At 42.3% G+C, this 143,634-nt stretch overlaps 1 protein-coding gene across 2 annotated transcripts; it reads left to right on the top strand.

Moving 5' to 3' along the window:
• Positions 1–34,614: 34,614 nt before the first annotated feature.
• On the top strand, positions 34,615–117,882 carry LOC144685739 (C-terminal-binding protein 1-like). 2 transcript variants are annotated; one of them, XM_078550567.1, is made up of 11 exons: positions 34,615–34,747; positions 34,905–34,985; positions 39,657–39,847; positions 88,283–88,437; positions 96,878–97,022; positions 98,922–99,128; positions 99,916–100,130; positions 101,422–101,552; positions 106,916–107,043; positions 108,144–108,261; positions 117,358–117,882. In XM_078550567.1, the coding sequence occupies exons 3-11, from the start codon at positions 39,784–39,786 to the stop codon at positions 117,539–117,541; spliced, it is 1,347 nt and encodes a 448-aa protein (XP_078406693.1). In that variant the 5' UTR covers positions 34,615–34,747; positions 34,905–34,985; positions 39,657–39,783; the 3' UTR covers positions 117,542–117,882. The 2 variants fall into 2 exon arrangements, with proteins under 2 accessions (XP_078406693.1, XP_078406694.1); XM_078550568.1 differs by lacking the exons at positions 34,615–34,747; positions 34,905–34,985; positions 39,657–39,847 and adding an exon at positions 57,318–57,419.
• Positions 117,883–143,634: the final 25,752 nt, after the last annotated feature.

Raw genomic sequence — 143,634 nt, 5'->3', positions numbered from 1 at the left:
ATCGGTTTTAGTTGTGCTGCCCCACTTGGTAGAACAGCTTGTTGATACCTCTACTCACAAGATTGCCTATTTGAGCAAGGCTAGTAATGCAAGAAATGCACCCTAACCACCTTCATGGGAGAATAGGGGAATACAGTAAAATAATAACATTTAAAAAGAAGCATAATCATCTCCAAGCTCAAATATGTTATTATAGACACAAGTTTAATGGAATTGGAGGCAGATAGGGAATTGGTTAGGATACAGAGGACAGTGAGCAAGGATATTGGGGATGTACTCCACTTGGCATGAGGAGGTTTTGTGGTGTCCTCATGGATCCGAACTGGGGACATAGCTTTTCACTATAATGATAAACGGCTTGAATGAAGATACGAAGAGCCGTAAATGTAAGTTTCCTGATGACACCCAGTTAGGTGGTGCTGTAAATAGTAGAGATGGAAGCAGAAAGTTGTGCAAAGGTGTTGATGCATTAAGTGTGTGGGTAAAATTATAGCAAATGGAGTTCAATGTGGGAAAGTATGAAGTCATCCACCATGGATCTAAGAAATATCGATCAGAGCATTTTCTAAATTGTGAGAAGCAAGAACTGTGGATGAACAGATAGATTTAGGGGTCCAATTATAGAAATTGCAAAAAGCTAGTGGACAGGTAAAAAATTAATTTAATAGGCTAATGAAATGTTTGCATTTCTCAGTCTGGAACACAAAGGCATGGAAGTTTTGTTAAAGCTGTGCAGAGCTCTGGTTTTATCCCATCAGGAATACCTAGCTCAGTTCTGGTTACTGTCCCTCAGGGAGGATATATTGGCTTGGGAGGGATTGTGGAACAGATTCACCAGAATGATACTGGGGCTCAAAAAGTTAAATTATAAGTAACGGTTGCATAGACAAGGGGTGATCTAATTGAGATGTTCGAGTTAATTAAAGGATTTGATAGGGTAGCTCGAGAGAAACTATCTCTGCCAGAAAGCTGTTAAGACTAGGTCAATCGAAAAGGTCAAGACTGGAATCAAAAGATTTTTGTTGCACAAAGGAATTAAGGATTTTTGAACCAAAACAGATAATTGGAATTTAGATACAGATCAGTCATAATCTAATTGAATGGTGGAACAGACAGGGCTGAATTCTCTACTCCTCTTTCTTAGTTTCAAAGTTTGCCATTGACATTCCCTCTAGGGTGCATAGGAGCGGGGTCACACAGCAATCAGGAATGGGCCACACAGGGAACAAACAGGCCTTGCACAGGCAGTATTCCCTTCAAGATATGTGCAAGTGCAGCCATGTATCAATCTGAAAGGGACCACAAAGTGTAACAAGCTGACTGCACACAGCAGTTAGTGGGAACCTTGCCAACTATAGTGTAATTTTAAATAGGATTATTTTGTTGCAGGGTCCCTGATAAAGGGAGCTGACAAGTGTCTGCAAAGTGGAAAACATCTCTACATGCGGAGGTGGTCATCAGTGACTAAAACCCTCAATTATTTTGGTTTCCTGGACCTTGCTTGATTGCGTCTGAGGATCAGAGGACAATTTGCTAAGAGCTTTTCCCCCCTAAATTGATGCATGTTTCTTTGCCTCTGCCAGGAGATGGCAGCATGGGGAAGGGATGGTGGGGATAGCGGGGTCATAGAAATAATCCCATCTGGAATGAGGCAAACCTCATGGACCTGCTGCTCCTTTTCTTTCCTGTTTAATATGTGTGTACCTTTGTGTGTTGTAGGTATGAGGTATTCCACTCAGTTCCCCCAATTTAACCATCTTCTGCCTGGACTCCAGCATTTAAGATTCTCTAATCTTTGTTGACAGTTCATCCCTTTACATTTGAGATCAGTCTCTCATTTGTTCCTGTACCTTCTCCAATATATAGGCATGTTTCTTATGACATGGTAAATAGCTCCAGCAAATTTCCTGTACATTTATTAAACCCAGTAATCAATTTTAAAAAAATGATTGCATTGCCATATTGTCTAGACATTGACAGTGATGAGTCTACTCCTGGGTCCATCCCTAAAAGGCTGAGAAATTATTCAGGTGGCATTCTAGGTTTCCCTGTGTTAATTCGGTTTCATCTAATTTTATAATTATAACATATTTTGACAACCTACATTATTTTACATTTATATTGGTTTCAAACTTCATTTTTATCCTTTATCTGCACAATTGCATAACAGATTTATTTCCTTATGGCATCCTGTCTCTACTGCTCTATCTATGTTAATGTTAATAGGAGTTTTTAACCACCCTAATTTTGGTTTCATTTGCAAGTTATTAATGTTTATTAGAAAGAGGAGTCCAAGTAACAATCCCTGCAGTTTCTATAACTACATTACTCACCCAGTCTAGTATTAAACTCAAGTATTATGTTTTTGATCTTTCAACCAACTTCCTATTCTCTTGCAAGTTTTACCCTAAGTTCCTCTGACTTTTAGTTCATTTGAAGTCTTTCAGAGAGGCGTATAAAATGAGTGGGTGTAAGTTAGAGGTGACGATGAGGAAGAAAACTTGAGCAGTGATCATCAACCACTCCCTCAAAGTTTCAATGCAGTGTGAGGAAGCCACACCCATGACAAATTGAGTCTTGTACTGCATTGCAAGACTAGGACCACAATGAAAGAGTCAAATAAATCTTTGGCGTGACTTCCTTTCCATTATTATGTTCAGTTTTGGTCATCTGCATCTCAGGAAGAATATTGTGGCTGGGCAACAAGGATGATATTTAGCCTGAAAACATTGCACTGTAAAGATAAATTTAATACCTGGGATATGCACACCTTGGAGAAACAGAGACCTAGAGGGGATATGATGTACATAATTAAGGCTATTGAAGGCATGGATATAAAAGAAAGAAAGACTTGCATCTGCATAGCACTGTTCACAAAAGAAAGATGACATCAAGGCATCATTTGATCAAGTGTGGCATCAAAGACCCCTATTAAAATTGAAGTTAATGGGAATCATGGAAGAATCTCCACTGGTAGGAGTCATACCTAGCATAAAGGAAGATGGTTGTTGGAGGCCAATCATCTCAACCCTAGGACATTGCTGCAGGAGTTCCTCAAGGTAGTGTCCTTGGTCCAATTGTCTTCAGCTGCTTCATCAATGACCTTTCCTCCATCATAAAGTCAGAAGTAGTATTCATATGAACAGACGAAATAGGTGCAGGAGTAGGCCATTTGGGCCTTAAGCCCACTCTTTAATAAGGTAATGGCTGATCTCATTGTAACCTCAACTCCACATTCCCACCTAGCTGATAACCTTTCACCCCCTTGCTTATCAAGAACCTATCTACTTTTGCCTTAAAAATATTCAAAGACTCTGCTTCCACTACCTTTTGAGGAAATGAGTTCCAAAGACTCATGACCCTCTGAAAGAACAAAATTCTCCTCATGTCTGTCTAAAATGGGCAACCCCTTATTTTTAAACAGTGACCCCTAGTTCTAGATTCTCCCACAAGAGAAAAAATCCTCTTCACATCCACCTTGTCAAGTCCCCGCAGGATCTTATAGGTTTCAATCAAGTCACCTCTTACTCTTCAAAACTCCAGTGGACCCAAGCATAGCCTGTCCAACCTTTCCTCATAAGACAACCTGCATATTCCAGGTATTAGTGTAGTAAACTTTCTCTGAACTGCTTTCAATATATTTACATCCTTCCTTAAATAAGGAGACCAATACTGTACACAATAGTTTAGATGTGGCCTCACCAATGCCCTGTGTAACTGAAGCATTACCTCTCTACTTTTGTATACAATTCCCCTCACATTAGACAATAACATTCTATTAGCTTTCCTCATTACTTGCTGTACTGCATACTAACTTTTGCGATTCATGCACTAGGACACCTACATCCCTCAGCATCTCGCGATTCTACATTCGTGCCACACAAGTGCCAGACAATGACCATCTCCAACAAGAGAGAATCTAATCAACTCCCTTTGACATTCAACAGCTTTAGCATTACTTCATCCTCCACCATCAATATTCTGAGGGTTACCATTGACTAGGAACTACTGGGCTAGCCACATACATACTGTGGCTACAAGGCTGGTCAGCGCCTGGGTATTCTGCAGTAAGTGATTCACCTCCTGACTCTCCAAAGTCTGTCCACCATCTTAAAGCACAAGTCAGGAGTGTGATTGAATACTCTCCATTTGCCTGATAAGTTCGGCTTCACCAATGCTAGAAGCTTGACATCATCCAGGACAAAACAGCCCATCTGTCACCTTAATCATTTAATCCCTCCACCATCGGCACACCGTGGTGGCTGCATGCACCACTACATGATGCAGTTCAGCAACTTGCCAAGGCAACTTTGACAACACCTTCAAAGCCTGTGTACCACACAATGACCATCCCCAACAAGAGAGAATGTAATCATCACCCCTGGACATTCAATGGCATTACCATTGCTGAAAACAGGCCATCAACATTCTTGGAGTCACCATTAACCAGAAACTTAACTGGACCAGCCATATAAATACTGTGGCTACAACAGGTCAGAGGCTGGGAATTCTGCAATGAGTAACTCACCTCCTGACTCCCCAAAGCCTCTCCACCATCTAAAAGGCACAAGTCAAGAGTCTAATGGAATAATCCCCACTTGCCTGGATGAGTGCAACTCCAATAACACTCAAGAAGCTCGACACCATCCAGGACAAAGCAGCCAAGGAGACAGCCAAAGGTCTGTAAATCTTCACTATGGGCATGTGAAGCAGTGGTGTTCTGTTGACATGGCTGAGTATCTAAGACAGAGTGCGTGGAAGGCAAAGTTCAAGTGCACGTGGTGATCCAGGGGAGAGGAACATGGGAAGGAGAGGTCAAAATCCTAGAGGTGGACCCTCATGGAAAGCGTCTGAGAGAAAGTCAGATGCTCCCAGAGAAGCGTCTGGGAAAAGATTCCAAAGGGAGAGTGGAGATTGGAAACCCTCGTGTGAAAGACGGAGTTCAGTGAGATTGGTTGGCTCACAGTGTGACAAGCATCTGGGGGGAGCTGATGAGAGATTCATAGCATCTGTTTGGGATTGCATCTGTCACTTTGTTTCAGAGTGTGGTGTGCCTGATCACAGGTTGCCTATTGGTTTACATGGACCATGTACTTACTGTGAACATTAGAGTATAAGATAGCTTTTGTAACTTGTGTTATCCTTATGAATCTGTATATATCTGTAAAAGGTATTGTTGTGGATGAAGGAGTATTGTAAAATAGTTCATCTTTTCTTGCTTAATAAATATTTTATTCTTTTGTTAAAAGTTCATCAGCTAACTCCTGTGATTCTGTTCAGTAGCTGCCCTTCACATTTCCAAACAAAAAAAATAAAAGTTAGGCTCTATCAAGCCAGGTTCCACCCTGGGATCTGACTTGTCCAGTAGTAACATCAGCTGGGATCGTAACAAAGTGGGACTCGTCCAGGAATATTGTAATAAGGTGGGATCTCTTGTGGAATTGGAAATCTTTAACTTTGTGAATCCTTAAAAAACGAGTACATGGAGGTACTGAGGTACTAGACATAGGAATTGGAGTTTCTGTTGTCACGACCCACTGGGGATAGTGCGCTGTAATATCAAGCCCCACTATTCTCCAAGCCGTGACAAATGTGAAAAGGTTGATCAAACCACCAGATAGCCCCAATTCTACCTAACTGTTTAATTTAGGTTAACAGAATATGAGCACCAGGTTTGTAAACTTAAAAAGTAAATAACTGTTTATTGAACAAACTGCTGTTAACCAGTGGCAAAAGAAAGAAATACGAACTGTTCATTTCTAACTCTATAACCTAAACTCTACCCCTTTTTAAATCCATATACACACATACAAGACACATAAGACACACAAAAACGTGGATTTTAAGAGTGGGATAAAACAGTTCAATAGCACCAATTCCGGAGTACAGGATTCGATAGGTTGATTTTGATCAAAGTCTTCCAAATTCCTTTCAGTTCTTGTTGATGACACGAGGTGGTCTTCCAGCACTTTCAGTATTTAGTTCACTGATTGAGCACTTGCCTTTCAATGTCTGTAACAGTGATTTTTCCCCTTTGCCTCTTGACAGGAGTTTTCAGAGAGAGAGCAGGTTATAGAGATATGAGGAGAAAAAAAAACAGCTAGCTATTATTGTGGAATTACCGGAATCTTCCACACACAGGAGAAAGAGGTTTTAGGTCTTGTTCCTTTCAGGCTAGGAGCTATTCCACTGCACTGCTTCTCACACAACACCTGGTCACCTGGTCAGGAGCCAATTAAAACGTTGTTGCCAGGCAGCTTCCTTGGTGCAGGATTCCTTTCCAGCACCATCCTGTCTTTCATGGCACACTCTATTCCAGGACTACAACATTGTATATATCTTTCATCCTGCTCCAGTGGACATGTATTTCAAGCTGCAGCACCGTAATTCCAAACCACACTCCAACAGAAATAAAAAGATATGTTCCTTACACTGTGAGGTATATGATACAGGTTGGAATTCGAAATGGCTTTGGCTGTTGCTAAGACATTTCTGGTAGTGGAAGGTGTAACTGTGGAGTATTTGAAATCTTTGACTCAGGCTCAGCTGAGAGAGATAGCAGGTGAAGTGCAGGTAGGAATAAAAGCAAAGTTTTGTAAGGCTGATATAGATATAGCACTTACTCGGCATTTAAAATTATAGGAAGAGATGCCTGAAACTAGTGTGTCAGCTAAAGGTAGGAAGACTTCAGTTGCAGATGAAGCAGCTTGATATAGAAAGAGATAGGGAAAGGCAGAAACTTGAATTGGAAGAAAAAGAAAAAGAAATGAAAGAACTTGAAAAAGGACAGATTAAAGGAAATAGAAATAAAAAAGCACGCCTGGGAAAAAGAGGAGCAGGAGAAAGAAAAGAAGAGATTGCAAGAGATAGGAATGTGAAAGCTTGAACTTCGACTTCAAAGAGAGAAATTAGCAAGTGAGGAGAGAAGCAAAGAGAATGCGAACTTCAGAGAGAGAAAGAAGCCAGGCAGTATGAATTGTCTAAAGTGAAGCTTAGAATAGAGGAGAGATAGTGATTCAGACGGTGAATTTGATTCCTTTGAGGAATTTGATTTAACTAAAAATCCTTGGTTAGTGCCTAAATTTACAGAGAATGGAGTTGAAAGGTATTTCACCTCGTTTGAAAAGATAGCTATGAAGCTGAATTGGCCAAGAGATGCTAGAGCCATAATGTAACAGAGTGTATTGTCAGTTTCAGCAATGAATGTGTATGCTAGCTTGTCAGAAGAGCAACTTGCAGACTATGACGTAATAAAAAAAGTGATACTAAATGCTTATGAGCTTGTCCCTGAAGCTTATTGGTTAAAGTTTAGGACCATAGAAAGAAACCTAATCAGACATTTGTAGAATTTGCAAGAGAAAAAGAAATGCTATGGGATCAATGGCTTCGATCACTGAAATTAGAGAAAACTTATGAGAATGTTAGGAAATCATGATTATGGACAAATTCCAGAATAGTATTCCAATAACAATTAAGACTTACTTAGGTGAATGTCAAGTATCAAAGATCCGAGAAGCAGCAGTTTTAGCTGATACATATGATATCTCATATAGTCAGTTACATGGGAGGAAATGGTCATATGAGAGTCAACAGGAAAATTGGAGGACTAGAAGATCTAATAATGGGAAAGATAATAGTTCTAAAGAATAACCAGATGGACACAAAAATAATAGAGGAAGTAGGCTAGAACCCAAAAGCGATGTAAAGAAAACAGTATGCTTCCACTGTAATAAACATGGACATATTAAATCTAATTGCTAGAGATTAAATGGGAGACCTATTGCAGTAGTAGAGACGCCTAAGGGATCCACAGGAAAGGTTGCACCAGAAAAGGAAATGGTTGTTAAAACTGTAGCAATGGTACAGGTGAAACGTATTCCCTCAGAACCTACAGGAAAGGGGGGATATGTTTCAGGATAGGCCAGACAATTCTTCTTAGATTACTGGTGAAGGAAGTCAGGCTATGAGAGGTCCTGGGTATTTTGTTTTGAAGGAAGAAGTGTTCCTTTACTCTTCTAACAAAATAAGTAAACATTAACATTTTGAGTGATACCAGGGCAGATCAATCTTTGGTGGTGGCTGATGATACAATTTGTGTTCCATTGCTCAGAATGCATTTGAGGATATGCTAAAAGAACATTACACACATCACATAAAATGAATTATTGTTCTGTCAGATGGAGATATTTTTTAACTGCCCTGTTCTATCAAGGCCATAATCTATTTACTGTAAATATGCACATCATGAGTTGGAGTAGCAGTTAATTCTGTTGTAGAGGGAAACTTGTTGATTGGTATATGTTGGTAAATTACTGGCTCCAGGTTAAATGAAATTTATTGGAAATGTTTGTGTTAAAATTCGAATCCTCATGGTCAAATCCCTTCTTAGCCTATAGCCCCTTCCCATCTCTGTTAGCTCCTCCAGTAAAACAACCCTCAGATCTCTGCATTCCTCCAACTCAGACATCTTTTACATCTTCCACATCATCAACCATTGGTAGCTTGCAGATGGCTAGGCCCTAAGCTCTGGAATTCCCTCTGCAAAACTCTCCACCTTTCTCCTCCTTTTAAGATGCTGCTTAAAACAGCCACTGACCTAGCATTTGGTCACTTGTCCTATATGTCTCCTTCTGTGGCTCAATGTCAATTTTTGCCTTTTAATGCTTCTGTAAAACACTTTGATATGTTTTCCTATGGTAGAGACGCTACAAAAATGCAAGCTTTTCAATCTTTTTTTCAGTATTTTTGACATTTTAAATGTGATATCTAAAGTCTGATGGACATATAGGGCCTGACACTAACTCAGAGGTAGATTCTGAGTGGGACTGGTGGGGCGTCATGGGGCAATAGAGGGTGCAAAACCCCAAAGCCATTTTAGCAGGGCGGAATGTCCACCTTCAACAGGGTACCTAATTATCAGTTTACTGCGAGGTTTTGTGTCTCCAGTGTGTATCAGCAGGTATGTTGTGCACCTTCAAGACAAGGGGCAGAATTTTCGGGTCGGCGAGCAGGCGCGGGGCCTGCTCTCCGACGCGTAAAATGACGTACGGTGAGGTCGGGTGTGCATCCCAATGTCACTGCGCGTTATTTAGGTTTCCAGTTCGGCGGGTGCGTAGCCGAGTGCTGTCAAAGGCCTATTAAGGCCTGTTAAAAACTAATTAAAATAGTTAAATGAGCTGCCCATCCAACCTTAAGGTTGGCGGGCAGGCAAAGAGCCCTGGCAGCTTTTGCATTTTTCATGGAACCTCATCTACAGGCAGGATGAGGTTTCATGAAGTTTTTATAAATTAAATAAAGTTTTTCATTGATGTTCCTTGACATGTCCCAGCTCGTGTTACACGGTCACATGAGGGAACATGTCTTAAAATATTTTCTTTCCGTTATTTAGCTTTTAAAAACTTTAACTAATCTCCCTGAGGCACAGAGGTGCCTCAGGGAGATTTCTACGCTCTTTTGCGCATGTGCATGCGCGAAAGAGTGCAGGCCCCAACTCAGGGAATACCCCGCCCCGTCCGCACAGGGAGCGCACAGCGCTTCCGGGTGTATGTCACGCTGGACGGGCCTTAATTGGCCCACCCACGTAAAATAGTGGCGGGGACACTGATGGGGTTCACGCCCACCACCACCCGCCCCTGCACAACCGCCCCAATGGGGGGAAAATTCTGCCCATGATCTCAACTTGACAATATAAACAGTCAATTCAAAGATGGAACTTGGAGGAGTTGAGAGATTTTGCGAAGGGAGGACAAATGTACAAGATGGGCTCAAGTCATTCAAAGGCTGTACCGCACTGTAATAATACTTCTCTTGATGTAGTGCTGGGGCAGTAAGGAAGAGGAAGGACATAATCTTCCCCAGCAACATGGAGAAGAAACCTGCCGCCATCACCAAGGAAGTTGGTTAGCAGTGGAAGAGGAGGTCAGCAGCAGGAGCATTGTCTCCTGCACCTGGGTCCTATACAGAAAGAACTTTAATGACCTAATCTTATCAGGAAAACCCTCCCCGCCTCTTACTCTGTCTTGCCAAGTGTACTCCATCACATCACAACTTATACCTACTTAACTTTGAAGGGCAACCTTTGATTGCTTTTTCTGAACTTCCTCACCTCCTTAATAATCTATGCAATCCAGTCACTCATGCCATGTGAACTATCTGCTATAGCGCTGCATCCACTGGTGATACTCATTGATTTACGTTGTTTCCCAGTGCTCAAATGCCTCCATTTTAAATTTTTCATCCTTGTGTGAAACACCTCAATGGCCTCGCCGCTCACTATCACTGTAACCTCCTCCAATTTCAAACCTTCTGAGTAATCTGCAGTCCTCAAAAGCTGGCCTTCTGTCTATCCAAACCCTCCCAACCATCCTTCATGCTCCCATTGGCAGCCATGCCTTCAGCTGTCTGTGCCCTTAGCTCTGGAATTCCCTCCCTAAAACTCTCCACCTCTCTACCTATCTCTGCTCTTTTAAGACCCTCCTTAAAATCTACCTCTTAGATCAAACTTTTGTCTTCTATTTTGGCTCGGTGTCAATCTTGTCTGATTACTCTCTTGTGAAGTGCTTTGGTATGTTTTACTATGTTAAATGCACTATATAAGTACAAGTGGCTCCTGAATCAGCTCCTTCCTATGGCTGAGGAAATCCTCCCAGAGATACAGGGTGGCTTTTAACCTTGCGGAGGAACTTTCGACATAGTCTTTGTTGTCGGATAAATCGAAGAAAAATGTCAAGAACAACACCAGGAACTCTTTGTTGCATTCATCAACCTGACCAAAGCATTTGACTCAGTAAATCACAAGGCTCTGTGGATCGTGCTCCAAAGATTTGGATGTCCAAGAAATTTCATCACAATCCTGCAATTGCTTCATGATATGACTGCAACTGTCTTGAGTGGGACAACTGAAACAGATGCCTTCAAAATCCATACTGTGTGATAGATCCCATACTATTTACAATCTACCTGACACTGGCTATTCACCTCATCAAAGATCAACTGCCTTCTGATATCAGTGTTAAATATCGTGTAGATGGAAAATTCTTTAACCTCAGTCACCTCACTGCCAAAACTAAACTGGCCACCATAGACACACATGATGTACAGTTTGTGGTTGATTGCAATGTCGTTGCCCACTCTGCACCAGATTTGCAAGCCACTCTCACTCTCTGCAATTCTGCATAGAAGAAACTCAGCCTGTCCTTGAATGTTGCCAAAACAAAACTCATATCAGCCCACACCTGGTCAGCCAAATATTCCACCTCCCATATATGTTAAAGGAGAAACTCTGGAATATGTTGAGAACTTTCCATACCTTGGCAGCCTCCTCTCTCAAAAGGCCACCATTGACGAGATCCAACATAGGATCAGCTGCACTAGCTCAGCCGTCTACAAACTATGGCAGCGAGTGTTTGACAACAAAGACCTGTGCAACTCAACAAAAGTCCTAGTGTACAGAGCAGTTGTCATCACCACACTCCTGTACTCTGTATCAGTGACACATAAGAGTGCTGGAGAAATTCCCTCAGTAATACCTCTGCTGCATCCTCCAAGTTCAATGGGAGAACTGTTGAACAAATACTAATGTCATTCTCGAAGCCAGTTCTACAAGCATTCAGGCAAAACTCCTGCAAAATCAACTTTGATGGACTGGACACTATGTCCAGATGGCCGAAAACCATCTCCCCCACCAAGTCCTGTTTCTTTCAACTCTCAAGTGGCCAATGTTCCAGGGGAAGACAAAGAAAACATTTCAAAGATACTCTGAAGCTCTCCTTGAAGCACGGCAGCATTGACATTCATGGCTAGGAGGAACTTGCTACCAATCATTCAGAATGGCAACTTGTCCATCAAGCTTTGAGTCACAATGTCTTAATAATAAAAGTATTGAATAACTTATTTGCAGAGGAAATCGCCACATTTTTCCCTTTCAGTGTAAACTGCAGATTCTGCATACGGCTTTCGTTCCCAGTGATCCGGAGCGGCTGAAAGCCAGACAGCTACATCTGGATTAGGTAAGCTTCTTATATAGAAATAGCACACAGCTCCAAGTGACTGCTGTTTACGAACTGGTCTGGTAAGTACCATATCTGTAGCCGTCACTCTCCCAGATTGGGCTGTCAGGCAGTGGGAGTGTCTCCGTAGTAATTTTTTCCCCTTAGTAAGAGGTAGATGGCAGTTATGGATTCGCCTTCATTTGGCAGAACACCATTACAAAGCCGTATCACAAAACCATTCCCTCTGGTCTCCAGCAGAGTGGCGGCAGGGAAGGAAAGAAAAGGAAGCAAATCCTGCACTGCGGATCCCACTACCTTGTGGGACGTCCTGCCCCATGGTGCCCAAAGATCTGTGGGTCAAGAATCGGCCTGTTCAATCACATGAAGATCCATGGCAAAGCTCATGACCCTGAGTAAATATTATCCTCAAATCGAGGGACAGCCAACCCCGCCACTGCCACTGACAATAATGATGATGAATGCAAGTTGTTGTTTTGTGCTATCAGGGAAAAAGCTTTTTCTTTGTCCATCTCTGGAACATTGACCATTTGAGAGTTGAAAAAACAGGACCTGATGGTGGTGATGGTTTAAGGCCATCCAGACACAGTGTCCAGTGTCCATATTTTGAAGGAGTGGTGTACCTGCAGCTGAATGATTGTCATTCTTAATGAATGACATTTGACTACTCTGGCCCAATCTGCCTACTTTCCATTACACAAGCATCTTTAATACCATGTTCGTGAGCAAAATGTTTGCCAAAATTATTTTTTTATGAAGACTGCTGCTTTAAATGACAATGTGATAATAATTCACCTGTTTCAATATTTGTTGAGGGAAAAGTATTGGCCAGGACATGGGAGAACTCCCTTGCTTCTCTTTGAAATAGTGCCATGGGATCTTTTATGCCCACCTGAGAGGGCAGACAGTGTCTCAGTTTAACATTCCATCCAAAAGCTGGCACCTCCAATAGTGCAGCATTTCATTAGTACTGCACTGAGGTGTTAAATCCCTAGACTGGGACTTGAACCAACAGCCTTCTGACAGAATTGAGAGTGCTACTACGTGCTACCACTATAGCTGACTATTATTTGCTCCTGCTTCTTTCACAATTAACAAAGTGAGAATGTAAAAGTGATTGTGCACTTGAAATATGCAGGACCTTAATGTTTCATATATGAAAACCTGGAACACTATTTCAAGGGTTAACCTCATTGTTGATTAAGAGAACATAGGTGCAAATTGTTAAAAGGCAAATTTGGGAACTATCATGGGATGTTCTTTACTCAAAGAGCGATGAACACTTGTAATGGTCTTACAGGTAGGGCAGTAAAGGCAAGGCCTTATAATTATTTTAATTATGAAATTTGGTATTCTTGCGCCTGCCATTATAAGTGCAAGACGAAAAGCTTCAACAGCATGTCTCTTTTTTCAGCAATACTAAATATCCAATTCTTTTTAACAGAGCTCCATATCATTTTTTTAATCTCAATTTGTGGTCTTCAGCTCATGCTCATCGTCCATTTGTTACATGATCTGATAGCTTCAAAATGTTGCATTATTTTATTGTTTTGTTCAAACACTGTGAAACTAATGTGCTACATATCATAGGAATTGACGGTGATCATGCAGCGGTTTCACTACAAAACGTTTCACCCTGAATGTTTCTCTCAGAATGGTGTTCTAAGCTGTTAGAGTAAAATACTGTTACTGTCACTTTTATCCATTGGCAAGCTAAACTATATTAACTGAGCATTTCAAACTGAAGAATTTATGTCCTTTGAAGTCTTTTATGATTTAAGTGTCCCTGAGCAAAGTAGGTTACAAAAAGTTAGTTGTTGTTGGATTGCTTCAGGCCTAAAGAACCAGTTATATTTTTATGGGCTGAGAAATAGATGGTGCCTGGTCTTAGCAGGACTACTTACCACTTACCTCATAAAATGTTAGAAGCCAGTGACAGACTTACAAGACCTCTCTCATTAGCTGCTTTACTCCTTTTGAAAGTGGGTTAAGTCTGCTAAAGCCAGGGTGATGGTAGTCAGAGAGAATCCAAGTTCCACCTTACAGCACATTTTAGTACATGTGTTTTTCCTCCTTATAACTTTACTTATAATATGTCAGGAAATGTCAATGATTTGAACTGGGGTTAAATTTGGAAATATCTTTCCTCATTTCACCACAAGCTGAGCACGAGTCATTTTTACTTAGTTCTGTTGAAGAGTCATTTGGACTCGAAATATTAACTGTGTTCCTCTCCGCAGATGCTGCCAGACCTGCTGAGTTTTTCCAGGTATTTTTGTTTTTGTTATGACTTCAGTTTGCCCACAAGAAAGGAGTCAAGATTGTTTGATCTGCAAATTAATCAGCTGGGGGGAAGATGATGTATTGTTTCCAATGTTTAGCAGCTCCTAGCTCAAGGTGATGTCTGAATAAATTATCAACATATGCTCTGTAACTGCCTCTATGTTGCTATCATGTCTTTCAGCGATGTTGAATGATGGTGTTATATTAGGGGATTGTCAGCCTGAGGCAATTGTTCACTCAAACCAACTTGAGTTGCCAGGTCCGTCCAACAAGACAAAATTTCATGAGCATAAAGGTGTGCCGTTGCCTAAACTCAAGTAAAGGAGGCTTGAGAAAAGAACTGTCAGGTCTTGAAAAAATGGGCAGTATTTAATTGAGGCAATGGGGGTCTTGCCCGCTGGCTGGAGAGCCAACGGGTGCCCTGTCTCACTTCCTTTGGGGAAGGGCCACTAAATTAAGTGCCACTTAACTGAGAGCTGCCAACCATCAGAGGCTGGCAGCTGCCCATTATAGGCATCACCACTGGGAGTGGTGACCGCTGCCGGCAATGCTCCCAGCGAGAAGCCTAGGATCGCCAAGGGAACCAGGCTACAGGTGAGTGAGGGCGGGATGGGGTCGTAGGGTGGGGGTCACGGAATGGGAGTCAGCAGCAAGGACAAGGGGGTGGCTTTCAATGGCCCGCTGTCTCCCTCCCCCCCCCCATTCCTGATGCTGGGTTCCTTGATCAGGCACTTAGTACCTTTGAACGAGGGACCTCCATGGGAGCCTGAGTCGGGTTTACTTTTCTGGCTTCCCGTATGCCATACGTAGCTGATTAAATACCAGTGGTGGTGGGATGAGGCCCTTAAGTGGGCATTAATAGCCTACTTAAGGACCTCTATGGGTGGCGGGGTAGGAAGGCCCTCCATGAGCCTTCACGCCCAGACTTAAACCACTCATCTGCCCAATTACATGTCGCCCCCCTCCAAACTCACCTCAGGGGAGGGCATTGAATTACACTCAATGTGTGGATTTAGAAAATGGTTTAATCTACCAGTAAAAGTTATGCGCTGTATTAATTTTATTTGTTGGTTCAATTTGCTTCTGAGTATGTTTTTTCCAATAACAATTTAAAGTTTGGCCCGTGATATAAGCCCCTGATTTTACAAAGCTCTGCTGGTACTGCACAACCTACTGGTGACAGATGCTGCTCACCAGATCCGATGTTCCAAGATCCAAATTCAATGCACAGTAAACCAGGTTTATCTACGTGCAACTTTTCTGGGCCAAATGAGGCAACACTTTCAATGGAACGCTATTCTTAATTGGAATTATCATTTGATTAAAGTATCATGCTTAAGTTCTTGAGTTTTGGCAAAGCTCCAACCCCTTCCACACATCTCACACATGGAAAATGGCAGCATGACATCTCAATGGGCCTGACCAGCTGTAGCCAAATCCTTAAGTAATGTTGCTGTTGCGAATTGTTTTTTTTTTGTGGTTCAACACGTCAGCTATTAACATCTTGCACAGCTTTGTTTGCTTGTGCATGTCTGCACTTTTGCTAAGGCCTTTAGTTTATGAGGTAAAGCTCTCCAGATGTCTTTGCAGTTTGCTGGTGCATATCAAGTTTTAGCTAATAAAGTTGCAAGATGGGAATCCTTTGTTGTTCGCATTGCATAATCTGGATTAGATGAGGAGCATCAGGGGAAAACGCTTCAGATTCAATGGGTTGGAATTTCCTGGCCCCTTGGAAATGGGGGTTGGAGGCAGGGGTCTGGGAAAATAATGGGGAGCTGCAGTGGAATGGCTCCCTGATATATTCTGGCCTCCAGGGGGGACATTTCCAGGTGCTGGTTGGAAACTGGGCCAGCTGCCTGCTCTGTAGAGGCAGGCAGCCAATTAGTCCAATTAAAGTCCCACTTGGGGCCATTTTGAGCTAGTATTTTACTGATGCAGAGTGACCCCCTGCCCTGTGCTCAGGCCCCCAGCTCAAACGAGGAGGCATCCCAGCAGCAGGCCAATGGGCCAGAAGCTCCACGCCGCAATGACAGGTCTGCGGGGATCAAAGGCTGCAGCACCGTCTGCAGAGAAACTTTCCCCTCCAATCTGATGGGCCATACCAGCTTTGGGTGTTTTAATTTATAACTTCAATGCACTCACCTGCCTGCTTCCACAGTGCCCACCTCTCCTGGTGGGGCAGCCAGCCGGCCATCGCTGTGGGCTCTCTGATCAGGCCTGCTGGTTCCCTGGTCCACCCTCTGTTCTTAATTGCATGGGGCTCCTAGAGATGACTTCTTAATTGGTCATCTCCAGGAAGATCACAATGGACCCTGCCGTGGCCACATCCAGTTTCCTAACCTGGAATTGAGCTTGACATCCGGGTCCCGATGAACCCAGAAAAATCCAGCCCACTGATATCTCAGGTCAATGTATTAACACTCATCAGTACCTGAATAACTGTATTGATTGAACATGACAATCCTCCTTGGATATATCAAAGCAGGCCTGTGGGGCCATCTCTGCTTCATTGTAGAAGCAGTGACCAAGCTATGTCATCTGTTGTGGGTTGACTTAAAGACAACTTCATGGTCTTGGACAAAAGCAGAGTTGCCATCCTTTTGGACTTGCTAGCGCTTTCTACCTTTCTGTGATCCTACCCCACAAACACATTTCTCCTAAATACAGAGGAATCATATCAATATAATTAATGTAAATAGCACTAAATAATATGTTCTCAATTCCACCATTATAGTTCTCCTTAGTGACTTTATAAGGTTTCTTTGACTAACAAGATAATTTAAGGTCATGTCTAAGTAGCCCTTTAGTGGAAGGGGCACTATTAGTTTAAGGCTGCTGTTGAACATTGTGGGTGCTATGGAGATGATGACCTCTAAGTGCTGAAGCCATATCCAACAACACAGTAACTACCAGCACTTACCTACTCGTGTACACCCTGAGAGGAACTCAATTCACCTGCCCTTTCTGTCCTGCTGCAGATATTGGTTACCCAAGCTGGTTGGATTTACATGACAACAGTCGGTATGGTATCTGCCCTGTGGAATGCCCTCTACCAACTCTGTCAAATTCAACAGCGACAGATTAGTATAAATGGATGCACAATGTTTTAGTGTTTATTTGAAAAAGTTGGTTTGTGCTGGCTCTCTCTGTGTTTTGGGCTTTCCCTGCAGATGGCTGTGAAGATGTTACAAACTCTGCATTTGATCTCTCACACCTGACAGCAGGAACATCAATGGTGAACTACAGACAAACACAAATGACGGACAGGGAAAAGACAGCTAGTCCACAGAGCCTGTCCCATACAGCAATGATGAAACTTTCAGCACAGAAAAAAGCCTTTGCAGCTTTTTTTTTGTCAAGTGACCTCGAGGCCTCTGGTCTCTTGCCACCCACTCTTGGGAGGAGTGTTGATGAAGTTAGTGACAATGGAGAAAGGGGAGGTGAGGATATAGAGATTGAGTGGATTATTCAAAATAATTTTTTGAGCCAGGAACATGTGCCTATGCTAAATACTGCAAACAGTGGAATGTATCTGTGCAGTGATTGGGATGAACACAATTATATCACAGCCACACTATTTGCACAATTTTAAGGTTTCAGCTGGTTTTTGATCACCTTCCTCCTCCTTAAATTCTTCCTCCTCTGCAGTTTCAAAATATCTAACAATAACAGATGAAACATCAAATTATTTTAAAATATAAGGCCTCCATAAATCTGTATAAATATAAATTCTACATTACATATGATATGAGGTCATTATCCCATCCACTCACTAGCTGCTCTGTTAGCTCCTGCACATTAACCATCAGCTACTTCAGGTGGACACAAACAATGTTGTAATGGCCTTTTGCTCCAGCATAAACTCCAGACTGAAAAGAGGGCCTACATCATAATGAACAAATTTGCATTTATATAGCAGCTTTCATGACATTCCTAGGTGCTTCGCTGCCAATGAATGAGTTTTGAAGTGGAGCCACTATTGTTATGTGCTCAAATGTGGTAAACAGCAAGGTCCCACTGACAGCAATGAAATCAGTGATTGGAATCATTTCTTTTGGTAGAGGGATAATTGTTGGCCAGGACACTAGGAGAACTCCCCTGTCTTTCTTCAGATAGCACCAAGTGATCTTTTACATTCACCTGCATTATCTGGCAGAGCCTCAGCTTAATGTCTCATCTGAAATTAAGGCAGCACCTTAAAGATTCCCTTAGTATTACACTGAAGGATCAGCTTAGATTAGGTGCTCGATCTTACAGTGGGACTTGAACCCACACTGATTCAGAGAAAAGAGTGCTACCGCTGAGCTAAACTAACACTACCAACATAATCCTTCAGCCATACAGCTGATATATTTGCATGGTCAACCTTGTCTGCCTTTTGTTGTTGTCTCCTACCAGCTCCCTTTCATTTGAGACTTGCAAATAATGCTTTTCCCATAAGTTCACTACTTACATTCTCTGAACTGATAGGATTTATCCTGGTACTTACAAGGGTGAATTAATGCATGGGACTATATGGAGACTGTACCCAAGGGTCCGCAGTAAAGCTCTCCATAATGCAGAAAAACTGTATAGAATCGTTGGCACAATATAAACACTGACAGTTGTGTGTAAACATTTTACAGGCCTATTTCTTCATGTGTTTGTGGTTTAATGGATGGAGCTGGTGGGAAGGGGAATTGAGGTGGGGATTGTTTGGGGGTTGCCGAGGGACCTTGAATGTTTCCATGCTGAGGGTCCCAAGAATTCTCTATTTGATTCTATGTTTAGCTGTCTCAGCAGAGAGGTTGGATTGAATGATTCAGTGCTATTATTAAGCCAAAGCAGCCTCTCACTGAGCCATCAATGGAGCTTCTGTTTGCAATTCATCAGAACTCTGGAACTGTACAAACTCCATCAGCCTGCAAAGGTCATAAATTCACTGGGTTTGATTGACTTCAACAAAGAGAATTTTACCAGCAGCAGGGTGTTATCCAGTTTCTCAACAAATAGCACTCAATCAGTTTTTCTGAAAACGTTCCAGGATGGATTTGTGGTTTGGGTTAGCGTTCATGTTCTGATGTAGGATATATGGAAAAAGTACCTGGTATTTTTCAATCCTGGAAAAAAAAAATGCAGCTTGACAAAATCTGTTTTTAATTGATGAACACATTTCACACATGTACATCATGATCATATTCAGGGGACTACTGGCTGGTTTTAATCAGCTTGTTATAATTGGCAATTGAAATGCTACTTGCAGTGACTCCTCAAGCATTTCATTTCAAAATCTATTTATCAATAAAGTCAGTGATTAGGGAAGTAAAATCAGAAAACCTTTTAGCAAGAAACAAAATGAAATGGTTTCAAATCCAGCACAGATTGGTGAAAGGAAAGTCTCCTCTTCTGACGGTTGCAACGGTCCTATGTGAAATAAGATTTCACTGGTCTTGAGCCATTTCTTCGTACAAAATTGCCCATAATTTGGCATTGTTGCTATTGAACAGGCAGGCTTACTCATAGGGATGGTTCTGTGGTCGGGGAGTTCTTCTGCTGTTAAGGTTTGACAAGGATCTTTGCCTGGCATCTAACCTGTGCCCTACCTAACTCAGGAATGGTTTATAGGGTAATATAGAGCAAGCTTCACTCTGCATCTAAGCCCTGTTCTATGTGACCTGGAACTGCCCAATAGGACAATGTAGGAAGAACTTTAGCCTGCATGTCACTGTACTATATCTGGCCAGGAAATGTTTGATGAAACAGTAGGGGGAGCTTCACTCTACAATTGTTGGTAATTAGCTTTGTGCTTGTAGTAATGATGGTGAATTTCAAAAGCGAGATTGTGTATGATTCCCCAACCAACATTGATATCCTTCTACTTGCAAAAAGAAACTGAGGAAAATTGTTTAATTTAAATTCAACCAACTTTGCTCAGCTTAGCAAGCCACACAATTGTATCAAACAAAATCAAGTTAAAAAAGAATAAAACTAGAATAAAACCATCCAGAATCGACCGAAGCACCAGAAATGACAAAAGCACAGCCTCCTCAAAGTACTCCTCACTAACATCTGGGAAATGTGCCAAAGTTGGGAGACTGGCTGAGCTGAAGGATGTGTCTGTCAACTAATCTGCACCAGGTGGTGAGAGAACCAACAAGAGGGAAAAATCTACTTCACCTCACCTTTACCAATCCACTTGTCGCATATGGATCTGTCCATGCCAGTATTGGTAGAAGTGACCACCACACAGTGCTTGTGGAGGTGAAATCCCACCTTCGCACTAAGGATCATCATGTTGTGTGGCACTACAACTGCGCGAAATGAGATAAATTCAGAACAGATCTAGCAGCTCAAAAATGGACAACCATGAGGCACTTTGGGCCATGAGCAGCAGTAGAAATATATTCAACCACAATCTGTAACCTCATAACCCCTGACATATCTCTCACTTCACCATTACTATCAAGCCAGGGGATCAACCCTTGTTCAATGAGTATAGGACAGTATGCCAAGAGCTGCACCAAGCATACCTAAAAATGAGGTGTCAACTGGTGAAGCTAAAACACAGGACTATTTGCATGCTAAACAGTGGAAGCAGCATGTGATATACAGAGCAAAGCAATCCCACAACCAGTGAATCAGATCAAAGTTCAACAGTCCTGTGACATCCAGTCATGAATTGGGATGGATAATTAAACAAATAACTGGACGAGGAGGCTCCACAATATCCCCATCCTCAATGATGGGAGAGCCGAGCACATCAGTGCAAAGGATAAGGCTGAAGCCTTTGCAACCATCTTCCACCAGAAATGCTGAGTGGATGATCCATCTCAACCTCCTCCTGAGGTCCCCAGCATCATAGAAGCCAATCTTCAGACAATTTGATTCACTCCTTGTGAAGGCACTGACAACATCCCAGCTGTAGTCCTGAAGACCTGCCTGAAGACCTGTGCTCCAGAACTACCTGCATCCCCAACCAAGTTGTTCCAATACAGCTATAACCAGCTATACCAAATTTGACATTCTTGCATTTGTCCTGATGAGTACGAGGTGATAAGGTTGGGCAACTTGTCTCTTTTTTCAGCAATACTCATGCTCTGTACTAAATAGGATTTGAATTACACTAAACTAGTTGAAGCCATGGCCTTGGTGATTATGTCTTAATTCAGGGTTGTTTTTCGTTGGAAAATGTTTTTTTGAGTTGACAGTGGGGCTGTGTCAGCTTTTCCCAATGGTGTAGTTAGAGGTTGTAAGAATAAATCATAAACCTTTTTGGTTTAACTTGACCAATAGCAAAATTTTACTTAAAACATAACTATGTAAAGGAGGGGTTTATAACCCACCTAGCTTTCAAACAGTGAATATGTGTGATCACATTCTGTCAAAAGAGGCAAAGAAACAAAAAGGTGACGGTTTGAACCAGATGTCATTTTCTATGGTTTGCATTGATCCAGTATCCTGGCACTTGGCTTGGGCCACATTCAGCTAAAGATGGAATTAGTTGAGGAGAAACTATATCAGTACTTACAGTTAGATCTTATTTACTGCTATTGCTGATCCCAGTACCTGGCTTGCCTTAGCTTGAACGATTGCCTTAAAATTTGGAGTAAATGACTGGTCTGAGGCCTGTCTTGGATAAAAATACAAGGACCACTTGTCAGGAGAACTTTGTGTCCTACCACTATCCCTGGAAGTGAATTCTACAGCCTGACAGCCTGCTGCGTAAATAAGTTGCTCTTGATCACTGCTCTAAATCTCTTAAGTCTTCTAGCTATAGATTCTCATCTTTACCCCTCAGCCACTGGAAAGAGCCTACTTCTATCTATTACTTCTCATTTTTCATAATTTGAAACATTTCTATCATTGTGATATCGCTGTGGAATATGTACAATATTAAATATGGGAAGGGTGGCTCGTAACAGAAAGGGCACAAAGTCATAATGGGCCTGAGTCTGAGCCTATATTTCTGGTCAGGAATGTACCTGTCTTGTTTCACTTCCTGAATTCCTAATCTGTTACATAGCTCTAGTTGGCTGTTTTACTGACATTAGGAACAATGTATAACTTTAAGTTTAATTTATATTATATTTGTGTGTTAAGAAAGGTAGAACATGGTTTCAGTTTCATTTAGGTTTTTTGTGAGCTTGGTGCTGGGGAAGTCTGGAAGGCCCCCTAGCAAAAAAGGGCAATTTTTCTGGATTTGTTTGTATACGTGCATTTTTAATGAGATTTTACAACCCTTGAATTGAAGAGATAGGTTACAAAGGCATTAGTATTTTAGTGATTTTGGGAAAAAACACAAAGTAGGAAGCATTGTGTGTTGCCCAGCAATAGGGATCTAGTGACACACAGAGACACAGGAAAGACAGAAAAGAAGTTTAGTGTGTGTATATCAGAGAGGGAAGACAGGAGTTCTAAGCTCTCTGATAAGAAATACTGCAAGGCTGCTGGGGCAGTGAGTTTAGGGGACTCGTGTTTGCTCTGCAGTTGAAGTAATAGTGAGTTTGGAGTGCGGTTTTGGGTGTCGTAGCGAGAGGCACCAGCTGGGGAAAAGCATCTTGTGAATGCTCCGAATTCTGCCAGAAGAAAACTGTTTGCAACTGGGCCAGCCCAAGCAAGAAGCCTTGGTGTTAAGATAGTGGTAAATCTTCATTGGGTTTTTGTGTCTGTAAGGGTATTGCTGGGATAAAAGGAATGGTGTGAGTTTGAATCATTTTCTTGACATTTCTATTGAGAACTTTCTAACCTTTTAGTTTGGTGTAATATAGTTTTATTTTTTTCTTGTTTAATAAATGTTTTATTCTTTATGGTAAAAGTTCATCAGTGAATTCCTGTGAATTTGTTCAATAACTTTCCTCCACAGCTTCTAAAAAAAACAAAGTTAGGATCCATAAAGCCAGGTTTCACTCTGGGATCTGACTTGTCCAGTATTAACATCAGCTGGGATCATAGCACTGATCAAGAGCTATAAGCCATAAGTGCATACTATTTCCTTCTGCGCTCATCTTATAAGCATTATTTCGGTGTCCTTTACAATAGGAAAGAAAGCTGCAAGAGGGGAACAGAGGATTCATGGCAATCTGTACGCTTGACTTTGTAATCTTGACAGTTTAAGAAGAGTAAAATAACTCTCTTCTGGCTTCTTTTGAAGTTTCTTTCAATGACCCATGACTCCCTACTTGGAATGACAACTGTCTTGAATGACCTGCACCATTCGTGACATTACAATGACTATTAACATAATAAGTCCGTGTGTCGTACTATTTACACAATGTGATTTAGCCTTAGTGGTCATTGGTTAAGATTGGAGCCAATCGTTTCGGCGTTAGGCTTATTGGCAATGACATTTTCGCTGGATGTGTCCTTTTTCATTTCATGTTTTACCTCCTGCATATGAGTCACAAAACAGACTTGTCATTTATTGACCTATGGCTTGAGCTGATTTCCTCTCTTTTACACTTCTATGTTTCTCACAGAATAAGACAGCAAGGACATTAAACCTTGGGATTTTAGAACAAGAACATGCAGGTGCGGTTATCAAGTTGGTTGCAATTGGTCATCAGGCTGCCTGCAAAGGGCTTCCAACAGTAACATATCACCAGGCCCCACCAGTCCTAACTGATTCCACTGTGATATCTTCATCCATTATCCTCTTTTCACCTTCACTAGAACTGGATTCACAATCATGATAATTGCTGTACTGAGGCACACGATCCTATTTTATAGTCCCTGGGCTTGATCTCTGAGAAGAAGCTCGCTACCTGAAGATCTGAGCATGTATTCTCAGCTGACGCTCCATGCAGGGCTGAGTGAGTGCTGCACGGTCAGACACGCGGTCTTTTGGAAATGTTAAACCAAGATCCCGTCTGCCCTTTCAGGTAGAAGTAAAAGGTCTATTTTGAAAAGAAAGTGGAGTTCTCCTCAGTGCCCTCACCAGTATTTATCCTCAACTGAGATTGCTAAAAGATGATCTGGTCATTGCTGTTTATGGGAGCTTGTTGTGCCCATGTTGGCAGCTGAGTTTCCTACATAACAACTGAATCAACGTTTCAAAAGTACTTCATTGGGGATGTCATGAAAGGTGCTATATAAATGCACATTCTTTCTTTTCCTCACCCAAGTCAACCTGCTTTCCATCCTCTTCCCAGCTTTCTTTTCTCAGCCTTTGTGTTTTGCATAGGTAGAGAAAGGGGTGTAGTCCTGCAATCAGAATGTAGGGAGCGAGGTAGGATATGCAAGTAGGACCTCAAAAGTAGCAATCTCCAGCTTACTCCTTGTACCACATACGAGTATCGAAACAGGAGGAGAAAGCAAATAAATGTGTGGCTGTAAGATGGTACTGCAGGAAGAGCTTTAGATTCCTGTGATATTGAGATCAGTTCTAGGGGAGATGAGACCTGTACAGGCTGGATGTGTTTGTACCTAAACAGAGGTGAGACCAATTTCCTTGTGGGTTGATTTGCTAGTGCTATTGGGGAGGGTTTAGCCGAATATGGGAGAAGTGTGGGAACCAGTAGGTAATCCTAGAGGGGAATACCAAGGTGCGCAGAATATTGGGAGAGACAAATAGCACTAAAATAGGAAATAGTAAGGTATTAGGTAGATTTAGTGCAAGAGGGACAGTAATAAAATCTAAATTAGGGTTACTGTGCATGTATGTGAACATGCAGACTGTAGTAAATAATACTAGTGATTTTCAGGTGTAGAGAACCATATGGAAATATGATTTTGTGGTGTTAAAGAAGAGCTGAGTCAGAGAAGGGCAGGACTGGGTATTAAATATTCCTGGATATAAGGTGTTCAGGGAAGATAGGAAAGGGGAGGGTGGCAGTATTGATTAAAGAGAACATTGCAGTGCAGGAGAGAGTGATGTCCCAGAGGGGTCAATGATAGAATCTATTTGGCTAGAGCTAAGGAACAAAAAAAGGGTACAATTACATTACATTGTTTGGTGTAGTCTGTAAGCCACCAACTAGCGGGAAAGATGCAGAGGGACAAAATTTGCAAGGAAATTACAGAGAAGTGCAAGAATTATAGAGTAGTTATAATGGGGACTTTAATCCGAAAATAGGCTGGGATAGTATTAGTGTAAACGGCAGAGAGGGACGAGTTCCTAGACTGTGTTCAGGAGAATTTTCTACAGCAGTATGTTTTCAATCCAACGAGATAGAAGACAATGCTAGATCTGGATCTTGGGGATAGTGAGCCAAGTGGATCAAATGTCAGTAGGAGAACATTTAGGGACAGCGATCATTATATCATAAGGTTTAAATTAGCAATAGAAAAGGACAAGAAGCAATCCAGAGTATGAACAACAAACTGGGGGAAAGCCAACTTCAATAGGGTAAGAATAAATCTAGCAAAGATAAATTGGAATCAAAGATCGGAGATAAAGTTGTAACTGAACTAAGGGTTGCCTTTAGAGAAAACATAGTTTGGGTACAGTTGAGATATATTCCCATAACAGCTAACATAAAAGGGAACCCAAAAGTCTACTATAGGGATATAAACAGTAAAAAGGTGCTAACAGGAGCGGGACCAAAAAGGGGATTTACACATGGAGGCAGGGGATATGGCCAAAGTACTAAATAAATACAAAACAAAAACAGAATTACCTGGAAAAACTCAGCAGGTCTGGCAGCATCGGTGGAGAAGAAAACGGTTGACGTTTCGAGTCCTCATGACCCTTCAGCAGAACTGAAGTATAGTTAGGAGAGAGGTGAAATATAAGCTGGTCTAAGGTGGGGGGCGGGGGGAGAGAGAAGTTGAGGGTGGGGTGGTTGTGGGGACAAGCAAGCAGTGATAGGAGCAGATAATCAAAAGATGTCACAGACAAAAGGATCAAAGAGGTGTTGAAGGTGCTGATATTATCTAAGAAAAATGCTAATTAAGAATGGATGGCAGGATACTCAAGGTACAGCTCTAGTGGGGGTGGGGTGGAAAGACTAACAAAGTATTAGTTGTAGATTTAAAAATAATGGAAATAGGTGGGAAAAGAAGAATCTATATAAATTATTGAAAAAAAAGGGAGGGGGAAGAAACGGGGTGGGGATGGGGGGAGGGGGAGTTTAAGATCTAAAGTTGTTGAATTCAATATTCAGCCCAGAAGGCTGTAAAGTGCCTAGTCGGAAGATGAGGTGCTGTTCCTCCAGTTTGTGTTGGGCTTCACTGGAACAATGCAGCAAGCCAAGGACAGACATGTGGGCAAGAGAGCAGGGTGGAGTGTTAAAATGGCAAGCGACAGGGAGGTTTGGGTCTTTCTTGCGGACAGACCGCAGGTGTTCTGCAAAGCGGTCGCCCAGTTTGCGTTTGGTCTCTCCAATGTAGAGGAGACCGCATTGGGAGCAACGAATGCAGTAGACTAAGTTAGGGGAAATGCAAGTGAAATGCTGCTTCACTTGAAAGGAGTGTTTGGGCCCTTGGACGGTGAGGAGAGAGGAAGTGAAGGGGCAGGTGTTGCATCTTCTGCGTGGGCATGGGGAGGTGCCATAGGTGGGGGTTGAGGAGTAGGGGGTGATGGAGGAGGGGACCAGGTTGTCCCGGAGGGAATGATCCCTACAGAATGCCGCCAGGGGGGGGTGAAGGGAAGATGTGTTTGGTGGTGGCATCATGCTGGAGTTGGTGGAAATGGCGGAGGATGATCCTTTGAATGCGGAGGCTGGTGGGGTGATAAGTGAGGACAAGGGGGACCCTATCATGTTTCTGGGAGGGAGGAGAAGGCGTGAGGGCGGATGCGCGGGATATGGGCCGGACACGGTTGAGGGCCCTGTCAACGACCGTGGGTGGAAAACCTCGGTTAAGGAAGAAGGAGGACATGTCAGAGGAGCTGTTTTTGAAGGTAGCGTCATCAGAACAGATGCGACGGAGGCGAAGGAACTGAGAGAATGGGATGGAGCCCTTACAGGAAGCGGGGTGTGAGGAGCTGTAGTCGAGGTAGCTGTGGGAGTCGGTAGGCTTGTAATGGATATTGGTGGACAGTCTATCATCAGAAATTGAGACAGAGAGGTCAAGGAAGGGAAGAGAAGTGTCAGAGATGGACCATGTGAAAATGATGGAGGGGTGGAGATTGGAGGTGGCAGTCAATTAAACACAGAGATCTTCCCTTCCTTGAGAAATTGAGACAGAGAGGTCAAGGAAGGGAAGATCTCTGTGTTTAATTGACTGCCACCTCTCTTCAAGAAATGCCTTCCCTGAAGAAGTACTGCTCTGTTCTCCGACAGGATTTCCGCCTGTCTCTTCTGCCCTGTTCACCTTCATTGCTTTCCATTTCTCTCCAGGTGTTTGACAAGGTGTTTACTAAAACCCGCTTTCACAGCCATATTTCCTTTCTCAGTGACTGTCTCCGTCTCCGACTCACCCCACGTGGATTTCAACTGAAATTCCATCCCTCTTGTTTCGAACCCACCCAAGATTACAGGTATCTCCGGGACATAAAACGTTTCTCGGACTGCTGTTCCCGTCGCATTCTGAGATCCACACTCAGTGCCATGCGCCGCCATATGAACACACTCGACCTCTCCCTCCAGCAGCACCGCCGCACCCTTTTTCAAAGCTGCACGTACCCCCAGTTTCATTTTATTCTTCGCCTCATCCGTCGCCTCAACAAGAAACTTTTTCTCTTTCTCTCAAGTGCTAAGGAACGCAAGCTCCAACAACTCATCGACACCAACACCCATCTGGGACCCTCCATCCCTGCTTGTCTCTCCGTCCCCACCCCATCTTCCAATCCCAGCCCCAGCCATGTATTCACTATACCCCCTGACCTTCCCCTCTCCGATGCTGAACGTTCAGTGCTCAGCAAAGGACTTAGTTTCATACCCTTACGCCCTCATCTCAATGAATTTCGGGCTCGGCATGATGCTGAACTCTTCTTCTGCCGTCTTCGTCTTCGTGCTCACTTCTTTGGGCAGGAGTCCTCTCCCCGTTCAACGGATCCTTTTACCCACCTCCAATATTCTCCCTCCACCTGGACCCCTCCCTCTGGATTCTTACCTTCTCTTGATCTTTTCATTGAGAACTGTTGGCGTGACATTAGCCGTCTCAATTTCTCTGCTCCTCTCACCCATTCTAATCTGTCTCTCTCTGAACTTACTGCACTCCGTTCTCTCAGGTCCAACCCCAACATTGTCATCAAACCCGCTGACAAGGGTGGTGCTGTTGTTGTCTGGCGCACTGACCTCTACCTCGCGGAGGCTGAGCTTCAACTCGCAGACACTTCCTCCTACCTCTCCCTGGACCATGACCCCACCACAGAACATCAAGCCATTGTTTCCAGGACTGTCACTGACCTCATCTCCTCTGGAGATCTTCCTCCCACAGCTTCCAACCTGATAGTCGCCCAACCTCGGACGGCCCGCTTCTACCTCCTACCCAAAATCCACAAACAGAACTGTCCTGGCAGACCGATCGTGTCAGCCTGTTCCTGCCCCACGGAACTCATTTCTCGTTATCTTGACTCCCTTCTCTCTCCCCTTGTCCAGTCCCTTCCCACCTACATCCGTGATTCCTCTGACACCTTACGTCACATCAACAATTTCCAGTTCCCTGGCCCCAACCGCTTCCTCTTCACCATAGATGGCCAATCCCTCTACACCTCCATCCCCCACCAGGATGGTCTGAGGGCCCTTAGCTTCTTCCTTGAACAGAGGCCCGAACAATCCCCATCCACCACTACTCTCCTCCGTCTGGCTGAACTTGTTCTCACACTGAACAATTTCTCCTTTAACTCCTCTCACTTCCTCCAAATAAAAGGTGTGGCTATGGGTACCCGCATGGGCCCCAGCTATGCCTGTCTCTTTATGGGGTATGTGGAACATTCCTTGTTCCAGTCCTACTCCGGCCCCCTCCCACAACTCTTTCTCCGGTACATCGATGATTACTTCGGTGCTGCTTCATGCTCTCGTCGGGACCTAGGAAAATTTATTCATTTTGCTTCCAATCTCCACCCCTCCATCATTTTCACATGGTCCATCTCTGACACTTCTCTTCCCTTCCTTGACCTCTCTGTCTCAATTTCTGATGATAGACTGTCCACCAATATCCATTACAAGCCTACCGACTCCCACAGCTACCTCGACTACAGCTCCTCACACCCCGCTTCCTGTAAGGGCTCCATCCCATTCTCTCAGTTCCTTCGCCTCCGTCGCATCTGTTCTGATGACGCTACCTTCAAAAACAGCTCCTCTGACATGTCCTCCTTCTTCCTTAACCGAGGTTTTCCACCCACGGTCGTTGACAGGGCCCTCAACCGTGTCCGGCCCATATCCCGCGCATCCGCCCTCACGCCTTCTCCTCCCTCCCAGAAACATGATAGGGTCCCCCTTGTCCTCACTTATCACCCCACCAGCCTCCGCATTCAAAGGATCATCCTCCGCCATTTCCGCCAACTCCAGCATGATGCCACCACCAAACACATCTTCCCTTCACCCCCCCCGGCGGCATTCCGTAGGGATCATTCCCTCCGGGACAACCTGGTCCCCTCCTCCATCACCCCCTACTCCTCAACCCCCACCTATGGCACCTCCCCATGCCCACGCAGAAGATGCAACACCTGCCCCTTCACTTCCTCTCTCCTCACCGTCCAAGGGCCCAAACACTCCTTTCAAGTGAAGCAGCATTTCACTTGCATTTCCCCTAACTTAGTCTACTGCATTCGTTGCTCCCAATGCGGTCTCCTCTACATTGGAGAGACCAAACGCAAACTGGGCGACCGCTTTGCAGAACACCTGCGGTCTGTCCGCAAGAAAGACCCAAACCTCCCTGTCGCTTGCCATTTTAACACTCCACCCTGCTCTCTTGCCCACATGTCTGTCCTTGGCTTGCTGCATTGTTCCAGTGAAGCCCAACACAAACTGGAGGAACAGCACCTCATCTTCCGACTAGGCACTTTACAGCCTTCTGGGCTGAATATTGAATTCAACAACTTTAGATCTTAAACTCCCCCTCCCCCCATCCCCACCCCGTTTCTTCCCCCTCCCTTTTTTTTTCAATAATTTATATAGATTCTTCTTTTCCCACCTATTTCCATTATTTTTAAATCTACAACTAATACTTTGTTAGTCTTTCCACCCCACCCCCACTAGAGCTGTACCTTGATTATCCTGCCATCCATTCTTAATTAGCATTTTTCTTAGATAATATCAGCACCTTCAACACCTCTTTGATCCTTTTGTCTGTAACATCTTTTGATTATCTGCTCCTATCACTGCTTGCTTGTCCCCACAACCACCCCACCCTCAACTTCTCTCTCCCCCCGCCCCCCCACCTTAGACCAGCTTATATTTCACCTCTCTCCTAACTATACTTCAGTTCTGCCGAAGGGTCATGAGGACTCGAAACGTCAACCGTTTTCTTCTCCACCGATGCTGCCAGACCTGCTGAGTTTTTCCAGGTAATTCTGTTTTTGTTTTGGATTTCCAGCATCCGCACTAGCTTTTAGCTTTTTGTTTTTATACTAAATAAATACTTTGTATCTGTCTTTACCAGGTTAGAAGATGCTGTCAGGGTCATGGTGAAAAAGGAAATAGTTCAGACACTTGAAGGGTTAAAATTCATAAGGAGGTGTCGGCTAGGCCATCCACACTTAAAGTTGATAAAGCACCAGTACCGTATAAAATGCATCCAAGGACACTGTTACAGTCAGGTGTGAAGTGGTAGAATGGCTCACCTCTCTTTCCACTCATTTGATTGCAACACGTTTTTTTAAAAAAGAATTCACTTGCCAATACAGTGAGTACTTAATTGTTTGAGTGCTGTGATTACAAAAGACACACAGACAGGTTTTCTTATAAGTTTTAAAAGAAAAGGAAGTAGTATTTATTGTAATTGACACCCGATCAAAATAAAATAATAAAATTACTCCAACTCTCACATGCATTCAAGAGTTCACACACACACGCGGAAGTAAGTTACAAAGTGGGAGGGCAGGTTAAATGGTTTAAGAGTCCAAAAAAATCAATTGTATATGGATCCTGTAGATTGATGACTTGGATGGTTTCAGATTGGGCTCGATGGTCTTTCCAGATTCTGCAATGGGATGATTTAAAGGTGTTGATGGATAATTTCTGTTTTTTCTTCTGGAGTTAGCAGCTGCTGAGTTAATGTTTGAGATGTTGCCCGCAGCAAGTGGCTAGTCAAACAACAGGCAGGGCACAAGCTTGTAGGATGGCTGCAGAGAGAGAGAGAGAGAGAGAGAGTGCCCACTCAGGGTCTTTCTAGTCTCTCACTCTGACTCATTCTCTGTCTGACTGGTCTGCAGAAAAGCAGTTTTGTTAAAACAAAAAGAGTGTTAGTTTTCTCATCATATGATCTCCTTTCACAAACTGGACAGTTACCCAAACATGGCCATAGCAAGCTGGTTCCAAGCCAATTATTCAGAAATTATTAGATTAAGGCTGCTGGAGTTCTCTTCTCAGCTGGGGTCCATTGTCCAAAGTAACTGAATCTAATAGCTTGGTTCACATCCAGTTGATATCTGGATGATTTGTGAATGGTTCAGGAGATGAGTCATTCACATTCATCACAATCATTCATGATTGTCTCTGGACAGCCTTTAGACAACCTGACTCCATTCTTTGGAATTTGTAGGGTACAGCTATGCAAATGTTTGGTCATGTTAGGAGTTGCTATTTTAGTCATTTAAAATGCTGCTGTTCAGTTTCTTTACTTACCTGGTATTTCAGCCCACTCAATAAATAAAGTATTTTTTGATGTAAAACATGGGTTTTATAACAATACTGAGGGAATCAAGTGTAGAAATTGTGGAGGCACAAACCATAGAAACAATTTAGAAACAATAATTTGGGACAAAATTCATAGTGACTTGGGCAAATGCGGATGATTAAGGAAAAGCAGCATGGATTTAAGGGAAAATAATATTTAACTAATTTGCTTGAGTTTTTTGATGAGTTAACAGAGAGGGTTGATGAGGATAATATTTGATGTGGTGTACATGGACTTCCAAAAAGTATTTGATAAGGTGCCACACAACAGATGTGTTAGAATTCATTGAATAAAAGGGACAGTAGCAATATGGATATACATTTGGCTGAGTAATAGGAAACAGAGTGGTGGTGAACAGTTGTTTGTTGGACTAGAAGGTTTATGATTGGAGTTTCCCAGGGACTGGTGTTAGGACCCTGCTCTTCCTGATACATATAAATGACCTAGAACTTGGTATACAGGGCACAATTTCAAAATTTGTGACGAAACAAAACTGGATAGTATTGTGAACTGTGAAGAGGATAGTGTAAAACTTCAAATGGACATAGACAGGTTGATGGAATGGGCAGACAAGTAACAGATGAAATTTAACGCAGAGAAGTGTGAAATGATTCATTTTGGTAGAAAGAACAGAATAAGACATTATAAAATAAAGGATAAAATTCTAAAGTGGGTGCAGAAGCAGAGGGACCTGGGTATATGTGTACACAAATCACTGAAGTTGGCAGGACAAACTGAGAAAACGGTTAGTAAAGCATACGGCATCTTGTGCTGTATCAATAGGGGCATTGAGTACAAAAAGCTTTTGACACAGTGAGTGGTGAAGTTCAAGAACACACTGCCTGAGAGTGTGATGGAGGCAGGTTCAAACAAGGCATTCAAAAGGGAATTGGTTCCTTATCTGAAGGGGAAAAAAAATTGCAGGGCCACGTGGAAAAGGCAGGGGAGTGGCACTAGGCGAAATACTCCTGCAGAGGGACAGCACAGACACGACCTACGCTGTAACCACTCTATGATTCTATGTTTTAGTAAACACTGGGACCAAATGGCTCATGCTACATACAACCCTACCAGCCCCTCCACTTTTCCCTTTCCCTGCCCCGCTTTTTATTAATAGGATTTTGTGGGCAGTAACTTCCAACTAACGTTGGAAAGTGCTGGCCCGCAGGAATTAGAACAAATAGTTGCACACTTACATGGTCTTGAAAATTACACTGACCTCCATTCACTGGAGCTGCTTGGGACCTGCATTGAAAGACTCCTTGCAGGCCCCAGCAAAGTGCAGTTCTGTTTAAAAAGCCAGGGAAACTGGCAGGCCAGGCGGAGGTAGGTGGATAGTATTTGGGGGATGGGGTGTCCAGGGCAGTCTGCGTGGGAGGAATGGGGGGGGTCAGTCAGAGGTCTGGGAGGGGAGGGCAGGTGGGGTCAGAAGTCCTTGGGAGGCAGGGTGTTGGAAGTCTGTGGTGAGGGGGGGTAATGGGGGAGGTTGGGGAGATTAGAGACCCGGGGTGGGGGGGGGTTGCAAGATCCCAGAGGGTTGGAGGGGGCCTGAAGGTCAGGGGATGGGGGGTTTCAGAGGTCATGGATGAGAGGTCAGGGGGTGGGGAATCAAAGATTGGGGGTGGTTAATTGAAGGTCAGGGGTGGTGAATTGGGGATCGGGGGTATCGAAGATCAGGCAGTGGTGGTGGTGGTTGGGGGAGTCTCAAGGCAGGGTTGTGGATGTGTAGTTTCATGGGGTCAGTCTGGGTCTTTACTCTTCTAACTTTTTCCTGAGTAACTATTGGTGCAACCCTGTCGGAACCAAACAAAGCGTGTGATTCAAACTGCATTTTCAGATGGTTTCCAGTGCAGCGCATTGTCCAGAGGAAGTGTGCAGTTCTGGGCAATTGCCATGCAAACCCGTACCTGGGAACTTCCTACAGGGATTCCGCAGCACATCTTTGGGGTACTCCTCAAATCAGACGCCGGAGAGCTTGGAAGTTTTGGCCCGATATATCTGATTTTAGAGGGTATTTAAACTCTTTCGAGTTATCAACAGTCACAGATTGCAACTCTTTCAAGTACAATCACAGTTCTTGGTTTCCAGGAGTGGGACATGAACCCACAACCCTCTGATTCAAAGGCGAGGGTGCTATGAACTGAGCCACAGCTGACACCTCTCTAGAGGGTATTTAAAGGCGGAGCAGAGAAGCCTTCACGCAAACGGCAGGAGCGCGAGCGGCAAGGGAGCGGGAGAAAGCCAAGCTCTGATTGGAGGATCAGTCAGTTCGAGAGCGGGTGTGCACCAGTCACAGCAGCGCGCGTGGCCTGAAGCGCGTGAATGAGAGGGGCGGGGAGGGTTTGTCAAAGTGCATAAAAACCTCCTGCCGGGAAACATTGGCTGTTCGAGAGCTTTGGCTGTTGAGGTTTGAGCTACTGGGGGCGGGAACATTCGGGAAAATTTGCAGCCGGCCATGGAGGACTGATCAATTCCAATACTACCCCCCCACCCCAGTTTAAACCGCTAGGGGAACTAAAAATGGCGGCGGAACATTCAAATCGACAATTTATCCTTTTGCCCGACAGCAGGGGTAAGGGCAATCTCGGTTGGCAATTGGAAGTCACGTCTTACGTTAAGACGCAAGGAAGGCGGGGCTTGACGTGGTGGTGTGACGCCAGCACGCTCTGGTGCGTGGTCGTCACGCGCTAGGCTTCTTGGATGTGCGGAGCGGCAACATTGTAGCGAGAGTGCGTGTGGAACGCGGTGTATCTAATGTGAGTGTAAAAGGTGCCGTGAAACTGTTCCCGTTGGTGGCAAGCAGCGTGCACACTTTGTGTCTGCCTGAATAAACTTAGTGGCAGCAAAAACACCCTTTTTTTTTTGTTATTTCTCATCTGCTTTTTTTTCCTCCTTTCTTTGTATTTCCGGTAGGATCAGCCTCGCTGTGGGAACCAACAGGAAGCAGCATGGTTTAAGGATCTAGCGCACTTTTGTGAAAGAGAAAGGATTAAGGTAACGAAGAAATGCAGCATGAAAAGGGGATTTTCCTTATTTTTAAGGGAAGAGGGGTGAGCTGCAAAGCCCTTGCAGTCCATGTTCCTTTATAGTATTTCAGTTACGCAGATTGTAAACTTTCCAAGGCCCACCTTAAGTAGGATCAGCGAAAAGTTATAACTACTTCAGATCTTGCAAGCCAGCTTTTGGTCTTAAATTCATCACATGTTACTTCACATCAATAAAACCAGGCAGCATTTCCTACTGTTCTCATTCCAATACTCTAGGAATGTAAATTGAATTAAAATACCCCCTTTTACAGCTTTTCACTGATTAAATTGCTGCATTAAAAAGACTGATTCGGTTTTCACTTGCAAGTTGACCAATCTGTACTTGCATAATTTCGTTTTTTGTTTGGTGGTGTTGTTTACCCTTAAGCTGCTGCACTGTGACCTTAGCCCTTTACACCAATACAACAATGCATAAATTCTAATATAAATGCTGGATTCGGGTTCATCTTCACTTATGAAATGGGTTGAGACTTCCTGGGTTGGTAGACTTGCAGTCAAATTCACATGATGTGCTTGGAATATAATTCCATGCAATATCAAACTGGATTTAAAGATAGGATGTAGGACTCGCCCAGAACACTTTTTAAAATGTTCCTGTAGTTAGTTAAGTACTTGCGCCTGGAAGGACAAGGTGCTTGGAACTGCCAACGCCTCTAGATTTCCCCTCCAAGTCATGCACCATCCTGACTTCTATGTACATCACCTTCCTTCATTGTTGGGTCAAATTCCTGATACTCATGATACCTTAATCTCATGGACTGCAGTGGTTCAAGTTGAGCCACCTTCTCAAAAGGTATCTAGGGGTAACAAATGCCAGCCTTGCCAGCAATGCCCACATCCCAAAAATCTAAATGTTTAAAAGAAAAATGCAGGAGATAGAAGTAGCCTGATTCAATGCTTAAAAAAGTGGAAATAAGATTGAGAGTTAGAGTTGGTGTGCAATCATAGAGGCCATTGGTTTGTAGTTTTCATGGACAATGGTTGGAATCACTGAATAAGATCCCTTGAAGCACATACAACTGATAGAATAGATCAGATTCTATCCTCATGAATTATGTATGATTCTGTTTAACGCAAGCAAGCTGATCATTCTCTCTGATTCAGACCACTGCTTGAGGAGGTTGAATGTCCCACGTACAGAGCTAGGAAAGTCAGCACCAAAATTTACCTAATGTTCTTGTAAGCTGTGAGTGAGGCAAGTGATTTTATTATTGCTGAGCTCTGTTTAGAAACAGGCACTTGTGCTACCCCAGGCTTGAGCAGAATTATGGTACTCTGCCAGCATATTACTGAGTCTGATTGCTATCCCTGCTCGAGTGTTTAATACTCATGAAAAATATTTTATTAGGAGCCAGTAATTAGGAGTCATAATGTGGAAGTATTACAGATTGTTGTTGATGTTATTTGGAGAGTGAAATTTTTTCTGCTTATTCGCTTCCTTGGTATATAAGCGTGCAGGTCTTGTAAATGCTGCATTCTTTATTCAACTCAATTGTTCAAATTCTTCTGACACTAGTGTTGATTAATAAGCATAATTGTGCTTATTTCATTTGAGAGTTTAAATAAATATTCCTCAATCCCAAGTTTCTCTTTCTTGACACTGGTGATTATTAGAGTACAGCCCCATAAGCACAGGCATCCTGTGGACATTCTTTATACATGATTCTCAATGTTGTAAGTTAGGATTGTATTAAACTGAGCCATTCTTGCCATATTTCTCTGCATATGGTCTTTTCAACAGGGGCCTTGTCTCCCTCTTAATTGGACCCTCTGTGGTCACTTGTAATTCCTTCATTGATCATTTTATTTCATGAAACTACAAAAGGTTAATTTTACTTCTGAAGTGATGATGCTGCTGTAACAGTTGCAAGATTTTGATTTTGTGTATAAAGGCATTGTGCAATGTGCTGCTGAGCTGTTTAGACATATCCCTGTTTTCAGCTAAATTGACTGGTCTCAGTCGAATTGGAAACGGAAGAGGGAAAAACCAGCTATCCCATAATTGGCGTTGAAGCTGCGTGTGAGCATGAACCTTTGGCAAGGGCATGATCAGTATTTCTTTCTAGTGTATTTGGTAATGGGATGTGTCCTGTTTCCTTGAATTCTCAGGTGTATACACCATCTCACAGTCACATAGATCAGGCAGGATTCCCCCCCCCCTTTTTTTTCAATAATTTATATAGATTCTTCTTTCCCCACCTATTTCCATTATTTTTAAATCTAAAACTAAAATCTTGTTAGTCTGTCCACCCCACCCCCACTAGAGCTGTACTTTGAATATCCTGTCTTCCATTCTTAATTAGCACTTTTCTTAGACAAATATCACCACCTTCAACACCTCTTTGACCCTTTTGTCTGTGACATCTTTTGATTATCTGCTCCTATCACTGCTTATCTCCACAATCACCACACCCTCAACGTCTTCCCCCCCCCCCAACCTTAAACCAGTTTATATTTCTCCCTTCTCCTAACTATGCTTCAGTTCTGCCGAAGGGCCATGAAGGCTCGAAACGTTAACTGATTTCTTCTCTGCCGATGCTGCCAGACCTGCTGAGTTTTTCCAGGTAATTCTGTTTTTGTTTAGGATTCCATCTCCATTGTGTGCTGAGCTAGGTGATCTCAGGTCAAGAGAAGGAAGATTGATGGGTGAAATTTGGGTTAAAATCCCTTTTCCTTGCCTTTACCTGTAGTTTTGCAACATCAACTTGCAGTGGTGTAGTGGCATTGTCACTGGACTAGTAATCCAGAGGCCCAGGCTAATCCTTTGGGAACATGGGTTCAAATTCTACCACAACACTGGTGGAATTTAAATTCAATTTATAAACTCTGGAATATAAAGCTAGTCTTAGTAATGGTGACCATGAAACTATCATCGATTGTTGTAACATTCCTTTAGGGAAGGAAATATGCCATCCTTGCCTGGTCTAGCCTGCATGTGACTCCAGATCCACAGCAATTTGGTTGACTGAAGCCTATCAAGCCACTCAGTTCAAAGTCAATTTGGGGATGGGCAACAAATGCTGGCCTTGCCAGCGATGACCACAACCCATGAAAGAAATTTTAAAAATGTCACCTTTAAAGTTGGTAAGCGTTTCACTGCAGTGTAATCAGACAGAAACTTACACCAAAAAGAGGAATATTAGGAAGTTAAAGAGATGGGTTTTAAGTTTTTTAAAGGGTGAGACTGTGGTGGAGAAATGGAGGCAGTTGAGGGAATTCCAGAGCTTGGGCTTGGTCAGCAGAAGACATGGCTGCTAATCACAAGACAAAATGAAAAAGTGCATGACAGCCCAGGAGATTAGATGTAGGGAGGGACAAATCTCTGAAGAGATTTAAACATGAGGATAAGAAGTCTAAATTTATGGCATTAAACTGGGAGCCAATATAGGTCAGCGAGGACAAGGGTGATTGGTGACTGGGGCTTATTGTGAGAGGATATGGGCATCATGGATTTGGATAAGTTGAAGATCCCAAGTATGCTTCATGAGAGCATTATCAGACGGAAATTGAACAAGGTATATGAGAAACTGTTAGGACAGCTAATAAAAAGCTTGGTCAACATTAGGTTTGAAGGAGCATCTTAAAGAAACTGGTAAAGTTTAGGGAGGAAATTCCAAAGTTTTTTAGGACCAAGACCTCAAGGTTGTAGGGCTGGAAGAGACTACAGAGATGGGAACACTGAGTCCGTGGATTGATTTGCGTATGAGAGCGGGAATTTTAAAATTGTGGCTTTGCTGGACCAGGGAGCCAATGTAAGTGAGCAAGTACGGGGCTGATGGATGAATGGGCCTGCGTGTGAACTAGGGCAGCAGATTGTTGGATGAGCTCAGGTTTATGGAAGATGGAAAGGTGGCTAGAAGAGAATGGCCAAGCTACAATGTTGTAATTTTGAAATGATTCAGCTGACATACAATCTGGAGCTGCTTCAGGTCGCACTGTGTGTGCAAGTAGATAACCAGAGAGGAACAAAAACAGAAAATGCTGGAAAAACTCAGTTGGCCTGACTGCATCTGTGGAGAGAAAAACAGAGTTGACGTTTCGAGTCTATTCGGTCCTTCTTCAGAGCTGAAGAGAAGTGGAAATGTGATGAAATTTATACTGTTTAAGGGGAGTAGAGCAGGTGAAGCTGGATAGATGGCCAGTGATAGGTGGGGCCAAAGTAGAAATAGACAAAGATGTCATGAACAAAAGGACAAAGGGAGTGTTAATGGTGATGGTGAGGGCTAAAAAGCGGCATAAAGGTAACTGGGGCCCATGCAGGTAGCCATAGCCACATCTTTTATATGGAGGGAGTGAGACAAGTTAAAGGAGAAATTGTTCAGTGAGAGAACCAGAGAGGTGTGAGTTATACTTAGAAAATTACAATGTAAATTGATAGGACATTAAATTAACATTCAAATGTCACTTGTTATTGTATATTGTGTGGGTGTCAAATAAACATAGAGTGATAAGTGAAGGGTACAGCATGAAGATGGGGGGGTTGTCAACTTTATATGCTAACTTCTCTGTTGCAGATTTTAAAATACATTTTGGCTGAACCAGTTGTGAGAATTAGGGGAAAAGAAAATCCTATCTGTACCTAACTGGAGATTATTTAAATTTCTTTTTTACAAAACAGGCTAACAGGAACTTTTGGAAATATTGAAACCTGTGAATTTTGATGTCTGATACCTCCGGTTTTTGCTGTGGTTAAAAGTTAATCCACCTTCAGTCATCAACGTGCTGACCTCTGACCTGTAGTCCTCATGTCTGTGCCCGTAATGGACAAACACAAAGTAAAGCGGGCACGTCTTGATCGCATTTGCGAAGGTAAGAGGTTAAAGTTGAAAAGGATATCTTGTGAAGTCATGCCTCAGTGTTGTATTATGCATTTGAAATAGAAATTATTTGTGGGTGTTGCTTATGATCATTTACTAGCTTATTTCCCATCTCCACTGAATTTTGATTTGGTTCCACTGTTAGGAATGGCAGCTTACTGTGTCACATCTGGTTGTGCTTTCCTTGTACTTAGCTAGTGTGCGTAAGTTCTGAAACCTGTGTGGGGAGTCAGTGATGTACATTCAGGCCTGAGGTAAAAGGTGTTCAAATACTACCTACAGGGACGACTGTGACTGGCGCTGTTATATATTGCAGAGATTCAATGCAATGGTTTTGATAAATGGCTGTACTCTGCATTGAAGGCTCCCATGTCACCATGCATTGTTTTGGAAGGCCACCTGTTTCTGAAATCAAAGAGGGACAGCTTGGCTGTGCCAAATGCCCAATACTCATTGAAATGTTTGTATTTAAATATTAATCTTTTGAGTATAATTTTCCCTCGTGTACGAATGTGTAACCTCAACTAAGTGTTTGTTGCGGGTGGTGGATGGGGTGCCAGTCAAGTGGGTTGCCTTGTCCTGGATGGAGTTGAGCTTGTTGAGTTTTGTTGGAGCTGCACCTATCTAGGCAAGTGGAGAATATTCCATCATACTCCTGACTTGTGCTTTGTAGATGGTGGACAGGTTTTGGGGAATAAGAAGATGAGTAACTCACCACAGAATTCTTAGCCTCTGACCTGCTTTTGCAGCCGCAGTATTTTTATGTTTTATTCCTTCACTGTCGCTGGGTCAAAAAAACCTAGAACTCCCTTCCTAACAGCACGGTGGGTGTACCTATACCACATGGACTGCAGTGGTTCAAGAAGGCAGCTCACCATCACCTTCTCAAGGACAACTAGGAATGGGCAATAAATGCTGGCCTAGCCAGCGAAGCCCATATCCTGTAAATTATTTTTAAAAATGGTTAGTCCAGTTCAGTTTCTGATCAATGGTGACATCAGGATGTTAATGGTAGGGGATTCAGCAATGGTGATGCCATTGAGCTTCAAGGAGAAATGGTCAGATTCTCTCTTTTGGAGATGGTCATTACCTGACAATTTCATGGCACAAATGTTGCTTGCCACTTATCAACCTAAGCCTGAATGTTGTCCAGGTCTTGGATGTTGGTACAGACTACCTCAGTATCTGAGAATTTGCAAATGGCACTGAACAATATGCAATCATCAAACATCCAACTTCTGACCTTAAGTTGGCAGGGAAGTCATTGAAACAGCTTAAGATGTTGAACCTATGACACTACCCCAAAGAATTCCCACAGCAATATCATGGGACTGAACGACAGCCATCTTCCTTTGTGCTAGTTATGACTCTAACCTGTGGAGAGATTTCCCACTGCCATTGACTTCAGTTTTGCTAGGACTCCTTGATGCTACACTCAATCAAATGCTGCTTTGTTGCCAAGGGCAGTCACTCTCACCTCACCCTGGAATTCAGCCCTTTTGTCCATGTTTAGACCAAGGTTGTAATAAGGTCTGAAGCTGAATGGTTCCTAGCAGAACTAAACTGAGTTTCAATAAGTAGATTATTGCTGGTAAGTTCTGTTTGATAGCACCTTCCATTACTTTGATGGTTGAGAGAAGGCTGATGAGGCATTAGTTGGCTGAATTGAATCTGCCCTGCTTTTTGTGGACTGAACATACCCAAAAAGTAGAAAAATGTGTTCAGCAGTGTTGTTAGCTGTACTAGAATAATTTGTTATGGGCGCCGCTAGTTCTGGAGCACAGATTTTCAGCACTACTGCTGAGACGTTGTCAGGGCCCATAGCGTTTGCTGTTTCCAGTGCCTTCGGCTGTTTCCTGATATCATGCGGAGCGAACTGATTTTGCAGAAGGCTGGGATCTGTGATACTTGGGACATCGGGAAGAGGCCAAGATGCATCATCCACTTGTCACTTCTGGCTGAAGTTCCAAATGCTTCAGCCTTGTCCTTTCCAGTTTTTCAGTGAGATTGTGTTGTTTGGCAGTGTGGGAAAATGTCACACTGGTGCAGTGGGGTGAAGATGATTCTGCTGATACTGAAAGCATTGAGTAGTGCAAGAGATCTGCAGCTGATGGATACCCATACCTGACTTTGGTTGCTTGTTGATAGCACTTTGTGCAACACGTGAAAAAGTTGGTTACAAGCAGGAGAGTCTATCTTGAGGTGGATGGACTGTTCATAGTTTGCTCTGAGGGAGTACACTGGCAACATCTGGGTGGGATTGTTGCCCAGTGGGGAAAATTGGTAATACCACTGGCAACAGTCACAACTTAATTTTTGGTGCCACTATACTGGATTCTTCTGAAGTTACAGTCTTGGCTGATATGTGGGGGTCAGAGTTGTGATATAATTGAGAAATAGGTCCCAAAGCTTTTTGAATGATGCAAGTGCCCTCAGGAAAAAGTGTAACATTTGAATTTAAGATAGTCTCATTGCACTAGAAACCAGTGTGATGAACTGGAGACAAACAGTGTGATGGAATGGGTGAAACATGACCAGCTGTTCCATATCTAATATCCCGCTTTTCCTTTCCAAAGGGATATAGTGGTACAATAATAAAATGCCACCTCACAATTGCATCATTATGCAACCTGGTTGTGTTATAGTATCTAACCCAGTTATTGTGCATTTAAAATGCAGGATCTGTAGTAACTTGTGCATTCTCTGAACCTGTTCCCAGCTTTTTGGCTAATGAAAGTTGGGTTTAAGAGCAGTCAAATTTGAAATCTCTCAATCAATTTCAATGAGCTGGACATGTTTTTTATTGGGTTTGCCCAAAGCTGTCTTAACTGTAATCGTGCTATGGTCACTGTTCAAGATAAATGACAACCTTAATCTTAAAGATGGTAGCTGGCAGTTACTGGTACTCCCAAAGGGTTGTAAATATCAAGTGCTTGGTGTCTAGGGTTAAACCATGTCTTTGTTAGAAGTGTAGGTTATCCAGAGGAGTGAGTCATGTTCAGAATTCTGTATTATATGTTTGGCACTCTGCCAGTAGAAATTTTTTTGCAGCAGCTTTTGGGTCCCCTGGCTAAATGAGCCTGCCCTTTTTGATTGATCTCAGCCACATCTCATTGTATCTGCCTTCTGCTCTGGAATCTCATCTCTTGGATGTAAAACAATATTTTAGCGTTCTGCTAAATTTAACAAAAACGCCTTTATTGAACTCAGATGTGCACCACTAATATATTGGGCATGATTTGAAGCCTTGCACTGACTGCACAGAATAGTGCATTGCGTTGACTGAACACAGAATTTCTCTTTCTTTGGATTGCAGGTGGTGAGGAGGTGAATATAATTTGTACTATTTCTGTTTTTGTTTTAAAGAATATGAAATACATGCAAAATTTCATCAGCTGCAAAGCAGTTTGTGGACATATAATGAAAGTGCTCCTCTATTTAAACCCATAAGCATACAAAATACCTTGAGCTTTTCTGACAGTATGATGGAATCTTCATTAATGACCAAAATATAGGAAATACTAGAAATTGGCAGATAATTAAGAATCCCCAGATTTTAGTTTTACATGTGGTATAGCAATACCTAGACATGGGAATGAAGACAAACACAAACAACAAACTGGTACTTAATCTTTTACGTAGTCATTCACTCACAGTTGGGAGTGGGTAGAAGATGAAAAACAAAGGGCTCACATTGCCTTTCATGACATTATACATTCCAAAATCCTATTACCAATGAAGGATTTTTGAAGTGTAGTCATTATTATCATATTGGGACATGGAACAGCTAATTTTCACACAGCAAGCTCCCTCAAATAACAATGAGAGACAGTACAAGATAACATGATTTAGTGAGGGATAAATATTGGTTGTACCAAGTAGTATTCTAGGATCTTATGTCTACCAAAGGCAACAGACGGGATCTTGGTTTAACATCTCATCTGATACATGTCACTTTCGACAAGGAGATGCCTTCTCTGTACTGCAGTGTCAGCGTGGGGTGTGGATGCTTAAATGTCTGAAGTGGGGCTTGATCCCCCTCACCTGACTCCGAGGCAATGCTACCACTGACACCTAAACTGGGGGACTGTATCTATAGGAATAGAGGAATTATTGTGCTGTAATGCGTGGCAGTGCTTAGACTATTGAGGCAATGCTGTATCACAGTGGATAGAAATTACAAACAATGACTGATAGACCTTTGGTCCATCCAGCTTGTCCCACACAATTGTAATGCCTTGTGCTTCACTATATATACACACCCCACCACATGTGAAACCATATTTCTGAGGAGAGGCTCAAATACACAGTTTAAAAACCCAAGCCAATCTCAGAGGACAAAAACTGGTAAATTCCTTTAAACCCACCCTTAGGTGATTAAAACTAAATAGTTTCTGGTCCTGATCAAACTATGTAGTACTGACCCTTTTGAACAAGGATTATTGCCCCAGCAAGGAGCAGGTTCAATTCTTGAGGAAATTAAAGGAATCGGTAACCACTGCATGAGCCAACAGCCTGTTCTTGAGGTCCACAGTTGAAGAACTACCTGCTGACATCTAACCTACATGTGGCCTAGTGACCACCCTCTACTTCAGCCCTCCCTAGCTTATGTAGCTGGAGCAACATGCCTATTCTCTTCTCTTCATCATTTTATAAACCTCACTCCAATTACCCCAAATCCTTCTCTAAAGTGTATAGCCCCAGTTATTTTAACCTATCTTGATTATTAAGACACTTCAAACTGGAAATTAATCTTGTGCCCCTCCTCTGTACCCTTTTCAATATCAACCACTGGAGGAGACAAAATTGGACACTTCTGAGTCCTAACCAATGTCTTGTAGAAAGATAAAATGGTAAACTTTGCCTTATTGTCAAATGTCTTATAAATGCCTCCTAACTCCTTATTCACTCTTGCAATTGCTTCGCAACATTGCTCACGAACATTTAAAAACCTATGCAGTAAAATGCCCAAATTTCCTTCCACACATACTCTATTGCTTTTCCCTAAAGGAAGGATGAATATATGTTCAGAATTCACCCTGCCCACATGCTTAACACTGGAAAATGTTGTTTAACATAGAAAAGTACAATCACAAGCCAAATCCCACAACACCTCAACACCTGGAAGCAGCCACTCATCGTCTACAATACTAATACTCAGACAAATCTTAGTATCATCTGCAAAATTGCAGATCATGTCCCTAAAACCTACATCTAGAGCATAAATAAAAGTAATTAAGAGCAGTGGTCTGAATGCTGATCCCTGTGTGATAACTTTGGCCACCAGTCCCCAAGAAGAACCAAATCCATCTGCTACAATCTTCGAGCCAGTTCTCAACCCAGCTCAATATATTACGGTTAATGCTGAAGGCTTAATCTTATAAAGAAGTCTCTTGCCAAAGCAATACCTTGCCAAAAGCTTTGTGGAAGTTTAAGTAGACTATGACTGGGCTTCCCTCATTCCTCATCTTGGTGATTTTAAAAAAAGATCAAATTTGTAAGACATGACTTTTTTTGAAGCCATGTTAGCTGTCCCTGATATGTTCTGCTCATGTATTGAATCTTTAATGGTGTTTGTCAAGCATCTTCCCTATTGCTGATGTCAGTTAATGAGCCTAAAGTTACCCGTAACTATAGGGGCTAGCTTATCTCATTTTTTAAGATGGGGAATGTGTTAGTCCCTTTCCTATTGAAAGGAACTGCCTCAGAGTGCAATGAACTACTAAAAATGAGACACAAGGGACTTGCATAGCATGTATCTCATCGTTCTGAGGACCTTCCGAGAGACTGGACAGGGATGAGAAATATCCACTGTGTGGCGGATTTCTGACACTGGTGTCTCAGAAATCTGACATTTTAAATGCATGTCCAAATCTTAAGGGCTAGTCCAAGGCTTAAAAAAAATAACAACTCCGTCTGAGAGAGCAGGAATTGACAGCAGAGTTATGATCGGAGGAGCAGTGAATACAGGAGCGATAGAGCTGCTCCTGCAATCACAGATTTTGCCCCTCCCACACTTGCTCCTCCAATCACAGGTTCTCTTAGCACTCCTCTGTCTCTGCAGGAGCAGCAATTGATGATGAGAGGAGCAGCAAGGGCTGGAGGGAGGGAACCTGTAATTGGAAGTTGAGGAGCAGTTATTCTGGCCAGTCTCGCTGCCACCGTGCAGGAAACTTTGGGCTGTGCTGTTACCAATCACTTTGTGACCAGCTGCTGGATGGTGAGGCTAAGGAGAAGAAGCAGACCTTCATGCTCCCTTCCCCCACCCCCTCTCTCCACCCCTTGGCATCCTTCTCGCTCTACCGACCCCACCTTTCTCTTCGCCCTCCCCTTCACCTCCACCTCGTGATCAGTTTGGATATCAGCAGGAGTAGATAGACTACGGCTGCAGTGCTGGATTAAGAATCTTGAGAGCAGAACATTGTGTGTAAAAGCCCTGTTTGGTTCACTAAAGGCTGCATTTATTGTATATCCGTAGTTGTTTGTAGTTAGCACGTGTTACTGTCCACAGTGTGGTGTGGGGATGGATATTGAGCTCATTGGCAGCTGTGATGTTCACGTGAACTGTGCTGCGTTTGGTGCTTGAGTTGAAATATTGATGTGGCTGTCTTGAGACCATTAAATAGTGGAAAAGATTTGAGGGGACAGGAGGTAAGCTGTTCATTGCATTGGACTCGACCGTTCCCCTGCTCTTGTTGCCATGTTTTTGATAAGTGTGGTCCAGTTAAGTTTCTAGTCAGTGATGACACCCAAGATGTTATTGCTGAGACACTCAGCGATGCTAGTGACATAAAAGGTCAGTGAGCTATTTGGGTCCTCTCTTGTTGGGGAGGCTCATTGACTGAAAGTAAAGAAGGAATAAATTTGCATTTATACTGCACCTTTCATGTTCTCTGGACACTTCAAAATGCTTCAGTTAATGAAGTACCTTGGAATGTTGTCATTGTTGTATAAAGAAATCAGTTTTGGTGGAGTTCGCATTGAATTTTGGTGAGCAGAATATTGGCTAATGTGTTGCTTGATGGCACTATTGATGGCTCCTTCCATTACTTTACTGATGATTGGAAGGCGATGGTATTATGATGCTGGGTTAGATTTGCTCTTCATTGTCAATGGGAAATACTTGGGCAGATTTTCATATCAGGCAGATGCCAGTGTCATAGCTTTACAGAAAGAAAGAAATGTGAAAAGTACTGAGTGGGAAGGTATTTGCAGTGAGGTGAACTTCCCTTTATTTTCTCTGCAGCAAAGCTAAACAGTTGTCACCGAGTAATGCATGGTTATATCATTAGTCATTGCCTCAGAGACCCAATATTTAATTATGTGACATGACACTTCTTTAAGCAAAGGCAGGGAGGAAACTGAGCACCAGCATTTTCCCATCCTTGTCCATTTCACATGTGTAAGGATTTTTTATTTTTAAAAAAAACCCAAAAAATCAAAGGTATTGTTTGGTTTCTTCCTTGATTGAGATCTAAATGCCAAATTATGCTGCAATTCATGTTTGTAGGATTGGGGAGGGCACAAATCAAGATTATGTGGGGCAAGTTTAGGACAAATGTCAGAGGCACTTCTTTATGCATAGGGTGGTCAACAGCTGGAATGGGCTGCCAAGAGGAGTAGCTAGAGCACTCAACTCAATTTAAGAAACAAATCAATGTTGTAATGGGGTGATAATAGGATAGATATTTTGGAAATAGGAAGTTAAATGGGCCAGAAGGCTTTCTTCATCTAAACTGATCTTGTTGTGAGTGCACTGCATTGCTTAACTCGAGTGGTCTACAGTTGAGTGTAGTCTCATGCTTTCGGTCAGCAGAGTATTCTGAGTAAAACGGCATGTGCAATAGGATTGCTCATTTGGTTGGGAATGTTTCCGGAGGTTTCACCACATGACCTCCTCCATTCATCACCCTGCACATCTGTCCTTGGCTTCACACTCCTGTCAATTGGAAAGGAAATGGACTTCATTACTTGCTTGTATAAATTTTGACCATCAGTCGAATGGCCTTTTTTTTCATCTAACCCCAATATTTTTATAACCAATAAAAATCATTCAAAGAAATTTAAAAGAATCACTTAGGTAAAGCCTGGTTTCTGATTTTTCTTCCGGATTATATGCAGCAGTATCGTCGAGATGAATCTTTTGTTGATGAAGACTACAGGAGAATCCTGGTGGGTTATGCGAACCTAATGGATTAGATTTGCCTAATGCGAAAAGTTTGTTGATAAAATGAAAGTTGGTTCCTCTTTCTTTCACATAATATCAAACTTAATATCACGTGATCTTTGGGTGCCCTGTGAAAATGGATGTGTGGGAGGCCAATGCTAGGGGAATGGGGTAGAGGTCATGTGATGGAACCAGGAATGTGTCCAGTCAGTTGGCAACCCTATTTCATGTGCTGTTTTACTAAAATGATACCAGGGATGAGGGGAAGATTGAAGAAGCTAAGGTTATGCTTGCTAGAGCAGGGAAGGTAAAGAGAACACTTAATTGAAGTGTTCAAAACCATGAATGGTTTTGATGGCAAATAAGGAGAGAGTGTTTCCAGTGCCAGAAGGGTTGGTCCTGAGGTCACATTAGACTTTTTTTTTATAGGGTAAGGTGTTGTGATCTGGAATCTGAAGGGATGGTGGAAGCAGATTCAGTTGTAATTTTCAAGAGAGAATTTACTAATACTTGAAGGAGAAATAAAATTGCAGGGGTTATAGGAAAACAGCAGAGGAGTGGGACCAATTGGAGAGCTCTACCAAAGAGCTGGTACAAGTTCAGTGTGTCAAATGGCTTCCTTCCTGCTGCATCATTGTCAATCTATGTACGATTTTTAAAAAATACTTTGAATCTGAAGAAGTCTAGATCTTTTGTCCCTGGCAGACAACATTGTGTTCCATAACTCAGGATAAATCTTATGTCAGCAGGTTAAAAAGTATAAAGCTAATCAGTTAGTTTGATCTCATTCTTGCAAAATACCTACCTACTAGCTTCCCACTGTGGCTTTGTTTCCCTTAATAGACAAATTGGACCTTCGATGTGGCATGAAATGAAAGGATGGTCCCTCTGACAGTGTGGTTGACCTAGAGTACCTAGTTTGTAAGTTGTAGGGATCAAACCCACAATCTTCTGACCAACTACATAATGGTGCTACTAACTGAACCAACATAATTGTAACAGTGTGCCTTCATAGGTCATAGAATGACACAGCAGACCTGTGCTGACTGTTTGAAAGAATTATCCAATTAAACCCACTGTCCTGCTCTTTCCTCATAGCTCTGCAAATTTTCTCAAAGCGTATATATCCAATTCTCTTTTGAAAGAAAGTTATTGAATCTACTTCCACCATTCCCAGGCAGTGCATTCCAGATCATAACTACTTACTGTTTTAAAAACATTCTCATGTTGTCTCTGGTTCTTTTACCATTACCTTAAATCTATGTCCACTTCTATAGACCCTTCTACTACTGAAAACTCTTTCTCCTTATTTATTCTTTCTAAACACATTATTTTTGAACTCTTCCATCTCATAACCTTCTGTGTTCTAAGGAGAACAACCCCAGGTTTGCTGGTCTCGCCACATAGCGGAAGTCTTTTGTTCCTGGTACCATTCTTGTTTATTGGTTCCCATTCTTGACTTCTGTCCAAATTTATGGTATATCTGTTTGAAATGTTTTACTTTGATATGTTCCCATAATAACCAGATAGTGTAGTATTTGACATACACTTATGGACACTTTTTTCATAATCATTTTGCCCTGCTTTTATGTCTTACTAGCAAAACCCTTCTTCACATCGGTCTAGCCTTGTGCTCTGATGACTAACTGTCCTTCCCATGCCTTATATTCCATATTTATAGAAAGGATTGGGGGGAGTCACTGTTTAAACTGCCACCTACAATAAGTACTTAACGTTGGCTCTGCACTTCTGCAGTTAGCAATGCTTCTTCTTTGATTCTAGCATTTTGTGAATTACTGCTAGCTTGACTAGTATCTAGAGCACAGTGCAGATCCCTTCTAAAAATTGTCAGTTGATTATGTTGTGGATTTAACACTGGATAAATTGCAGGTTGTTGTATTCTAAAGCCATTCTGATGCAGTGAAGTTTTTCTACTGGTGCTCCATTCAGTGGTCAATCATAAAATGGACTGCATTCCTTGGACCTAGATTTGTAATATTCTAACCTCATATTGAGCTCTTCTGTTTCCTGAATTGGTAGGATTCTCACCTGGTCTCCTGTCTACACTGCAGTGCTACTCACATCCGGTACTCTTCACTTGTGCTACACATCATTCAGTGCCTGTGTTGGGGCAGATGGATGACTCATTTTCAGGCCTGTGTCTTTGCTGTTCTCAAACTGACCCAGAACAAGTGTGTTAGAGTGTAATGATGTGCTGTTTGATTGTAATTGTCCCTTTCCCTATGGAGAACCAGCTAGTGACCTATCCTCTCCTTGACATCTGTGTGCTAAAGTTTGGGAAATCATGAGCAGTACATGCTGCTGTGTCACCTTACCACTTTTCAAGATAGCCGTTGATATAAACATTCAACAAAACAAACTGCTTTTGCAAATAAAGATTAGGAAAAGCTAGCTTCAACTGATCATTAATTTAAAAATACTCACTCAAGTTAACTCCAATCTATGAAAGATCATGCTGGCGTACTGAGTTGCTGTCCTTTCATCAGAGTTTCAATCCAACCAAGACTGACAGTGAAATTGGATCTATTTGATCACTGACTGGACTAATGAAGAATGATAAAGATAAAGTGACAGTTGTGAGATCAAGTGGGTTATGGTATGAGAGATTAATTTGAATATGAAGTCTGGAACTGATCTGATGAATAAAAATGGTCTCTTGCAATCCTTATGAGCTTTGAGACATATTGAGCGAATGCATAGGTTAGTCATATCAGATGGCCAGTCATAGGCAACCATGATCTGTTGCTTTAGGAAATTGGGGAGGAATTTTCCAAGGTTCTTTCTTGTAATTGCCCGGAAGATTTTATTTGCATCTCAAGGAGTTGGCATTGCTAGTGATTGGGGAGGGTGGTGTACAAGGCTTCATTGTCTAATGAGTAAAGTGAGCAGTGGTGGGTGAGATTGCCTTTTCTTACCTGGTCACATACATTTGTATATGCATGTAATCAGCGTGGGGGAGTCTTGACCGCAAGACAGACTAGCCTGTAATTTGGTACAAACTGGCAATATCACTGACTGTAAGAGTGGGAATGGTAGTACAGGTAGAAAGTACTGTTCTGTTTTAAGGAAGGATTGTGATTCATCTGCCACTAAAGGGTGAAGAAGGGCGTGGCATTTCCAAGCCTTTTCTTGTTGAGCGCAAACAAATCTGCAGCAAGTGATAATTTAGTTTATCAATTCTGAAAATCTGATCGGTCTGTTCTGGGGACACATTTATCAGATGTCAAGGAAGTTCATGAAATATCCTGTGTTAGTGTGTCAATTTACTTTTTCTTATTTTCGAAATGAGCTAGTATATAGGCTACAAGTGAGTTTAGATGCTGTGTTGAAGAGAAGTTTTGCATTTATATAACCCCATATTCTGCCCCAAACAGAATTGCATGTCTGTTTTATGCCAGCCATGCCCACAAACCAGAGAGATGAATGATCAATCTTATTTTGATGCTATTTGGGAAGAGCTTAGTGCTCCTCTTTGCTGTAGGATCTTTACTGTCTATTGAACAGGCCAACAGGGCCTTGTTATAATGTCTCAGCTGAAAGGTTGTTGGCACCTCTTAAAAATGTAGCACTTTCCCACTAAACTGTAGTGTTCACCTAGATTACACGCTTAAGTCTTAGGAGTTTGAACCATCACACAACCAATAATAAAAGTTGTTATTCCCAATTGAAAAGTATGTTCTTCAAAACTGTTCCATTAGATTTTTTTGATTTAAAACATATTAAACTTCACATCTGGAGCTAGCAAAACAATAAATTGGGCACTTCTTTAGTGGTACAAAAGAATTTGAGCTGGTGGTGAACCATACATATTGGAAAGCCTTGGGACTGGGGATGCTGCAACTGGTCCCAATGCACCCAAGCTCTTCAGTGGAATGCTCTTGGACGGTATGTATATGTGGAGCTCTGGTGATGGGGTCAGGCTCATTTGTGATGCACTGCTTAGTTGAGTAGCTGAATCACTGTCACGGCAAGCACCTGTAAAAGGTGCCAAAGGATACAAGGCTTGTGGAATTGTATCCTTTTTGAGTTGCAGCTTCCAGAGAAGTAAGAAAGAACTTGGATTTACATAGGAAGGAGAGAGGAATATTGAATTGGGGAAGAGAAATATGTCCATTAATTTGAGGCAAGTTTTCACTTTAACACCTGAAGCTGTGCCATGGAATGTTGTTAATGAAACAATTTTAATGCTTCATGCTAATATTGTACAGTGCAGTTTCAAACTACTTATCTAAGTTGCTTCTAGCTTTGGGCCAAGCTTTTTGGTTAGTTTTTAGTGCTTTAATTTTTCCAGTAGAGTAACCAGAGTTAATTGTCATCTGATGCAAGGGATTTAACAGAGGGCACCAGATGTACTTGCTTTCAGTTCTGACCATTGTCGATCCCATTCAAATAAGCCTAAAGGACAAAAGTGTTTCATGAACAAAATAACTTGTATAAAGCTAGTAAAATAATTCTATGCAAAGGAAACCTGATGTACAATTGTAATGGAAAGCCATAGTAAAAATTCATATTCACTCATGTAACTGAAAATATTGGTTTTATGTAGAATTATTGGGAAGTGTAATCACTTTTTAAATGGACTTTGATATGTTAACTACAATTTAGAATGAGCAATTGTTGTTAAGTTTTTTTTTTGAGTGGTACGTGCCGCAGTCAAGTCTTTTTACTAGCTATCATCCAATATAGTCTTGAGGTGGGACTTACAGGCGTCAAAACACTCTTACAACAGCTTGCATTTATGTCAGTCAAGAATCTAAGGGCACAGGGAGGTAGACAGGGAAGTGGAGGCCACAATCGGATCTTATCAAATGGCGGAGCAAGCTTGTGGGGCCAAATGGCTTACTCCTTTTAATTCATATCTTCGTTGCCTTGTGCAGTAAAACACCCTAAGGCACTCCACAGAAACACAATTGGACAACATTGGACACTCACAGGAGATTTTGGGAGAGGTGATCAACAGTTTGACCAGACATAGTTTTTAAGGAGGGTTTGAAGGGAGGAGACGACAGTGGAGATGGAGGCGAGTGAATTAGGGAGGGAATTTTGGAGATTGGTGCCAAGGCAGCTGAAGGTACAGCCATCACTAAATAGTAGGGTGAAGGAAGTGGGAAATGGACAAGAGATTGGAGTTCTCGGGGCTGTAGATATGGGGAACACTGCAGAAGGATTCCCGAGGATTAGTTTTGTAGAATGGACATATTCAAGAACAGGGAGCCAATGTAGGTCAGTGAGTACAGATGAGTGAACATTGGACTGAAAGATTTGCAGCTAAGCCAATATGGTTAAAAGATTCCTATCACAGGAGATGAATGTTGGTGAATTTTCTGCAATGGTCTGGAGTGGAATTCTGATAGTTAAGCATAGAAGGAAGGTGTTGTTCAGTCGCCCTAATCTGTGATCTCTCCCAGCCTTACACTCTGCTGGTCCCTGAGATCTCTGTGGTCCAGATTTTAATCACTGCATTATCGGCTGCCGGACCTTTAGCTGCCAAGGCCTTGAGCTCTGGAGTTCTCTCCCTAAATTTGTTTACCAGTCTACCTAGCTCTCCTATTAAAATACTCATTAAAACCTACATCTGACCAAGCTTTTGATAATCTAACCTAACATCTCCTTATGTGACTCAAGTGTTAAATTTTGTTTCAGAATGCTTGTAAAATGCCTTGGGGCATTTTATTAAGTTAAAGGTGCTATATGAACGCAAGTTGTTGGCCATGTAATATCCATTTTGTCCTGGAGAGTGGGTGAAAAGAGGGCCCAGAGGCAGTCAGCAGCATCTAAAAGAGGTACAGTCTGTGGCTCCAGAGTGGAGCTGTCACATCCTGAGAGAAATCAAATTGTGAAATCACAGGAAAACAGAAGTGCCTGGACCTGCACCTAGCCCCTGGTAATATCTCTTTTTTTTTTCTTGAGCACACTCACTGCTGCTCCTTCAATCACAGACTGCTTCTCTCCCATGTTTGCTTATGAGCCTATCAGCAGCTAATGTGGGACAGGAACGGCCTATGATTGGAAGAGCAGTTTCTTTCAGAATCTTCCACTCCACTTACCAGCATTTTGAAAACTGCCTCTGGGGGCCACATTGTGGTGATTCGTGGGCCACATCCATGCTTTGGACGTGTCTGCTGTAGAGGATGAGGAAACACCCCAGAATTAATTGTGAATCAGGAGGTGAAAGGGAGGGAGGAACTTAAAACAATTACAATCACCGGGGAAAGGGTACAAAGAAAATTGTTAGAACTAAAAGCTGGTAAGTCCCCAGGTCCTGATAGCCTTCATCCTGGAGTCTTAAAAGAAGTGGCTGCTGAGGTAGTAGGTGCATTTGTTTTGATTTTCCAAAATTCCCTAGTTTCTGGAAAGGTCCCATCATATTGAAAAATAGCGAATATGACTCATCTATTCAAGGAAGGAGAGAGCATGAAACTGAAGGCCGGTTAGCTCAATATCTGGCATAAGGAAATTGTTAAATGCCATATGGGTTTCAGAGCAACCATAGCCAAGAGGTTCCATGGTATCGCTGTCTGTGGCCCATTGGATCTGCTTCTAGGTTTCTTTCTTTATGAAATTGGCTTCAATGATGCATGTCATTTGTAATCAAATTGCATTTTTGAATGTGGAAGGCTGATATAAAGTTGTTTAAAAAAGCATATGGGGCCCTTGGCTTTATAAATGGGGGTATGGAGTGCAAAAACAAGAATGTTGTGATGATCTGTAATGCACTTCCTGAAAGGGTGATGGAACTAGATTCAGTACTAACTTTCAAAAGGGAATTGGAGATATACTTGAAGGGGGAAAACTTACAGGGGAGTGGGGCTAATTTGATAGCTCTTTGAAAAAGCTCACAAGGGCATGATGGGCTGAATGGCCTCCTGTGTTGTAGGATTCTATGATTTGGGTCAGTCGTCAGTGTAGGGCTGCAAGTTGATCCTAATTGAATTTTACTCATCAGTATTCAAACTGGTTAACTTTTCCCAGTGATTCTAGTGCCTGTAGAATTTGTCATTGCAAGGGCTACAGCAAGCTTGTGATCAGCAGCTGAGTGCTGGAATTTTGCAGGCAAGTTCTGTCGTTCTTGATGCACCTGATTGGGCTCTGAATTACGTAGCGCAGTCACGTAGGGTCCTGTTTGTCGCGTCGTCGTTTTACTGAAAGTGAAATATTTGACTTGTATTGCTCCACCCTTATTTGGTCAGTAGCAGCCTTGGATTGATCCCTTTCTCATATAAACACCCAAAGGTAGTCATGACTTTTTGGTATTTCCCATAGTTGCAATTAACTTCTCCTGGGGGCTTCTATTTCAATATGGGCAGATATGGATGTGAAACATATCTACTACAAGTCCTCGGGGAGCCCTCAGTATCTGGTGATCCAGATCTGGGTTAATTAAACTATTGTTTGTGCTTGTAATACCAGCTCTGCCATGTAGATGTCAATACAGATATCCTCTGTTTAAAGTGTGTTCCAAAATTGTTGTTTTGCTCTGGCGCGGATTATAAAATAAGGAACTTATCCAGATAGCGCTGCCGTAATTTCAATTTAGCACGGTTTCTGTGCACGCAAAGCCCCTCAGCTTGGCATGCCGGTTTGACGTTGCTGTTTGATTCCACTCTGAACCTGCTATGGCCTCTTCCCTCCCTTTCTCATTGCTTCTTCAGCTACCACTGAATGACTCACCGGATGACTGACTGACAGGGCTTTCCTGAGGTTTCGCCCTCTGTTGTCCAGGCTGCTGCCCACAGTCAGAGCTCCTTCGTTCCTAGTACCTGTTTAAGTTATGACTTTTGCATTTAAAATTTTAAAAAATATTTCCAATGAGGTCTTTGTGTTTTGATGCTGATGTTTTGGTGTTGAGCTGTGGATCAGTGTTGGATAGGTTTTTACTCTTAAAAATTACAGGTCAGAAATGTAACACAACCTTATTACATTCTTAAGGGAAAGTGATTTTTGTTTAGCATACTCTTTCAGGAACACATTAGGAGTGCTGAGCAAGGGATAGTTGTGCAATCCTGTTTCATGCTCAATTTTCCCAATTACTGAGATTTGACTTGAGTGTACAGGGGTCGAGGACAAGCTCCTGAATGACGCTATTGTGGAACATGCAAATGTGGGCAGATCGTCTTCTGGCCATCGCTTTTTGGCATTTTTGTTTTGTGGCATCAGGTTACCTCTGTCAGGAATAGGTTGTTTGACAACTTGGGAAATTAATCCCTAGTTCTAATTTCCCCATGGTAAATGTCAAAACTCTGGTGCGATTTCCCTTCCAGATAATGAGGGGCTTGGGAAATTCTTCAGGGCATCACTCTATTCTTTTTCTCCACCTCCTGTTAAAATATGGCTCACTGGATGACTTGGAGGCTTTTATGCATTAAGTATTGAGCATCTTATCCTTGCAGCATGCTTGTATCCATGAAATTACTGCATTGGTAAGTGGGGCGATGCAGGGGGCAATAATGACCACTGTCTGTGGTGGTCTTCAGTGTACTCGGGAGATATGCAAAAGTGACAAACAAAATCACGATGTTCAGTATCAAATTAGTACATTGTATTGACTCTGGGCATGTCCCAAAGAAGGAGCTTTGCATGGAATTTAACTTGCACTTTATCTAATTTGGGGTTGAACAGGGTAAACTGTGTATTCTGCCTGTAACTTGCAATAAGCCTGATGCATGATGCTCCAGCCCACAATATGAGCATCTCTCGCCTGAATGAGGTTAAAAGAAATGAATGTTATAACAGGGTGCAAACATTTTTAAGAGGACACTAATGTGTTTTGCTATACATTGGGCCAAAAGTATCTTTCACAGTTTGTTTGCCTTCAAACCTATTTGATTTTAAAGTTGAGAATTTGTGGAACTCTGTAGTTTTCTGGTTATCTTTAACATTCAGAAACTTGATGGCTATTCTTGAGAAATGACCTACAAATTCCCCTTGAGTAAATACCAGCATTTTACGGTAATTATTCCTGTAGGTGCTGTGGGCTGTATGACCAAAGCACATTTTTGTGAGACAGCAGGCAGAGGGGCTGGCTGAATTAGCTCAAAGCTACTGTGCTGTTCCCGACATCTTATCCTTAGCTTCTCCCAAGGGAGGCTGACTGACGCTTTGTTCGGGTTTTTCCCGGTGGGAATTAATGGCTTAAAAAAAATCCCACTGAATAAAATCCACTGTTAGTGGTTCGGGCTCTTTAACCAAAAGAGCAAGATGTATAGCTAATGAGCTTTGTCATGGTTGGCTGGCACTGAATAATGTCTGCGTCTGATTGGTTTGTCTTGAAGCAGTGTGTGTGTGGAAAGTGAGTAGATCCACACACTGCACATTCTCCATTGCTTCCCTGGACTGGCCTAGCCTGTGGAGAAAGCTGTAAAGACAGGAATGCAAGGTTAGTTCCTCCCTTCTCTCGCTGTCGTGCTCTCTTTCGCATGCCCTTGCTCTCTCTCTTGCTCTTCCCTGCCTCTTTAGATTCAGACATTCAAATATTTGTAGTGTTTGTTTATGCCTAACTGATATTGCAAGGGTTGTAGGGGGAGGGGTTGATTTTTTTCCCTTTAGTAAGGTCAGGGTGGGGTTGCAGCAGCTGGCTTGCTACTGTTCCTGCCGCTCTTTGAACACGGACTTGAACAGAGGTTTCTGTGTGCTTCTCGGAGCTATTGGCAGGGAGGTTACTGCTTTATTGTTGCAGAATGCAGAACATCAAGCACCATGTCGTTGCTGAGATGCAAGCAGCCAATTCAAGAACAGTTTCCTTTAAAAAAAATCTGCAGTTAAAGGCCCAGAAGCTAGATAGTAAATACAGTTTTAGCATCCTGTAAAACTTAACTGTTCTTCTCTAGCCACCCCCTGCAACCCCAGCCCAACCTACGACCTCCACTCCCACCCCACCCTTTCACATCACAGCATAAGATAATGTGGAAATGTGTCAAATATTTGCACCGAGATTATTTTAAAAAACCTGTTCTGAGAGGAGTTAGATAAGCTAAGTGCTGTCTGTCAAGGCACTGTGGAATGGTTTTAAGTATTTTGTGGAGCATACAAGTTGCTGCATAATATTCAAGGTGCAGAGAAAATGGGAAAAATATTTAATGGAATTGTCTGCTAGCCAGATGGATAGCCATAGAGCCAGTAAATAGAGGGCAAGGTGCTTGCGCAGGGAAAACTGATGCAATGAATGGATGTTTGTATGATTAACTCTCTTCTGTAGTTGGCTGTGATGTTAGCCTCCTGATTTGATGTTCTCTGCCTCCTATACCAATTGATTTGGTTCACGCTCCTCACAGCTATCTAAAGTTGTGATTCTGGCAGGTCTCCTGACAGTGAGTTAGTTCAGCTCATGCATTTAGTTGCTGGAGGGCAGTAGGCTGATTGGTTGTCACCCAGTAAATGGATAATGTATTCCAATGTGCAGTGCTGTAAATTCCCAGTAATATGCAGTGTGTTCATACTCATTACAAGCTCATCTTGTTTGAGACCCACCTCCTGCTCCCTTGACCCTACCCCCACTAAACCGCTGGCCGCCCAACTTCCCTACTGGCTCCCTTGTTAACTGATATTGTTAATGATTCTCTCTCCATAGGTACTGTCTCCCTCTCCAAATCTGCCATCATCACCCTTCTACTCAAAAAAAACACTGACCCCTCTGTCCTTGCAAACCACTGCCCCATTTCCAACCTCCTTTTCTCTTCAAAGTCCTCAAACATGCGGTCACCTCCCAAATTGGTGCCCATCTTTCCCAGAACTCCATGGTTGAATTCCTCCCATCAGGTTTTTGCCTGACCATGGTACTGAAACAGCTTTTAGCAATGTCACAGATGACGTCCCAGTTGATTGTGATATTGATGATTTCTCCCTCCTCATACTACTTGGTATGTTTGCAACCTTTGTCACAGCTAACCACACTATCCACCTCCCAATCCCTGTCTGGCTGAATGAGACTGCATTCACCTGGTTCCATTCTTATGGGTAAAATCATAGCCAGAGAATTACTTGGATTGACATCTCTTATCGCTCCTGCACCATTATCTCTGTCCCCCAAGGGTCTATCCTTGGCCCTATCCTATTTCTTATTTACATATTGCCAGTCAACAGCAGCATCCAAAAACACAGCATCATTTTCCACATGTGCGTTGATCGCATCCAGACCTACCTCACCAAATTGTCAGACTACATGTCTGATATCCTGTCTTACTGAGTAAAAATTATTTATTTATTTATATATATATATATATATATATATAAATTAAGATTGAAGCCATTGTTATTGGCCCTCTCCACAAACTCTGTACCCTAGCCAACTACTCCATCACTCTCCTTAGATCAGTCTGAGACTGAACCATGATGTCATATTTGACCTCAAAATGAGCTCCCACTTATGAATCCATGCTCTCACTAAGATTGCCTGTTTCCATCTCTGTAACATCTCCCAACTCTGTTCCTGCCTCAGCTCATCTGCTGCTGAAACCCTCATCCAGGCCTGTTAGCTATAGACTTAACTATTCTATTGCATGCCTTGCCAGCTGTCCATCTTCTACCCTCAAAACCCCTGCTGTCTGTGTCCTAACTCGCACCAAATCCCATTCACTGTCACCCGTGTATACTGATCTACATCGCCATGATTTTAAAATTTTCATCCTTCTTTTCAAATCCTCCCATGGCCTATTTTCTCCCTATCTCTGCATTTTCCTATAGGTCTCCAGCTCTCCGATCTCCCTGTGCTCCTCCCAATTCTGGCATCTTGAGCATCCCGATTGACCCATCGATGCCTTAAGGTGTTAAGACCCCAAGGTCAGGACTTCCTTCTCCAAACCCCTCTTCCTCTCTTTCTCCTTTAAGATACTCCTTAAAACTTATCTTTTATCTGCCTAAAACTCCTCCTATGGTTTGTTGTTGACTTTTGTTTGGTACCCCTCCATGAAGCACTTTGGGGTGTATTACTATATTCAAGCTGCTATGTAAATGCAAGTTCTAATATCTGATATAAAAGCCCAGGAACATGTTGTATATTCTAATGAGTATGTATTTAGGGCTAGGTAGTAGTTGGAACAATTTACAAGTGGTAAAATGATCAGTCAAGAAAGACTCACTTTTAAATGGAACCTTTCGCAACCTCAAGATGTCCCTATGCATTTTACAGTTAATTCCAGTACTTTTGTACATGCCGGAGTCTCATCCCTCCGCAATTTGCCCTCGAGGTAGGTGTGGTAGGGAAGAGACTTGACCACCTCTTTCTGGAATATGCCTTTGCAAAGGAGGTTTGGAGAGAGATGCAATGGTTTTTGTCAAGGTTCATCCCAAGGAACTCCGTGACCCAGGACTCTGTGCTCTACTGGCTGTTCCCAGGGATGTACACAGAGATAAACATCAACTGCAGCTGGAGAACCATCAACTTGGAGAAAGAAGCTCTTTGGTCTGCCCAAAATTTGCTGGTCTTCCAGTGCAAAGAGTTGTCCTCAACAGAGTGTTGTAGACTGGCACATTTCAATGTCCAGGACTACATGCTGAGGGACACACTAAAGCTGCAGGAGCTGACATAGAGGCATAATGGAGAAAGGTTTCGGTCTAAGGCCTTTCAGTTATAGTGCACCAAATTGCTGGAAACTGTAGAACCCTTCGGGCTGTATGCCTGACATGGAATATACATTGTGAAAATCAAGGGTAATTGAAATTGTATAGAGGCATCTCGGAGTGGAACATGCTGTATGGAGGAAAGTTGAATTTTATTGCACTTTCTGTAACGTTCAATTCAAAATGTTTTGTAATGTAGTTTTACAATTTTTATGAATAAAGTATATTTTTGGAAAGAAAGAAGACTTCAAGTACTTTTGTAGTATAGCCATGGAATCTTACAGCAAAGAAGGGTGCATTTGGCAAGTTGTACCTGTGTTGGCTCTTTGAAAGAGCTGTTCAATTTAATCTCAACCCTGCCTTACTCCTTAACCATGCAAATTAGTTCTCCAAGTACATATACATGTAAGAGACAATGAATCAAAATCAATCAAGAACAGCTTACAATACTTCCGCTTCAGAGTGCTCAGCTTTGCCACTTGGGGGGGTAGAGCTGCAATCACATTTGATTTTAAGTCCAAATTTGAAATCCAAAGACATGATTTATCTTCTCTTACCCCCTTGGAGGGGAGATGCTCGTGTAGTGATAATGTTACTGGACCAATAAAGGCTAATGCTCTGGGCACAAGTTCAAATCCCGCCACAGCAGCTGGTGGAATTTGAATTCAATTAATAAATCTGGAATATAGAGCTAGACTCAGTAATAGTGATCATGATAACTATCATCAATTGTTGTAAAAAAACCCATTTGGTTCAATCCTTTTAGAGAAGGAAATCTGTCAGTCTTACCTGGTCTGGCCTATATTTGACTCCACATCCTCAGCAATGTGGTTGATTCTTACCTGCCCTCTCAAATGGCAAGTCATTCAGTTCAAAGGCAATTAGGGATGGGCAACAAATGTAGGCCTTGCTGGCAAACCCCACATCCCATTAAAGAATAAAGGAAAAAATTCCATCACCCTGTGTAGAAACCAATCTCCTCATTCCCCTCTAGTTCTTTTGCCAATTATTTTAAATATATGCTATTTATTGACCCACTTTTCAGTGGAAACCGTTCCTCTACTTGATCAAAATCCTTAATTTTGAAGTCACTGTTGTAACATAAGAAATGCAGCTGCTATCCTGTGCAAAGCAAGATCCTGTAAACAACCATGAAATAAATGACACAAATGGCTGTTTTAGATGTTGGTTGAAGAATAAATGTTGGCCAGACCATTTGGAAAAGTTCCCTGGTCTTCGAATAGTGGTGTAGGATCTTCTGTGTATACCCAAGAGGAGCCTTGGAGTCTTTTGCATGAAACATTAAACCAACAATGCAGTGTAGCTCCCTCAGTGCTGCACTGGAGTGGGACTCGAACTCGTGACTTTTTTTTTAAACTCTTAGGTGGGAGTTCTACCACCAAACCAAGGCCTGCTGATAGCCAGTAAAGTGCTTAATAGTGTCACTATAGACCTTGGTAATTATATGTCAAGAAATACTGAATTCCAACTGTGATGGTTTTTTCTTATTGCCAATTTTACTGCCAGTTTTGCTGCCAGTTCTTTGCACGCGGATCTTGCATGACTTGTGGCAACACTGAAAAATACTTTTCAGATTCGTGAAAGCATACTTTGATAAGACGCCTTTTTTGTAAGATCAAAACAGTCTTTCTGACCATGGGCCTTGGTGAATTTGACATTTACTTTGGTATTGCCAATGGTCCTAAATATAAATGCTCATTTGACCCTCTAATGTTTCCTTCAGCAGCCAGATGAAAAGTGTGATATAGAAAGTATGGGCCTTCTGTAACATTTTTATGATGGAGTAAATTTGTAAAGAAAATGCTGTGTATGGCTTCTTAGTGCTTTTTAATTAACATAGTTCAAAGTACATTCGAAATTACTATGCTAAAGGCGTACTACATCAAGAATATCAATTATATCAGATGTTTGATTTTTCGGTGATTGTGATGAGTGATTGCACCCATTAGAATTTAGAGTTCTACACTAGAGTGAATAGGAAGTGATCGTGTTGATCAAAGCAGTAAATCACAGGACAGGTATGCATTGATCCAGGGTCTATTGCAGTGCAATGAAAATGTTTTTATAGACTGCACTATTCTGCAAAAGAGAGATGTTCACCAACTCCCTAAGAGTAATGCAGCAAGTTGCAGGTTTAGGGTGCAGGTCATATTGTATTTGAAGAGTTAATTTCTGTAGTGAATAAGGTGACGTTTGGAACCCCTTGTTTAGCATACATGCATCCTTCCTTTCCTAATATTTGAAGATGTGCGAGTAATGGGCAACAGGTATGTGGAAACCCCATCACCTCTCAAACCTTTATCCAAATCACATACCATCCCAACTTGGACATATATCTGTGCTATTCCATCATTGTCACTGAGTCAAAATCCTAGAGCTCCCTGTGTAATAGCATTGTGGGAGCTCGTTTGCTACAAGGACTGCAGCAGTTCAGGAAGAAGGCTTCCCCACCACCACCTCTAGGGTAACCAAGGATTGGCAATATATTGATGGCAATCTTGCCTGTGATTCCCACATCTGAAGAATGATTTTCAAAAAATACGAAGACCTCCAGAGCTACCCTGCTGCCGGTTTGCAGCTGGAGCTTAGAGACAGATTTGTGAGAGCCCCTCCCTCTAAGACCTTATTGTGACAGTTATATTGAACGCAGAACTCAAAAATTGCTCTCTGTACTGAAGGTCTATAGAGTGCAATTGATGCATTGGTACTCATAACCATTTGAAGGCAAAATCTCCTGGTGATATCTCGAATGATACTGCAAGCTTTAAACTCATCAGGTACTGCATTAAAAAGTACAACAGGGTGTGCTCCTGTCTCAGCATATAGAAAATTTATAGATAAATAATCTGAAGCTATTTATTAATTCACTCCACTAATGGCTTGTCTTACTTGGATGTGGTCTTTCCACAAGTGAGCATGCTGGGGCTACCTCCACACCTATGTGTATCCATTTACATTGACTGTAATTGTGCTATCAACACTGAGCAGGAAATGGTGGAAGTCAGATTTACCAGAAAGAGCATGGTTGTTTTTAAATGTATGATGTAGGGTTTATTTTACATTAAAATGGGTGATTATTTTAAACTAATGTGCACTACTACAAATGAGTCATGTAACAGGTGGACACTGACCTTTTTTAAACCCCCTCACACACACATTATTAACTCTCATATTGTGAAAGGGGGGGGGTTAAACACCATAATTTATTGCAGATATCAATTGCTATCCTTCCCATTTTTACATAAAAACCTACAAAATTTGTATTTAGTTCTATTTCTGAGGGTTTGGGAAGGGAAACCTGCCTACTCCCATTGCCTTTGTTGACCATATTAAGCACCCTTACATTATATATACCACTCCATTGAGTACTGTGAAACTTAGCTTTGGGATTGTTTGCAAGCAAAGTTCCCACTACATTGCCCCAACAAGTGCTCATGGTGGCGATTGTTGCGTAAAGCTCCTTCTGTTCTCTTCTTCAAGAACCTTCAGGCTAGGTAGAGCAATTAGTGAACCTCTCTGCCTACCCTGTCCCATAAAATAATCCCAGGTTAAGTACAATGAGAGGAATTATTGAGTCTGATGTTAAGGTACTCCCCTCATAGACATTGAGACTAGGAAGGGTTACGGAGTCCAACATTGAGTCAAAGCATTGCTGTTATTAGGAAGGGTGCAGGCTGGAAATAACTACTAAACTTGGCGAGCAAGCTGAATGGACAGTGTAAAAATGCAGTTGTAAATGAGTGCTGTGGTGGTCAGCTCCCTTCTATAATGAAGATCGTAATTCTAACCTGTTGTTAATTCTTACTGTTCTACTTAAGAGTAGAAGATGCCAAATCATTTGTATTCCACCCTACTTAAATTGCTGGATAACACGTTCTGCAGTGTGCTGTAAATGTCACACAGTACAGCTAGGGACATGTTAACACCCTCTGATTGTAACTTGCTTGACAAGATCCTGCTCTTTTTACCAATTGCAATCACCCTTTGAGCAAAGCAGTGTAAGAAAATAGAACTGGGCTTTGTTCCAAGCTTTTCAGTATCTGCATCCATAAGGAAGTGGTGTTATGAGCTGGAGGAAGTTGGGCTTAGCCTGTTTAAACTGGCATAGCAAGCTTCCCCTCTGTCCCAAGGTCTTGAGTATGAGTACAAGATGTTTCAATGGAAGAGCATGTATTTATAGAGGGGGTGGATGACAAAATGCATTTCATGGGATTTGTAAAATCTATATCACTTCTTTTGCCTTGTGACGGGTGAGACAGTGAGGAGAAAACAGCACATCATTTCTTTTGGAGTTGGCTTGCATCTAGCCCCCAAGGAATTTTATGCTCAGTTGGATGAGAATTGAGTTCTGATGGTAACTCTGCTGTCCTGCTAATGAGGAAATATTAAGGACAGCATGGGTGCATTTTATAAATCATTCTGCCACTACAGGATTGAATTTGCATTTATTTTTAGAAAATGGGACATGATGTCGAAGTGCTGTGATAATTCACGTTATATTTACATTTTGCAGCTTATGATTTAGCAGCCACCATTGATGATCAAACATTATTCAGGAACATGTTGCTTACTTAAACTCAAGTAATTAATTCCGTAGGTGTTCTATCTCTAATCATTTTTCGTAATTTTTTAGAACTCTCTGAGCTGTGGTCTCGTAAGGCATTTGTTTGGTTAAACTTAGAGCCCCTCCACAAATTAAAGCAGGAACTTTTCTTTATTTAAAAAATCTTATTAAAATAGCCACACTGGCATCCTTGTGATTTTTTTTCTCATTCCATTTCAGTTGACTTTGTGAATAGCGTCTGCATAATGCTGAGTCATAAGAGTCACTGAATTTGATGGTGTGATGAAGCTGAATCAGTCGAGCTATAGTCAGTATTGGAGGGTTCAGTCTAGGAGAGGTTACTGAACTATGGTGTGATGAAGCAGGATTAACATCAGCAGCAGAGATGCAGTCAGTGTCGCAGAGTGTTGGCTGGGAGGAGCTACTGAACCGAATAGTGTGAGGAAACTGATCATTCACTATACAACACCAGGCCTTGAGGGTTAAGTGAGCTAAACCGTCTGCACCATGTGTGGGCTTTGTTTGGTATTTCACTGCTCCGCAATAAGTGGGACAAGTCATGGGCAGTTGTAATTTACTTTTAAAGGAAATTTAGCACTGGATATAATTCCACTTGTTTACTGGGTGGGAGTGTCATGGGAGAGAAGATGCAAATAAGGGAACGATGGAAATGATCAGTTAGTAGCTGACTTAGTCTCTCCACCTGTGGTTGATGGAAATAAACAGAACAGCAGTCAGCCCAATGGCAAAATTCAGATTTATGAAGCAAGGGCTGGCAAAGTCAAATTGAGGGATTGCAGATTTCCAATTTCAGTAAATGTTTTGAGGGGAGAAAGTTCAGCTTGTTTGCCAGTGGGGGTGTGTAGATTTGCCTCGGAGGTGTCTGGCGGTTTGCCATGGGAAAGTGTCTGTTAACGTGCAAATGCCTTGCCTGAGGAAGTACAAGACTGTGGCTTGATGGTGTGTTCCTGCTTAAGTAATGACTTGCCATCCACATGGTCTTTCTGTGCAGCTGAAAGGTGCATTATTAGTGGAGATCTTGGGAAGGGAGCAGACTCGAGGCTTGGTTTACTTGAAGGACAAGATCCCTTGGACAAATCGTGCAAGGACTTGACTTAATTATAGTTACGCTGTTTTAAACTTGTTTTGAATTTTTTTATCTCCTTCAAATGTATCAACTTGAGCTAGGTTGGAGTTCCCAAGACCACTGATATACTTCAGTACTTCACCAATTGGCCATTCATCATGGATGAACCTGGGAAGTGAGTGCTTGCCACTGCATAGGGCGCTGTAGGCCAGTTGGCTGCAGTCTTTGCCTGGCGTCTGGGGGTACACACTTCAGCTTCTGTTACTGAATTGTGATCAGGAATCAAACCCCAGATGATGTACTTTCCCACTGAGTTATCTTTACCTACCATAAACCTGTGCGCTCTGGCTGAATTAGGGTCTACTGCACAACCTGGCATTCTGTTCTATAGATCAAGTTATTATGGTGCCAAATGACAGGTATCTAACTCAATCTCACTACTTTTTTTGATTTTTTGGATATTGGCAGCATGTGCTTCTCCCTTCTGTTCATTTTAGAAACATATGTGCAGGAAAAGAGTAGCTGATTCATCGCGGCTATCACTTTCATCTCTAACTTCTACACAGCATGACCCAAAACCCCTCTTCCCTGCACCATCCCCCCAACTAATTCAGAAAAATACTCCGGGAAATTCATTTCTGGATCCCCACCCCTAAAAGCAATGTGGTGACTCCAGGAGACCACAGTGACTATAAGACATACAAACACCAGTGACCTACCTACCTTATGCCTTGGTTTGAGACTGAATGCTGCTGGTAAATTCCAATTTGATCTGGTAGCCATGATGCAGTGACGTGCCAGACCCCTCAGTAGTATGGTTCTGGAATGAGAGCTAGTGCATATGCATGATGTAGAATAGCCCCATAGTTCAGCATGCTCATCGCACTCAGCAAGTTTGATATGCAAATGTCTCACTGATGCACCAGGAGCTGGTCATTGTACATTTGAGATATATTGCAGCATATGAACATAAGGAATAGGAACAGGAGCAGACCAATTGGCCCCTTGAGTCTTCTCTGCCATTCAATAAGATCATGGGTGATCATCTTGTGCTTCGATTTCCATATTCCCATCTGACCCCGATAACCTTTGATTCCTTTGCCCTGTATTTTACAGAATATCCCGTACCATGTCTAAGACAGCTTGATGGGGCAAAGTATACAGTGCCTTTACTCTGGATCTGAGGTGAGCTACAGCCGGCTCTGGAAGTGCTGGCAGACCTTTACCAATCAGGACACACTGATTTTTGAGAGTGCTCATCAATGAAAGATGCATCACAGAAGGCAACCATTTGGCTCATCATGCCTGTGCTGGCTCTTTGGTAGATATGGGCAATACAGCTACAACTCAGCTTTCCCTGTGCAGCTCCGTCCTCTTTCTAACATGTCACCATACCCACCCCCGCCCTCCAACAGTCACCAGATGAAGTCACTTAGTGGCTTATTTGAAAATTGAAGTGACAGGGAAGTGAGCTTAATTTCTTTTTATTCTTTCAGGGGATGTGGGCATCACTGGTTAGGCCAGCATTTGTTGTCCATCCTAATTGCCCTTGAGAAGGTGGTGGTGAGTTGCCTTCTTGAACCGCTGCAGCCTCTGTGATGTTGGTACACCCACAGTGCTGGTAGGAAGACAATTCCAGAATTTTGACCCAGCAACAGTGAAGGAACAGTGATATAGTTCCAAGTCAGGATGATGTGTGGTTTGGAGGGGAACTTGCAGGTGGTGGTGTTCCCTTGCATCTGCTGCCCTTGTCCTTAGAGGTCGCAGGTTTGAAGGTGCTGTTGAAAGCCTTGGCGAGTTACTCCGAGTTTCAGAACTCTAACTCCTCTTCTTGTTATTGATCCTCAGCTGTTAAATTGCAGATGAGTTAGTTTCAGTGCATCGAAATAATCAGCAAAACCTTCGGTTTTAGGGGCAAAAGGCATTCGGCACAGCAACATCTTTTTGTTTAGGATGTGGTACTTCAGTTTTGCTTTGGTCAGCCTTTAATTTGCAAATTGTATTTTGTTTTGAAGTGCAATTGCAGTTCAAATGCAAAATATCCAGAGAGCAACAAGAAACGAGTTGTATTTAAACACAGATTAACTAGCCGTGCAGTGATTGAGACTGTATTTAAGAATTCAGCTAGATTTGAATTTAAATCTCCCCCCTCCTCTCCTCTCCCTCTCTGCCTCTGCCTCCCTCTCTGCCTTTGCCTCCCTCAAACTCTTTCGAGTTATCAACAGTCACAGATTGCAACTCTTTCGAGTACAATCACAGTTCTTGGTTTTCCGGGAGTAGGACATGAACCCACAACCCTCTGATTCAAAGGCGAGGGTGCTATGAACTGAGCCACAGCTGAGCTAAGTCGTTCAGCTTTGGACGGCATTGCAGCTGAGCCCTGTCAAGCTCTGATTGGATATTTACATTTTGCAGCAGAAGTTATAGAGGGGAGTCACTGCTTTACCACCAGTCTCCAACCCAAGGATGCTTCAGGCATCACCCCACAACTATCCTAGCTGAGATCTGCTAGGAATGTGCACAGTGGACATTGAACAAGGACTGTTGAGCTTATAAGCAGTAAATAAGACTTCAATCCAAATGAAGCTATAGAAAATACAAACTCAAACAAAAGGCAAGGTCAGAGCTAAAGTCAGAATTTCCGTTTACAAAGATTGATCAGAATCTGTAGTTGTAGTAGAAGGCAAATACATAGTTCAAGAATTGGGTTGGGTGCTTTGTTGGAAATTGTCGGCATGTATAGAGTAGTGACCTAACTGGGCTGAATGGTCACCCTTATTTGTTCTGATCTTTGTAGTAATGTGCCTGTCTATATTAGGAAAGTGACAGACACCCACAACCCCAATGTGGAAGATTAGAGAAAACTAGAGATATAAGTTGAACAATTTTCTATTTGAAGAATGGCAGTTATGTTGGTGGCTCCTTCAGTGGAAACCTGTAAGGATTTATCAGTCGTCAACACCCCTTTGCCCTTGTGGTACCTGTGTGGAATGTGAAGCACCTATGCAGGGTGTATGCTGACAAGTGCTGGTTTCACATGTATGTAATGCTTTTGTTTTCACTCGTGAAATGTTAGTGGCACGAATGGTGAAAATGCTAATGCACGTGCATGTGTTCTTTACCAGTACTTTGCTCCAAATTAAATTCTGCGAAACTTGTACATTGAGATTTTATTCAGTAAGGATGTTGGCTTTCAGTTCCTCTGTGCAGTGTTCTTCCAGTCCGCTCTGACACCAAGCATCAGGGCGGGGAAGGAACATGAATCAAACTAAAACTGTCTCCATCTACTTATATATTGTATGAAAATAGACATATGTGCAGGTAATCTCATTTTGTTGTTTGCAAAGGCTCCTGAACTTTTGATACCTTAATTCTAATTGCTCACATATCTTATTTTCTGTTGCTGTGTTAATTTTAATGTTGTATGGCAAACACTGGAAGGGTTTCTTGCAAGTGGCCTAGTAGCTGAAGCGAGAAAGGTTTGATGTTTTGAACCTCCGGGTTGCTGGGCACCGAAGCTGTTGTGCTGTATGTCCAGGTAGCTGGGCACTGCAAGCAGCAGTAGGTACAGTCCAACTTGCATTCATTATGGATTGTGCTCTCGATTAGCCAGCTACAGAACATTTATGGAGAAAACTGTAAACGTGTATCACAGCCTTGAGACACAAACTTGAGTTGCCTTGGAAATGCACTGGAAAATGCTTTACTGGGTAGATGCAGAGAGGTTCCCAAGTCAGCTGGGGCTGTAGTAGGGTTACCACTATCCGGTGACCCCTGTTGGGAAAGAATGGGTATCATGGACGTTTGGTGTAGGGAGGGTTTAGCCCTGGCTTACCTGTAATGTTCTCCACAATTGTATAGCCTGCTGACACTGTTTGTATGTTAGGAATGGTACTCTGCTGTCGGACTGTACCTCAACTTAAGGCTTGTGTCTTAAGAGGAGGAAGGAGAACATTTGAGAGAGGTTGAACATTAAAACTGTGGGAAGCCCTTGTTTGTTCTTGCACCGCTCCTCACATCTTTACAAAGGTTAATGGGCTATTTGTCCATTGGCAAGAGGAAATAGAGCCCCATCCCTCCTTCATTCACTGTATGTAGTCTCACACTCTTAGGAAGAGCTGCTGAGCAGCAGTTGGGAGCAGAAACACTAGTTGTGATCAGTGCACTCTACAGAGACTGAAGATCACAATTTAAGACTTTTCAGTGACTTAATATGCAGACCTGCTAAGCCATTGGGCAAGCTCTGGAAACTTTACTCCTGAGACAAGCTAACCACAGTATGAGTGACAGGCCCACCAAGGTAGCAGTGTATTAAGTATCCACAGTTCATGTAGGAGCTTCCTTTGAAAATGCATGTCTTTTTAAGTGAAAGCCTTCCATCAGGAGGTTGAGAGTTTGAGAGGAGATAAGTTGTTTTTTTCTGAAGGAGCTGCTAATGGAATTGTCCAGTGAATATTATCTTCATGAAGTTCTAGTTGCTAGACTTGCCAGTGTGTTTTGTTGGGAGCAGTTTAGTGTAGACAATCCTTAAGGATCCTGAAATGAGAGCTGTTGTAGCTCGTGGGAACAGAAGGCTATTATTTGTGAATGCCATAATTAATGATCCCAAATCTTTGAAGAAATCGAACAAGTGGAGCTTGATTTTGAGTCTAATGCAAATATCCCAGTATTAGTTGTGAGACTTTAGTTATTCAGTCATGAAATTACAAACACCATGCTTGTTATGATTCTTTGAACTATGAAATGAAGTGTTTAATTATTAAATTATTTTTAATAGAATGTGCATGTTTCTGTGCACACAATCTTTAATCCATCAATAGCATAGAATTGTACAACACTGAAGGAGGTTATTGGGGCCTTCTTTCCTGTGCTGACTCTTTTGGAAGAGTTATTCATTTATTCCTACTGCTGTTTTTTTTCCCCAGAGCCCTGCAAATGTTTTCTTCTCAAATGTATATCCAATTCCCTTCTCTTCTACCACCATTTCAAGCAGTGTATTCTAGGGGGTATGTTGCACTTCTGTAGTATTGGCTAGTGTCCACAATGAATGCTCTAGATTTTCAGGATCCAGATCTTTATCTGACATCTGTGGGTGCATTTGAAACTCTAAGGATATGAAAGGGTTGTGCCCTGAGAAGAGCAAATTTTTTCCCCCTGCAGTTGAATTCCTGAGCAATGAGAGAATGGCGGAAAGGCATGGGTTGCAAGTTTTATGGCGATGGGCATGGAAGTAATGAATGATAGTGAGCAGGGGATTCCAAGCAATGCAAAGGGTAATGGGAGAGGAGATTAAGAATTGTACAGAGGCTAATGGACAAAGGGGGTGGGATAGGAATTTGAGGATGACAAGCAGAAGGACCCCAACAGTTACATAGAGGGTAATGGGTGGGGGAGCCATGTGTTGAGTTAGCTATTACAATTCATTTTGATGACAGAGTGAAAGGTGTGCAGTTAATTGCTGTATGTAACTTGGGCATTTATTATCCTTTGCATGGAGTGCATTTGTTTTGCTTCAAATACATAAATTTTTAACTTTACCATTAAGCTGTTTGGCCCAGTAGCTTTTTGATGTTCCTGATGCTTTTGGTGGTGTGGTGGGTGATGAAATTGTGAGGCCTGAAGGTTTTCATCGGTAATTGGAGTATTGGAGGGGTTGCTGAAACAGGATGTGCGTTATATCAAATAGAATATGTATCTGAAGTTGCTCATGAATGGATTTTACCTTTAATCAGGTTCCAGGAGGACCTATTTGTCAATCTACCTGATCACCTCCAATCATTAGCAGTGTGTTGGTATGCATATGACTTTTGCCTGTAAGGTAAAGTCCATTTCTGGGAGATGCTTTTAATGCTACCGATCAGTAAGAATGTTAAGGCATATGTAGCCCGTGACGGAAGAGTATGAAGATGTGATGCAGTGATCTTTTGAGGATATGTTCTTGGGTGTGGCTGTCTGCTCGTCATTAGTGTTAGTGAGCTGCACATTTTTCAGAATTACTCCGGGGGCGTTTCATCACTGACTGCTGCTGGGTCACTTACATCTCTTCCCGTGCTACCTATCATTATTTTCTTTTCGCCCTCCCTAATCTGCTCAAAGCAAAAACAAAAGGCTTGCATTTCTAGGGTATCTTTCACTTTCTCAGGCCATCCCAAACGCTTCATAGCCAATGAAGTAGTTTTGAGGCATAATCACTGTTGTAGGGTAGAAAACAGGCAGTTAATATTCAATGTAGACTTAGTATTAGATGCTGGTTATCATGATTTTGCTACACGTCTTGTCAATATTTCTAATACTGAATTTTTATCCCTAACAATGCAGTTACTGCTTTGAGCTAAATCTTCCTTATTTGCACATGTGGCAGAATGGGTGGCCTCCTCAGAAGCTGAGTTGTTGGATTGCCAATTGTATTTTTCAGAATAGGATACCTGTTCGGTTGATCCAGAGGCATCAATTTCCAGAGGTATTACATATGCTGATACATCTCAGCTCTTACAGGAAAGGATTCAGTACTCATCAGAGAAATCACACAGTAAGGGTGGTAAGATTGGCCTCTTGTGCCTCTCAGTTCGCGATGGGAACTATTGGTCAGGGTTCCCACTCATGGCAGCCATCCCAAGTCCCCTGTTGGGAGAGCTTGTGGGTATGGATGCAGGGTGAGGATTGGAATGGGCTCACCTATGGTGTGGGCTTTGAGTGATTTGCTTACGCTCACTCGAGGTTAACTGTTGATGACTAGGGGTTTTAGAAAGGGGGCTGTGTCTAGGGAGTCATTTCCCAGCAGAGGTCAGTGCTATCAAGAGGTGGAAAACTTGGAGTGAACTACTAATGTAACTTTTCTGGGTTTTTATTTCATTTCATGGTGTCTGCAACCCGATGCTTCAACCAAGAGGTCAATCTTTTGTGGGGTTAGACTAAAACAACTTTTTTCAATTCGAAGCAAAACATAAAGCCCAAACAAAATAGCATAATGTTTAGCTCAGTAACTTATTCCAGTCACCAACCTATGCTATTCATAATCCAGCTTCCTCACACTGGGCTATAGCCCCTCCCAATCAGCACCCTATGTTACTGACTCTCTCCAGTTCCACAATGCTGGCATTTGGTGTCATAGGTGTTTTGAGTTCCCTACCGTGCTAAGTGGTTACTTCCATGTGCCCATAAGTAGGGCGTGCTGGCAGAATATTCAATAGTGCTGTGTATAACAACATATCCCAGTACTTAACTTAGAATTTGTTGGTTAGCAATTGGGAAAACTGTCCGTTGCTGATTTTGCTTTCTTTCATTTCCCTCCATGCTTCCACCAAGATGACACTAATACCACTCTTAGTGTTCCAACTGCTGCCCCCGCAGAGTAAGCATAGAATCAAAACTGGGCTGTTTTAGCTCTGTATGACTCAACATACATATGTTTCATATACTCACTAGGAGAGAGAATATTTTAAGCAGCAACAGGATGGCAAACTGGCATTAAATTACCTTGAAAGCCTGCTGTGGTACAGAGCCTTTGGACCAGCAGGGCACAGGTTCGATTCTTGGTCTGCGCTCAATCAGCTTGCCCATGCTTGACATGATGTAACTGGTCATGGTGTCCTGGACACCTGTTGCCAATGTGGTATCGTGTGCTCTCTGTTGGAAACTCCATATGTGTATATTGGGTGAGGACCTGTTCAGCTGTTAGTTGATTTAGTATAGCCTCAATAGAAAAGTGACCTCTTGAGTGAGACATCAGGTTGCAGACACACATGGACCATAGCCATTGGTTAAGAAAAGCTAAGAAGATGGAGAAGGAAGTCGTCATAACTGGTTCCTTGTATCCACAATCTTCTCTTGCTGTGGTATTTAAGCTTCTCTGTGTTAGAAATATGTGACTGTTGACATATTCCTGGGAACCTCCCTGCACATGGTGACAAAATCCTGAGGACCTTCCCTCCATTATGACTTCCAAGTAGATGGTGTCAGTGACTCAATGGAGCACTGAGCAAAAATAAATTGTTAGATAGCAACAGAAATGGTGTACTAGTTGAGTCAGCAAAAGGAGAGAAAAAAAATCAGTAATTTGATGACACAAACACATTTGCTCGCCTTGCCAAACCTTCTGGGATCAGGCACTCTAGCTTATTGAATGGAATAAAACCCAGTGTAAGCACATAGTTTGAGCCTTGTTGTAGATGGCTGGCTGCTCTGAATAAAACACGAAAGGGCCATTGCAGTCTTAAAAGCTGCTTGGTAATGGCGTCACAAGGTTAAAGCAAGCAATAAGAATGCTGCATGTCACTAGACCACTAAAGAAAGGTAGCCTTGATAAATTGACAGGTGAGATAAACGTCATCACGCTGAGACCTTTTTGACCTGAAGGAAGGTTAAAGACATAGCATTACATAGTATTTATAGCACAGAAATGGGCCATTTGGGTCAACAGATTTATGCCGCTGTTTATACTCCACACAAACCACCTTCCACTTCCCTTCATCTAACTCCATCAACACATCCTTCTCTTTCTTTTCCCTTTGTGTTTATTTAGTTTCCTCTTAAATGCATCTATGCTTGTCGCTTCAACTACTGCCTATGGTAGTGAGCTCCACATTCTAACTATTGTTAAGGTAAAGAGGATTCTCTTGGATTCTCTTGGATTCTCTTGGATTCTCTTGGATTCTCTTGGATTCTCTTGGATTCTCTTGGATTCTCTTGGATTCTCTTGGATTCTCTTGGATTCTCTTGGATTCTCTTGGATTCTCTTGGATTCTCTTGGATTCTCTTGGATTCTCTTGGATTCTCTTGGATTCTCTTGGATTCTCTTGGATTCTCTTGGATTCTCTTGGATTCTCTTGGATTCTCTTGGATTCTCTTGGATTCTCTTGGATTCTCTTGGATTCTCTTGGATTCTCTTGGATTCTCTTGGATTCTCTTGGATTCTCTTGGATTCTCTTGGATTTATTGGTGACTTTATTATATTTATGGCCCCTGATTCTGGTCTCAGCTGCACTGACATTTTCTTCATGTCTACCCTATCAAACCTTTCATAATAAACATCTCTATCAGATCATCCTCAGCAATGTTCCCTATAATTTTTTTGTTGCGTGGCCTATTCATTTAAATGAAAACTGCATTGTGTTTTTGTCTAGATTACTGTTCATTTTTGCTTACCCCACCTCTGTCTTGAATTTAGGTGGAGGAATTGAGGATTAAAAATTTGGTTTAATGTTCCTTTTTGCTTGGTACACTCCCAAATAAAAGGAGTAGGAGTATGTGTTAGTTGTGGGTCATTGTTTATTGTATTCAGACGTCTATTCTGAACTACAGTAGTGCTGTTGTATTCTTAAATTCAAAAAACAGAGTGAAGCTTGTTGACCTTCTCTTGACTAGAGGTACCACTGGCTGTGTGGAGCTCCAAATAACATATTTGTGCTTGTTTCCCCCATACCAAAGTGGCTATTCTTCACATGGTCATCATTGCTCAACTATTGACTGTCCTCCTGTGACTGTCCTGCACACCTATTCGTCCATGATGGTCATTCTTCTGTGGAAATTTTCAGTGCCCGGTACAAGTTAACTATTGTACTTAATTGAAGATCTACATTCTGATTTCTTACTTTGGTTAATGGAATAATAGTTCTGAAACAGGTTTCTCTTTTGCCTGAAGGAATGGCCAGCAAATTTCAGACTTTTACGCTGTATTACTGTTGTAGAATTTTGTCTCGGGCTTCCATGTAAGTATCTCCTTGGGGATGTGGTCTTTCCAGCTGATATCTAATGCTTTTCTGACATGATGGTGAGGGTATTTCAGCCAAATATGGTCAAACCAAGTCTGAAGTCAACTGGAAATTTGGAAATACGGTACTTGAGTTTCCAACTTGATTTTAAACCTTGGCATAATTTGTGCTTACCTAGCTGAGGTGTGTCTGGTTACATTATTAGCAAAGTTAGATTCATAAAATTCAGTCTGTCTTTTCTGGTCATTCATTTGAAGGTCTGACCTAATCAAGCTTGATTCAAAGTGAAGCATCAATGAGACATAAACTCATCCTCTGAAGGAGAGTACTGCACAAGTGCAAAAAGTTCCATCCCTAATGTTGCCAGTTTCTGTGACCTTGCTGAGTGAGACAGGCAATCAATGTGTTATATTTATACAGTACGTATTTATAATAAATAACTGGCAAGGGGTTTAAAGCTCAAATTCAATATTGCACTGACATGAACATACAGCTTGAGCTTGCCCTTGCAACCTGACATCAAAATTTCTCAATTTAATGAGACTTGTCCTTCACTGCCAATTTATTCCTCACCAATTCACAGTCCAATCAATTGTCCTCTGCAGCTCACTGCCTCCAGTTCATTGTCTGGCACGGAAATTACTGCCTGTCTCTCTTATTCTACTTAGTTGCTTCCTTTGTAGGTTGCTCCAATGTCTTGAACCATGGTGGGAATGTTTTAATGAGGTACTGTTTAACCTGAGCCTGCCATATGGACATTGATCTGAGCTTCTACACATTAACTATTTTAGCACAGGAGGGAGGAGCAAATGGGAGGGTGGAACTTGGGGGTGGGGTGGAGGGGGAATCATTTTTGAGTAAAACTATTTCCCTCACGTCACTTTTAAGATTTCCAGTCTCACGATGGAAAATGAAGAAATGGTTTGCAGGTGTTTTTGTTTTTTGAATGCCTAAACCAAGCAAAGAGGAAGCTGTCTGGAGATTTCTTTTTGTCGATAATTAGCTAAGCAAAAGAATTTGCTTTCAAGCCAGGTTAGAATGTCTACAGCTGGGTCATTTCTGAACATAGCTACAAAATCTTTTATGTTCTGTTCCAGCTTTGACACACACCATTGATTGGGGACTAGGCATTCCTTAAAGTAGAATCAGAATAATTACCAGTCTAATCTCTGAAATCTGAAGATGTCTGGTGTTATATTAATAAACTTCCATTTGTATTGCACCTTTTAAAGTAGAAAAATGCCCTAGGGCACTTCACAGGAGCAGAATCAGACAAAATTTGAGACTAAAGGAAACATTAAGACAGGTGACCAAAAGCTTGGTCAAAGAGCTGGGTTTTAAGGAGGCCCTTAAAGAGGCAGAGAGGTGTAAAAAGGGAATTCCAAAGCTTGCAGCCTAGGCAGCTGAATGCACAACTGCCAATGGGGAGGTGAAGCAGGTTGGAAATGGGCAAGAGGCCAGAGTTAGAAGATTGCAGAGTTCTTGGATAGTTGCGTTGTTGAAGGAGATTGGAAATTGAGATGGGCAAGGTCATGGATGGATTTGAGGCCAGTGTGAATTTTAAAGTTGAAATATTTCGGTATTGAGGCCAATGTAGATGAGCAAGCAAGGGATTCTCAATATTCCTCAATAAGTTTCCTGTAAAGGGTGGGAAAGTAAATGTTGGTTTCAAACAGCTAGAAGTTTGATTTCTCCACGATAGATGATCTTAGCTGGGGTAGCTTCATGGATGGCATTGCTGTTCCTGGGTCAGAAGGAAAGGAGAAAACTGGCCAGTGTTCTACCTCCTGATCCCTGTCCACCAATAACCTCTGCCTTGTATATATGTGTCTACATGAGGTGATGGGGCATAAACAGCACTGACTTCCACAAATAGCTTGTGATGCTCACTTACACATGGAAGAGTTGACTGCTCGATAGGAATTATTTCAGGATTATTTCCTGTGAATCTGTGCCACAGCAATGAATTGGGGGTAAAGGTTCATTAATTGAGACTTATACAGAATAGAATTTAATTGATTGAAAAGTTTCCATCTGTTCCTTGCATTATTGGAGATGATTCCATAATAAATAAATGTTAACTTATTTTGAGGAATACACCCCAGGTTTCTCAAACCATTTCTTGGTGCCATTTTAATTTCATGTTATGAAATACAGTAAGTCCCCGTTTTGAGTTGCCCTGCTTTAACAGGGATAATTTATAATAATGGGTCAGTATGAACATTTGGTGTTGGGATTTCTGTTTGTGTTATTTTGCACTGGGGCCGATGTCGTGTTGAGTGACGCGATCTGTGCCATTTTGGAGCGGGCCCTCCCACTTGTTCACAGTGAGGGTTCGGGAGAGGGAAACGGTGAGCAAGAAGGTTGGGAAGCAGGATGGTGTGGGAAAATTGGCGAGATGGCGAGGCAGCAAATGGGAGGCAAGTAGAAAGAGTTGGCATATTTTTTATATAGATTTATTTTAAAAGTTATTTCATTTTTGAATTTGGGAATGTGCAGCATTTCAACTTGCAAGGTATAATGTTTTGATGTTTTTTTTTTCTAATGAGAGAGGTCCTCCAGAACCAAATTACATCTTTACATTGGTTGTAATGGGAAAATCTGGTTCGCTTAATGTTGCTTCATTCAAAATTGCACTTTTCAGGAATGCAACTACATCGCTAAATGAGATATTACTGTACCAGTATGACACATTTTGTTTAGTTGACTGTGTTTTTGGCTAATTCTGCTCAAAAGAACTGAAAACACTCTCAATTGTCCTTTTCTCTTGAAAGGGCAACTTTGCATTATAATTTTTCTCCTGAACTGCATTTAGGTAGCATTGTATGTAAACCTAGAATTTGACTTTTGAAGCGCCTTAAAATTTTGGCAAGTTGAAAAGGACATAGGGTTTGCTTCCCCTTGGCTTGTAACCTCGCTGATAATCCCTGGAAAGTTGAAACGCCGATCATTTTATACAGAGAAAGGCGTTAAACTTTTCATAGGGTAAGCATGAAATTTTCAAAAGCAGCAGCAAAAACAATCAAGAACAATGAAAGGCGCAGCCGCTTAATTTAACAACGCTGGCTGAACAGATTCCTTGACTCTTTATCCCACCCCCTCTCTCCCAACCTTTCCTATGTTGATCTGTTGGAGTGGCAAGATTTGTGAATGAGTAGCTTGTTCGTTATCACAGCTTTTGAATACTGTCTGTGCTGGGGGGGGGGGGATAGAATGGGAGTGGTAAAAAGTAGAAATCTGTGCTGCTTGGACTAGTCTGGGAGAGCACTGTTTACTTAACAATGCAGAGGCCTGTTTGAATGTTGTGTGAGCTCCTGATTACATTTGCGGTTTCCTGTCTGCAGTAAGATTTCAGTTCAGGTTAACTCCTTTGGAACTGGAATCTCAAGTGTACGAGTGAAAACAAGGATAGGCCTATGCCTGAGAAGCATATTCCCCTGGCAACTCTCCCAGTTTGCTTAACCCTGTAGAGGTTTCCGGAATACTGAGATGTCTGCACTGATGTCTGTCATTGCTTCTACATGTAGGACAGATGGGCCAGTGGGAGAGAGGCTAATACTCTGCCAACACAGTTCTGTTTTACACCCCAGGCTGTGCAGTTGAAGAGTAGGCAGTACCTGAGCGCAGACTGCTAGAACTGCTATTTATGTGCTGCTGAATCCTTGGCAAGTCGGAGAGAAAGTCCATACCACAACAGTGTAGAAACAGCATGGCAGGCATTAGTTTTTGGGAGTGTGTGCGGTGCTCTTCCCCTTGTTGCCCTGAGAAAATGGCTGCTCTGAAATGCATTTACAACTGTACAGCTTGGGCAGCCAGAGAACATTAAAGAGTCGACACAGGAACAGGAGGAGACCTTTCAGGCCTATTCCAACATTCAATTATATTGTGGCTGATCTGTAATGCAATTCCGTTTACCTGCCTTTTTTCCGCATGTGCCTTAATATGCTTATCTAACAAATTTGTCATTCGCAATCTTGTAAGTTTCAATTGACTGCATCCACAGCCTTTTGAGTGAAAAAGTTTCAGGTTTCCGTTACCCTTTGTGTGGAAAAAGTGCTGCCTGATTTCACCCTTAAATGAACCAGCTTGAATTTTCAGATTGTATTCGCTTCTGAGTTTTCCCACCAGAGAAAATAGTTTCTCTGTGCCTTCCCTATTGAATCCCTTAAATAATTTTAAACAACTCAGTTAGATCACCCCTAACCTTTAAAAATTCAAGGGAATACAAGCCAAGTTTATGAAATCTGTTCTCATAATTCAGCCTTTTAAACTCTTCTGTCATTCTGGTGAATCTGAGCTGCCCGTCCTCTAAGGCTGATCATCTGCCTGAGTTTTAGTGCCCAAATGGAATGCAGCTCTCTAGATGAGGTATGACCGAGACTGTACAAATGAAGGATCACTTGCTCACTTTTGAACTCTCGCCCCCTTGAGATGAAGGGCAGCATTCCATTAACTTTTTTGCTTATTATTGCACTTATGCACTAGCTTTTAATGTGTGCACAGGGACACCTAACTCTCTTGTTCCTCAACAGCTCCTAGCCTTGCACCATGAAAAAAATTCCAATTTGTCTTTGACATCTAATGTGGATGAGCTCACACCTCCCCCACATTTAACTCTATCTGCTATAGGTTTTCTCACTTTAGTCTATGCCTCTTTGGAGCTTCCTCCCTTCATCTACATAACATACTGTGCCTCCGAACTTAGTATCATTTAAGGGTGACCGTCATGAGTTGAACTAGTTGATAATCTGGTAATTCTTTTTATAGTGCCAGCCCACAAATTACCAGATTGATTGGCTTGTTTGTTTACTTATTTAAGTTAATCGTTTATTAAAGCATAAATATATTTGATCATTTCTGCAATTACTGTGCAATTACTTGTCATGCCTCTTGTCTCTGCTTTGAGAACTCGTGATGATGGACTAAATGGTCGCTCCATTCCTTCCCTGATGAGCTTTCCTTTATCTTCCTGATCAGTTTTGAAGATATACTACGAAACAAATAGAGTCATTGAACCATAGACAAATCCCATCAGTGGTATTTTAGGACTTGGGATAGATATGTTCACAATCTGAAGCACATCACCTGGCAAGTGAAGTCTGGGTCTTAGCTTAGTCTGCCTCAGGTTGTTGAACTGGCTGAGATATTGCAACGTGAGTTAGGCACAGAGGGTGGTCTCTCCTCTTGGGCCTGGCGCTGCTCTGGGCTCAGCTTCAGGTACTTACAGGGCCTGAGAGTGCAAGGAGTGCCTCCTGATAATCCACCATGGCTTCAACAAAAACTTATTGAATCTAATAAATTCCAGAGCAGTGCAACTTCAGTTCACTGTGTATCCATGGTGGGGAAAACCACATTTCTACAGTATGATAGTGGCATTAGGCATCCTGAAAACACAATCAAATAAAAGCAATTTGATAAAACAGAAAACACCCAAGATTGTTATGAAGTGTGCACCATGTTGTAATTGTCCTGAACTTACTCCAATGTACTCTTAATATGATTGTGTGATTTGTGCTGATACTGCAAGTAGCATGGTTGCCATTGTGCACTGTTATGATCTTGGTAGACCCAGAAACTTTAAAAAAAAATTGAATCCCCTGTTATTAGCTGAGAAGACCATGCAATAAGATTTCATGTTTAAAAGGGAAAAAAACTTTTACTGACAAAAGAAAATGAGCAAACAATATTAATTTAACACCATATCTCGTAAACATATATACTTTAAACCAAAATTCTGGACAGAACTCTCCCCATTCTACTTTTAACTTCAACCAAGAACTCCTTTTTTTGTTAGTTTCTTGTGTCCATTCAAGTCTCATGGAAGCAGACAACAAATGTATGTCTCAGCTCCCAAGGTGTTTTTTTTCCATTTTGGGGGGTTTCTTGGGATTCCCCCACTAGCATCTGGCTAGGTGAATCCTCTAGCCCTAGTTCAACACCAGACAAATTTGGATTTCCCCAGCCTGAGCATGGGCCTCACTCGCATCCTTGCGTAGTGACCCCAAATCAGAAACAACCCTGGTTCCTGATGACCCTCTGCTCCTTGTTTATTGGCTGCTAGTAGATCCTCTATGTCTTCTCCAACCTGCTCTGGACACACTGACCACCACCCGACTGCCAAATATAGAGAGATATAGTAAACAAAAGAACCTCCCCTCTCAACCCATCTCTATGGCAACGTGATACACAACCTGTCTTCAGAAATCCAAATTACTTATCTTTAACAAAAACAGAATTACCTGGAAAAACTCAGCAGGTCTGGCAGCATCGGCGGAGAACAAAAGAGTTGACGTTTCGAGTCCTCATGACCCTCGAAACGTCAACTCTTTTCTTCTCCGCCGATGCTGCCAGACCTGCTGAGTTTTTCCAGGTAATTCTGTTTTTGTTTTGGATTTCCAGCATCCGCAGTAGTTTTTTGTACTTATCTTTAAACCTCTTTCAAAATGAAAAAGGTTTACCTTGTTTACCAGTGACCTTCAATCTCCTCTGATCTGAGGAAATTACGTGAATAATATAAACCCCCACAGAAAAACCATTTCCTCAAGAGATTGTTAACGAGGCTTCCATTGTTTAACTTTTAACACCTCACATCATGACTTCACCCTTTTGACCTGTAATTACGCCAGGCCCGTCTGCCACCCCATCAGACCAGGTATTCTTTAATTTATCCTACATGTGTTTAAAAAAAATACATTTCCCAACCAAAAATAATCAACTACCGTACGCATTTGTAACAGCTGCTCCAGAGAGTGGTGTATTTGTCACTATTGGCACCATGCACTGCTACCAGGAGTGATGTTGAATGAGGTGCTGTTACTGTCATGATCTCCCCCTGCACTTCTGAGATCCCCGAGTTGAAATCTGGCCAAATGTGATACTTCTAAACATTTTTAGCAATTGCTTTTGTAGCCTGCTAACTCTGACACTGAACTGAATAGGCATGTACCTTGCTTTGGTAACACTTAGTGACCTCTCTGTGCATTGCTGCTTCCTCAATTGCCGCCATAGGGTTAAAAAGGAAATGGCCCCTTTCACGATGGCTGTACTCCATCCAGTAAGAGCTGTTACCTTTTGGGGAAAATGAAACGATTTTATTAAAGTAAAACTTTATGGAAACTGAAGAGGAAAATTGCCCTTATTTGATGGGGATCGAAGAGAAAATTGAATTACTTTTCTGTTTTAAATCACACAACTGTTTCCAAGAAAAGAGAGAGTGAACGTGGGGTTACTATGTGATGATGACTAATTGAGATTTTCAACTGGGCAGTGTTTTCATCAATCATACTAAAATCCCTGTTTTTGAAAGGAGCTGGTAATGATTCATTTGTAAAACCCTTTGCCTCAGATGAAATATGGCACTTTGGAGGCTCGGCCCTATCTGCTAACAACACTTTCACTAGCACCACACTTTGCCATCGATAGGAAGAGCCTTTATTCAGCCCACATCGAAGTTAGCTTCTCTAGTCTTGAGATTGGCACATTTTTTTGCTTGTACTCTTGTGCCCACAGTTCGAAGGCAAACATATTTGACAGCAGCTGGAGGAAAGGGCTACATTTCATCTAGTAATTCGCACGATCTTAAAAAATACTGCTGACAAAACGATTAAGTTAATATCATTTCAGCTTTTATCAATTTACTTTTTTGTATTAAATTTATTTAAACAACAATACGAGCGACAGGAGTCCTGACTTGAAGGATATATGAATACATCATTGTGAAAAATTAATGGACATGTAGGTACGTATATAAGTGTCTGTGTGTGTGTGTATGTATATATATATATATATATATATAGTCCATGTCAGCTCTCTATAGAGCAAACCAGTCAATCCTATTCCCCCATGCTATCCCTGGAAGCCCGCAGGTTTATCTCCCTCAGGTGCTCATCTAATTTCCTTTTGCAATCATTGACCATCTCTGCTTCCACCATCCTCTGAGGCAGAATTTCCAGGTCATTATTATTCGCTGCGTAAAAAAAGTTCCTCCTCACATCCTACCCCTCTATCTCTTGCCCAAAGCCTTTAATCAGCTCCCTGTAGTTCTTGTACTTTGGGCTAATGGGAACAGTTTTTCTTTGTCTCTCTCATCTAAACCAGTCATAACCTTGTACACCTTTGATCCAAGGCAAAGTGTTTCAGTCTGACACTTGCATTCCTCACTTGCATAAATCGAGATGTATCATCTCCATCAGACCGCAGCTGTTGCAATACGATGGCAACAGTTGGTAGAAAATTTGGCATAGCTATGACCTGTGTATGTTGTGGGGTGCACAGCTGCCCAGGCAGTGTCATGAGTAAACACTCGGCTATTGCAGTGGACCTTGGCCTAATGCCTGTGCACACCCAACAGTAAGCAGCTGAGCTATAGGGGTGGAGTCTGCTGCAGAAAACGGTCATCCAGCTCTTTGTATGTCTACAAAATATCCATCCTAGTGTTTGCTTGCTCAAATTTTCTTGCCCAATTTTTTTTGTGTACCTCATTTGCATGCTCTCTTTCTTGTGCTTTCCTGTCTCAAACCATCCCCCAATGCCAGTTTTCCCTTCAGCCTGGTGCTTTGATTTCACTTTTCCTTTTCTCCTCTTGTTTCAACCGTATGTTCCAAGCTTAGCTTTTTGTTCTTTAGCTGGAGCTCTGTATGTTCTCAGATGATGGCATTGATGTCTAAGTTTCGGCATGGTTCCAAAGCAGAGCTTGAATCAGCTTCACATCTTTGAAGGTGGTAGAAGTTGTTGATATGATGATTAAAAAGAGGATACAGGAACCCTGGCTTCATAAGAAGAGACATAGAGCACAGCAGCAAAGTTATGCTAATCTTTTATAAATCACTGGTTCGTCCTCAGAGTATTGTCCAGTTCTGGAACCACAGTTTAAGAAGAATGTCAATACTTTGAAGAAGGTACAGAAGAGATTTACCAGAATCATACTTGAGGCCACAGACTTCAGATAAGTGGAGGGACTAGAGCTGGGATTGTTCTTTTCAGAGCTTCCCAATTGGTGGCTGGGTCTTCAGCTGCCAAGCCTAAGCCCTGAATTCCCCCCCTTCATTACTCCCCCAACAAACCTCTCCACCTCTTAAGACATTCCTTAAAACTTACCTCCATTTGCTCTAATTTCTCCTTTAATGGCTCGGTGTCAAATTTTGTCTATTCTGTGAAGTACCTTCAGCCGTTTGACTAAAATAAAGGTGCTAAATAAGTGTAAACTACTCTTGTTATAAAGATATCATATTTTCTTTGCATATTTTGGAAAACTTCTGTTTTAACTTTTCATGGTGGGTAAAATTTTTGAATTAGGTGGTAATATTTAATGCTGACCTCTAAGTGGTTAACCGTCCAGCGTACAGTCCCGGTGCTTCTGTTTCTGTATGGTCTGCCTTGTTGCTACGGGCTTTGCATTGAACCTTATTGTCTGCTGTCAGAATGATAAGCACCTATTTTTGGACTGCAGGAACTGTCAGGGTTGTAATGCAGCTGAACTCCTATCAGCCTTGACATTTGTTAATGATTTGCAATGACCTAGACCATACATATTCAAAACTGTTGAGTCCCCCTCTCTCAGAGGAACACATTTTTTTGGCTTTCTTCAGTTTTTGACTTTCTATTATTGTTTTTTCCTTTGTGCACAAACATGATTTTAAGAAAAAAACTGTCTGCATTGGCAAAGCTGTTTCACTTTAGGCACTAGTGCTTTCTTTGAAGTCAGGATGTCGTACCCTGGCCAGGTGGTGACATATATGGGACACCCAGGCAAAATCCATGATTATAGTGATGCTAATTTTATCATTTTGTCAGAATAAATATTACATATACTGGAAACTACCAGGTTTAAGTCAGAAGAATAGCCTATGTCAGAAGTGTTTTCTGTATAAAGTGCCCCACTCGTCTATACCATTTTTAAATGTGCAATAGTGGTCCCTGGCATTCTTTGTGGTGGTGGCACATTATTCACTACATTTGACTTTTGTGGAACTCTGCCGATGTTAGGTGCCCCCTTAGGTGTAAGGATTTGAGTTACAAGTGTCTCATGAGAAAACCGTGGCTATTTGAAGCTGAGTCTGCTCACCTGTGTTGAAACGTAATTGGGAGGTTTACATCCCAACTAGTTACAAAGGGTAACACTTACCGTTGAATAGAGGATGTCCCTGGGGTCAATCCAAACCCTTACCAGAATTCACAACGTTGATGATCTTGACTACTACTGCTAGAAAATATTGCGATTCTGAGAAGATGCGAGGTTGCAAAGAAAAGAAAGGTGGCCTGAGGCAGAAGCTATTGGTCAGAGGTCCACACCTGCTTCACCTCTGGACAGATAAATGGCAGATTAAATTTACTTAGAGCTGCCTCCTTGAACCGCTGCAGTCCATGTGGTGTAGGTACACCCACAGTGCTGTTAGGGAGAGAGTTCCAGGATTTTGACCCAGCGACAGTGAAAGAACAGCAATTTAGTTCCAAGTCAGGATGGTGAGTGGCCACGAAAATTGGTGGGGTGGTAAATAGTGAGAAGGATAGCCTTAGATTGCAGGAGGATATAGATGGGCTGGTCAGATGGGCTGATCAGCCCATCTATATCCTCCTGTAATCTAAGGCTATCTAAGGCAAATGGAATTTAATCTGGATAAGTGTGAGGTGATGCACTTGGGCAGGACAAACAAGGTACGGGAATACATGATGAATGGTAGGACCCTGGGAAGTACCGAGGATCAGAGGGACCTTGGTGTGCATGTCCACTGGTCCCTTAAGGTAGTGGGACAGGTAGATAAGGTGGTTAAGCAGGCATATGGGATACCTAACTTTATTAGCCAAGGCTTAGAATATAACAGCAGGGAGGTTATGTTGGAACTGTATAAAATGCTGGTTAGGCCACAGCTAGAGTATTGTGTGCAGTTCTGGAATCCATTATAGGAAGGATATGATTGCACTAGAGAGAATGCAGAGGAGATTTACCAGGATGTTGCCTGGGCTGGAGAGTTTTAGTTATGAGGAGAGATTGGATAGACTGGGGTTATTTTCCCTGGAGCAGAGGAGATTGAGGGGGGACATGATTGAGGTGTATAAAATTGAGGGGCATAGGTAGGGTAGACTGGAAGGAACTTTTCCCCTTGGTGGAGGGATCAATAACCAGGGGACATGGATTTAAGGTAAGGGGCAGGAGGTTTAGAGGGGATGTGAGGAAGAATTTTTCCACCCAGAGGGTGGTGGGAATCTGGAACTCCGTGCCTGAAAGGGTGGTAGAGGCAGAAACCCTCATAAAATTTAAGAAGTATTTGGATATGCACTTGTGATGCAATGGCATTCAAGGCTATGGGCCTAGTGCTGGAAAATGGGATTAGAATAGTTAGCTACTTGTTTGACCGGCGCAGACTCGATGGGCCGAAGGGCCTTTTTCTGTGCTGTAGACCTCTATGACTCTAGGATTGTTTATCCAGCTTTGGGCACGGAATGACATAGCACTGTCACTAAGACTTCTATTAAAATGTTATGCAGGGTGATTGAAGTTTTTTAAGTGTCCACTTAATTGCCAAGCTATGTGCCCTATACCCTTTCAAACTTGGGTTGTGTCTCGGAAGAGCATTTTAAGCTATATAAAACTAGGACAGAGTTCTGGTGGTTATTGGTCTGTAACTGATAATGTTAGTGGTGGGATCGATTTGTGTCACAAGAGAACCATAATATACAATATTAAAATATATATAAATGCAAGTCGATTTTTTTTTAATGCCTTTCAGCACCCCAGTACATCCCAAAGCTCTTGGCAACCTATTAACTACTTTGAAATTCTAGTCACTGTTGTCATGTAGGAAACTCAGCAGATATTTTGCACACTGAAAGCTCCCATGAACAGCAGTCAGAGCGTGACTATGACTATCATCTATTTTAGTGAGATTGGTTGAGGGATAAATATTATCTAGGACATAAAGGAGAACTGTCCTCTCTTGGAATAGTGTCATGGGATCTTTTATGTACACCCGAGAAGAAAGGCAGGATTTCTTTTTTAATGTCCCATGCAATAAATGACACCTCTGACAGTGCAGCACTCTTTTGGTACTGCACTGGTATCTCAGCCTAGATTGTGTGCCATGGTTCTTAGTGTGGGGTTTGAACCCCGTTGACTGAGAGGTATGAATGCTAAGCCTGAGTCAAGGTGGCAGTAGAAAGCCTAAGCCAAAAGTGAAAGAAACATTGAGAATGGTTCAGACAAGGGAAGTAATGATTTTCTGTGAATCCAGTAACATTAACTACAAGGGAGCTGACAGTTCTTGCGGGTTGGTGGAATCATTGATCCATGTTCCATTTGTTTCCAGGCATTCGTCCTCCCATTTTAAATGGCCCAATGCACCCGCGCCCCTTAGTGGCGCTGTTGGATGGCCGGGATTGCACTGTGGAGATGCCAGTCCTGAAAGACGTCGCAACAGTGGCATTCTGTGATGCGCAGTCTACTCAGGAGATACACGAAAAGGTAAGAACAATCTGATGTGCTGGTGCGATTGGGATGGTTTAAACTCATGGCAGCAGTGTTTGATCGGAAGGTAATACTAGAGAAGGATACCAAGGTGCAAAAAAACAGATATAGTACTAGAGTAGAAAATAGTAAGGTATTAGGTGGGTCAACACAAGAGGGAAAGTAATAAAGTCTAAATTATAGTTCCAGTGTATGTATATAAATGGTAAATAAGATTGAGTTTCAAGGATAGACGGCCACATTATAATCGTCACAACATCATATTTCAGAGACCTGGCTCAAAGAAGGGCAGGACTGGGTATTAAATATTTCTGGAAAAAAGGTATTCGTGAAGGATAGAAAAGGAAGGAAATTACAGAGAAGTGCAAGAATTTTAGAGTAGTTATAATGGAGGACTTTAATTATCCGAACATTGACTGGGATAGTCATAGTGCAAAAAGGGCAGAGAGGCGCAGGAGTGGCTAGAGTGTGTTAATGCACTGCCTCAGTGTGTGGTGGAGGCAGGTTCAGTTAAGGCTTCCAAAAGGGAGTTAGATCGTTATTTGAAAAGGAAAAATTTGCAGGGCTGTGGGGAAAAGGCAGGGGAGTGGCACAAGATAAATTCCACCATCAGAGGGCCAGATCAGACATGATAGGTTGAATGGCCTCCTTCAGTGCTGTAACCATTCCATGATAGTCACTGGCATTTGCCCTGGATGGTTTCATTTCCTGTTCATCTGAAGTTGAACCTGCCTGGCTGTTCGAAGTGATTGAAATATTTTGTTCAATGTCACAGGTGTATGAAATAAATATTACATAACTAAACAGCATAGGTACAGATGTTCACTGGTAATTAAGGTGATGTTAATGAGGTCTGGAAGTTAGGGCGACTCTGGATTTGGTGCTACAACATGCTTTTATATGCATTCCTCTTGGATGTGTTTCTGGAGTTAGTTTTATTTAAAAAAAGGGTATGGTGGTATATTTAAGTGTAATAAGATAATTGCAATTGCACTACTGCTGAATATTTATTTTCCGTACCACTGCTATGGGAAGTTGTAAGTGCCTGCTCCCAGAAGAGGGAAAATTCCCTGGTGAACCACATCCGTGTGTGCTGTTGCATGTTTCCAAACAGCCATCACATAAATTGTTTTTGTGTGAAAGCTTGGGAGGAGGGTCCCCATCGTCTTATCTGTTGGTGTTACATGGCTCAATAGGCTAATGTGATGTAAGAATAAAAGGAATTGCATTCTCTGGTCTGTTGTTTTAGGTGGTCCCAACCAGAATTTGGAGGGCGGGATCGGGGGGCTGACTTTTGTGCTTTTAACTTGCTATTAGTAGTGCCTGCTGCTGAGTATGCTGTGTGGATATCAAGTGAAGACAGGAGTGGTTTTGCTATGATGCCGCCTTGGGCACATATCTGCTAATACCTACTGTCTAAGCTTGCCCACTGGTGAAGGCCACTTGGCCAAGGGAGAATGCTGCTCATAAGAACAAATCCTAGCAAAGAGTTGGTACCTTCAGGTGAGGAATGAAAGATATTAGGGTTATTTGTGCATAATTCTTTTCCTAAAGAAATAACTGTGTGGAGGTGGAGCACAGCCAAGGGATAATTGAAAACCCAGTTGTAGCTTTGAGGAATTGGCAGAGGTACAGATGGTGACAGCAACAGCTATATTTTCAAAGATTATATACGTGTAAATCGCAACGTATAAGTTGACCTGATTTTTTCAACCCCAAAAATGATACTCTTGTATATATTTGGCGCATAAGTCAACCCCTGACACACACACACACACACACACACACACACACACACACACACCCCTCCTCCCCACCCCCACACCCCCCCCAAACAACCACATCTTCCACTTTTTCAGCCATGATGTGTTTTACTTGTACCTTATAAGGGAGCAAGCAGATGGTGCAGGCTGTGGTGCAAAGGTGTGCAGGAGTTTAAGGCACGCCCATTTTTTGCACCAGATGCCGACGACATTTCAAAATGGCGCCCACCCACATCGACTCTGTACGGGTTTTGGAGGGATTTTTTGAGGCTTCAAGGGTTGATTTATACATTGACCCCTTATTGTGAGTACAGTTGTCTATTAAAACTTCTGCACAAAATATGACTTGAAGAACGGTCCGTGTAACTATTGTAGACTTTAGTCTGTACACTGCACCTGTTATGAAAGTTCTGTAAACGCTTGGATAATGAGGCAAAATTATATTAATGAATTCACGTTAGGCAGCAATTACTCCAATGGCTGATTTTGAACGCTATCTCTGCTGCTGCTCTTCCAGGGAGTTTGGACACACCGGTTTCCTGCTGGGAAATGTATTATCCTGAAAGAATGATATAAATATGGAGAATTTTTGCTCCTGCCTGCATGCTGTTATAGATGTGCAAGTAGGCAGCCCTGATGATGGAGAGGATAAGGGGCCAGAAGCCCCGCTCAGTCAAATAGGACAATGAGATTGTGAACAATCTGGTTCGCCCTCAGCCAGAAACCATGGAGGGGGATAGAGTTGGTGGCTAGGAAATGGAACCGAAGACAATGACTCTGGTATTGCCAATATTTAATTTGGAGGAAATTTCTGCTCATCCAGTCTTGGATGTCGGACAATCAGCACAACGCCAAAGGCAGTGGAAGGGTCAAGAGAGGTAGTGGTGAGGTAGAGCTGGGCCTTGTTAGCATACATGTTGAATTTAACATGTCAGATGAACTTGCTGGGGCACAGCAGATAGATGAACAATAGGAGGAGAGCCAAAGATAGATCCTTGAGTGGCAGCAGAGGTAACGATACGGGAGCAGGAAGAGAAGCCAATGCAGGTGCTTCTCGAGCTGCAACTGGATAGACAAGAATGGAACCAGGCAAGGGCAGTCCCACTCAGCTGGTTAATGCTCGAGAGGCATTTGAGGAGGATAATGTGGTCAGCTGTAAAACCAATGCATCAACCAGCAGACAGGTTGGGAAGGACAAGGTGGGACAGTGCACCACAATGCACCATACTTAGGGTGTTGCTTGTGACTTTGCAGCCCATTTCATCACTCTGGTAGAGATGAAAAACTGATTTGAGACATTTAAATGGATGTTGGAGGGAAGATTGGCACAAATTTGAGGGAAAAGGGAGGTTGAAAATAGAATGGTATTTTGCAGGGATACTGGGGTCAAGGGCTTTTTGAAGAATGGGATAATGATGTTAGATTTGAAAGGGAAGGGGGACAGTATCAGAGGAGAAGGAACTTCTAACAGTATCGGCTAGCATGGGGGCCAGGAACATATGAACAAGGAGCAGGAGTAGGCCATTCGGTCCTTCAAGCCTGCTGCGCCATTTAATAAGATCATGGCTGATTTGATAGTAACCTCAAATCTGCATCCAGCCTACCCCTGATAACCTGTCACCCCCTTGCTTACCAAGAATTTATCCATCTCTGCCTTAAAAATATTCAAAGACTTTGCTTCCACCGCCTTTTCAGGAAGAGAGTTCCAAAGACTCACGACCCTCTGAGAAAAAGTTTTGGCTCATCTCTGTTTTAAATGACCCCTTATTTTTAAATGGTGACCTCTAATTCTAGATTCTCCTACAAGAGGAAACATCCTCTCCATATCCAAAACAAAAATACCTGGAAAAACTCAGCAGGTCTGGCAGCATCTGCGGAGAGGAACACAGTTAACGTTTCGAGTCCGTATGACTCTTCAACAGAACTAAGTAAAAATAGAAGAGAGGTGATATATAAGCTGGTTTAGGGGGGGTGGGACAGGTAGAGCTGGATAGAGGGCCAGTGATAGTTGGAGATAACCAAAAGATGTCACAGACAAAAGGACAAAGAGGTGTTGAAGGTGATGATATTATTTAAGGAATGTGCTAATTAAGGGTAGAAAGCAGGACAAGCAAGGTACAGATAGCCCTAGTGGGGGTGGGGTGAATGAATCGAAATAGGCTAAAAGACAGAGATAAAACAATGGATGGAAATACATTTAAAAATAATGGAAATAGGTGGGAAAAGAAAAATTTATATAAATTATTGGAAGGAAAAAAAGGTGGGGGTGATCGGAAAGTGGGTGGGGATGGAGGAGAGAGTTCATGATCTAAAATTGTTGAACTCAATATTCAGTTCGGAAGGCTGTAAAGTGCCTAGTCAGAAGATGAGGTGCTGTTCCTCCAGTTTGTGTTGAGCTTCACTGGAACAATGCAGCAGGCCAAGGACGGACATGTGGGCATGAGAGCAGGGTGGAGTGTTGAAGTGGCAAGCGACAGGGAGGTCTGGGTCATGCTTGCAGACAGACCGAAGGTGTTCTGCAAAGCGGTCACCCAGTCTCCATATCCACCCTGTCAAGACCCCTCAGGATCTTAAAGGTTTCAATCAAGTTGCCTTTACTCTTCTAAACTCCAGCAGATACAAACCTAGCCTGTCCAACCTTCCCTTACGAGACAACCCACCCATTCGAGGTATTAGTCTGGTAAACTTTCTCTGAACTGCTTCCAACGCATTTACATCCTTCCTTAAATAAGGTGAACAATACTGTGGTCTTGTGGTCTTATTAGTGCCCTGTATAACTGAAGCACAACCCCTCTGCTTTTGTATTCAATTCCCCTCGCAATATATAATAACATTCTATTAGCTTTCCTAATTCCTTTCTGTACCTGCTACTAGCCTTTTGTGATTCATGCGCTAGGACACCCAGATCCCTCTGCATCTCAGAGCTCTGCAATCTCTCACCATTTAGATAACATGCTTCTCTTTTATTCTTCCAGCCAAAATAGACAATTTCACATTTTCCCACATTATACTCCATTTGCCAGATCTTTGCCCACTCATTTAACCTATCCATATCTTTATGTAGCCTTCTTATGTCCTCTTCACAATTTACTTTCCTATCTATCTTTGTGTCATCAGCAAGTTTGACAACCATCCTATCCATCCAAGTCATTTATATAAATTGTAAACGGTTGTGGTCCCGGTACTGATTCCTGTGGCACACCACTCGTTACATCCTGCCAACCTGAAAAAGACCCATTTATGCCCACTCTCTGCTTCCTGTTAGCCAGCTAATCTTCTATCCATGCTAGTATGTTACCCCCTATACCTTGAGCTTTTATTTTCTGCAATAATCTTTGTGACATTTTATCAAATGCCTTCTGGAAATCTAAGTACAGTACATCCACCAGTTCTCCATTATCCACAGTATGTTACTTCCTCAAAGAGCTCCAATAAGTTGGTTAAGCATGATCTTCCCTTTCACAAAACCATATTGACTCTGTCTGATTACCTTGAACTTAACCAAATGCCCTGCTATAGCTTCTTTAATAATAGCTTCTAACATTTTCCACATGACAGATGTTAAGCTAACTGGCCTGTAATTTCCCACTTTCTGTCTCCCTCCCTTCTTGAGCAATGGAGTTGCATTTGCGATCTTCCAAACTAATGGGACCTTTCCCAAATCTAGGGAGTTTCAGAAAATTAAAACCATTGCATCAGCTATCTCACTGGCCATTTCTATTAAGACCCTAGGATGACATCCATCAGGACCCAGGCACTTGTCGGACTGCAACTCCAACAATTTCCTTAATACCACTTCTCAGGTGATTGTAATTTTCCTGAGTTCCTCCCTCCCTTTCATTTCCTGATAACTGCTCCTGGGATATTATTTGTATTCTCTATAGTGAAGACTGATGCAGAATACCTGTTCAGTTCATCTGCCATTTCCTTGATTTCCATTATCAATCCTCCAGAAAGTTGGATGGTCAGTAGTTTGGTGAGAATAGAATCGAGGAAGCAGGAGATGGGTCGCATTGACTGAGTTTTGAGAAGGCATGGGATTCACACTAGTTTGAATTAAAAAGAAAAGAGACTTCCAATCGTGTAGCCCATTACCATGTCACTGACAAGCACTCAAACTGCTTCCACCTGCACCCAATTTAAAATGCAGCGCCCATCAAGTGGACCAAATCTGGAGTACTGTGTACAGTTTTAGTCTCCTTACTTAAAGGATATAATTGCATTAGAAGCAGTTCAAAGAAGGTTCACTGGACTGATTCCTGGGATGAAGAGTTTATTTTGAGAAAAGGTTGAACCATTGGAGTTTAGAAGAATGAGAGGTGATCTTATTGATACATATAAGATCCTGAGGAGCCTTGACAGGGTGGATGCCAAGAGGATGTTTCCCCTTGTAGGGAGTCTAGAGCCAGGGGACACAGTTTAAAAATTAGGGGGTTTCCATTTAAGACTGAGGAAGGAGAAGCTTTTTTTCTCCCAGAGAGTCCATTAGTCTGTAAAGTTCTCTTCCCCAGAGAGCAGTAGAGGCTGAGCCATTGAGTATGTTCAAGGCCGAGTTAGATTCTTGATCCGCAAGGGGGGGCAGGCAGGAAACTGGTGTTGAGGCTACGATCAGATCAGCCATGACCTTATTGAATGGTGGGGCAGGCTCGAGGGGCCAAAAGACCTACTCCTAGTTCTTGTGGGTAAATACAGTAGCCTTTTTGCACACCAAGGTTACAAAGGGTTAACATTCAAGCTGATGATCCATGATCAGTGCTGATGATGGGGCATAAGCATAAAAGTTAACTCTGTTTCTCTCTTCATATGCTGCAGGACTTGAGGGTTCCAACATTTTCTGTTTTCATTTCAGATTTTCAGCATCTGAGGTATTTTGCATTTGTAGTATATCAAAGCAAGTGGGTTTATTCTTTCAGATGTGCTTACTATGGTACTGATTACAGTGTAACTCCAGTCTTAGCTTTTCTTTGCTACTAATGTTACAATGACCAGCATTGTGCGCTGTCTACTCAAAAAAAAGTATCAGCACACCCTTCACACTTAGCATAAAGTGTTAGGTCAGACTGATTCCTATCTAACGTGTGGTTAAGAAAGTATTTATGTCAACCTTGAGCACCTTGCAAAGTTAGCATGGACCTAATATTTTGGTTTAGCCACACTGAATGAGATGGGTTTCCTTCATTAGAGTTAACTGGGACTAAGGTACAAGGGAAGAATTACTGGACGTGACTGTCTTGTATTTGTGTTACCAGCCAGAGCTGTGGGGCTGAAATTAATACAGAACGTTTGATAAAACTGCCAGTGATATTTTTTTCTGTCCATTTTTGTACGAGGTCTGTGTTTGCCTTTAAATGGCCTCGAAGAAAATTCATCAGAGCAAACTTTTTAAATTTTATGTGCTGCATTGTCATTAGAATTTCAGTCAAGTATAATGTATGACATTTTCATGCAGCTATATAAGCTACCAAAATGCCTGTGCAATCTAGTAGTGGCTTGAGCCGTTTTTATACCATGTCATTTGAATACTTCTAGGTTCAGTCCTTCCATAGAATGGTTACAGCACAGAAGGAGGTCATGCAGCCTGTTGTATCTGTGCTAGCTCTCTGCAAGGGCAACTTGCCTAGTCCCCCTCCCTTGCCTTTTCCCCTTAGCCTGCAATTTTTTTCTTTTTAGATAATTATATGATTCTCTTTTGAAGGCCTCAATTAAATCTCCCTCCACCATGCTCTTGGGCAGTGCATTCCAGGTTCTAACCACTCATTGAGTAAAACATGTCAACTCATGTCATTGTTGCCTCTTTTGTGAATTACCTTTAAATCGGTGTCCTCTGATTCTTCTGCTAATGGGAACAGTTTTCCCATCTATTCTGTCCAGGCCCCTCATGATTTTGAACACCCCTATCAAATTTCTTAATCTTCTCTCATCCTCATCCTCAAAACATCCTCAGCTTCTCCAAGTTAGTCAAGTAACTGAAGTTCCTCTTTCCTGGAACTATTCTCACAAAGCTTTTTGGTATCCTCGCCCTTTCAAATGTGAGTTGCTTGGAAGTGTAAATTGGTTTTGGATAGAGATTGTCACCAGTTTGTACTGGTGACAGATGTTGAAAGGGATGAATTAAGAATATTACACTGCTGCGTGTGTGTGCGTGCCTGTGTGTGTGCACCCGCACATTGCTGGGGAGGTGACTTGAGTCTGCAGAACTGCACTCAGCTAGAGTTAGTGCTTTTCTAAGCACACTCTGAACTGTGTATGAGAAAAAAGTGGAACCCGACCTGGATGTGCTTGTTGAGGGTATTCAGAGAACTTTACTTTTAACCCATGCAGTACGTAGGCTGTGAATGCTTGATGGACAGTATAGAAATTGTTTTTATCGTCTCCTGTTGTGCCTAACCCAGCAGGCCCTGATAATATAGTTGTGGTTTACTCCTCTTCAACTTGAAGTTTCTCATTTTGAATTATCCTTTCATTTCAAACTGTGCAATAAAAAAACAGACGAATATTAAAGTTGTTTAATTTGCTCTATTGGGTAATTCAGTTTCTTTTTCAATTGAAGTGACTGAACTTACCAAAAGTAGACTATATAGGGAGCTTGAGAGCTCTGCATCTACACCTGTGCTATGCCCACTTGGGTGTACATGAAGAAAAAGCCAAACTGATCGGACTCTGTCTCACTGCAGGTACTGAATGAAGCCGTGGGTGCCCTGATGTACCACACCATTACATTAACACGAGAGGACCTTGAGAAATTCAAAGCACTTCGAATTATTGTCAGGATTGGCAGCGGCTATGACAACGTCGACATCAAATCTGCTGCAGATTTGGGTAAGGGATTGGGCTACAGTCCACCCAGAGCTGTGAGTTGGAGGAGAATCGAGCCGACTCCCAACAAAGCAACAGTGATCACCGGACTACTGTGCTGCCCTGGTGGCTATCCTGCAGTCATATGGTGGCTGATGGACACCTTGTTAGCACACAGTTTGGCCTGATGCGTGTCTCATTTGATTTACCTGAGGATGCGGAGTGTATTAAATAATTATTTGTATTATTTGTTCATTAGTTTGAGTGACTAACGTTGATTAATTGTAGTTACCGGGTTTATTCCCCTGCTATTGCATACATTGCTTTTTCCATAATCATCGACTTTCCCTTCATGTTGGGACAGCACATTGGAGCTCTGTTTTGTACCTTTGAATGGTGACAGTCAGCTTTCCACCTTTCTGTTTTGGCCTGACTGGTAAGTTCCAGATCTTGTCCCACTGTTGGAAAAGGGGATAAGTGGATGTTGAGGGCATTTCTGATAGGGTCAAAAAGATTTAAAATGAAAATTTGCCAAGGTAGCATTTACACTATTGGCACCTTGAAGCAAGTTGATTGCAAGCCCTCTTGGTTAGTGTAGGCTTTCAACAGAACGTCTGGAAATGTCAGCACTGTCCACTAAACTTGTCACTACTATCAGTGTCCATCACTTAGTCACATCACTTAGCATTTTGTATGAAAATGTCCATGCTGCTCAAAATTGGAAACTTGTATTCCAGCAGTACACTGCTCCTTACTGAACAATAATATCACACGCAACCATTGTCATCAAATTCAATGAGCAACGATTAAGGCATCTGATATGAGGGTGTTGGGCACTATTTGTTTAATCATTGTGCCTAATGGCTACGTACAGAATAAAATTTTCAAATACTGCCAAAAGAAGCCTGTTTGAAATATCCTGCTTTTTAAAAAAAACTTTTCATGCTCTTTGATGCTTAAGTGCTTTGCTGCTCTCCTTTGCACTCCCTAGCCAGTTCAAGGTGACATGCCTGCTCTCTGCTGCAGTGTTCAGTAGGGTATAGCACAGATTCACTAGGGTACCGCCCAGTCTGAGGAAAAACAAATACAAAGAAATAAATTGGTTTTAACAGCACGTTATGGGCCAATGTAATAAGCATGTTTCAAATGAGGCAGGATAGATAGAAACTATTTTGATTGAGTGGTCAAAAAAGAGTGGTTATTGATGCAAGATTACGTGCAAGAGATTTAGAGCAGACGAAGCTTTCTTCACAGAAAGTTGATGCTGTGGAATTCACTTCCAGGATTAGTGGCTGATGTTGAAGCTATGTCAACATTCAAGATTAACTGGATAGGTGGATGAAGGAAAAGGGCTTGGAGATTTGAGAGAAGGACATGTAAATGTGAATAGAGCAATTTGCTGGACTGGCTTGCCTGAGTAGCTTAATTTGGTTTTGTAACTGGAATGCATTTGGAGCAGCAGCAAGTGGTAGGGAATGACAGCAACATTGTGGGAAGGGAGGAGTTTACATCCATGTTTTGATTTTACAGGTTGAATAGCCAAGTTCCCAGCCCGGAGGCTGTAATTTGAACATTGCTGGCCACTTAGAGTGACGTAAGAGGAGCATTATATTGTGTGCAACCCATGCAGCAAATTACTTGAGTGCCTGATGGCATTGTGTAGATAGAACTCTGTTCTGTGCCTAACCTCTACTTATTTGTGATGTGCTTGGTGCAAATATATGCCAAAACAAAAAGGGGTCTGTTCCCCAGCACCAACATCCCTTTGCTTCAACTAAAAGACTTGTCTTTCCCAGCCCAATTAATAATGCTGATAAAGTTAACTTGATTAATAACATTGATAGGGAATATGGTAATTTGATAACTGGCAGGGTTATGGGCATTGAATGGTAAGACTTAATTCACAACTCTTTTTTGTTACAGGGATTGCGGTGTGTAACATTCCCTCATCATCGGTGGAAGAGACAGCAGACTCTACACTGTGTCACATATTAAACCTTTACAGACGGTCAACGTGGCTCCACCAGGCTTTGCGAGAGGGGACAAGGGTGTCGAGTGTTGAACAGATCCGAGAGGTAGCTGCAGGAGCAGCTCGAATCCGCGGAGAGACTCTGGGTATCATTGGCCTGGGTATGTTGGATAGATAGTGTAACCCTGTGAAGCTGTATGAATATCCCTCTCTCTGTCACCCATTTCTCTTCCTTTTCTGAAGGCCATCTTATAGCTCTGTGGGCATTGGTGCTAACTTGTGCAACAGAAGTAGAAATTGCAGAAGCGCTCTGCAGGTCAGACAGAATCTGTAGAGAGAACAGATGAGTTGTTGCTTTGAGTGTAGATTCTCTACAAGACTGAAAGATATTAAAAACAGCATTTAAAATGGAACAATGAGATAAGATTACCCATTCCACACTTCCCATCCCATTGAATAGCTTGAGCTTGCAAAGTGCTTAAGTGGAAAGGCAATGATTTAATGGAATATGTAAAATCAGCATAAGACAATAGGCATAATGGGAGAAATAAAAGATACATGTGAGACACAAAGTATTTGAATATAGAGGTGCAGGAAAGGCAGACAGAAACAGAAATGTGAGAAACTGGCTAAGTAGAGCAGGTTCCAGCAGCTCGGAGCCTGGTAGGAGAAAATGATTATTAGGCAGAAGGATGCAGACCAGATTGCCAGCACAGTGTTCTGTCCTGTCCTTGGTTGCGTATTCGGTCTCCTGCGGTTACTGGATGATGATCAGGAGTGGGAACAGTGCCCAAACCTACCCCAACTTCTGCCCAAGCTGAGCTCAGCTAACTCTACACAGACCTGATATTGATGCTGGGACTGCCTGCTCTGCGTATTTTCCCAACTTAACCATCAAGGAGAGTGGTAATTATTTCTGATGTCTCATGTGACCCTTTTCTGTTGCAGGCCGTGTTGGTCAGGCAGTGGCTTTGCGGGCAAAAACGTTTGGATTTAATGTCATTTTCTATGATCCATACCTGCCAGACGGAGTGGAAAAATCACTTGGTCTCCAGAGAATAAGCACCTTACAGGACCTGTTGGTTCACAGTGACTGTGTGACCCTGCACTGCAGCCTGAATGAGCACAATCACCACCTCATCAATGACTTCACCATCAAACAGGTAGAGAGAGGACAGGGTCTTGTGTGCTACTGTGTCAGTATGTCACTCAAAAAAAAAACAATTTATCATGTGAACCCCTTGGAGACACTTGTACTATTTAAATGCGAGTGTGCTATTCCTACATCCTCCAAGCCTTTTTTTAAACACACAATCCCCACATTTCTGTCAATCAATTAGAATAAACAGTAGGTGGTGTAGCTTCAGGGAAGGCTTTTAAATTAATTTTCGGGATGTGGACGTCACTGTCAAGGCTGGCATTTATTGGCCACCACTAAAGTCCTTTCTTAAACTGCTGAAAGAACATTTTAATTATTTTTTGTAGCAGTTTGGTACAACTGGCTCGCTAGGCCTCTTCAGACTGCAGTTAAGAATCGACTATGTTGGTGTGTGACTAGAACCAGACCAGGTAAGAACGGCAGGTTTCCTTCCCTAATGGACGTTAGTGAACCAATTAGGATTTTACAGCAATCCAACAGCTTTGTGATTACTTTTTGATTTTATTTCCAGATTTTTTTTGAACTAAATTCAAATACTTGAACTGCCATAGTTTTCTGAATTACTGCAGCAATGTAACCACTGTACCTGTACTAAGCTGAGACTTCTACCCACAGTGCAATAGTTTGATGTTCTCCCATGGTTCAGTTGCCAGTTGAGCCATACAGAGCGTGAAGATCCCAGGTTTCATCCTCTATCTGTACTGAGTTAACTAATCTCATGTGGTACAAGGTGACCATTTGTAAGAGTTGGCTGCACATAGTCTTCATGCCCATAATGCATCATTGACCACTAATGCCACATCCATCATGATTACCTGTTAAGACTGAGTCATAACTATTTTTTGTAATTTAATAGATTGTTGCAATCAGCTAATTGAATACTTAATGAGTTGCCAAGCCCCAAATTGAAATTGGATAGTTTGCAAAATCAGCTATTTAGATGACGTGGAAATCGTACTCTCTTGTTTGCAGTTAATTCTTTATAAGCACAGTATCAACTTTGAGTGGCATTAATTCTGATTGGACCACTCCTACTGACACTAGCTGTCAGTTCAGATGGTAACTGTTTTGGTGTCAGTGAATGCATAAGAACTTTTACAGAAGTTGATTGTATCATCTGGTTTATTGGGCAGCAATCTGTGCATCAGAAAATATTGCCTCCATTGTATATTCCAGGACATTGTTGTGTTATTTAAATTTGTTAAATTAGTTCATGGAACTATTTTACATCTTATCTATCAATGTTGCCCTGTTGTTTTTGTTGGTAATATGCAATTGATGAATGCAATCCACAGATGCGTCAGGGGGCGTTCCTGGTGAATACAGCACGAGGGGGGCTGGTGGATGAGAAAGCACTGAGCCAGGCGCTGAAGGACGGACGGATACGAGGGGCAGCTTTAGATGTTCACGAATCAGAACCTTTCAGGTGAGGTACAGCATATGGATGACTTTCTAAAAGGAAGGCGAGGTGGGTTGGTACGCATGTTTAGGTTTCCTTTAATTTTATTTTGTCTGTGGAGGCTGTGTGTAGCTTGAGCGGATAGTAAGGAGAGGAACAAGATTTTTCTCCCAGAATGTGTTCCTCTACTTCAGCGCCTGCTTCAATCCACCACCTGCTGACGCCCCCCCCCACTTCCTTTGTCAAAGCCTGAGAGTAGTTGAGCCAGACAGACTGGGCAGACCCCAGGACTCAGTTCCCATGTGTACTGAGTTAATTAACCTCAGCTGGAGCAGCACTCACACTTGGCATTGGAACTCCAGAGTTACGAAGAAGATGGAAAAGTGACTGATCATGGGCACTATTCAGGAATCCCTGCTGCATTTGCATATGTAAATTTTGCTACGAACAGGTTCAAGTTCTTTTAATGCCCTGCATCAAGTAGCCTGATGGCACTCACTGCCCAAGCTTACCCAAGTAATAACCACTTGAGATACTGGAGGAATACGCCAACAGAGAGACTGCACCATCAGGAAAGATGGGGAGGGAAATGTGCTAAGGTCACATGTGGCTGCAAAGTACCAGACTTATCCCTCAAAAAGAAACTATAATCCAGTTAAGGAGCTCCTCTGAAGTGAGACAGTTTAAAGAGTACATCCAAAGCACTGTGCAGATGCTGTACCAGTCAGCAGAAAGTAGGATGGCGTGTAATGGTGTAACACAGCAGCCTGCAAGAATAATGATGTGTTGTAGTATGTACCCAAAGGTATTAATCTCTGGATTGCTCCTGATGCCACATACTAGTGAGCATTGAAATATGAGGATAGAACAGATGAATGCATGACTGGAGAGATGGTGCAGGAGGGAGGGCTATAGATTCTTGGGATGCTGTTATCAGTTCTAGTGGAGGTGGGACCTGATGGGCTGCACCTCAACAGGGCCGGGACCAATGTCCTTGGGGGTGTGTTGCCAGCACTTTTGGGGAGGATTTTAAACTAACTTGGCAGGGGGGATGGGAACCAGGTGATAACATTAAAAAGGAGAAACAAGATTCCCAAAAGGAGAGAGCAGACAGCTAGCACTAGAGTAAGAAATAGTAAAGCATTAGGTGGGGTCAGTGTAAGAGGGAATGCAGAAAGGTCTAAATTATGTTGCTATGCCTATATGTAAATGCACAAGAGTATGGTAAATAAAATTGATGAGCTGAGGGTGCAGGCAGACACCAGGGAATATGATTTTGCTGCAATGAAACAGACCTGCCTCCAAAAGGCCACGACTGGATGCTAAATATTTCTACATATGGTATGCTCAGGAAAGATAGGGAAGGAAAGAAAGGAGGAGGGGTGGCAATATTGAAGGGGAATATTACAGTGATGGAGAGAGAGGGTGCCCTAGAGGTGTCAAGAACAGAACCTATTTGGTTAGAGCTAAGAAACAATAGCGGTACCATTACACTATTGGATGTATCCTAAAGATCACCAACTGATAGGAAAGATACAGAGGAATAAATTTGCAAGGAAATCAGAGGTACAAGAAGTATAGAGTAGTTATAAAGGAGGACTTTAAAGTCTAATATAGACTTGGATACTAATATGAAGGGCAGAGAGGGGGAAGAGTTTCCAAAGTGTATACAGAAGAATTTTCTAGTTTAGTGTTTCCCGCCTGAAGAGGAAGGAGGATGGACCTGCTTCTGTGGAGCGTGGTGGGTCAAGTGGATCAAATGTCAGTAGGGGAAACATATAGGGGGCAATGATGGCATAACTTTTAGACTTCTTATGAAAAAGGATAATGAGCAATCCAGGCTAGAAATGATTAGTTGGGGGAGGGCCAGGTCAGTAGGTTGAGAATTGATCTGACCAAGGGAAATTGGAGTCAACGATTGACAGCAAAACTGTAACAGAACATTGGGCTGCCTTTAAATAGGAGATATTTGGGCTACAATGGAGGCACATTCCCACAACAGGGGAAAGGTAGGATGAACAAAGCCGTGGTTCCCTGACTGACAAAAGCACTGGAGAGGAAGACGAAGCAGAAAAATGATATATGTGACAGATAGCAAGTTGATAATGCAAATGAGAACCAAGGTGAATGTAGAAAGTTTAGAGGGAAAGTGAAAAAACTAATAAGAGAAGCAAATAATGTGAGAGGAGACTAGCTGCTAACATAAAAGGGAATCCAAAAGTTCTATAGGCATTCTGTGGGTGAGGTGAGAGTGACTGCCCTTGACATCAAGGCAGCATTTGACAGAGTGGCATCAAGGAACCCTAGCTAAACTGAACACAGTGGGAATTCAGGGGAAAACTCTCTGCTGGTTGGAGATAAACCTAGCACAAAGATGGTTTTGGTTGTTAGAGGTCAATCATCTCAATCCCTGACTCGCTGCAGGAGTTCCTCAGGATAGTGTCCTAGGCTGTCTTCAGCTGTTTCACTAATTACCTTCCCTCCATCATAAGGTCAGAAATGGGGATGTACCCTGGTGATTGCACAACATTCAGCATCATTTGCGACTCCTCAAATACTGAAGCAGTCCATGTCCAAAAGCAGCAAGACCTGGACAACATTCAGGCTTGGGCTGATAAGTGGCAAGTAACATTCGTTGCACACAGATGCCAGGCAATGACTATCTCCAACAAGAGAGAATCTAACCATCATCCCTGGAAATTCAGTGGCATTGCCATCACTGAATCCACCACTATCAACTTCCTGGGAGTTACCATTGACCAGAAACTGAACTGGATAAGCCATTTAAATACTGTGGCTACAGGAACAGGATGATAATTCTGCGCTAGGTAACTCTCCACCTGACTCCCAAAACCTGTCCACCATCTACAAGGTAAAAGTCAAGACTCTGCACTTGCCTGGATGAGTGCAGCATCAACATCACTCAAGAAGCTTGACACCATCCAGGAAAAGCAACCTGCTTGATTGGCATCCCTTCCACCACCTTAAACATTCACTTCCTCCACCAGCAATGCACAGTGACAGCAGTGTGTACCATCTACAAGTTGTTCTGCAGCAGCTCACAAAAGCTCCTTAGCACCTTCCAAACCAGCAACCTTTACAACCTATAAAGGCAAGAGTAGCAAACGCATGGGAACAATACCACCTGCAAATTCCTCTCCAAGTGACACACCATCCTGACTTGGAACAATATCCCCATCCCTTCACTGTCTCTGGGTCAAAATCCTGGAACTCCCTTCCTAACACCACATGGACTGCAGTGGTTCAAGAAGGCGGCTCACCACCACCACCACCACCTCGGGGGGTAATTTGGGATGGGCAATAAATGCTGGCCTAGACAGCAACGCTGTCTAAGTAAAAGGAGTTGGAACTGATTAGAGACAAAAAGGGGGAGGCGGATGGCATAGCTGAGGTCTTAAATGAGTACCTTGCATCTATCTTTACCAAGGAAGAAGTTGTTGCCAAAGACATAGGGAAAGAGGAGATAATTGAGATGCTGGATGTGCTAAAAATTGACAGATGGGCTAGCTGTATTTAAAAGTTAAAAAGTTGCTAGCACTGGATGAGATTCATTTGAGGAAACTGAGGGAAGTAAAGGTGGAAGTTGTAGAAGCACCAGAAATAATCTTGTAATCCTCCTTGAGTACAGAGGTGGTGCCAGAGGTCTGGAGAAGTGCACATCTTACACTCATGTTCAAAATCAGGTTTAAGGATAAACCCAGCAACCATAGGCCAGTCAGTTGAACCTCAGTGGTGAGAAAGCTTTTATAAACAATTATCCAGAACAAAATTAACAGCCACTTGGACAAATGTGCATTAATTATAGGAAGCCAGCATGGATATGTTAAAAGCAAATTATGTTTAACAAACTTGCTTTGAGTTTTTTGATGAGTTATAGGTTGATGAGGGTAGTGTGGTTGATGTGTACGTAAACTTCCAAAAGGCATTTGATAAGTGCCACATATTGGGTTTATCAGTACAGTCAAAGCCTATGGAATAAAAGGGAAAGTGGCAGCATGGGTGCCGAGTTTGGCTGAGTGACAGGGAATGGTAGGTTTTTCAGCCTGGAGGAAGTGGGGTTCCCAGGATTGACACTAGGACCCCTGTTTTTCTTGGCCTAGACTTGGGTGTACAGGATACAATTTTGAAATTTGCAGCTGATACCAAACTTGGAAGTATTGTGAACTGCAAGGCAAGTAGTGATAGACTTCAAAAGGACATAGACAAGTTGGTGAAATAGGTGGACATGTGGCAGATGAAATTTATTGCAGAGAAGTGTGAAGTGATATATTTTGAAAGAACAAGGAGAGGCAATATTAAATAAAGAGTACAATGTTTAAGGAGATGCAGGAGCAGATGGACCTGGGTGTATAACCATTGAAGGTGGCAGGGCAGGTTGAGAAACTGGTTGATAAGACATATGGGATCCTGTGCTTTTTAAATAGAGAAATGGAGCTCAAAAGCAGGAAGTTATGTTGAACATGTATAAAACAATGATTCAGCCTGAACTGGAGCTTTGTGTTCAATTCTTAGCATTGCATTTTAGGAAGGATGTGAATGTAATAGGTGCAGGGAAGATTTATGAGAATGGTCCCAGGGATGAGGATAGATTGGAGAAGTTGGGATTCTCCTTAGAGAAGAGAAAGATGAGAAGAAATTTGATCGAGTGGTCTGGACAGAGTAGATGGGGAGAAATTGTTTCCATTGGCAGAATGGTCAAGAACCAGAGGACTCTGATTTGAGGGAATGGTCAAAGGCGATATCAGGAAAATCTTTCTTAAAGCAGTAATTGGTTAGGATCTGCAATGCTCTGCCTGAGAGGCAGATTCAAACATGGCTTTCCAAATGGAATTGGATAATTATCTGGAGAGAAAATTTGCAAGGCTATGGAGAAAGAGTGAGGAGTGGGATTGATGAGTTCTTGCAGGGAATCGACATGGACACGAACGGCTGAATGGCTTCCTTCAGTGCTTGTAACCATTCTATGATTCTAATAGTGGGAGAAGAAAATTTGGAGTTTTGAACTTGGGTGCAGTTTTAAACACTTGTCAGGACCAGAAATTTAAATTTTGAAATTTAGGATAAACGTTAACCACAGTGACAGGTCATTCATTGTAAGAGCAAGACTTGATGTGTACCCTCCAGCTCTAAAGCTGCGGGCATATCTGTAGTGTGAAATTATGACGTATCGCTGAAACTGAAGGTGAAAATTTAGGAAATACAAAGCAGATCTGTTCATAGCTGGAAAAAGAAAAAAAATGACACATTGCTATCTGTACCTCCAAAATGTTACCTGCCTTTTTTCAACTTTTCTGTATGTTTGTTTCAGAACTTTTAAAATCAAATTCTCAGAATTTAAAAAAATGTATTTTATTCTTCTCGTCTTCCAGCTTTAGTCAGGGACCTCTGAAGGATGCACCAAACCTTATCTGCACCCCGCACACGGCATGGTACAGTGAGCAGGCTTCTATTGAAGTGCGGGAGGAGGCGGCTCGAGAGATTCGTAGAGCTATCACAGGTACTGTATTACTGCATCTTGTGCAAGGGAATTGATTCCTTCAGGAGGGGTAAAGAAAGATGCTTTGTAAATTATCAATGTATGAGCAATGTTACGAAACTCTGGTACAATCGATTAAGCATAATCACTTGTGTTGAGCTATTGGCATTCTGCTTTTAACTAAGTATTTATCATGCCACAAGAGGGCAGTAGTGTGCTTTTGCGGCTCAGCTTGCAAAGTGTACTTGGGGCCATCATGTGGTAGAAAAGAATGCCACATAAGTTTGGTCGAAAGTCTGCTCCTGCAGCATTAAAGGGCCTCTGACTGTCTGTTTATCTATCTGTCTCCTCGCCTTGCAATCTTTCTTGTCAGTTGACCATTTTGAAACATCCGTAGCAGGTGTCTCACATTGTCATGTTTTATTAGAGAATTTCAAATCAAAACTGCTGCATTTAGTAGTTAATAGAATTACATGAAATTCTTCTGTCTAGTGTTTTGGTAAAGGTGTAAAACTGCAGATCAGGGAACTTTATCTAAGTACAGAAGTTACCAACGTCACAGGATGTGATTTCAATCCATAAATCTGTATATGTATGAAGTATACCACAGAGCTTTACATGACCTATGTGCAATTCAATAATCCTGTAACTTTCAGTGTTCACACATGCAAGGCTACAGTTTAGTTATTACAACAATATTGTATGCTGCAATGTATTTTTCTGATCTTTCACCCAGAATTACACATTTAGTCCGAATAAAAATGAATGTTATAGAATGGAAAACAAGAATATTATGAGTAAGGAAAGGTTAACTAGGGGATTTTAAACTAGAAAGAGCTACACCAAGGCAGCCTGCACCCCACAGGCTTGTCCTAGATAAGAACTGAGAGGGAGTGGGAGACCAGACCACTGCCACTTTTCTAATCACTTTCAGAGAGATGTACAGGAGTGATCTTGGGTGACTTTCTCTCAAGAGTGCTGAGGGGCGAGAGTATATGGAGGTGAGCCAGCCTCAGACTACTGGCTGACGGCTTTACCGTCCCTCGCAAGTTAGTTCTTGTCTTTGCCCGGATTTTGACTTGACCATTGTAGCATTTGTTATATTCTTTGTTTCTCTACAGGCCGCATTCCGGATACCTTAAAAAACTGTGTGAATAAAGAGTATTTAGCAGCAGCTGCTCAATGGACTGGCATCGATCCTGTTGCTGTACATCCTGAACTGAACGGAGCTGCTTACAGGTAGGATAGGGACCTCATTGTGGATTCTTAATGAGACAATTGGCTGCAAGTATTCACTACTCTGAAGCATGGGTAGAGCTTGCACTATAGATGCTGTCTGCACATGAGTGAACAGGAATCACATTGTGCAGGCATGTGGTGCATTTAATGTCGAAAAGCATTGCTGATGCCTTTCCCAGAGCCAGTGTCAGAGAAACATGAATGCCAAGCCATAGAACAAGATATTGCGAAGAGGTGGCTGAAAGCTTTGCCAAAAAGAGGTTTACAGAGTAATATATAGTGTATCTTCATAGTGTATTCTCCATTTGTCTTTCACATTTTATGTAATTGCAGATCAGGTTCCATAACTGCGGTTCTGCATCTTGGGTACAATGAATCTGGATCTGTGTATATCACAGGGTGATCGTGTTAATTATTGTGAAAACTGATATAAAGCCTGTTGCGCATGAACCTCTGTGTTCAGGGTTTCCTTACAACCTTGTTTCATTGACAACATTAAAGATTTATTTCTGCATTAATTTGTACCCTACACCACAGACTGATCTGTACCTAACTCTATATATCTGCCTTTGTTCCATATCCCTTAATACCTTTGAATAACAATCTTATATTTTAAAATTAACAATTGATCAATTGCTGTTTGTGGAAGATAGTTCTAAACTTCTGCCACCCTTTATGTAGTAGTACTTCCTAATTGCTCCTGCAAGATCTGGCTGTAATTGTTACTGTGCCCCCAGTCTGGATTCCCCAACCAGAGGAAATGGTTTTGCTCTGACTACCTTATCTGTTCCTCTTAATGTCTTGAAAACTTTGATCAAATCACTCCTTAATCTTCTGAATTCCATGGAATTACCTAATTTGTGTAATCTCTCCTTGTAATTTAGCCCTTAGAGTCCAGGTATCATTCTGGTAAACCTACAATGCACTCTCTCCAAGGCCAATATATCCTTCCTAAAGTGCTGTGCCTGAAACTGCTCTTTGTACTCCAGGTGAGGCCTACCTATGGTTTTGTATAGCTGAAGCATGACTTCTACCTCCTTGTATTCTAGTCCTTTAGATATAAAGATCATAACCCCTGTCCATTACTTTAGTCACCTTTTTAAAACATTGTGAGGTTTGTCGGGCATACCCTTTAGAAATCCATGCTGGGGCTGTCTGAACTGCTGAAAATGCTGGTGTTCAGTCACCCTATCCTTAATTAAAGATTCTAATAATCCCTCGACAGATGTTAGGCTAACTGGTCTCATACCCTGGCTTCTCTATCACACCTTTCTTAAATAGTGAGTGACCATTTCCAATTTTCTAAGCTACAGGAATGGCTCCTGAACCAAGAGAACTTTGGAAATTATAGTTAGGGCATCTGCAATGGCCTCACCTTCCTTTAAAACCCCGGAATGGAAAGCATCTGCTCCTGGGGTTTATCACTCCTAAGTGCCATCATACATTACTGTCATTTTGCTTATTAGCTTTGAGCCCCTATCTCTAATTCAATTAAACATGAACAGTTAGCTTATCTGTTTGTTTTATCCTTTTTTTGTTAGGAAATAGAGATAGTTTAAGTAAGTTATACATGTATTTGGGTGTGTTAGGGATAAGATGTATCTTTAATTTTATTTTTTTCTGACTGTGGGTTAAAAGGTGAAACCTGGGATCTAGTTTCATTTGAGTGGAGACAGCAAGTCTAAGGCTTTGTTTGTGTGCCTGCCTTGCATTAAGGTTTTTACGACTCTTGAAGGGAAATTAAAACAAACAGAAAAGTGGGGGGAAAAAACTGCCCCGTTGCCTAGCTACAGGGATCAGGAGAGAGATGGCCCCACAGAGAAGGGTAGCTTCAGTTCAGTAAAAAGCAGTTTGAGTTCAGTTGGAAGCAGTTACCAGCAGAAACGGCCTAGCAGAGGGACAGGTAGCAAGTCCCAAACTGAAGTTGAAGCCCAGCTGCCAGGGGAAGCTGGACAGGAGAGGGAACTGCAGAGGAGGCAGGTTTCCCCAAAGAACCTAAAGAATAAGGTCCTCAAGTCCAGGGGAGTGAAACAGGATAGGTGCCAAGAGAACAGTCTAGTCAAAGGGCAGGAATTCTGGAAAAGGTCCTGTTCTGTGGAAGTGAAAGGAGAAGCCGGAAGTTCCAAAGACACAGCTGAAGGTCTGTAACTCTTTATCATGGGCATGTGAAGCAGAGGTGTTCAGTTGACATGGCTGAGCATTTGAGAGAGTGCGTGGAAGGAAGCTTGAATGCATGTGGGGACCTAAGGGAGAGAAACGTCAGAAATTTCGAAACCCTGGAGGTGGACCCTTTTGGAAGGCATTTGAGAGAAATCGTTGTTTTTGGAGAGGATTCCAAAGCGAGTTCGTGGAGATTGGAAACCCTTGTGTGAAAGACTGAGTTCAGTGAGACCGTTTGGCTCACGGTGTGGCAAGCGTCGAGGCAAGTTGAGGAGAGACCCATAGCATCTGTTTGGAGTGGCATCTATCACTTGGTTTCAGAGTGTGGTTAGTCTGACCACAGGTCGCCTAATGGTTTGTATGGACCGTGTACTTACTGTGAACACTAGAGTATAAGATAGCTTTTGTAACTTGTAACCTGCATACCTTTGTGAAGGTATAGTTGAGTGAAGGAGTATTGTAATATAGTTAATCTTTTCTTGTTTAATAAATGTTTTATTCTTTTGTTAAAAGTTCATCAGCTGACTTCTGTGACTCTGTTCAGTAGCCAGTCTCCACGTATCTAAACAAAATATAGTTAGGATCTATCAAGCCGGATTCCACCCTGGGATTTAGCTTGTCCAGTAGTACTATCAGCTGGGATCATAACAAACTGAGGGCTCTTGCGGGATTTGAAACGTCGACAGCAGGTGATTGGATCTAGAATAATAATTAGTCTGGGATTATCGTTAAAAGGTGGGATCTCTTAAGGGATTGGAAATCTTTGAACATTGGTGGGATCTGTGAATCCTTTTAAAAAAAAAAAAGAGTACATCTCTGAAGTACTGGACATAGGAATTAGAGTTGCTGTGAGGTGTATTATATGGTTTGGAGTTCAAAATGGCTTTGGAGATTGCTCAGACTAGTTTTACAGACGGAAAATGTAACCCTGACTGGCTTACAAAAAGTAACCAAGACTAAACTAACGGAATTGGTGGATAAGCTAGAGTTAGAATTACCAGACATAGTTGAGATAATGGTGCAGCATTTGAAACTGGACGGAATACCAGAGAAACCACGTTCTCCAAGGGGTGAGTCAATTGAGTTAGCTAAGACCCATTTGCGAATGAAGCAACTTGAACATGGAAAAGAACTGAAAAAACTTGAATTGTAGGAAAAAGAAAAAGGAAAGGAAAGAGTACAGAAAAAGAGCATTTAGGATACTGGAACTTGAATTTTGTGCAAGGGAGAAGGATAAAGAAAGAGAGGCAAAGGAGAGAGAGTGAAGGAATGAGAAAGGGAATACAGGCTTCGAAGTCTGGATCTTAAAAAAGAGGCTTCTGAGGATGAAAAAACCTCCAAGCCAAAGCCCAGGGGGAGATGTTTAAGTTTGTGCAAGCTCTCCCAAAGTTTGAGGAAAGGGATGCAGAGGCATTCTTTATCTCGTTTGAAAAGGTGGCTAGGCAAATGAAATGGCCAAAAGAAATGTGGACATTGCTTTTACAGAGTAGGTTGGTGGGTAGAGCTCATGAGGTTTATGCATCAGTGTCAGAAGAGGTGATGGAAGAGGATTATGATGCAGTAAAAAATGCTATTCTGAGTTCTTACGAGTTTGTCCCTGAGGCATACAGGCAGAAATTTCAGAATGTAAGGAAACAGCCTGGGCAGACCTATATTGAGTTTGAGAGGGTAATGCAAAGTAATTTTGACCTTTGGATATGGGCTTTAAAGGTTGATGCAACATATGAGGCTTTTAGGGAAATAATTCCCTTGGAAGAATTTAAAGATTCATTTCCTCCTGTAGTTAGAACCCATGCTGAAGACCAGAGGGTTAAAATGGCTAGACAGACAGCGGAGATGGCTGAATATTATAAACTGGCCCATAAATCTAAACTCTTTTTCTGTCATCTCCATAAACCCAAAAAGAATAGAAGATAGGAAGGTGAAAGGAAGGCAAGTAGCCAGAGAAGAGAAGGGACTGTTGGGAAGTCCCAGGAAATTCCTCCTCAGGCCTTAAAGGAATATGCCGAGGGTGGCAGTGACATTCGAAAGCCTAAGTGTTTCCATTGTAACAAGTGGGACGTGTTCGGCAGATTGTTGGAGATTAAATGGTAGACCATTAGCAGTAGTAGGGATGCCTAAGGAATCCTCAAGAAAGATTGTATCAGAAAAGGAAATGGTTGTTAAAACTGTTGCAGCAGTACAGGTGAAACGTGTTCCCTCAGAACATACAGGAAAGGAGGATATGGCTCAGGATAGTTCAGAAAATTCTGTTTCGATTACTGGTGAAGGAGGTCAGGCTTTGAGGTTCTGGATGTTTTGTCTTGAAGGGAGAAAAGTTCCCTTACTCCAACAAAATAAGTAAACAGATTAAAATTTTGAGAGATACTGGGGTGGATCAATCATCGATGGCGGCTAATACAATTTGTGTTCCAGGTACTTTTTCCTTCATAAAATTATAATAAGAGGTATTAATGGAATTTATGAACCTGTTTCTTTGTGTAATGTCAGCTTACAAAGTCACTTTGTAAATGGAATTGTTGTGGTGGGAATTATTCCTAGATATCCTATTGAAGAGGTAGATTTTATTGTGGGTAATGATTTAGCTAGCAGAGACAGTAATGTGGCAATGACTGTATTGCAGCAGGTGGTGGTTGATCATGCTGACCTGAACAAACCTCAGAAAACTACTGTGGCCAAAAATGAGATGTTTATTGCCGATAAGCAATTGAAGGAAAACCTGATTAACGTAGAAAACCAACTTTCATGTATGAAAGAGGGGTTTGCTAATGAAAGAAGAGAATTGGTGAGAACAATTGAGAATCAGTCATAGAAAGTGAAACACTTGACTCAGAACTTGAAATGTCTAAATGATAAACTTGCAGAAGCAAATTTAACAAAGGTCAATCTTCAGTTAAAACTTGATGAACTTAAAGCATCAGCAGTCGCTATGAAATATCATGGAAAATGCCTGGAACAAAAAAAAGAATTGTTGGTAAATTAAAATAATTGGTTGAATGCAGATTTAAAAACCAAGACTAACAAACTGTTAGAACTTTGTCTGGAAAAGAGTAATGAGATTCTCTAACTTCAATGCAAACTGGAGAAAATTAAGGGGTAGATGTGAGATATGGAGTGTCGCAGTTCAAAAGTTGTTTTTGTGAATAAAAATTATTTTCTGGATTGTGGTCCAGTTGAGCAAAGAACTGATCCAAGTAATAATAATGCATCAACATTAGTAATGGACAGTACAAAAACAACTAAAGTGCCTGCAGAATTGGAAATTAAGAATTGTCAACAAAAAGCACAGAAATCGCAAAATGGTCTGGGAAAGCCAATGACCAGTGACACTGATTTAAAGTGCTTGCTGGTGCTAATGTACAAAATAAAGCAGTTGGAATCCAGGCAAATGGACAGTTTGTAAAAGACCATTCCAAAACCTGTAAAAGAGTGGAATGATATAGTTCATAGGTTATGTAAAATAGCTAAGGGTTTGAACGAACTATGACGCTCCAAAGGGAGAACATAATTGATGTTGCTCAAAGAGAAGTGGAAAAGACCCGTTCAAAATGGGATCTGGAGAAGCAACAAAATCATAAGTTCAAAGATCAAACCAAGCTGGAGTATGAAGCACTTTTGTATGAACATAAAAAGCATATCAATAACCTCTTTGAAATGGCAACAGGAGATTTTGACCAGAGAAGAAATGAGATGTTAACTCTCAAAAATGCCATTTCAACTTTGCTAAATTGAAATGAGAATTTACCACATTCAAGTTCGGAAAAGGAGCTTGAGGATGGAACAACGCCTGCAGCTAATGAAAAGGATAATTGGGCTGTGGACTTTAACTCAATAAAGAATGAATCATTTAAGAGTGGGAATAAAAGGAAAAAGAAACAAAGGTTGGGTTATGATAATGCAATAATGTACAAATTCTGCTAATTTTCTGGACTTTGTGCTGCTTAAATCTTTGTAATTGTACAATAATGTGTAATTGTGAAATGAGATGGAAAATTTATTTGTATGGTATGTAATCTATTGTTAGAGGTTTATGATAGGTTTGTGTGAAGCGATGTAAGGCCATTGTAATGAAACCTCACTGTTGTGAAGCATTCTTTCAAGGGGGAGGGTGTCAGGAAATAGAGTTTAAGTTATATGTGCATTTGGGTATGTTAGGAATAAGGTATATCTTTAAGTTTTCTTTCTTTATATGTGGGTTAAAAGGTGGAACCTAGGATCTAGTTTCATTTTTGAGTGGAGACAGCAAGTTTAGGGCTATATTTCTGTGCCTGCCTTGCAATAAGATTGTTACGACTCTTGAAGGGAAATTAAAACAAACGAAGAGTAGGATAAAAACAGTGCTGTTGCCTAGCAACGGCGGTCCAGAGAGAGAGGAGGCCCCACAGAGATAAAAGGGTAGTTTCAGTTCAGTAGAAAACAGTTTGAGTTCAGTTGGAAGCAGTTGCCTGTAGAAACAGCCTAGCAGAAGGAGAGACAGCAAGTCCCAAGCTGAAGCCAGTTGCCAGAGGAAGCTGGACATGTGAGGGAACTGCAGAGGAGGCAGGTTTCCCCAAAAAGAAAGCCCCCAAGTCCAGGGGAGTGGAACAGGAAATGTCCGAAGAGGACATTCTAGTCAAAGGACATGAATCTGGAAAAGGTCCTGTTCTGTGGAAGTGAAAGGAGAAGCCAGAAGTTCCAAAGACACAGCTGAAGGCCTGTAACTCTTTACCATGGGCATGTGAAGCAGTGGTGTTCTGTTGACACGGCTGAGCATTTGAGAGAGTGCGTGGAAGGAAGCTTGAATACATGTGGCGATCGAACGGAGAGGAACATTGGAAGGAAAGTTCGAAGCCCTGTAGGTGGACCCTTGTGGAAGGCATTTTGAGAGAAGTCGTTGGTTTGGGAGAGGATTCCAAAGCAAGTTCTTGGAGAGTGGAGATTTGAAACCCTCGTGTGAAAGATGGAGTTCAGTGAGACTGAACACTGTTGGTTGGCTCAGTGTAGCAAGCATCTGGGGGGTATTGAGGAGAGATCCATAGCATGTTTGGAGTGGCATCTGTCACTTGGTTCAGAGAGTAGTGTGTCTGACCACAGGTCGGCTAGTGGTTTACATGGACTGTGTACTTACTGTGAACACTAGAGTGTAAAATAGTTTTTGTAACTTGTGCTATCCTTACAAATCTGTATATATCTGTGAAGGTATAGTTGTGGGCGAAGGAGTATTGCAATATAGTTCATCCTTTCTGCTTTAATAAATGTTTTATTCTTTTGTTAAAAGTTCATCAACTGACTTCTGTGTGACTCTGCCACTCTCCACGTATCTAAACAAAAAATAAAAGTTAGGATTTATCAAGCCAGGGTTCTGCCCTGGGATTTGGCTTGTCCAATTTTAATATCAGCTGGGATCATAACACTTTGTTTAACCCTAAAACATGCACTGCATCTTTTTGTATACAGGAGGTCTTGAAGACATTCCATTTCTCTTCAGTGTTGCTATTAACCCTGCCTAGTAGAACCATCCAATGATTTTTAATCAAGCCATTTGACATCATTGCAAAATTCATACCAGATTTTAAAAAAGGCTAACTTAAATTTTCAGCAGTCTTAGCTTGGCTGATCAAGTTAAATTTAATACCGTGGTCACTTGTCCAGATGTTTCCCTACTTGGAGGTCTGATACTTTATCAGGGCGACTAAAAATTAAACCCAATGTCCAGTTACCCCTAGTTTCCTCACTAACATCTAACGAATTAATTGTTTATCATACTTACAAGTCTTCTAGCAGTCGACTAGATTGTTGTTGTGCCATTGAATGGCTGGGAGTTTAAAATTTCCTAATTCACAGACTTTTCCCAATTCAATTTGCCCCTGCAATTTGTGTCCAGTATGCCTCACCTTGGGAATATCTGATGGGAGTTTGGCTAAAGCTTCACACTTAACACTGGTCCTTTACCACACGTTCACAGCATTGTCTGGGTGTCATCCATGCAAAACAGGAATTAATGCATTCTCTCCAACAGGTGAGGAGAGGGTGTCTGATGCTGATAGTGGGCGCAGAAGCTGGAAGTGTGTTCTGTTTTGCAGAGCTCACATCCCTCATCTTGAGCAGAGAAATTCACTAAAATAGTTACTACCACATTAATTGTGCCTGCACAGGAGGGAGCAAGCAACCAACCAACCAGTGAACAGTCCACTGATTCTCTCTCCCTGAGGGAAGTACCAGGTGTCCACTGTGGGCACAAGGGCACCAACTCATTGCCTATTGCATGCGTTTCCAGCTCTGATTGCCCCCCAGTACTTTGACCAAGAAACCATTGTGCATGTGGAAATTTAGACAGTAGACATCAGAGTATTCAGTCATGAAGAGGAATTACTGCTGAATCTAATCCTGTTCTCAGCCGTCATCCTCACACCTTCCAGAAGCATTGAGGAATGGAAAGATTGGCTGATCGATTGATTAGTTAAGGGATACTGAGTTCAGTTACAGTACTACTGCCATTTTCTTATTTGAAATCGGCTAACTCAGCACAGATTGTTCAAGAGTAGGCCATTCAGCCCGTTGAACCTCCTCTGCCATTTTCATAATCATGTCTCCTCTTCCTAATCCCAGTTCTATTTTCTTCTCACCTTTCTGCACGTGTCTCAGTTCCCAGGCAAATATTGAATGTCCTTTTGAAAGTCAGCTGATTATGTATCTCATATAGTCTGTTCTACATACACTCAGCAGCGTGTGTGAATACATTTTCCTTGAACTAGCTTTCAAACTGGTTTGGTTCTAATTTTCAGATCGTCATTTTGAACCTGTGACCTTGCTGGTACGTTTTGCTTAGACCCAAACTGCAGTTATCCAACAAGCCATCCAAACTGGATCTTTTGCCTTTGAATAACACAGTTTTGTTGCTGAGCTCAGCTCCCCTGTACTTGGATGGCTCATTAATGGTTGTTTCGTTCATTGCAGATTTCCAAGTGGAGTGGTCGGGGTAACGGCAGCAGGCATCCCAGCTGCTGCAGTCGAAGGAATTGTAGCAGGTGCCATCCCCATGCAACATGGGATGCCTTCGGTAGCCCACCCTTCGCACACGCCATCCCCAAGCCAGACAGCCAAATCGGAACCTGACAGAGATATCCCAGCTGACCAATAGCAAGTCTCAAGAAAAGAAAAGAAATGGCATTCCTCACCTTTTGACCTTTAACCTTCCGCCAGGAAGTAGCCCTGAAGTTCACAGCAAAAAAAAACTGGGACTGCAAAGTGTAGTTTATGCAGTTAAACAGAAGCAAAGTGTGGAGTCTTACTGCATTTCCAATTGACGTCTGTAATTCTGTGACCTTGTATGAAAAGGAAAAAAAAAACCTTGTAGTACCTCAAGTCAGCCATGAATGTACTCCGTCTGTGTACAGTTTTGTAGAAGCCACAGATTTGTTTAGCTGTGAATATACTTTTTAAAAGAAAAAGTGAAAATATACAAGACTTCCTACTTTTGCATATGGAGATGTTTTGTCAGTGCACAAGATTCTCAGGCGAAAAAAATAACTTCATGATTTTATTGTCTTCGTTTACTTGGTGACTTGCACCAAGTCCCTTCAGAGTCTTTGTTAACAATGGCTGTAGAGGTTCACAGAGCCCCACTCGGGTAGCTGCAATTCTCCCAGTTACAGTGTCTGGTGGGAGATGCATCGTATCCAAGTTCAGAAACTATACCCTGCCTTTTGACCTCACACTCACAACCCCCCAGTCCAACCCCATGGAAATAAAAAACCTGTGTATAATGCCTCCGGTATGTTCATAGTTCAACCTGACTCATTCAGGTAAAGTTGACACCTACCTATCCTTTCTCCAATTGAAGAGAGATCCGTGGGGCAGTCTGGTTCTGATTCATTTTTGCCTTCCTGCCCATCAACAATTGCATCTTTCCTTCTGCCAACTTATTCACACCTGTTCCTTCCTCCTCCTCCTCCTCCTCCCCCCCCCCCCCTGCCCCCCGACAAATGCAATCACTATGAACTAGGAGTGGGTTTCATTAAATAAGCAGCACATGAGCTTTTATTTGGCTTGTTGCATGGAGCACTACAGTGTGTGGGGATTAGGTGACTCCTCTGGAAATGAGAGGTTGGCCTTTCTGCTTTACCTCTCAATTTAAAAAAAGCCGATGAATTTATTTAAACTTCATTTTTAAAGTCTGATTCTGTAAGCATTAAATCAGTCGGCACACTCTAACGTAGCAATAGAACTTGCATCAGGTGTACCTGAAGGGACTTGAAGCAAACGTATTATCTTTACACCATGAATTTTCACAAAATACCTTTTTAACGTTAAAGGAAAAAAGTCCAAGGTTATTTCTTTTTCTTCTGTTTAGAATGAGAATTTATGTCAGTTGTAATGTGAAGTAGAAACCAGATTAGGAATTCAACCTGAATCATTTTGTTGTGTTGTTACGGCCATTGATACTGTGAGTCCCAGCGTCCGATTGCTGAATACGTTTTTAATCTCTATCCCTCACACACGCCCTCTTGCTCCTTGATCATATTTTGTTAGAAATAATCATGTTTGTGGCTGTAATCATTGGTATGAAATATTTTAATAAAATCGACAAAAAGGCAAAACTCTGAGACACCCTTCCAGGCAGTTACTGTTTTGTTTTATAAAGCTAGCAGTAATTTTCATAATGATTTGGGAAAGAGAAAGGTGTTAATCATGAGTCAGCATATCTCTATAAAATTGTCTTTATCTTTCAAACTCCTTTACATCCTGGAATGCACTGCCTGAAAAGATGGTAGAAGTATGTTCAATCATAACTTTCAAAAGGGAATTTCTTATATACCTAAAAAGGTACATTTGCCAAGGTGGTGGGGGAAAGAAGAGGAATGGGCCAGCATAATCTGTCAGGGTCCTCCTTCCCGCAGCCCCCTTCCCCAGTTCAACACCCTTCCCTGCCTACCTTTCTTGTCGGCACTCTTCCCACTCCCTGTCAGCACCCTCCCTCTCTTTTCATGTTGGTGCCCCTCCCCTTTCTCCTCTACCTGTCGCTGCCCCTTTACCTGAGTGTGCCCCCCCCCCCCCCCTCTCTTTTGGTATGTGTGCGTGCGTGTCTCCCTCCCTCTCCCTGAAGCCACTTCTTTGCATAGGGGAATGTGTTTACACTGCAGTGTCAATGTGAACTTGTGCTCTCTACCATAGCCTTAAAGTTGGATAAATGAACACAGTTATGTGGTCTAACTACTAAACTCTAAGTAAAATGCCTATCTGGTTGGAGAAGCAGGTTTGGGCATTTTGCTCCAGCAATACCAGCTGCCTTTTTACAGTGTAAATGATGTCTATAGCAGCAGAAGCTTCAAGCCTAGAATGTTCCTTTGTGCTGAGGCTGGGAACATGAACTGAAAAGTAACAGAATAGTGAGCAACACGTGCCAGGGTTCAGCTGATCTAATTCATTCCATGTGATATTAAAAAAACAGCTAAAGGTACAGCAAAGCTGACAACATCCCAGCTATAGTACCGAAGACTTGTGCTCCAGAACTAGCTGCACCCTTAGCCAAGCTGTTCCAGTACAGCCTAAACACTGGCATCTACCCCACAATGTGAAAAATTGCCCAGGTATGTCCTGTCTACAAAAACAGGATAAATTCAATCCAGCCAATTACTGCCCGATCAGTCTACTCTCGATCATCAGCAAAGTGATGAAAGGTATCAACAGCAGTGCTACCAAGCGGCACTTTGTCAGCAATAACCTGCTCACCGAAGCTCAGGATGGTTCTGCCAGGAGCACTCAGCTCCTACCTCATTACAGCCTTGATCCAAACATGGACAAAAGAGCTGAATTCCAGAGGAAAGGGGAGAGTGACTGCCCTTGATATCAAGACTATTTGACTGAGCGTGGCATCAAGGCATTCTAGTAAAAATGAAGTCAACGGAAATTGGGGAAAACTCTCCACTGGTTGGAGCCATACCTAACATAAAGGAAGATGGTTGTGTTGGAGACCAATCATCTCAGCCAGGAGATCGCTGCAGGAGTTCCTCAGGATAGTGTCCAGGACCAACCATCTTCAGCTACTTCCGTCAATGACCTTCCCTCCAACTTAAGGTCAGAAGTGGGGATGTTCACTGATTGCAGTGTTCAGCCTGATTCACAACTCCTCTGATACTAACGCAGTGTGCCCAAATGCAGCAAGACCTGGACAACATTCAGGCTTTGCTATGTGGCAAGTAGCATTTGTGCCACACGAGTCCCAGGCAATGACCATCTCCAATGTGAGAGAGTCTATCTCCCCATGATGTTCAATGGCATTACCATTGCTAAATTCCCCCATACCATTAACCAGAAACTTAACTGGACCAGCCATATAAATATTGCAACTATAACAGCAGGCTAGAAGTTCTGCAGTGAGTAACTCACACCCTGACTCCCCAAAACCTGTTTACCACCTACAAGGCACAAGTCAGGAATGTGATGGCATACTTTCCATTGCCTGGTAAGTGCCAGCCCAATAATACTCAAGAAGCAAGAAACCGTCCAGGACAAAACAGACTGCTTCACTGGTGTCCCATCCACCACTTTAAGCAATCACTTCCTGCACCACTGACACCCAATTTACAAGCTGCATTGAGCAACTCGCCTTCCTTCTACTGACCTTCCAAACTCATGACCTTGACCAGCTAGAAGAACATGTGCTGCAGGCAAATGGGAACAGCACTCCCTCTAAGTTCGTTTGTGAGTCATACACCATCCAAGAAACAAATCACCATTCCTTCATCATCACTAGATCAAAATCCTGGAACGGCGTCACTTCCTCCCTTACATTACACATAATGCAGCAGTCAAGAATGCAGTTCATCACTACCTTCTAAAGGTCAGTGATGTCCCTGTCTCATGACTGAATAAAGAGTGTTTAGATGTACCTGCAACCAGTGATGCCAACCCTAATGAAATGTTTCTTGAGCATTCTGCGCCATGTTCTTCATCCTTAAACATTCTGAAGTGTATTTAACTGTTAATGATCAAAAGTGAATAGTGCTATAAGTAGAGACATGTAGCTCCTATAATATGCATCAATTGTTTTGGTCCATATCCTGACTGTGTACACCAATCTTCAGTCCACTTGATTATTAACTCTGAAATACAGTTCTCCTGGTGCCAGTTGTACAGTTAGTACATATATGAAATTTAAGAGATGGTGTGCTGGACTAAGATTCTAGTCAGCCTTCCTCAGCATAGTGCTGATCACCAAATGAATTGTTCTCCCCTTCCTCCTCCAGTTAGCTCGAAGGAGTGAGAAAGGGGCATTTAGAACATTGCTCAAGGTCTCAAAAGATCTGGACTACAAATGAAGGTAACTTTGTGAATAGTGGTATGTTGTCATCTCATACAGCCTTGTAGCAGGTGGCTGCTGCTGATTCTACTTATTGTGAACCTTCCCTTTGAATTCAGATTGCATCCCCTTAAGGCATTGTTGAAAACAAAATTGAAAAATGATACATATGAACATACAAACTAGGAGCAGGAGTAGGCCACTCGGCCCTTCAAGTCTACTCTGCCGTTCAATAAGATCATGGCTGATCTGATTGTAACCTCCTGCCTACCCCCCATAACCTTTCACCCCCTTGTTAATCAAGAATCTATCTACCTCTGCCTTAAAAATATTCAAAGACCCTGCTTCCACTGCCTTTTGAGGAAGAGAGTTCCAAAGGCTCACAACCCTCTGCGAGAAAAAAATTCTCCTCATTTCTGTCTTAAACGAGCGACCCCTTATGTTTAAACTGTGATCCCTAGTTCTAGATTCTCCCACAAGAGGAAACATCCTGTCACATCCACCCTGTCAAGACCTCTCAGGATCTTGAATGTTTCAATCAAGTCACCTCTTAGTCTTTTAAACTCCAGTCGATACAAGCCTAACCTTCCAACTGTTCCTCATAAGACAACCTGCCCATTCCTGGTATTAGCCTATGAATTGCTTCTAATGCATTAACATCTTTCCTTAAATAAGGAGACCAATACTGTACACAGTATTCCAGATGGTCTCACTAGTGCCCTGTACAACTGAAGCAACCTCCCTACTTTTGTAGTCAATTTCCCTCGCAATAAATGATAACATTCTATTAGCTTTCCTAATTATTTGTTGTACCTGCATACTAGCCTTTTGTGATTCATGCACGAGGACACACAGATCCCTCTGAATCTCAGAGTTCTGCAATCTCTCACCATTTAGACAATATGCTTATTTTTTATTTTTCCTTCCGAAATGGACAATTTCACATTTGCCCACATTATGCTCTATTTGGCAGGTCTTTGCCCACTCACTTAAACTATCTATGTCATTTTGTAGCCTCCTTACATCCTCCTCACAATTTATTTTCCTACCTATCTTTATGTCATCAGAAAATTTAGCAACCATACCATCTGTCCCTTCATCTAAGTCATTTATATGAATTGTAAAAAGTTGAGGCCCCAGCACTGATCCCTGTGGCATACTACTCATTACGTCCCACCAACCAGAAAAAGACCCACTTAATGGCTACCCTCTGCTTCCTGTTAGCTAGCCAATCTTCCACCCATGCCAATGTATTATCCCCTATACCATGAGCTTTTATTTCCTGCAATAACCTTTGATGTGGCATCTTATCAAATGCCTTCAGGAAATCTAAGTACGGTACATCCACAGGTTTCCATTTATTCATAGCACATGTGACTCCTTCAAAGAACTCCAATAAATTGGTTAAACATGATTTCCCTTTCATAAAACCATGTTGACTCTGCCTGATTGCCTTAAACTTTTCTAAGTGCCCTGCTATAATATCTTTAATAATAGCTTCTAACATTTTCCCCATGGCAGATGTTAAGCCAAATGGCCTGTAGTTTCCTGCTTTCTGTCTCCTTTTTTGAATAAGGGAGTTACATTTGCTATTTTCCAATCTAATTGAACCTTCCCAGAATCTAGGGAATTTTGGAAAATAAAACCAACGCATCAACTATTTCACTAGCCACTTCTTTCAAGACCCTAGGATGAAGTCCATCAGGGCCCACAGATTTGTCAGCCCGCAGCTCCAACAATTTGCTCAATACCATTTCTCTGGTGATTGTAATTTTCCTGGTTTCCTCCCTCCCTTCCATTTCCTGATTTACAGCTATTTCTGCGATGTTACTTGTATCCTCTGTAGTGAAAACTGATGCAAAACACCTGTTAAATTCATGTCATCTCCTTACTTACCATTATTAATTCCCCAGTCTCGCTTTCTATTGGGCCAGCACTCACTTTGTTAACTCTTTTCTTATTTAAATATCTGTAGCTACTCTTACAATCTGTCTTGATATTTCCAGCTAGCTTTCTCTCGTACTCTAATTTTTCCCTCCTTATTAATCTTCAGATCAGTAAAAGGATGTTACACCAGTGTGTTCAGTGTTGTTTTGGTTGTGACTTATTCTGATCATTTGGGAAACCATGTAACACCCTCACAGATGTCTATTTAATGCCATGAAACTAATTGTAAGAGAGGCAGAGCCAGAGCACCTTCCTGAAATGCTAAGAGGTGTCAGCTGTGGCTCAGTACATAGCACCCTCGCCTTTGAATCAGAGGGTTGTGGGTTCATGTCCCACTCCCGGAAAACCAAGAACTGTGATTGTACGCGAAAGAAGTTGCAATCTGTGACTGTTGGTAACTCGAAAGAGTTTCCTGAAATGCTAAGAGGTGTCAGCTGTGGCTCAGTTCATAGCACCCTCGCCTTTGAATCAGAGGGTTGTGGGTTCATGTCCCACTCCCGGAAACCAAGAACTGTGATTGTACTCGAAAGAGTTGCAATCTGTGACTGTTGATAACTCGAAAGAGTTTCCTGAAATGCTAAGTGAAATTTGAAATGGTAAAACCATGTTTCCATATGGCGGAGAGAGGGGCATTTAGAAATTTTTATTTTTGGTGCATTAGTTACTGCCGCCTTACTATTAATTGACATACTTGTGCAATTGATATACTAAAAACTATAATTGAGTGTTTAACAATGAATCAGCACATCAAAGTTGCTTAATAATACTGCTATTAAAATAATTTACTTATATTATGTATTTTACATGCAAAATTAAATGGTTGGCAATGCTGGATGTAGATTTTGTGAAGTAGTATATGTACCAGCTGTTTTTTCCCTTGGAATAGCTAATTCCAGGCTAGCTCAAGACTTGTGTGTTTTATTTATTTTGTCTATTGTGATTTGCTGAGAAAACACCATGAAGAAAGCCTCAGCTGTCATAAAGAAGTAGTGTCTCCACCTTGCCAAGGTCGTTTTGTCAATTTGGGGACTTGAGCATGACTTTGTGTACCAATGTTAAGAGAAAGGAGGGCCAATAAAAGTCTTGGGTTCATCAATTAAGGCTCTAATCCACTAGATGGTGCAACTGCTTGAAATGCTAATCACTGGGGGAAAGCCAGCAAAAGCATAGCAACTGACCCAGGGCCAACTTCAGGGGAACTCTAGAAAATTCCTCTCTGATTCCAGAAGGCAATCAAGCAAGCTGCCAAAGATCTGTGCCACATTGCTAGGTGAACTTAACTAACCCATGTAGTTCTGCAGTATATGAAGTGTCTTCTAAAAGGGCTTCATTGTACCTTCATTTAGCACTGGTATCAGTGACGTGTTAACAGAGGGTAACCATCCTCTGAGGGTTGGCATATCTAATTTTAGCATCTAACCTGACTCTTTGTATTTTGTGGACATGCAATTTAGTCAGACTATTACTATCCCTATCATATATAAAAATCAATACCCAACCCTTCCATCATTAGAAAAAAATTACATCTCCTGCTTCCATTGCCTACTCTCTGCAAAGTGAATAACTCCAACTCCCTAAATTAATTCTATTATTGACCTAAGGTTTGAGTTTAGATGCTTGCAGAATTCTCATCATATGATGACCTAGAGGAGCAGCGAGAAAGGACCCTCAGACAGGTTGGTCTGCTCTGAGCCACAGAATGAACTGGACTGTGTTCTGAGAAAGTTAAGCGTGGTGTCAAAGGGAAACAGGTAGTTGATTAGCTGGTGAATATTTTTCTCTTTTTTTTGCAAAACTTGGGTAATTTTAGTAATTGGAAGGTTTCATTTGTGGTAGAAGGTTTACTAATAGCAGTAAAGCTTATTAGATTAGCTGGTGAGTATTTCCTATTTATCCTAACTAGGATATTTCAATTAGGGTTAGTAGAACATGTATTAAAATAACAAGAATATAAGCACAAGCAGGTGTAGAGACATTAATTTAAATTATTCAGTAAAATAATGAATTAATTAAACATAATAAAGATGACAGGGCAGGTGATGTGTAGCAGCTGCAGAATGTCAGTCTTGTGGACACCATGTGATCCAAGGCAAACATATCTGTAGTAAATTTCTGCGGCTAGAGGAACTTTGGCTCAGAGTCATTGAGCTGGAGGCTGAGCAGCAGACACTGCAGCGCACCAGGGAGGGAGAAAGTTGCCTGGACACTTTGTACCAGGAGGCAGTCACACCCCTTAGGATAGGGTCGTCTGATTTGGTCCATGGTCAGGGACAGAATGATGTGACGGCAAGCAAAGGAGGTAAGGAGATAGAGAGGGTAGAAGTGGAGGAGCGTCAACCCTTTCAATTGTCCAACAGGTTCGAGGTTCTTGTGGCCTGAATGGATGAAAGTGGTGGCTGCGTGGTGAATGAGCAAATTGACCATGGCACCATGGTATAGGAAGCCATTCAAGCGGGGTGGGTTAACAGGAATATAGTGGTAGTTGGGGACAATATAGTCAGGGCTATAGACACAGTTCTCGGCAGCCAAGAGTCCAGAAGGCTGTGTTGCCTGTCTGGTGCCAGGGTTTGGGACATCTGCTCTGGGCTGGAGAGGAACTTGCAATGGGAGGGGGAGGATCCAGAAGTCATGGTCCACGTAGGTAACAACAACATAGGTAGTCCTAGAAAAGAGGTTCTGTTTGGAGAGTATGAGCAGCTAGGAGCTACATGAAAATGCAGAACTGCAAAGGTAATAATCTCTGGACTACAACAATTCACTCCCTACACCATTGACACACAGTGACAGCAGTGTGTACCATCTACAAGATGCACTGCAGAAACTCACCAAGGCTCCTTAGGCAGCACCTTCCAAACCCACAACCACTGCCATCCAGAAGGACAAGGGCAGCAGATACATGGAACACCACCACCTGGAAGTTCCCCTCCAAGTCACTCACCATCTGAATTGGAAATATATCGCCATTCCTTCACTGTCACTGGGTAAAAATCCTGGAACTCCCTTCCTAAAAGTACTGTGGGTGTGCCTACGCTACGTGGACTGCAGGGGTTCAAGAAGGCAGCTCAACACCACCTTCTCTGGGGCAATTAGGGATGGGTAATAAATGCTGGCCCAGCCAGTGAAGCCCACATCCTGTAAATGAATAAAAGCAAACTACCACCTGAACCATGAGCAAATTAGCTAAGATTAGAGTGTTAAATGTATGGCTTAAAGATTGGTGTGGGAGAAATGGGTTTTGATTTGTGGGGCACTGGTACCAGTACTGGGGAAAGTGGGAGCTGTACCATTGAGACGGTCTTCACCTGAACCGTGTTGGGACCAGTGTTCTGGTGAGTCATATAACTAGAGCTGTAGAGAGGGCTTTAAACTAAAGGGTGGGTTAAGGGATCATGTGAGGGAAGATGTGATAAATTGAAGAGAAGAGGAGATACGAGAGCAAAGTAGTATTAAGGGAAATGATAATCAGAGTGTGGCAGGAAGGGACAGAGCGTACAAACTTGAGAGCGCCAGGAGATAAGGCTAGATGTTGCGAAAATAATAAAAGGAAAGAATTAAACACACTTTATCTGAACTTACACAGCATTCACAACAAGGTAGATGAATTAACAGCACAAATAGAAGTAAACAGATGTGATATAATTGCCATTATGGAGTTATGGCTGCAGGGTGACTAAGGCTGGTAACTGAATATTCAAAGGTATTCAACATTTAGGAAGGTTAGGAAAAGCAGAAAAGAAGCTGGGGTAGCACTATTAATAAAGGATATCAGTGTGTTAGTGAGAGAGCATCTTAGATCAGAAGATGTAGAATCAGTTTGGATGGAGCTAAGAAATAGCAAGGGGCAGCAAACACTGGTAGGAGTTGTTTATAGGCCACCAAACAGTAGTGGTACTGTAGGGCGTGGTTTAAATCAGAATATTAGAAGTGCATTTAACAATGGTAAAACAGTAATCAAGGGGGATTTCAATCTACATATAGACTGGGTAAACCTAATTAGCACTAATGCTGAGGAGGATGAATTCCTGGAATGTATATGCAATGGTTTTCTAAAACAGTTTGTTGAGGAACCAACAAGAGAACGGGGTATTTTGGATCTAGTATTGTGCAATGAGAAAGGGCTAATTAATAATCTTGTTGTAAAGGAACCTTTAGAGAAGAGTGACCATAATATGATAGAATTTTACATTAAATTTGAATGTAATTGAAAGTTCAATCCAAAACTAGGGTCTTTAGTCTAAACAAAGGAAACTACCAAGATATGAGGGGCAAGTTGACTGTGATAGATTAGGAAACTACATTAAAAAGTACGATGGTAGGCAATGGCTGGCATTTAAAGAATTAATACAGGGTTTATAACAAATTTACATTTCTTTGAGGCACAAAATCCCCGCAAGAAAAATGATCCAGCAATGGCTAACAAGAGAAGTTAAAGATTCTATTAGATCAGAGGCAGTGGCATATAAAATTGCCAAAAAGAGTAGTAAGTCTGAGGATTGAGAGCAGGGAGCATTTTAGAATTTAGTGAAAGAGAACAAAGAAACTGATAAAGAAGGAGAAAATAGAATATGAAAGTTAAACTAGCAAAAAACATAAAAGCAGACTGTAAAAGATTCAATAGGTATGTAAAAAGGAAAAGATTAGCAAAGACAAGTGTAGGCCCACTACAGGCAGAGACAGAATAACTTAGAATGGGGAATAAGGAAATGGCAGAGAAACTAAACAAATACTCTGGGCAAAATTTTACCCCTCGGGGGCAGGCATGCACCCGACCTGATCGGGCGTAAAATAGCACAAGAAGGCATCGGGCGAGTGTCCCGATATCATCCCGCACGCGTGAAATCTTCAGGTCAGTGGGCGTGCGTAGGTGTCAGAGCCATGCCCGCCATCAATTAAAAGGGCATTAAAAACCCAATGGAACCCGATTTTACATTGCCCGTGCGATTTCGCGCTCATCACATGGGAAAAACAGGCAGGCGGGCAGTCCACATTTTGCAAAACCTCATCTAAAGGCAGAATAAAAAGGGTCAGCAGCATTGCCAGTGTGAGTAGTGAGGAGTTTAGGAGATAGTTTGCAGCTAGTTGCACATTTGAACTTAACGACTTAACCTTGTTCTGAGCTTTATTCTTAGCATTTCCAGGCTTCATTTCAGGACTCATTGGTGTCTCCAAGGCCCCCAGAGGATTTTGATCATGTGGACCCTTTCAGGTAGCAGACAGCCTTCTGTTACCCTGATAATGGGGATCCTGGCCTCCGCTGGAGGTACCTCCTCTGAGGAGGAAGCGAGGGGCAGAAAGGAGAAGAGGCCAGGTGTCCCAGTGCAGCTTCCAGGGGAGGGAACAGTGGGAGGAGATGTGCAGGCAGAAGGGGTGCAGGGCCAGCAGGTAGTCCAAGGCAAAAGGGGCCGCAGAAGATGCCATGATCTTGCTGCAGGGTTTACAGGCGGTGATGCAGCTACCTCAATATGTCAGAGGTGCAATGCCGAAGGAGGCTCCACCTCTTTGTCAGATGATTGGGCCTGAGATCAGCTCTGACTGTGTGGGTGGACACCCCATGCCAGTGACGCTGAAGGTCACAGTGGCCCTTAACTTCTATGCCTCCGGCTCTTTCCAGGGGTCAGTGGGGGATCTGCGTGGAGTCTCCCAATCAGCTGTCCACAGTTGCGTCAAGCTGGTGACAGAAGCTCTGTTCAGGTGGGTATTGATATTTATTCATTTCCGTACGGATGAGGCCAGCCAGGCTGAGAGGTGCCATCATCCAGGGTGCCATCGACTGCACACATGTGGCCATCAAGGCGCCAGCGGGCCATCCAGGTGCCTTCGTCAACAGGAAGGGCTTCCACTCCATGAACGTACAGAAAGTGTGTGACCACAGGATGCAGACTCTGCAAGTGTGTACAAGGTACCCTGGCAGCTCCCATGATGCGTACATCCTCAGACACTCCCAGGTGCCGAGGCTCTTCAGTGCTCCAGCCCGACTGGATGGATGGCTGCTGAGTGACAAGGGCTATCTGTTGAAAAGGTGGCTTATGATGCCTCTCCGCCACCCAAGAACAGAGGCAGAGCAGCATTATGAGCCATACCTCCACAAGGGTGGTGATAGAGAGGACCATAGGTCTTCTGAAGGTGCGCTTCAAATGCCTAGGCCGTTCAGGGGGAGCACTACAATACCCCCAGATCGTGTGTCACTGATTGTGATTGCATTCTACGCTCTCCACAATCTGGCACTGGCAAGGGGGGACCCACTGGAGGAAGAGGATCTTGAGGCAGCTCCACAGGCTTAAGAGGATGAGTCCACTAATGAATCAGGAGAGGAGCACGGTGAGGAGAATGCTGAGAGCATGGAGGCAGACTTCTGTATCTTTCAGGGAGGCAAGGACACCCGGGATACCTTGATCTAACGCTCCTTCGCCTAGGCTGCCAAAGATCAGCCGTCACCCGTGAAGAGTCCCTCTTGTGCTCATTGTGCCTTAAACTTACGCTTGCGAGTGCTACATCTTTGTGCTCCCTCCTCGCCAGCACCAGCATTGGAGACAGCCAGCTGACTCTGCTGCCCTGTTGGCCTGACTTTGGCGGTCATCCTCTGGTCCGTGGAGTCTGTGCTGGTCCCACCTGGGAGGGAGTGGCCAGTGCCACGGCTGGCATCTCCCCAGTCATCGCAGCCTCATCAGATGCCACAGTCACTGGCAGAGGAGCTGCTGTCGTCACCCAGAGCACCTTGAGAACAGCCCGCAGAGACAACAGGCAGCTCGTGTGCCAAAGTGAGGTCACACTGGACCTCCTTACTCACCATTGATGGGTGAGCACCTAGCTGCGATACTGGGTGTCTCATCCATCTCCCACACTGACACTGACCACCTGAGGTCATTGCCTGTGTGAGGGCTTACAGGTCCAAGCACAACCCCAGCAACACCTGATTCTGTCCCTGGAGCTGCCTTTTCATAACAGTCACCACTCTCTCAATGGAGGAGGCTGTGCGCTCGGTCATGAGGATCAACGCAGTGCTTATGATCCGCATGGACTCCTCCGCAACAGAGACCATGGCATGCATATCCTCATGGATCTCCGCCAGATCCTCCCACACATCCTGCTGGACATCCAACATTTACTGCCTAATGGGCGACTCCAGAGGCTCATCATCTGCCTTCGACTCAGCATCGTCCTGGTCTCCAGTAGTCCTCCGACTCCAGGCACCCTGGGCACTCTCTGCCTCAGCCTGCTCCTCAAGTGTGTGTGAAGTTCCCTCACCACTGTGCTCTGACATTCTAGCCAAAGATCTAACGCCCACCAAGGTGCTGTTATCTGCGCTGGTGCCTGGTTCAGAGCGTGGGTGTGATGCAGGTGCATCTGGAGCATGGCGGTCCTCTGGTGTCAGGAGTGGCTCTCCAGAATGCGCGCATGCTGGTGAATCTAAAGGAGAACAATGACATGTCATTAGTTTAAATCATCACACTGTCACTGTGCATACCAGGAACCCTGGTGAGACCATGGAGATCTGCATCATGGTGCCATCATCTTTCATATAATCATTGGGGACTCCAGCTTTGAGGCTCCCATCAATGAAGAAACTAAACACGAATGTTTGTACCATCCGAAACTCTCAACTCTGTGCACTGCACTCTTACCTTTGTCTGACACCCCAGCCTCTCCGCGACCAACTGACTGAGCCTTTCCAGCTCCAAGGCGTCCTGCTCAAAGCTCGTAAAGATTAGGAGGTTTGGGGGGCCTCCGTATCCGTGACCTCTCTATGTTGTTATGGATCGTCTTCTCCTGAAAGGACAGAGGAGCATTGATTGGTCCACTCTCTACCTGCAGCACCATTGCAGCCTGGACAACCCCGCCTGAGGAACACTTTGCAGGGCATGTCCGAGTCGTGGCCCTTGAGCCGCAAAGCACTCAGTTCAAGCAGCCAAGGTTCACTCTCTTGGCCAGCTCCAGCGTCATTGACAGTTGGTGCTCAGACTCTAACCCCCTGAGCTCTGTGGGGGGGACAGCCAGCCCTTAACACTTCAAAACACTGATCCATGCCAACATGGTACTCACCCTTGCTGAGCGCAGCAGGTCATTAAACCTTTTGCAGCACTGGACCCTTGTATGCCTCACAATGTTGCGGCTGCTGACCTGGGCTGCCACCTCCTCCCAAGCCTTTTTTGTCAGGTGTGGTGGCTTCCTCCTTCCATCTCTGGGGATGAAGGTATCCCTCCTGGCAGCCACCTCCTCCAGGAGGACCACGAGGCACTCGTCCAAAAACTGGGGGGGCCAAGTGCCCACCCGACCTGCCCTCTCGCCTGGAGTCTTCAGCTGCACTTGAGGCCATAGCTTCAGTCTTCAGCACGCTACAAACATGTTCTTCCCTGGCAGCCTTCAAGGAGTTGCCATTGCTGTTTTTAAACTGCCCACCAGGTCGCCATTGGACTCGGCGGCTGACAGACCCCCGCCCGGCCCTTCCCAATATTGGGAAGATGCGTTTTATGCTGGCTGGCTGTTAATTGGCCAGCCAGCATGAAATCACAGTCGGTGGCCGATCATGGGTGGTGGACCATTTCCAAGACTGATTGCGGGCCTGCCGATGGCGCAAGCCCACTAAGGGTAAAATTCAGACCTTTGTGTCAGTCTTCATGGAGGACGATACAAAAAATCTCCCTGAAATACCAAAGAACCAAGGTACTAGCAAGATTGATGACTTGAAAGAAATGAGTATTAGTAAAAAAGTAGTACTGGAGAAATTAGCAGAACTGAAATTTGATAGATCCGCTGGACCTGATGATCTACATCCCAGAGTGTTGAAAGAGGTGGCTGTAGAGATAGTGGGTGTATTGGTGGCCATCTTCCAAAATTCTATAGATTGTGGAATAGTTCCTGCAGACTGGAGGGTAGCAAATGTAACCCCATTATTTAAGAAAGGAGGGAGAGAGGAAACAGGGAACCTGTTAGCCTGACAACAGTAGGTGGGAAAATGCTAGTCTATTATAAAGTATGTGATAACTGGACACTGAGAAAATAATAGTAGGATTAGGCAGAATCAACATGGATTTTTGAAAAGGAAATAATGTTTGACAAACTTTTTAGAGTTGTTTGGGAATGTAACTAGCAGAATAGATGAGGAAGAACCAGTGGATGTGGTATAATTGGATTTTCAGAAGATTTTCGATAAGGTCTCACACAAGAAGTTAGTAAGCAAAATTAGAGCTCATGGGAGTGGGGGTAATATGCTGGCATGGAATGACTATTGGTTAACGGACAGAAACCAGAGAATAGGAGTAAATGGGTCAATCTCAGGTTGGCAGGCTGTGACTAGTGAGGTACTGCAAGGATCAGTGCTTCAGCCCCAGCTATTTGCAATCTATATCAATGATTTAGATGGGGGACCAAATGTAATATTTCCAAACTTGCTGATGACTTGGTGGACGTGTGAATTGTGAGGAGGATGCAAAGAAGCTTCAAGGGCATTTAGACAGGCTAAGTAAGTGGGCAACAACATGGCAGCTAGGATATAATGTGGAAAAATGTGAAGTGATCCATTTTGGTAGGAAAACCAGAAATGTAGATTATTTCTTAAATAGTGAGGGACTGGGAAGTGTTAATGTCCAAAGGGACCTGGGTGTCCTTATTTACAAGTCATTGAAAGCTAACATGCAGGTGCAACAGGCAATTAGAAAGGAAAATGTTATGTTAGCCTTTATTGTGTGAGGGTTTGAGTACAGGATTAGAGAAGTGTTGCTGCAGTTGTATAAAGCCTTGGTGAGACTGCACCTGGAGTATTATGTGCAGTTTTGGTTTCCTTACCTATGGATGGATATACTTGTCATAGAAGTGCAACGAAGGTTCACCAGATTGATTCCTGGGATGGCAGTATTATCCAATGAGGAGAGAGTGGGAAGACTGATGCTTTCTTCTAAACTCTAAAGATACAAGGTGATCTCACTGAGACATACGAAATTCATACAGGGCTCGACAAGATAGATATAGGATGTTTCCCCTGGCTGTGTGGGGTGGGGGGTGGGTGAGGGGGGGCGGGGGGCGCGGGCAGGGTGTTTAGAAGCAGGGGATACAGTCCCAGAATAAGGGGCAGGCCATTTAGGGTGAAGATGAGGAGGAATTTCTTCACTCAGGGGTGGTAAATCTTTAGAACTCTTTACCCCAGAGGGCTGTGGAGACTCATTCATTGAGCATGGTCAAGACAGAAATGAATAGATTGCTAGTTATCAAAGATATCAAGGTATATGGGATAGTGCAGGGAAATGGAATTGAGGTAGAAGATCAGCCATGATCTAGCTGAATGGCGGAGCAAGCTTGAGGGGCCCAATGGCCTACTCCTATGTTCCTGTGGTTGATTCCTGATGTGTGATGCAATGTCCAGGTGCCCAAGAGAGCAAGTTCTACAAATTGTTATTACTTTTAAAGTTTTAAAAAGTTATAGCAAAGAATCCAGGCTGGTTTTAGAATGTTGCCAAATTGTTGCCATCTGGTGGTGGTTTTATGACCTTGTTCTGTTGCTGTAAACAAAAATTCTCATAAAAGACTTTTAAGCTTTTGGCAACAAAGAGGTCAGCAACGTCGAGCTATCATGAAAAAGAACTTGGAAAAGGCTATTGTTATTTCCAACTACTCATGTTAAAGCTTTATCATGATTTAAACACAGCGACATTGGAAGAGGAAGAGGAGATGGAGAAGGGTGATCAACCAGCATTGTAATGACCCCAAGTAAAATGGGAGAAGTTGAAAGTAGAAGAACTGCAATTATCAAAGAGCACAACTAATTAATGACAAGGCCAATAATATCCTAATTCAGTTAGGGAACTGTGTCATTAGAGCCAGTATTTTGCTTTGCAACAAATCCGCAGACATGGCAGGTTTAGCTCACCTTCTGATGTACATGAGATAAGTTTATGAAGGTGAAATACAGGTGGACATTTTGTTTTGTTGGACAATGCCTACCAGAACAACAGCTGAGGAGATTTTCTGCTTGCTTGACAGCTTCATAAATCACCTGGTCACAAGGTATTGGCACATCCACAAATAGAGCCAAGTCAATGTCTAGTAGGAGCAGTGGAGAAGTGACATGTATCAGAGTAGCTCCCTATTTAATGTGGGGGTATTGCAGCATATATGGGATAGCACTCACTACCAAAACCATGCTTAACAATTTGAAGGAGGTCCTGCGAAGATGCTAAACCTTATGAAAGCTTAAGCCTTGAATTCCAGAATATCATCCGCTCCATGTAATGAGATGCACATGGAGGCTCAATAGCTGTCACGTGGCAGGATCTTAGCATGTTTCTTTGAAGTCCACTCTGAGGTGAAGTTATTCTTTACTAATTACCCATTCCCACTCTCTCACTGTCTGCATGGTATGGCCTGGCTCCCATGGCTAGGCGGCTTATCAGATGTTTTCTCCCACCTGACTGAGTTTCATCTGGGGCTTCAAGGGCTGAGTACAACCACCTTCAATGCCTTGGACAAAATTGAGTCAATGATTAAAAAAGCTAGAATTCTGGGCTTTGCTTTGTGGAGGAAAACTACACTGTAATTTTTGCAAACATGCATGAATTCCTGACTGCCGTTGCAGGACAGATGACATCAAGGAACTTCTCACTAGACTTGTGAGACAATTATGTGATTACTTTCCCTTGATGGGGACTGCAAACAACTGATTCCACTACCCTTTCACAGATTTTTCTGCATTTCCCATGCCAGAAAACCTATCAATAAAAGAACAAGAGAACCATCTGGATGACTCAACAGACAGTGGAATCAAGACTGAGTTCCAAGAAAAGCTGTTGTCTGAGTTTTGGATCCAAATGCAAATGGCTTTTCCTGAATTGTCCACCAGGGCTGATAAGGTTTTGCAACTATTTGCTACAACTTACCTGTGTGAAGGTGGATTTTCATCATTCACTGGAATGAAATCAAAGTATTGTCGATGCCTTTGTGTAGAAAACAATTTAGGGTTCAAGCTATTAACAATCCAAACATTATACAACCAAGCTCAAACAAACAACCTCATCCATCACACTAATGGTGAGTGGCACTATTAAGTCATTGGTTAAGTTGTACACATGTGTATATTACGATGTGTGCCTTTTGTACAATACTTAGGTATTAAACTGTTTAAAATTGTATTCTGGTCGAAGTACACACACAGTGGGAAAGAGATATGTAATGAGTAAAGTTTGGGAATCTTTGTGCTAGAGGGTCTGGAACTAAGGGTAACTAATTATTATCACAACAATTAGAGTGCTTCTTTGGACATAATAGCATATTAAAAAATCCCCACTCCAGCAGAAACCTATGACCTGACTTCCAGGATTGGGCTCAGCAATGCTGCCTTTCACATTCAAATAGGTTGCTGGCACTCAATGTCTAAGTTCATACCTAAAGCATGGCCACTTTGAGGAGATATCAGAGCCCTGCTGACATCTGTGGCAAGAACCAACATCTTCAGGAAAATGGAGAAGAAAAGTACCCAGACAAGAGCACTACTGCATGATGGAACAAGATGCAACCCTGTGACTCAGCCAAGTGGTAATCCAGTTCTGTGTGTAGGTCTGCTCCTACTCTGATAGCCAGTATTGTGTAAGGTAAACAGAATATATGAGTCAAGAGGCAGTGAGATGTGAAGCCAATCAAATACACCATTAAAACCTTTAGCGATCCAGAAAATTAATATCTGGAGATCAGGATTAGGACATGCATATACTACATATTTCAAACACCAGAAGACATGGAAACCTGCACTGGGAGGGACTTTTACAAGTTGACTTCATTGTTTTTTTAAGAGAAACTTGCATTTACATAGCACCTTCCACAACCTCAAGACTCCTCAAAGTGCTTTATAGCCAATGAAGTAATTTGGAAGTGTAGTCACTGTTGTGATGTAAGAATTCAGCAATAAACAAAGAGATCCTTGTAGAAAAGTGTCTGGCACATAAAGCGTTAATGTGCAACTGAGTACAGTACTGCCCATGCAGTGATGTAAGAGAACACATGACCCACACCAAGAGGTCAGTGTAGTGTTGGACAGAGCCATGTGTAGAAGCAAGCATGGAGACAGCTCCTAGCTTGGACCTTTACTGTACCTACGTATACAGTTTCTCATAGTTAATAAATACTTCTGGTTGAACCACATAGGACTACAAATACCTTAATAAGACCTACCGAACTATGCCCAACACCTTACAACAACCCTCACTTCATGACAGTCAATGCTGAATTCAACTAGAACTTTCACTGCCCTTTGAATGATGTAACAAACTAAAGGGACTACTCCTGTTCCTATGTTACTCTGTTCAGCTTCAGTTTTAAGAGACTTGATTGTAGGAGGGAGGGAAAGTTCAGATTGATAAGGAATTATATGGGCTTGAGGAACTGAGACAAAATCAGCTAAAGAGGGAGACAGATCTTACACCTATACTGCAGTTCTCACATGGAAGGACATTTCAAACATTTTACAAAAGAGAAGACATCAAATGGGAAATAAATAATTAGAGAGGAAGGCCGAAGGGATGATAAAATAAACACTTTTTTTAGGAGACAAGCCGTCAGGCAAAATATTTTTAAAAAGTTCTAGTGGACAGAGGACATGTCAAAATGTTTCACAGTAAGTGAATAACTTTAGAAATGTGCTCACTAAAATGCAAGTTACTTTTTTCAATTAAAACATAGCAGTGGAGAAATATATCAAGAACAGTTATAGGACCTACAGTACCTTCAGTCATTGATAGAAAGATTGGAGGTGAAGAGAAGAAAATTTACATTTAACAAAAATGACAGTCAATATCTTTGTACCTTTCTTTTCTCAGTAGGCAATGGGAGGATATTTTGAACAAAATGTACTGGTTCTAATTTACACCTTTCTTCCCCTTTAAGGAGTTTACATCTGAATGCTGAGATTGTGGCTTTGAAATCAATCATATTGTGTTCTACTTCAGTTTCATGGCAGCACTTGCTGTAAATTGGGAGGATTACACAAAAGACACAGTGATGGGGGCTGAGGTGTAAATGCCAATCTTTCCTTTTAGTGGGATAAGCTGAGATATCTTGAAGCGCCTTCTTCAACTGTACCCCTCTTGTTGCCCTGCGATGGCAAGCCTTTGGTATACTCAATGACAGCAGCAACAGCAGTGCAATTAACAGTGACGAGCTTTGATCAGTTGATTACCAGGCATCTTGGCACTGCTGTGCCGAGAGGGAACAAAGTTAAAATACAAAATGAAAACCACTTTAGCCACTTTTCTTCCCATTGCCATGTAAAAGCCTATAGCAGATAGGTTTATTTTTTCAAAGTCAGGGAACTAAGGGAAGATTGCTCTAAAATTCTAAAGTGAAAGTAGTTATGCAACAAGAATCCAGAGAGTCAGCTACACATATACCTTGAACAAAGAGAGTCCCCATTTATTTTCCATATAAAAATCATATGTTACCATTTATTTTTAAGTTCCATAAAATCAAATGATTTACAACAACAGAAATTGCCCATTGGAGCTAGGTGTGTCATCTTGTGAGCAAGCCAACTTGCTAACTGCACAGAGGAGTAATAAAACTTACTTTAGTACAACATGATCCCATTACAAAACCATTGAATGCAGTATTTTTTGAAAAAGCATTTTTGTCATCTCTAGTGTAAGCTTTATCACTCTTTCAGTTAGAAGAGATACACCTGGATCCAATTTTGTAAACATGCCGGAACCAGATTTAGCACAGCCAATTTATTGAAGAAATCACATCGGGTATAATGCAGACTATACTCTGCCAGGTTACAAGCGCTTGCCAGACATCCCAATGTAGAAATCTAACAAAAGCTGGCCAACTATTTCAAAAGAGCTGACTCTGCACACACAAAAATAATCTGGCAAATGATAAAGAGCCAACAACTGAAATACAGTGCTGAATATAGACGGACAACCAGGCTCATGAGTTTGTAAATGGGGAAATTCAGTTTTTATTACATAGACTTCTAAGTATTTTGCCTGTGTCTGAACCAAACTTCTTGCAATGTCAATGTCATATTTGACTCTGCCATTATGTTCCGACTCCATATCCTCTCCGTCACCAAGACTGCCTACCACCACCTCTGTAAAATTCCTCATTACCCACCTCCTCCGCTTCAGTCCATCTGCTTCTGAAACTCTTCTCCATGCTTTTGTTACCTCCAGCCTCAATTATTCCAGCGCTTTCTTAGCCAACTGCTACTTTCCACCCTACACAAACCAGAGCTCATCTAAAACTCTGTTGCCCCTATCCTAACTCACATAGTCCCATTCATCTTTGTGCTCATTGATCTACATTGGCTGTCTTCACTGACTGGCAATACCTCAAATTTAAAATTCTCATTCATGTGCTGAAATATCTCCATGAACTTGACCTGCCATACCTTCTCCTGCTCTATAATCCTCTAAGACCCTTAAATTTTGGCCTCTTGTACACGCCTGATTTTTATCGCCCCATATGGCATTTATGGCAGCCGTTCCTTCGGCTGCTTACGACCTAAGCTTTGGAATTCCCTCCCTGAACTTCACTGTTTCTCTATCTCTCTCCTCCTTTAAGACGTCCCTTGAAACCACCCTCTTTGACTAAGTTTTTAATCATCTGTCCTAGTATCTCTTTAACTGAATCAGTGACATATTGTTTGATAATGCTCCTGTTGCGCACGTTATATCATTTTACTTCATAAGGTGCAAGTTGTTGTTGGTTCTCAGTTATAGCACACTGGTGGAAGGTTTCCTCAGCCCAACTGGTTTAGTGAAATTGTAAAGAGATTCACAAAATATGGTATTTCCAAAGCAGAGCTTCAGTTGGCGGAATGTGGATGTAGAGGTCAGCATAAGCAATGTACAGAACATATGGTTTCTCTCTGGAACGCAGAATTAATATTAGATTGATGGAGGATTAATGGGTTGGGCACAACTTTCACCAGACTACTGGATAAAGTTTCCTTTGTTTCTCTTGTAAATTCAATGATCAGTAAAATTTACAGTGAGAAACAGTATACATGAAACACAACATCGAACTCCAATCAGGTTTCCATTCCTGATATAGGGCACAAATGGCTTTTATCATAGTCACAACTGACATCCTACATGACTGTGACCATAGTACATGACATCTCCTCATCCTTCTCAACCTGTCCGCAGCTTTTGACACAGCTGAGCACACCATCCTCCTGCAATGTTTCTGAGTGGGATCTAGTCGCTAATCGATCTAGTTGCAGCCAAAGAATCTCCTGCAATGGCCCCTCTTTCTCACACAATTACCTCTGGAGCCCCACAAGGATCTATCCGAGCTCCCATCCTATTTCTCACGTGTAAGTTGTCCCTTAATGACATGATCCGAACGTTTGATGTGAGGTTTCACATGGCACTGAGTTGGGAGGCATGATAAGTAATGCAGTTGGAAGCAGGAAATTACAAAAGACCAGAGCCAGGTTAAGTGAATGAGCAAAACAGTGACAAATCATGTCCAATGCGGGAAAGTGTGAGATGATCCTCAGTGAATCCAGAAAGGACAAATCAGAGTCTAATATTTTGTAAATGGCGGGGAACTAAATACTGTGGGGGAACAATGGGAGTTAGGTGTCCATGTACACAAAAGCTGGTGGACCTGTGCAAAGGGCTAATGGAATATTGGTCTTTATTTTAAGGGGGCAGGATTACAAATGGGTGGAAGTGTTATATCAGTTGTATAGAACCTTATTCAGCCCCCATTTAAAGTACTGTATTTAGTTTTGGGCACCCCACCTCAGGAAACATGTAATGGCCTAACTGGGTATGTTTCATGGACATATATGAATGACATACACACACATATAAATATATTATATGCAGAATGATAGTAAAATCAGGAAGCGTACCGACACATAAAGGGTAGTGGAAATCTGAACTCTCCAAAAAGGCTATGAATACTGCGTCAATTGAAGCTTTAGAGGCAGAGATGGATGGATTTTTGTCAGATAAAGGTATCGAAGGATATCTTAATTAAGGAAGCAAAGGCAGGTGAATGGAGTTGAGGTACAGATCAGCCATGATCTATCTGAATGGCAGAACAGACTTGATTGGGCTGAATGGCCTATATCTGTTTCTGCACAGGCTGATAGCCACCCAGCTCTACCATCACCTCTCTCGACTTCTCCACTGCTTCTATGTTGTCAACTCTTGTATTTTATTTAGTCCTGGGTGGGCTGGACTTTCCTCCTATTGAGAAGATTAAAGTGTTTGTTCCCTGGACGCTGACTTCCTCCCTCTCCCTGGCCACTATCTCAGGCTAAATTGGACAGTTAGCAACCTCAGCATCCTACATGACCCTGAGCTAAGCTTCTGACTCATACCTTCTCCAATGATCATATACTTCTACCAGCATAACATCGCCTGTCTGTCCCTTCCTCAGCCCATGGCTTTTGTTACCTCTAGACTTGACTATTCCAATGCTTTCCTGACTGTCCTCCCACCTTCCAGCTTCGATAAACCTAAGTTCATCTAAAATTCTACTGCCCTATCGCAACCCACACCTAGTTCCTGTTCATGCATCACCCCTATGATCGCTAACTTACATTAAATTCCGGTTCGGAAACACTTTGATTCCAAAATTATCATCCTCCTCTTCAAATTTATCCATGTCCTCACCCTTCCATCCCTGTAACCTCCTTGCACTGCACAGTGGAAGAGAGACGCTTGGGAGGATTGGTCTTGCACAGTCCCATAAGTAAGGAATTAAAGCTTAATTATTTTCTGTAATCAGCCACACTTTTTTTCTTCTAATGTCTTGGCATTGGGCTTGGACTTACCTTGGCAGGAAGGGAACTTGGAATCAATGAGAACTTGGAATCAAATTATTTTTGTTCTGAGGAGGTCCTTTGCATGCCAGAAGGCAACTTAATTGGTCGCTCTTGTTGTTTCTGCGATCTTTCTCACCCAGCCTGCATCTCTATTCTAGGACTGGGTTTCTTAAATAGAACAATGGGTCAGGTTGTCATCACATGTGTAGCTGCCTGGTTTCAATTTCTATAACTACCTGCAGGTTGCACCCTATGGCTTCTGTCCCAGTCCCCTGCTGAGACCTGTTCAAGTAGCTTAGAGCAGTGTTTTAATGAGGGAGAACGGACAAATAATCTCCGTTAAAGGCAAGTTTTAAAATATTATTTAAACCAGTCGTTAGCTCTGTTTTGCTAACAGGGCAGTTTTTTTTTTACCTGGAGCTAAATTATTTGATTTGGAATGGACTAGTTACTGTACCTTGGCAAGTCCTTGTAAATAAAAGTTAATTGAAGATAAGTAGGGAACATAGGAAAATACAGGGCACAAAGAAACCATACAGCCAAACCAACCAGTCCAAAAAACAAGTGCTTCTTCAAATTTTGATCAAATCCTTCCATATATTTTTAACACTGTCCATCTCCATTATTTCCCCAAGTGTTTTTTTTATAAATGGCCAGCATCTATTGCCCATCCCTAATTGCCCTTCATTGAGACCTGTTAAGAGCCAACCATATAATAGGTCAGAAGGCCAAAAGCTTGGTCCAATTAAGCAGTGTCTTAAAGGAGGAAAGCAAGATAGAGAGAGAGGTGTTGGGTGGGTATTCCAGAGCTTATAGGGCCTAGGCAATTGAAGACAAGGCTACCAATGGTGGAGCAATTTAAAGTGAAGACACGCAAGAAGTCAGAATTAGAGGAGCACAGATAACTTGGAGGTTTACATATGAACATACAAATTAGGAGCAGGAGTAGGCCATTTGGCCCCTCCAGCCTGCTCCGTCATTTAATAAGATCAAGGCTGATCTGATTGTGGCCTCAATACCACTTCCCTGCCTACCCCCTATACCTTTTGAGTCCCCTGTTAGTCAAGAATCTTATCTACCTTTGCTTTAAAAATATTCAACGATTCTGTCCCTAAAGCTCTCTGGGGAAGGGAGTTCCACAGACTCACAACCCTCTGAGAGAAAACATTTCTCATCTCCGTCTTAAATGGGAGACAGCCCCTTATTTTAAAACTGTGTCCCTTGGTTCCAGTCTCTTCCACAGGGGGAAACAGCCACTCTATCAAACTCCCTCAGGATCTCATATGTTTCAATAAGATCACCTTTCATCTTCTAAACTCCCATGGATACAGGCCCAGCCTGTCCAACCTTTCCTGATAAGATAAACCTCTCATCCCAGGAGTCAGTCAAGTGAACTTTCTCTGCACTGCTTCTAATACAATTATGTCCTTTCTTAAATAAAGAGACCAAAACTTGACACAGTACTCTAGATATGATCTCACCAATGTCCTGTACAACTGTGACAAAACATCCCTGCTTTTATATTCCATTTCCCTTGCAATAAATAACAACATTTCATTTGCTTTCTGAATCACCTGCTGCACCTGCATACTAACCTTTTGTGATTCATGTACCAGGACACCCAGATCCCTCTGTACCTCAAAGTTCTGCAGTCTCCCTCCATTTAGATAATATACTGCTTTTCTATTCTCCCTGCCAAAGTGGACAAGTTCACATTTTCCCAGATCATACTTCATTTGCCAAATTTTTGCCTAATTCCTAACCTATGTCATTTTGCAGACTCCTTACGTCCTCTTCGCAATTTAATTTCCTACCTACCTTTGTGTCATCGGCAAACTTAGCAACTATACATTTGGTCCCTTCATACAAGTCATTAATATATATTGAGACCTCAGCACTGATCCATGTAGCACCCCACTTGTTACATTATGCCATCCCAAAAATGACCCATTTATGCTTCCTCTCTGTTTCCTTAGCTAACCAATTGGTTAGCTAACCAATCTTCTATCCATGCTAATATCTTACCTACTACACCATGAGCTCCTCTTTTGTGTAGTAACCTTTGATGTGGCACCTTGTCAAATGCCTTCTGGAAATCTAAGTAGACCACATCCACAGGTTCCCCTTTAGCTGCATTGCTTGTTCTTCCTCAAATAATTCTAATAAATCAGCCAAACAGGATTTCCCTTTCACAAAACTATGTTGATTCTGCCTGATT

This window comes from Cetorhinus maximus, chromosome 10 (genome assembly GCF_964194155.1).
Source record: "Cetorhinus maximus chromosome 10, sCetMax3.hap1.1, whole genome shotgun sequence".
Taxonomy (NCBI): Eukaryota; Metazoa; Chordata; class Chondrichthyes; order Lamniformes; family Cetorhinidae; genus Cetorhinus; species Cetorhinus maximus.
This window is presented reverse-complemented; position numbering and strand designations above follow the sequence as displayed.

Coding starts and splice junctions, on each gene's coding strand:
- LOC144685739 (XM_078550567.1), top strand. CDS start 39,784: ATGTCTGTGCCCGTAATGGACAAACACAAAGTAAAGCGGGCACGTCTT. Junction 97,023..98,921: donor CAAATCTGCTGCAGATTTGG/GTAAGGGATTGG, acceptor TTTTTGTTACAG/GGATTGCGGTGTGTAACATT. Junction 108,262..117,357: donor CTGAACGGAGCTGCTTACAG/GTAGGATAGGGA, acceptor CGTTCATTGCAG/ATTTCCAAGTGGAGTGGTCG.